Source organism: Megascapheus bottae, chromosome 2, assembly GCF_031878675.1.
Source record: "Megascapheus bottae isolate mThoBot1 chromosome 2, mThoBot2.hap1, whole genome shotgun sequence".
Taxonomy (NCBI): Eukaryota; Metazoa; Chordata; class Mammalia; order Rodentia; family Geomyidae; genus Megascapheus; species Megascapheus bottae.
Window position 1 is genome coordinate 73,153,411 of NC_143510.1, and position 144,179 is coordinate 73,297,589.

General features: G+C 37.0%; 1 protein-coding gene across 4 annotated transcripts; it reads right to left on the reverse strand.

The window, feature by feature from the left end:
- Positions 1 to 19,677: 19,677 nt before the first annotated feature.
- Positions 19,678 to 112,320, reverse strand: Kitlg (KIT ligand). Of its 4 annotated transcripts, none has more exons than XM_090328360.1 (10): positions 112,115 to 112,320; positions 74,620 to 74,733; positions 65,508 to 65,570; positions 54,491 to 54,661; positions 53,493 to 53,643; positions 52,779 to 52,862; positions 47,146 to 47,255; positions 46,379 to 46,446; positions 45,446 to 45,522; positions 19,678 to 19,939 (listed from the first exon to the last, which is right to left on the reverse strand). In XM_090328360.1, the coding sequence occupies exons 1-9, from the start codon at positions 112,127 to 112,129 to the stop codon at positions 45,483 to 45,485; spliced, it is 816 nt and encodes a 271-aa protein (XP_090184486.1). In that variant the 5' UTR covers positions 112,130 to 112,320; the 3' UTR covers positions 19,678 to 19,939; positions 45,446 to 45,482. The 4 variants fall into 4 exon arrangements, with proteins under 4 accessions (XP_090184486.1, XP_090184484.1, XP_090184487.1 ...); XM_090328358.1 differs by lacking the exon at positions 19,678 to 19,939 and adding an exon at positions 35,861 to 40,181; XM_090328359.1 differs by lacking the exon at positions 19,678 to 19,939 and adding an exon at positions 42,909 to 43,230.
- Positions 112,321 to 144,179: the final 31,859 nt, after the last annotated feature.

The window sequence follows — 144,179 nt, forward strand, 5'->3', positions numbered from 1 at the left end:
GTATTTTGTTGAATCATCTTCAGAAGAAGTGACTAGGCATAAATCAATTAGGGAACTACTGAAATCATTGTGTGTGAGATACTACAGGCTTTGCCTAATTTTGTGGCCATGATGGTATAAAGAAAAACAAAGATACTACAAATAAAGAGCTCAGAAAACTTAATTGCCTCTGAATGAATGGATGAATAGTGGGGTTAGAGCTACGATTTACAGCTGGACTCAAGAAAAATTTCAAACATGTAGCTTCTTTGTGTTTCAATATTTCTTAAAATAACCAAACAGATATACTTTCAAAATCCATAATGCTGTAGAAATGAAATGCTAAAGCCTAGAGAATATTTAAGGATTTGGCTGATTTAAAAGAAAAAAATCAGAACTGACAAATCTGAAATAAGCCCAGTAGACAATTTTAGGATTTGAGTAAGAATAAGGTAGCCTATGAACAGGAACTACCCAAAAAGTACTAGTATAATTATTAATTTTTAAATTAATAATTTGGTTGCAAAACAACCACATCAGGCCTCCTCTATAGAGCAGCTGGTGGAGATGTTTATGTCCAGGGTATAAACCATATGATAAAACCTTTAAAGACCAAATGGAGACTATTTTGAACCATGGTGGGTTCCAATAAGGTGGTAAATAGGTCTAGCAGAAGTACATGATCTTGATGCTGGAAAAAAATAATATTGCAGAATTTTGTGTGTTGACTTGACTTTCAATGCACACTAAACAAGGAATAAGGATTGATAGAGAAAATGGTTCAATACAGAAGAGTAATATGTTCAAGTATCCTATTTGCTCTCATATTTTGGCATCTATAATTCCAGCCTTGCTAGCCAGCTTTCTAAGCATGGACTTGTCAGTCAGTATACTTTGCCTCTCAAACTTCAGAATCAAATCAGATCTCCCATTGTAAGGACAAATAGACTTGTGACTAATCAGACATACATGATTTCTAAGAAAACCTGTATATGAGCTACTTATACTGATCAATTCTAGGCTTTCCTTTCCAAATCTGTGAGAACAAGAGGATTTCCACTGAACAGGTTGTTGAAGCCATGAACTAAGTACAAATTTTCTAGAAATAAATATAGTCATTGAATTTTAAAGTTCTTAGAAATAAAGTACATTTGCAAACACAAGTAAACACACATACATACATATATCGACATCAGGTCAAAGAGCAAATCAGACAGAGCCAAAGACAACATTAATGATGTAAGCAGTAAACCCCAAAGAATAGAGAAAACAAGGAGACAGAAAGCATTAAGAATAGAGAATTTAAGAGTCATTGTTGATAGTGCCAAAAACTCAATAAGCCAAGAATTTGAGGAGTGGCTTAATGAATTGGCTGCAGATTTCCTAATAAAACTTTGACATAAATTTTCAATTCTGCTATTGGCCAAGTTGCTGGGTAAGGTTTGAGATGTAAGGACGATTCTGCAGTCTTAGTAGGATTCCAAACAGGAACAGATGCAAAGATATTCTTTTCAATGACTAACATAAAATTCTACAAATTTCATTACCCAGATTTATTTGCAATGTCCTTTGGTGCTGGAAGAATAAGACAGGACTGTCAGTAAAGAGGATGTATAGTAGTTTGAATGTATTCTCAGTTTCCTGTAGACACTTTGAGAGGTAGTATTCTTTGACTATATATTTGAAGAAGAAAAGGAAATGCTAGTACATTAATCCTAAACATTCCTGAATGGATGTGAAATAATTTTTAAACAAAATGCTATCAGCGGTGAAGGTAAAGAAATGCTATTTTTTGACCCTAAATTACTAACAGCATTACTCAAGACTACCAAAGAAAATTTCTAAGACCAGACACTCTTGGGGGAAGTATACAAAAACTCAAAATGAAGAGATGACAGGATTTTTCTCTAAGTTTCCAGAAAAGATATGAGACTGTCTTAAGAAGGGCAAAATCTGAACTGGAACAGAAAAAAAACATATCAAGAAAGATGAGCAAAAGGTCAAAAATGAACATGGAATTAAAATGAAACCAGAGAAACACAAGAATCAATGTGTAAAGACTGAGTTTAAACAATATTTGAACTCATCCCATATACAATGCAGATTTTAAAAAGCCTCTATTCTGATGCTTTTAATTTCACTGACAGGGTATTATTATTATTATTATTATTATTAATTATTTTGAAGTATTAACAGCAACCTCCTTCCACAATAACCTTCTTCTTAAATATATCTTCTTAAAATGTTTCATGGTTTGGCACAGAAATCTAGACTTATTTGTGCTAGGACACACAATTATTGTGCAGATGTCTGAAAAAAAAAGATTAATGTGGCCTAGAAATAGAGGTTTATCTGAGCTTTTCAATACAGTGAGGATAGAGAAATGAACCAATGACATGGTGTCCTTGTTATAGGTTCTATAAGGCAGGATGAAGAGTATATGAATAATTACATCAGATAAATGTGAAGTAGAAACATGCAGGGTTGGCATGAAAGATGCTAAAGACTTCAGGGATGGTTTCTATATCACATAGGATAGTCAAAAAATCCTTTTCATAGCAATCTATAGAATAGTCATCAAAATAGAGATTTTATGAAGAATGCATATTGAGATGCATTCTTACATTTTATTTTACTTTTAGATTTAAAAAATTTTTATTGTAAATGTGATATACAGAGTCAGGTAATGAGTACATTTCCTTTTGAACAGTTTCACCCCCTTCCTCATCTTCTCCCAATTTTTTTCCATCCTGACTTCCCTCCCCTCCAAGTTATAGAGTTCATCTCCAACATAGTGCCTAGTGGCTTTCATTGCTGAAGTGGTTCACCCTTTCCCCACCATTTCTGTGCTTCCCCTTCTGCAACCTAAATCAGATAAACATATATATATATATATACATATGTGTATACATAATCATATGTACACATATACATGTGTATATATGTGTATATATATGACAAAGCTACTAGCACAAAGAGGTTCATTGCAGTATTATTTCCTGTAGCTAAGATATAGAACCAACCTTGATGCCCCTCAGTAGATGAATTGATCAAGAAGATGTGGTATTTATACACAATGTAATTCTATACTGCCATCAGAAAGAATGACATCACCCCATTCATAAGGAAATGGAAAAACATGGAAAAAAAACATATTAAGTGAAGTAAGCCAGACCCAAAGAAACAGAGGCTCCATGATTTCCCTCATTTGAATCATTAGTACATATCTAGGATTCTCCTGAGGATCACAATAGCTCAAAACCTATGTTTATATGGCCATATAGGATGAGGCTAAGTGAAATGAACTCTAGGATATGGAAACAAGAGGTTTATGTTTGTGATTGTTGTTCTTAATGTATTATGTGAAGTTATTTCTTTTCACTTTTTTCCCCCTTATGGTTTATCTCATGTTGTTACTGTATCTGATTTTATTATCTGGCATATTATATATATAAGTTTATTTGTTTATTTAAAATAGGTAAGAGAAGGAGAAAGACAAGATGATTGGGTGGGAGTGAGGGAGGAGGACAAAAACATGAGAAGGGGTATCAATGTTCAAGAACTATATTACCCTAACAATAAAACACAATAAAAAGACAAAGGCTACAGAAATTTAAAAAAACACATAGGAATTATGTGCTTCCATCAGAATCAGAGTAATCAGATTTCTGAATAGGCTTTCACTTTCTTCTCCTTTTCTGGTCAACTCATGGTGCTCTTTTGCTGTTATCCTGAAATGCCACTACCATAAGCAATGATCCAGCTTTGTGAACTTACGATATGAGTAATGCAACGTTTCCCTTTATTTTCCTTTTATGAATTAATATAAAATATTTATTAGTAGTTGCTCAGCCATGGACTATGATTTCCAGCCTGTCATGCAGACAGAGATGGATAAATATATAGCTATGATCTTCCAATGAAATAAACAAAGAGGTTGAATGTCTTTTTCTCACTTTAGCCAATTTTGTGAAATTGCAAGCTTGCAAGTTGCAAGCATTCTTCTCAATGACTTCTTCTTCTTGTTTAAAAGGGGAAAAAAGAGGGCAAGCGTGGGAAATACATTACTGAAGATAGCAGAACCTATGCCAGCCTAGTATCCTTAGCCCAAGGAAGACTGGAAAGTCAGGTGGTCAAATACTGGTTTTGTTCTTGGAGAAATTCAGAGCCTGGACAAAAACCCTGGAGGAAAAATTTTATCTACCTTGAGGCAAGAGCTTAATGTAGGGGACTTTTCCTTGTTTAAAGAAGATGAGGTGAAAACTTTATGAAGCCTGAAAAAGCACATAGTAGCCACTTGGAACTCACAATGGAATTTTCAAGAAAATTGTAATGTAAGTCACACTTTACAGAAAAGGAAACAGATACCTTGAAAGGAAGTATCCGAGATCAGATGACCAGTAAATGGAAGAAATGAATTCAGTTTGACCCTCTGATGCTCACATTCTTCCATGTGATCTCTTTCAGAAAAGTTTGTTGTGGGAACTTATTGAACTCTTTCCCTGCCTCTGCTTAGTTCAGAATATGACCTCAGACATACTGAGTTAGTAGACTGGGATCCAGCTAGGTGAGATTGACCAGAAACCTCATTTAGTCTCTCCCTCCTTTTCTTCTGTAGAAAAGTGCTCTACTAGTACCTACTGCATAGAGTTATTTCCTATAAAATAAATAAAATAGCTGGGCAAGGGTCATCCTGTAATGCTATTTGGAAGGTGAAGATCATAAGGCTCAGATTCAAGGTTCATGAGATTCCCATATGTACTAACAAAAAGCTAAGCATAAAGCTAAGTGCCAATGGCTCAGACCTGTAATCCTAGTTATTCAGGAGGCTGAGATATGAGGATTCTGGTTTGAAGCCATGCCAAGGAAGGAAAGATCATGAGACTCTCATCTCCAGTTAATCATGGAAAAAAGCCAAAAGTGGCTTTGTGACTCAAGTGGTGGAGTGCTAGCCTTGAGTAAGAAGGACTTTAGGGACAGTGCTCGAGCCTAGAGTTTAAGACCCAGGATCAGGAAAAAAACAATAAGTAAAAAACAGCTGATCATTGGCATTGTGTCTATAATCCAACACACACACACACACACACACACACACACACACACACACACACACACACACGAGAACATGGCCCATAAATCCTGAGCAAAAAAGGGAAGCCTTGTTTGAAAAATAACTAAAACAAAAACAGTTAGGACTGTGGAATTGTAGTGGCCCTGCTTAGCAAGTATAAGTCCTAAGTTCAAATCTCCATATTGCCAAAATAAAAGTACATAAAACAATTCTATATAGTACAGTAGGCTTCTACTACATATTACCTACTCTTGGGTATCAATGTAGAATAGTTTTTTTCCATTAGTTTAAGCCTCTAAATATTAATATTTAATTTTCAAATACTTTTTCATTATGTGTGGTAGTCTGCACAATAAAAACCAGAAACTGGAACCCATTATCTAAGAAGTTATAAATGTTTTTAAAGATGACTTTAGAGTCCAAGTAAAATATTGTGAAATTATAAACCACAGATGTGTGAGAATGAATTGCGGAACACTTACACTTTTGTCATTAGACATTTGAATCACACATGGTATTTGGAGTATATTTGTCACTCCTCCTCCTCCCTCCTCCTCCTCCTCCTGCTCCTCCTGCTCCTTCTCCTCCTCCTCCTCCTCCTCCTCCTCCTCCTCCTTCTTCTTCTTCTTCTCCTCCTTCTCCTTCTTCCTTTACTTTTTCATGGGATTTAATGCTTTTATAAGGTTAATTCTGAAATCTTTCCTATGTTAACTGGCCCACAAAATCAAAATCTCAAATCAAAGCTAGCATTTATTCTACCATCTACATTTTCCTTTTTATATAATTTTTATTGTAATTAATAAAAGGGTTATATTATATTCACCAGATAGAATGTACATTACTTCACAAACATTGATATCCTTTCTCAAAAGAGATCTTTTCTAAGTTGACCATCTTGGCTGTCCTGTAATAGTGTTGGAAGCTGGATAACATGAATTCCTTCCTTATTCTATAGTAGTCAAGCACATTGTATGAAACTTGAATTTTTCCCCCAAATATTGAGAAGTACTGGAAGCCAGCATCTTTGTCTTTTTCCTGATTTTAGGAAATCTATTTGGTCATATAGTATTGTCTTTCCTATAGATAACTGCATTCAGTTTGCCTTTTTTCATATATTTTATTGTAATTATTAGAAGGGTTACATTATATTCACCAGATAGAAGGTACATTATTTCACAAACATTGATACCCTTTCTCATGTCTTGGTCCCCATTTTCCTCCCCCCACCCCTGCCCCTCATCTTGTTTTCCCCCCTTCCCTATCTATTTCAAATAACCAAATATGCATATATACAATATATCAGATAACAAAATAAAATACTGTAACAATAAGAGATAGCCAAGGGACAGCAAAAGAGATGAGAGACTCAAAGGAGCATAGGCTCAATGGTTTCCCTCATTTGTCATAATCAGTAGAAACCTTGGGCTCTCCTAGCAGAGATTTACAATAGAGCAAAACCTAGATACATAAGGCCACATAGTATGACACTAAATGAAAGGACCTGCAGGATATAGAAACAAAAACCATATAATGAGTGATTGTTATCCTTAATGTACTATGTTATCTGCGTCTACATTTTCTTAACGGTATTTCTTAACACTATTCCTATGGGCTAATGACTCATCTTTTCCATTGCCTCAATTCTTTCCCAATTCTCCCATTTCTCCTACTGCAAATACGCACATCTGTTCATTTTGTGTCTGGACACAGTTCATTGATCTCTTCCCATTGTTTGTAACTGTAGCTTTCAGGATAGGCTATGCGTTCCATTCCCTAAAAGTCATAGGCCTGATACGGTACTCAGCTCACATTATAAATCATTGATCATTAGTCAGCCTTCAACCCCCAAAGTCAAGATGTCAGCTAAAGACGATCTTCTTTGCCTTTTAGCATTTATTAGCAATACTAAGCCTGTCTTCTTATCTTTCATGAGCTAATAGTAAAATAGAATGTCATTAATCATGCAGTCACTATAGGGAGAAACAGAGTTTGAGGTCTCTGGACTTAGCTCCAAATTTTCTTGATTATCAATAGTAAAGGAGTCAGTGTTCTAGACTAAGAATTATGTGCTTTATCTCTGCCTCTCTTCTTGGCTCTTTGTGTTCTGAAGCTTAAACTGCATTACCAAATACCCATGGTCGTAATAAAACAAAGAGAATATTCAACAACTTATAGACATTTTTATTTTGTTTTTAAAGTCAAAATAATAGCAATAACTTACAGAGGCTAATTTTGTTTCTAAAATGTTATAACATTTGTAAGCAAAAGGCATATTCCTATATACAAACATAAAGAAAATAAATATGTATGCTCACATACATGTGCAAGTATTCATACCAGAATCACTCCCAAACTGGGGACTAGTCATTAAGAATGGAACTCATAAATAGTGGTATAAATATTGTACAATAGAATGCTATGTAGTCATCAGAAGAAACAAACCTTGAATCCTGTAATCCTAATGTTGAGAGTAAGATGCCAAACAAAAGTGATTATTTCACTTATATAAAGCTCAGAAAGAGATAAAAACTGATCTGTGGCATTATACTAGGCCATAATTTCCTTTGTTGAACAGTGGAGTCATGTCAGGGAGCACTGAGGGAGATTGTGAAATCCTACTAATTTCCAATGGTTTCCAGATTAAAAGAAAGTGTTCAATTGGTGAAAATTGTGACAATTCATCAGTATCTATCCTCGGATTTTGTGTGTGTACTTTTTAATGCAAACTTTGCATTTTAGTAAAATTCCAAAGGTATATAATGATAAATAATATGTCTGTATATATGTATATGTGTGGGCATATATGTGGCTCTATAGCATATGTTATATAACATATATATTATATTGTGTGTATAAATGGAAATGAAGTGTTCCTGCTCCTCAACTGTAGAGCTATATCTCTCACCTTTCTTTTTGGCACTGGATATTTTTTAGATAGAGTCTCACTTCCTGTCTGGGCATGCACCATTTTCCATGCTTGGACCACAGCTTGAATAATTTGGTATTCCAGGTATAACTGGAAATACAGGCATGCTACTGTACTCAGATGAGACAGAATCTGGTAGAATTTTCTACCCTGACTCCTCTTTATCCCGTGATCTGCCTATTCTCAGACTCCTATGTATTTTGGGTTGGGTGATCTAAGCCATGGTTAGCATAAATTGACTACCAATTTTTTTTAATTTAAAATACTTCTTTATTGTCATACAGTGCTATACAGAGGGGTTATAGTTATATAGGTCAGGTAATGAGTAGATGTCTTTTTGGACAATGTTACCTCTTCCTTTGGAGAGATTGACTTTTTTTATTAGAGAATTTATTAATGTTGATTTTTACATCGTATTTTAAATGACAAGTTTAACAAACAAGTGTTCAAGGAGGGAATCTCTAATTACAATCACTAGGACTTAGTATTTAGAACTTAATCACAATTAGGCTAAGGGTTTGTATGTCATAGAAACATATTAATTTATGAACTAAAACATTATGTCTATAGAGTCATAGGTTTTTATGTCTATATAATTATGTTTATATTTCCATTACCATGTCCATAGCTTTGGGTATGCAGTTATTGAGTCCTCGCTCTTGTACTCTTTGGATTAAGGATACCATGCGCCTTTTGTTCCTTAGGTCTTGACTTGTCTCACTCAACATGATTTGCTCTAGATTCATCCACTTCCCTGCGAATGCCATTATTTTATCTTGTCTGTTGGCTATGTAGAATTCCATTGTGTATATATACCACATTTTCTGTATCCATTCATCTGCAGTAGGGCATCTGGCTTGTTTCCATCGCCTAGCTATTGTGAATAGTGCAGAGATGAACATAGCTGAGCAGATCCTTATAATATCCTAGGTCATGATGTTCAGGATAGATGCCCAGAAGTGGTATGGCAGGATCATAGGGAAGATCTATTTTCAGTTCTTTAAGAAACCTCCACACTGCTTTCCAGAGTGGCTGAACTTGACTACCAATTTTTAAGAAGTGAATCCTAGGTTTGAAAGTTTATAACATCCTAGAAGTTCCCGCAGACTATCCTCCTTTGCTCCTTCTACTTACCTTCTCCTACCATGAGAGTGGAATCTATTTTTTACATATTTATAATAGAAATGCATTATTGCTACATGTTAACTCACTCTGAAGGTGAGTGCACTCAACAGGCAGCAGGAAATATTTCTCATTTTCCTGTACCAGGAGATCTTGGATGTTGTTAAAAGAGATAAATGTATCTAAATACATCCATACTAGATGAATATGCAACTCTACTTTCCTGTAGTAGCCTTTCCATAATCACCTTTACATGCTTCATCCAAGAGAAGGGAGAGGGGAGGCTGAGGTGGAGTAGGAGGAAACAGTGAGCTCAACCTACTGCTATTAAAATGCTATAGTTCTGAAAGTCCTAATGAACCCAAATGCTTAGCCTCTTGCTGGGGCCTTGAAAACCTCCAATGCGTGCTCCATTTGCTCCTCTGTGAAGGCACCTGTGGCCGCTCTTCTGGTTCACTGGCTGCCTAATGCCTCTCCTGGAAGTGATCTCTTCATCTGTAATTACTGTCAAAATACTATAAGTACCTTTGCTTGGTTTGCTTCCTCATTGTCTTCCCATGGTCCACAGCAATCTATGCAGCACTATGGGAGATTCTCGTTGGGTGACTACATAGGATTTCATCTGTCTGCCTCATGGGCAGTCCCCATGCCCTTTAGCTTGGTACATACAGCAGCTGGTGAAGTATTTGGGTTTTGTTATCAACTGTTGTTAGGAGATGACCATCTGAGCACAGTTGGGAGGCAGCCATTAAGCTTTGAAGAGAAGAATTGGCTGGGATTCAAGGATTTAATGGTTTTCTCTTGCCATTTACTGTTGATTTTTGACACCAGTGAAAAGGGTGGAGCTTCTGTGGCTAAGCATGCATTGGCAGTGTTTTTTTTTTTTTTTTGGTCTTTACTCAGATTACATGGTTCTTGACTTAATTAATCACTTGTCCAGACAAGAATTGCTTTTACCAATTGTGCTGACTCTTGAGTCAATTCTATACTTTGACAAAGTGCTGAGAGCTTTTTTTTTCTGCTTGACTATACTGTAGATTTGTTTAACGATATGGTAAACATTTGAGCTTACTATGGAATTTGCAAGCACTTCGAAGATAATTGCCTAGAGGAAAGGCTTAATGAAATTTTGCAATGCAATGGTAATCTATCAAGTATCTTCTTTCACTCCAGCCTAAAGTTTATTACTTGAAATTTATATAAGGCCTTTATATGCAGCAGAACAATTAATTTAGTTCCTCTATATGAGATTAAATAACGGATTTATTTCATACTAGGGTTCAGAAAATCTAGATTTTCCTATGGCTTGACAATGACCACTAAAAGAAGCACCTGGGTTAAGCTTTGTACAAGTTGTATTTCACTTAATTATTCTCATGATAATATAAGGAAGTCTCTATTATCCCTCCTTAGAAACAACTGAGCTTCAGACAAGGAATAAATTTGTTGAAGACTGTTGGGAGCCAGAGTGGAATCAAACTGTACCTTGACTTGCATCAGACAATGGCTTTATTGTCTTATTGTTTTCTGGCCTTATTCTATGTAAATGACCTGAGATTTACCATATGAATGTAACACCTGGAGGTTGCCTGGGTCTGGAGGAGGGAAGAAGTGGGAGTGAAAAATAAACGCGGCAGTCTTTACCTGGACTGCGGACATCCCGGACCCGGTGTGTCTGTCTCTCTTCTATTTCTTCCTAGTCCTTGCCCCCTATTTCAGGAACCCCAATCTGCGAACCCTGGTTTGCTGCCGGTTGGCCCCGGCAGAAGACCACACAAGAAATAACTAGTAGATCTGTGACTCAAAGCCAGGTCTCTTAATGACAAAAGTAGAATATGTTACCACATTTTATCGTTCAGAATTAGTAATCAGTTGAATAACAAGGGATAACTGTTTCAAATGATTGTCTCCCACATCTGGAATAAACCAAAATTATTTTGCTACTTCAATATATATTAGGATTGGATGATTAACAAATTAAGTTTTCATTCTAGGTGTGCTATTTTAAGCCTGTAACATGAGCTACTTGGAAGATCAGGGAATCATGGTTGTTGGTCATTGTAGGTAAATGTCTGTGGGTCTCCATCACAGTGAATGGTTGATGTGGGAGTGGTGGTGGTGTGGAGCTATACTGTAGAAAGATCATAGTAAACCAGACTAGGAATGAGAAAGAGACGTATCTCAAGTCTAGCCAACATAAAAGGATGGGTTGAGGGATCATGTAGGAAAGTATCTGCTTAGCAAGTGTGGGGCCAAATATTGACAATTTTTTTAAATTTTTCCTTCCTCTTAAAACTTTCAAAGAAGAGCTTGAGGAGCATTGGTGTGATCTGGCAAATATCATGTAACCCTTTTATTAATTACAATAAAAATATTAAAAAATGTTCAAAGAAATAGAGTCTTCAGCATGTGAATAATATGTGGAATCATTACTTCATTTGCTCTGCCTTTTGTAGTAAATCTATTTTTATTTTTTTCTCTTCAAATATCAAAGTGTAGTCATTTGCCAAAGGATCTTCTGAGATACTTAAGACTGCTGGATTAGTGTGATTATGCACACTGCATTCATTTTGCTTAATTAGATTATAATTCTAAAGCACACCATATTTTTCATCTGAAGAGCATCCCATATTTGTATTCTAGTTGCTATTTCCTGCGTGATCATTTATATATTTATTTAAGACCTTTATCAACAATTGTAGTGTAACTGTTTTTCTGAAGAATGTAGTCCCATCATAGGCCTGGATGAAGACCAGTAGTCTTGGTTTCCTTCAAAGCACATGACAGGGCTATATTTGCCTGACTCCTCAAAATCAGATGTGGCCATGTAACTAGCATTGGCCAATGACAGTGCATACAATTGCTATGTAGTCCCACCAAGACTCAAAAACCATGTATATTCCAAAAAATTGATGGGCTTCCATGAAATGGTAGAATGGGATAGAGTACCCAGCTATCCACATGAGTTTAGAAGAGGGACTAGCAGGATCATAGTTATCATCCAGCACTCATTTAATACTTCTTTATTAGTTTTAACAACACCATTTTCATTTATTTTCATTATACAAGACTATAAGAACAAATATTTCATCCTACTTGTAAACTTGGAGTATAGGGATTATATTGGATTTGGCACTTACAGGTTGGAATTACGTATTGCTGCTAATAAGCATCCTTAAAAGACAAGGGTGCTTTCAAGTTTTGTTCTTTTACAAAGCTTTCTGGAAAGCACATTGAAAGCTTCAACTGCCCTTTTGGCCATGATGTGAGTTTTGAGGCATAAGCAGCATTCTGTAGTATAAAAGTAAAAATAAAAACAACAAGATAAACAAAAGAATTCTAGGTCCCTAACAATCTTACAATGTAAAGCATCCCTGCTGTCAGGAAAGCCTACTTTGACTTTATTTTATATGAATGCGAAATACACCTATAAGTCACTGTATTTGATTTATTTTGATATTATTTATTTATTTTATATGCATGAGATTTACTATCTCATATCTATTATGTCTCATACAATATTTCATATATATGTGATGTGATATATTGTCATATCTATATCATTATTTTTGAGATCTCATATTTGGAAAAGCAGCATCTCTGCTTGTAACTATTTACATGCCTTCTGGAATGGGATGGTACTCCTGTACATGTCAGCCAGTCTTCTAAAACCATAGTCTGCGTTTTCTGAGCCACTTGCCAGTTCATCTACTTTAAAGATAGCCCTGGTCAGCACCTTGTCAAGAATTTATGAAGGATTGCCAGCTTCACTCAAACACAGCTGGAGGAATACAGAGTCACCAGAAGACCTATAAAAATTTCATGTAAGAACTTTGAATCAGCTGAGGAGTATATTTATACTTAGCCCTCATATATTTCTTACCAGTTCATAGTCATCAGCTTGAACAGACACATTGCATTTATGGTACTCTATAATCATCACTTCTACAATTATGCAATTGACAGGGGATTACAGTCCACAGAGTTTGAGAAATGTGAATCTTAGAAAGCAAAAGCATCAAGAGCCATGCAGTTGAGCTCAGACTAAACCTAAGAGCCCCCAAAGTATCTATCAGTCATTTGTCTCTAAGTCTTTCCCCAAAGGCCATTCCAGATTATTTCCCTCTTTTTGAATTTTAATCTTTTTAAATCATTTTTATTGTCAGGGTAATATGTAGAGGGCTTACAGTTACAGGCACCAGGTAGTAGATGCATTATGTCTTACACATTGATACACCTTTTCATGTTTTTATTCACATTTCCTTCCCCCCCAACCCTCTCAATCATCTTGTTTTCCCCCTTCCCTTCCCTATTTCAAATAAGATGTATACAATATACCAAGTAACAAAGTCAGATACAGTAACAACATGAGATTAACCATAAGGGAAAAAAGAGAAGAGAAATAACATACATTAAGAGAAATAACATATATTAAGACAGCAATCCCACAACATAAACCTCTTGTTTCCATATCCTAGAGTTTTGTATTTTAATCTGAACTCTATAAAATAGAGTTGACATTTTGTGAGATCTTTCAAGTTGAACCCAATATTTGTGCTCCTTCCATTCTTATCTCAGTATCTCTCCAATAATTTTGTAAAAGTTTCCCTTGATGTTTTCCTCTAAACTTTTGAAATAAATGATTTTCTCCTTTTCTTGGAGCATCTGTAATTCCTCTTAGTGAGTGGCTTCTTTTCTGCTTATAAATAAACACATCTTTCCTAATCTATGTAATATATAGCTTTAGATGTTTTAAATAAAATGCACTAGGGTACCTGAGCTTTCAAATTCTTCTTTTGGGAAGCTTTGTTTGGGAATGTTCATTCCAGTCGTTTTTTTTTTTGCCTTACTAGTTATTAAATTCTATACTTGCTGTAATTCTCCACATCTCCTTTTCTCCTTGTCTCTTTTACAGTTGATATGAAATATTCTAATATCCCCAGCATATTTCCCCAAATACATTAACTGTCTTGGAATTATTATGAATATATAGTCACAACAATTATAATAGCCTTTAGAAAATTTGGCTGCTCACTAAATATTCTCAATTTGGAGATGGGACTACATGCAAGCACATACATACCAAGCAGAAGCTTAATAGCTTCAGTTACATGTTCACTATGCAGGAGTCTTGTGTCTAAACCCTTTGTTTAATGTTGACTAACAATAATAATCATACAGTTCATCCTCAGGATGTACAGAGCTCTATCTGAATCTCTTTATGCATTTTCAAGCACTTATGTATTCACAGGAGCTTTATGAGCTAGGCATTTCATCAACCTAACAAGGACATGGAGGAGAAATGTAGTTGTTTTATGAACAAAGCAGTGCATAACGATACAAGAATCTGAGCCAGGGTGTTCTGTCTATAGCATCTTAACATCTCTCACAATGCTATCTATCTTGTGTACCCAGGCTGCACAAGTGTAGTGGATGCTCTAAAAAATATACTCTAACTCTCACCCACTGGATCATTTACCCAAATGCCTTCCTTTTCAACTTGCATAATTTCTGACTGAATTTTTTCCCAGTTATGGGGCTTGAACTCAGGGCCTGAGCACTGTCCTTGGGTTTGCTCAAGGCTAGCGCTCTACCACTTGAGCCACAGCGCCACATCTAGCTTTTTCTGTGTATGTGGTATCAAGGAATTGAACCCAGATCTTCGTACATGCTAGGCAAGCACTCTACTACTTGGCCAAACTCCTGGCCCCCAAACTATTATTTTTTGACAAGCCTCATGAGGGAATAGAATATGATATAGCATGTTGAGTTTTGAGATATTGGCAAGGATTAGAGAATATCTAAATGTTAAAAATGGAAAAGAGAAAACTAACAGATAGTTACATCCCCAAATGAGATAAAGGGAAGATTTGACATTTGGACAAATTAGAAACAGTTTTAATCTACTCTTATCAAATTATTTTTGCCACTTGACTATTTCCTTGTCATCTAATAATGCCTAAGTTTGATTACTTTCATTTTATTTTAGATCATATATGTTATCTAGATTGCAGTATTGGAACAAACATTTTCTTTTTCTAATTGCAATATTATTTGCAAGTATAATTTAGACAAATTTCTCTTTCCTGAAGAACCTGAGAAAATAATTTCCAGTTGTATAGTATAAACCCAACAGGGAAAACTGTGTCCAATATATAGAAATTTGCTTCAGCAATTACATTTATTACTATCACATCACATAGCTTCATGTCCTGGATGATAGCCAATCTTTAATTCTTATTCAGTGTCTGCTAAACTTGTGCATTTTAAGCTTCTAATAAAAAATTGTTGAAGCAATTCTTTATGTAAAGAAGCTTATATTACGTTTTTTTAAATATACAGAATGTCATTTGTAATGGATCTTACGAGGCTTTCAAAGAATTTTGCTTCTCAATTGTGGTTCAACTTGTGTAATTACACATATGAATCCTGTTCTTTTAGCAGTTCAATGCTTCTGAAATTCTGAACCTAGGTAAAGCATGACTCAAATCATAAATCTCTTTAATCTCTATGACATATACTGAACATGGAAAACTATTAAGTCAACAGTAGTAAATTCCATGTATTTGGGAGAATGATTTTATGAAGCATTTCTGTAATCCAATGGATTTTTAAAGCAGTTTGTAGTTGTAAAAGAATTTACTTAACAGGCCTTAGGCAGTGGAACTTTCTCAAGAAACCTCACTAAGTCAATAGCCATAATAAAACTAAGATTGGACACTAGATAAACAATTTTTGATGTTGTAGTGGGATAAAGGAAGTTAAATCAATTCCAGAGGTATTTTAATTTTCATTTTGTAAGGCACTGTCAAGGAAACAAGAAAAAAAGTATCAGGCTGTCCAAATCTGGCCTTTCCTCACTGGGAACCATTAAGCCAAAGCTCCATTGCTCAGTAAAATAAATATCAAGTATTCTAATATTGGTTATTGTATCATTTAGGAGAGAATCTGGCTACAAGTAACACAAGGCCAATATAGAGATGCCGAAACAGACATGGGAAAGTTTTACATGGGAAAGTCAAGCAGTTGCCATTCTCTTGCTCTTTATGGCATCATTGTCATAAGATATTCATAGTAGACTAAGGATTTTTTTTGCTGTTCTTTAGGCATAAACAGAAGAACCTTACCAATTGAGAATGTTTTATATTTTGGTGATTAAGAGATCAAAATTTCATACCTTCTTTTCATGTTCTGCTCAAAACTGGATTTCACAGGCTCAAAAGACATTACTGTGGGAATTATAAAAGTTGGAGGAATGGAGTAATATTAGTGGAACACCAGCCAGAACAGGAATGGACACTTACTGCCCTGTAGAACCATCTTGGCATGTTGGTCAAACCTATCCGAGTTTCTGTTAAAAGGAAGGAAGAGAGCTGGGAAATAAGCAGGTAGGTCATGGGTAGCTTCTCTCTTAATTAGCTATTATTAACAAGTTGAAATCCCACTCAAAAAAAAAGCCTAACATTTACTTATGCACCAGATTCTTCTGGAATAGAAAAAAAATCAACTTAAGATATAATGTGTGATCCTGAAAGATTCATATGTAAAAGGGGCTGGGAGTGTAGCCTAGTGGTAGAGTGCTCACCTAGCATGTATGAAGCCCTGGGTTTGATTCTTGGGTACCACATACTCAGAAAAAGCCAGAAGTGGAGTGGTAGCTCCAGTGGTAGTGTGCTAGCCTTGAGAAAAAAAATGTCCAAGGACAGTACTCTAGCCCTGGGTTCAAGCCCCATGACTGGCAAAAAAATACATAATAATGTTTGTCATATATTTTATTGGCATATATTTTCAGTTATTTATTTACCCTTTAATTTTATACCAGTTTGTATTTAGCCTATGGTTTAATTAAATCAAGTTGATTTTATTAAATCAAACATCCATTAAAAAAAGATATAATGTGTGAGAAATAATGCACCTACTACCTGACAAATGTTATGCTGACAATTCAAAAATAAATAAATAAAAAGATATATTGGTAAAATATGATTTGAACTGGTTTCATATTTATGCAACTATAAGATTCAGAGGGTCTTTTAAAACAGGTTGTTCATTTATTTTCAGATGCAAATATAAAACAAACATGCATGGTATCTATTTCTGTTATAGATAAGTCAAAAGCTATTAAATTAGTCCCACTATGGAATTATAAATTCCTCTGAAAAGAAGAAAAACATTTTCCACTGTGTAAGAGATCAAATCTAATAAAAAAAAATTGTTGGTGAAGGGCTGGGAGTTTGGCCTAGTGGTTAAAGTGCTTCCTTGCATGCACGAAGACCCAGGTTCGATTCCTTGGTACCACATATATAGAAAAAAGCTGGAAGTGGTGCTGAGGCTCAAGTGTTAGAGCTCTAGCCTTGAGAAAACCCAAGGACAGTGCTCAGGCCCTGAGCTCAAGCCCAGGACTAGCAAAAAAAAAATTGTTGGTGAAGACAGTCTATCAGTCTTCATGATCAGGGAAAAGTTTCAAGGTCTTTCAGTAATAGGATACCAATCCAAAAACTATTGAACATAACACTTAAAGATCATCTAGTCCCTTTTGGTGCAGATAAGAAAGACTAATGCCCAAGGGAAAGATTAAGCATGTAGTCAGAGGTTACACAACTGTTATGGGAGGTAGAATGAGACCTCAGACTTATCTAATATGCTTTTATCTCTATCCTTCTGAGCCAGATCCAGAACAAAAATCTGGAAAAAGGAAAGAATATATTGATTTAGTTCCTAGGAAGAGAACAGATAGGAAATTCCCTAGAGAGAAATTCCCTAGAGTGTATGAACTCCTGGCTAGAAGGGGAAAAAAAAACAGAGCCAAAGAATTTTTATACTGCAAACAAAAAGGAAACACAATGTTTGCTTTTATGTAACTAGCAATCCTTTAATTTCTGAACTTATCTTTCTCTGTTTCTGCCCATGTTTGTTTGTTTTCTCAGCATCGTTTTATAAATGGTACAACAGGGCATAAAATACTGTGTATTGTTGAAGGTAGGTTTTAAAATATACGACTAGACTTTACATGTGTTCGCAAATAAATGGCTTCACAATTAGATGGCTGCTGCTAGCTTTATTTCCAGGCTTAGAATTACACATACATTGTCATGAGAGTGGAATAAACAGAAATCATGACAGATTTCCAGATTTAATTAGCAATATTCAATCTTCTAACACAAAAGCACCCAACATCCTGTCTATTAAGGAGAGTGTTGAGTCACACTGCTTATGCTTTGCACATATCTACCTTTCAAGGTCTTAAAAAATATTCTTTAAATTGAATACTCAAGTTCAATGCATTATGCATAGAACACTAATAAATATTTAACCTAGTGCATGTAACAGACTATTAATTGATAAAATTGTATACCAATAGCATATGAGTTGCTAAAATCAACATCAGTTTTGATCTGGGGTAGAAAATATATATTGGTTACAGAGCTATTGTGAGCATGACAATTTATAAGGAATTTAAAAAGGAATATATCCCATTACCTGTATTATAATGGTCTTAAATCTTTTGAATAAAATGATGTTTCTAATATTTTCTCAAGTTTGCATGATTAGAAACAATTCAAAACTTTTTTTCTTTTTGGGGGGGAGGGGAGTGGTCATGGGGCTTGGACTCTGGGCCTGGGCACTGTCCCTGAGCTCTTTAGCTCAAGAATGCTGTCCTACCCCTTGGTCTGTCCCTGAGCTCTTCAGCTCAAGGCTACAGCCCTACCCTTGAACCACAGCCCCACTTCCCATTTTCTAGAGCTTAACTGGAAATAAGAGTTTCATGGCTTTGTAGTGCCTGTGCTGGCTTTGAACCATGATCCTCAGATTTCAGCCTCTTGAGTAGCCACCGCACCCAGCTAACTCAAAACTTTTCTAAGATTACACAGTTAGTTGGTAGTGCAGCCAAGATTTGATCCATTTCTTTCTTATGAATATATACTTCATCTGTACCACTTCCCTGCCAATACTGTTTCTTGCTCTTTTCTTCTTCTGACTGGTCCCTTTCTACTTCCCTTCTAGATTCATGTCATTAAAAAAATCTAGATTTCACATATATGAGCAAAGCAAGTAATATATGACTTTTAAAATCTGACTTATTCTACTCAACCTAATCATCTCCAATTCCATACATTGTCCTGAAAATGATATATTCTCATCCTTCTTTATAGCTGAATAAAACTCCATTGTATATTCATACTAGGTTTCACTTAACTGTCCATCTGTTGATTGGTACCAAATCTGACTCCACAGTTTGCAGATTGTGAATAGCACTACAATAAACATGATTATGCGGATATTTGCTGAGTTGTGTTCTTTCAGATATATACACAGGGATGGTATAACTGGATCTTACACTAGTGGTAATTTTCTTTTTTTTCTATGCCAATATATATTTTTTATTTTTTATTGTGATTAATAGAAGGGTTACATTGTATTCACCAGATAGAAGGTGCATGACTTCACAAACATTTCTTATGACATGGTCCCCATTTCCCTCCCACCATCCCCCCACTTATCTTGATTTCCCCCTTCCCTATCCAATTTCAAATAACCAATTAAGCACATATAAAATATATCAGATAACAAGGTGAAATATTGTAACAATATGAGATAACCAAGGGATGGCAAAAGAGATGAGAGATAACATAGTACATTAAGGACAACAGTCACTCATTATACAGCTTTTGTTTCCTTTTCTTTTTGAAGAATTTCCATACTGATCTCCATGGTGGGTGGATGGACATCCTCGTAATGTCAGAAGCCATTCTTCATGACAATATAGCTAATTACGACAATATAGCTAATATCTTATGATACTCTTTTCTTGATGTAACCTTATGGGAGAAATCTTCCTCCTGGTATTCAGACAGAAATAACTTATTGAAGTCATCTTGAGCAATTCCATATTTAAATTTAAAGACTACTCTGAGTATATCTTCTTATTCCAGCAATCGTGTCACAATAGTCTTCATCAAATGTCTGGTCTTTCTCTTACCAGATTCAAAATCTACTCAATGCACATTTTAAAATCCACTTCTTATATTCACATTAACTTTCTTTTATTCTGCACATAATTCATGTGATATTTTGAAACATAAATATACTTTTTTATGGTTTTTGGCTAATAACTCCTTCTCCAAAGTAAGCTATAGAAATGTTAATTTTTCCCTAGCCTTCTAACATGGAGCTAGTCATAAGGATATTTTCTAATCTACTTAGTCTAATGGTAGATCATAAAGGATTTAGCTTTATAGCCTTGAAGGAAGATTCTTCCCCCAATCACAAATAAACTGAACAGGCAGGCAGGTCTTACTGGGTCCCTCCTTTTCAAGTGAACAAAGACTGATCATATTCATGGAGCCTACAGCCCTCTAAGTTGTTGAGACATTTCAACAAAACATATTAAGTCCATACTTGGCACAAAGTAATTATTGAATAAATTCTCACTAGTAGTAGTTCTGTGAGTTGTAGTCCACTTCTTTCTTGTAATGATAATTTTCTTTTGTTTCCCAAACATTAAGTTTGAGAAATACTCTGTTTTCAAACTCTGTGCTGTCAACATAATTAAATAATTTAGATTGTTTTAAAAACTTCGCAGCAGAACATTGTTACAAGCTAGGAAAAAAAAACTATCTAAGGAGTACCAGTGTGCCAAGTATTTTATCATCAAAGAATATGATGGTCACAATCCAAGAATGTCTGCACTTGAAAACCAGTGGATTAAATTTTATCTAGAGGAAGTGCGCAGTCCAGAGGCACCGGAGAATCTCTGGGGAGCAAGGTTTGTAGTAATATTTGTTATTTCTTCTTAGCTAAGCTACAAATTAAAAGGGTTTCTCTTCTCTACTCCTGTTCTCTGCGGGCAGATGCAAAGGCGTGGGTGATCTAGTGTAAGACTCTTGCTTTTAGGCAGCTGCTTCTGCTCTAGATGTCACTGCTCAAACTTCTAGTAGGCATCGCTGAAAGTATAGTTTCCACAGTGCCAAGGCCAGAAAGAGTTCCCACAGTGCTGTTGCCAGCAATGCAGGCCTGCCACCTATACCCCTAACCCTGGCATCATCCCTTTGGGGAATAGAGGCCTGTCATTGATACAGAGTACTGACTTGTTTTACCCATTGGTGGAAGAACCCTACATGCTGGGGTTCATAGCTTGTGCTATTGTGCTAAATAATCTCAATGCCATGGGCATTACTGACTGTACTATGTTTATTTTACCTATCCTCACAAGCAACGGTATGCTTGAGAAGGAAGGGGGAAGAGGTGACATTACTCATAATCCAAGGCTTTGGGGATGTTGTTAAGGAAGGTCAGGCTTTCAGGACTGAAGGACAAACCATGCTCAAGCCACGGATTGACATCAGTGGAGTTGTCATACAGTATGTGAGACAAACCGTAATGCCTGACCATGCAGTTGTTGGGAATGGCAGATGTTAATTAAACTCTTAAAATCCCAACTTGCCCATCAACGTATGGCTGCATCATCCTGAGAGATAGGAAAAAAATAAAGGTAATATTCTCCATAAAATGGGGAGCGATGGCATATCAAGGAGCCTTGTTCAATATGACTTCTCTAAGCAGAAATGCCAATAGATTCTGCACATATTCTTGCTTGTGCAGCTATAGTTATGGTAGGCTTTGACCAGAATTCTAAGACTTCCTCAGATCCTTGTAAAACAATGAAGAAATATGACATCCGTTGTCATTCATAACCTGTCAGTCACTGGCAAGATTGCTGTCATCTTGCCAGTAGATGGTGAGGGAATAGATTGGAGTCCTTTTAGCAACCTCAAGAGGCTCTATGATTTGTTTACCAAGAAAACAGGCAGCTTACTTTTATTCTGCCATCAAATCCTCCATGTATGAAAAGAATGAACTGGAGTGAATTGTTTGCATTTTGAAAGAGAGGAAATGATTTCCTGGGTCACTGAGAAAGCTCCACTTTCTGTGATTCTGCCTCATGGAACTCACACTACTGACAGTTCCTGACACTACTCAGCTCCTAACAGTTCTAGTGCTTCCTGTAAGGGTAGCTCATGAGATGGAATTGACTTTAAGAAACAGTCAACAAAGGCAGCCTCCATAAAGGTGTCAGATGAAAGATGCCCCTAGGTACATTCTCAGGCCAGAAGTGATATTTTGAATTTGAGTGGGAATGTTTATCTCCTGAGTAAATGTGGAGCAGAAAATCCTTTGTTTCCTCTTTTCAAAAAAGATGAAGAATGCTTTTCTTTGCATTAGTTTGGTCCCTTTTTTGCTTATGGAATAAGCTTATTCATTAAAATAATACGAAGCCAAAAAATTACAAAATGAAAAAAGTGGATCAGGGGAAAATTGTTTGGAGTATTTCCTTCCCCATTTTATATATTTGAGAAATGCATTCCTGGGTTACTGGGTTCTGAACAGATATTGAGGACAGACCTCCCACCAGAAAATTATTAGTTGTTTATTTATCTATATTACCTCTCCTTGCATGAGCTTTTAAAATCATAGTATGCAGATAGGCGTTGGAGGCTCACACCTATAATCCTAGCTACTCAGGAGGCTGAGATCTGAGGATCGCAGTTCAAAGTCAGCCTAGGCATGAAAGTCTGTGAGACTCTTATCTCCAGTTAACCACCAGAAAACTGCGAATGGCACGGTGGCTCAAAGAATAAAGCCCTAGCCTTACACTGAAGAGCTCAGGGATAGTGCCCAGGCCCAGAGTTCAAGCCCTATGACAGGCAAAAAAAAAAAAAAAATCTTAGTATGCTTATGGCCTTCATGGCTTGCAAGTGTTTTGTTTGACAAACTACTAAATGATTATAAATATGTTGAGACATGTATGTGCTAAATATGATATGAAAAAATGTCTTCATTGATAAAGGGGTGGTGGTGGGGAGTGTGGCCTAGTGGTAGCAGCGTGTTTGCCTAGCATGCACGAAGTTGTGGGTTTGATTCCCCAGTACCACATACAAGAAAAAGCTGGAAGTGACACTGTGTTTCAAGTGGCAAAGTGCTAGCCTTGAGCAAAAAGTATCCAAGGACAGTGTCCAGGCCTTGAATTCAAGGCCAGGATTGGTTAAAAACAAAACAAAAAATCTGAATTGATACAGATAGCGAAGTATAAGACAAAGAAAGGAAAGAGCCAAATAAATGTTCACATTGAAAAATTAAGAATATAAAAAATATGTTCTTAGATTTCAAAATAAGTTGTGCACAAAAGGAAAGCAGAATTCTCACAAAATAAATATAGCAACAAAGCATTCACAGTGATACCAACTCTTCTATCCTTCAAATTTAAATGTTAATAAAGTCCTGCAAATATAACCATTTCTTAAAGTAGCATGCTGAACATCAGCCTAGACAAATCACAGAACTAGCCACAGTCAAATACATTTGGTCCATGAATCTAAATCAAATCATGTTTTTGAATCTTGTATGTTATTATTTTCTAGTACAAATTTGCAATTCCATTGAATCTTCAGACAATTCTTAGGTTTCCCCGAACTTACTTTGTACCACTAATTGTTGGGTATCTGAAAAGCTGTATTCATACATTCAGCTAGAAAATATTTATAAGCTGTATGGTGCCAGGCATTGGCAATTCCTTCCCTGGACATGTGCTGGAGGGAATAAGCCACACAACCGCTTCCTTCCCACATAATCCCTATGGTTCACTGGAACTGCATGACCGTCCTGGGAACTCCTTGCTGTGGCCTGTATGGGTGCCAAAAGCCTGAGAAAGCTTGCTGGGCTGTTCTCATTCAAACACTGAGCTTGCTGGGTTCTTATTCAAGCATCTTTAGACACACTTCCTTCTTGCTCAGCAAAACTGCTAATTGGCACAGGAAACATCCCAGCTTTGTCCATTTTCTATAGAAGTTGGAAACCCTACCTGACTAGGCTGACAGAATTACATTTTCAACAGCATGAATGCCCCAGACATTTCAATGACAACTTTGAGAACAAAGTAACACACATAATTCAGCTAGTTGGTCCTAAACAGCCTCTTGACACAATTTAAAATTAAAGGCAAGAATTCTTAGAAACTAGAGACTAAACATAAATGGATGTTTGGAATATAATCATTTAAATTTGAGGAAAGCTACACATAGTTTCTTTCTGTTTCTCTCCTCACCTTACTTGGTCTTTATACTAGTATATGTTTACTTTTTTTGCTACTTGTTTTAGGAAGGGCCGTTGTACTTTGTTTCTAAGGAATATTTTTCCATAACCTCAAGAAAGCTTATTGCATTGCCAAAAGTAAAGAAAAGTGTCCTTGTACTTATTGTTGACCAAGAGTCCAAGTTTCACATATATCTGAAGATAACGACAGGAAGAGCCTATAATCTGTATTTTTATGTCCTTCCTGATTTTCATAGACTGATGACAGATGACAAGGGGAAAAAAGACAGTATAATTCTTAGTGAGAGCATTTAATTTAGATCAGATGTTGAAAGTGTTGAAAACTTTTGGGGGTCGATATTAATTCTCAATATTCACATACAACTACTCACTAATCCCTCTCTTATTTGCCTTCTTTGAATTTGCATCTTTGAATTCATGTAGATGCCCAAAGCTGTTTGAGGCATTACTAGGTTTGATAGGGAATAATGACGTTCTCAGTGGTTGTGATGCATGTTGTACAAGTACATCAATATGAGCAAAGCACATACTCCAGAAATGACATCTAAAAATAGGACATTATTGATATTATACTTGCTTTTCTTCTATTTGTTTATTCTAAGTTTTTGTAGTATTCACTGAAAACAGCATAGCAATCTATGACATCATACACTGTGGTAAAACCATCATGCAAACACAGTAACTAAACTAGTTAGGTGATTATGTGTGGAGAGCCCTAGACATTTCAGTTGTAAGAAGCTCTAGTTTCCAGTGTGAAATATGATTTAATTCACTGAAACTCTATGTGCCCACAGTATGCCCGGAACTATAATAAATACTTGAATGGATACAAAAGAAGTCTGGAGACTTTCTAATTCTTGCTGAGTTGTTTCATGGAACTTTTCAGGGATGGCTTCACAGAGTAATATGTATAAACTTCAAGATTCATTAGTTTGGTGAGCTACACTCAAAACACTTTTCAGGAGCACAGTGAGTCAGTGAAGTCAGTGGTCATCAGAAGAAATAAAATAATGGCTAAAACAAGAATTGATAGAGAAATAAATCAAATTACAGATGGAGATTTTATGTATAAAAAAGCTATTATTTTAAACCTGCGACAAAAGATCAATATTAAATAGGCAAGAGCAAGACAACTGGCTGGCCATGTGGATAAAGACCAAACTGGGATCTGTGGTGTAGAAGACAAATAAAACTTTGGCAAAACAGTTAATATCATCACCATGTGAAGGTAGAGCAAATCATATTGAGTGAGATAAGTCAAGACCAAAGAAACAAAAGGCGCATGGTATCCTTAATATGTGGCTATTAGATCCAAACAGTACAAGACCAATGACTCAATATTTGTGTACCCAATGTAATGAACATGGTATTGGAAATATAAACATAACTACATAGACATAAAAATTTATACTCTATAAACATAACGTTTTATTACATAGATTAATATGTATCTATGACATACAAACTCTCAGCCTAATTTTCATTATGTTCTAAAATCTAAGTGCCAGTGATTGTATATAGGGATTCCCTTCTTGAATACTTGTTTGTTAAACATGTAATTTGAAATATGATGTAAAAACCAATGATATGCTGGGGTTTGGCCTAGTGGTAGAGTGCTTGCCTAGCATGCACAAAGACCCAATAACAGCACCCAGGCCCGGAGTTCAAGTCCCATGACCCACAAAAAATGCCTTTCCTATATGCCAACAATGAGAAGAGCAAGGCAGAACTCAGAAAAGCAACTCCTTTTGCAATAGCCTCAAATAAAATAAAATATTTAGGAACTAACTTAACTAAGGACCTAAGGACCGTTATGATGAAAACTTTACAAACAGGAAAAAGGAAATTAAAGCAGAAGTAAGGAAGTGGTAAAACCTCCCATGCTCCTGGATTGGAAGAATTAACATCATGAAAATGGTAATCCTTCCAAAGGCTATGTACAAATTCAATGCAATATCAATCTATATCCCAATGTCATTCTTTTATGCAGTAGAGGAAGCAATCCAAAAATTCTTATGGAATAATAAAAGACCCCATATAGTAAAAACAATCAGCAGAAAGAACAGCGTTAGAGGAATATCAATACCAGACTTCAGACTCTATTACAGAGCTATCAAAACAGGTTGGTACTGGCACAAGAACAGGCCTGAGGACCAGTGGAATAGAACTGAAGACCCAGAAATCAACCCACAGACCTATGGCCACCTAATCTTTGATAAGGGAGCCCAAAACATAGGATGGAAGAAAGACAGCCTCTTCATCAAATGATGCTGTTAAAAACTAAAGTTGGATCCTTATATGTCACCTTGAACCAGAATGAATTCCAAATGGATCAAAGACCTTGAGGTAAAAGCAGATACCCTCAAAACTTTTTTTCATGTATGTTTATTGTAATTAATAGAAGGGTTACATTATATTCACCAGATAGAAGGTGTGTTACTTCACAAACATTGATACCCTTTCTCATGTCTTGGTCCCCATTTCCCTCCCCCCACCACCCTCGAAACTTTACAGAAAAAAATAGGAGATACACTAGAGCTCCTTGGCACTGGTCAAAACTTTCTTAATAAAGGCCCAGATACACAGCAAATTAAAGAAAGTTTGGACAAATGGGACTGCATTAAACTACAGAGCTTCTGTATGGCAAAGGACATAGCTAGCAAGTTAAATGGCCCACAGAATGGGAGATCTTCAGTAACCATACAACAGATAAGGACCTCATATCTAAAATATAGCTACAGTTAAAAAATTGAATGTCTCAAAAACAAATCCTCAAAGAAACAACCATCCCATTAAAAGGTGGGCTAAAGATATATAGAAGTTAATTTTCATTGTAATAGTATACAAAGGTGTGGAGTCTTTGGGAAAGCAATTCATTTACTGACAAGGGTCCTGTTATCATGGATGAGTAAAAGAAGGTGAAGGAGGTCTTTGCCCTTTTATCCTTTTATCCTTGTGAATAAATAGCAAGGAAGCATCACACAAGAGAAACAGGCTGTCACCAGATACCAAATTCGCAGCGCCTTGACCTTGAACTTCCTATCCTTAAGAACTATAAGAAATAATCTGTGTTGTTGATAAATTCCCAAGGCATACAGCAATATCTATTAGATATTACCCAAATTATTAGCAGGCATGTCTTAAAATTTCAACACTGCATCATGCTAAAATTTTTTCAGTGACCATTTTTTTTTCGACACCACATTTTCCATGTTGATGATGAAAAAAAGCCCTGAACAAGCATCAGAAAATGAGAGTAAAATTGTTTATTATGATTCTAAGTATTGACAAGATATTCAGAGTTCAACAAGCATATACAAGCTGTTGGTATGTAATAATAGTTACTAAAGAATGAAATATAGGTATTTTCTTTCACTAATGCCTATTGAGTCATTAAGATATAGTGATTAGACTAGTTGGACATATTTAGTAAATTGAATTGTTATGCATCTCTTGGAGCCATAGGTAGTTTGAGAGAAATTAGTAAGAACTTTAAAGCACCCTGAGATCATACTTTGAGAATCCCTATAGGATGCTGAAATAAAGGTGCCCAGAATGCACTGAATTAGTCTGGGAGTGCTCAGGTAAAAGTAGAAGGAATGTATTGCTATTTTAAGTGGAGTGTGTAAGTTGGGATTCACTGAGAAAGTAATAATCAAGTAAAGATTTGGGATGGTGGAGGTAAGCTCTGTAAATACTTGAAGGGAAAAAGTCATAGCAATGAGTATGTCCAATGTATGGCTTAGTGGTAGAGTGCTTTCCTAGCATGAATGAAGCCCTGCATTCAATTTCTCAGTACCACATAAACAGAAAAGTCTGGAAATGGTGTCAAGGCTCAAGTGGTAGAGCACTAGCCTTGAGCATGGAGGGGATCAGGGAAAGAACCCAGACCCTCAGTTCAAGTCCCAGAGCCAGCAGGAAAAATAAAGAGTATATCCAATGCAAAATTTCTAATAAATTAATGCATTCCAAATTCCAAGGTGCCAGAATATCTGGAGCAGGGGGAGCCAAAGGAAAAGTCAAATAAGGATCAGGGAGGCAACTCACAGCCACTGAATAATTTTGACTAGTAGGGATACTGAGGAAGATAAAAATAAAGTGTACAGGAGCTGGATACTAGAGGTTCACTCCTGTAATCCTAGTTACTCAGGAAGGTGAGACCTGAAAGATCAAAGCTAGAAGCTAGTCCAAAATGAAAAGTCTTCGGACTCCACCTCTAATCAACCAGCAAAACATTGAACTAAAGGTGTGGCTCAAATAATACAGTGCCTGCCATGAGCAAGAAAGCTGAGCAATAGTGCAAGGCTTTGAGTTCAGGCTCTGGAAAAGGTATTGGAAATGGATAGTATGTAAAGATTCAGAATTGACAACTGGAATTAATTACATTGAAATCTTGAAGAGCAGTTTCAAGAGTAATGGAAGTGAAAACCTGACTGGGTTAAACATAGATTCCACGTGAAGAATCTAGTAATGCCAGTCTAGCAGTGGTAATTGATAAATGGCATCAATCTTCAAGATACGGACCTGTCTGCCACACACATCTCTAAAACAATATTTTCTGCCTTCAAAATATCTTCCTAAATTGGAGGTTGATAGGTATGAATTCTGCAAACTTTTAAATTTCCATATACTTTTTCTTGGCCTTTTGTTATCCATCTTAAACATATACTTTAGGAGTCTGTAACATGTCTGCCATGAGATTGCAAGGCAACAGAAAGCATCTCGTGACACAAATCTCTTGAAAATGTAAGTGTTCATGTGTTTAAAATGCTCTGTCAACAACAGAAACCAGAAAAGAAAGCATATGGCAGCTACAAAATTCTCAGCTAATTGAGTGCAGGTACTGTGGGGAATGCTTTTTGTCCAATGAGATTAAGGAATTAATTGATCAAGATACACATTCTATATCTACATGTTTTGACAAGAAGAAAAAGAAAAAAAAACTGCTTGCAGCTGTTCTGTAGAAAACACCATGAAGGGAAAGAAAAGCTATTTCACAGTCTGGAATCAAAGATGTGAAAAACATATCTCTAACTATAAACTTGTATTAGAAATGTACAGAGAACTCTTAAAACTCAATGATTTTTAAAAATCATTCAAAGAATACAGGGAGGGAAGATCAGTAAATGAAGTCATTGTATTTGATGTATGTTTATAAAAAATAAACTATACAACTTGGGGGCACTGATGGGAAGGAGAAAAGGGTAAAGAAATAAAAGAAAGGGTAACACTGACCAAGAAGCTTTGTACTTATAACCTCATTTATGAAATTGTGACTTTTTGTACAACTACCTAGTAATAATAATAATAAAAAGTAAAAATGAAAAAAATCATTTAAAAGTGGGAAAAAGATTTGAATGGAAACCTCAACAAAGAAGATATACAGATGGCAAATAAGCAAATGAAAAGATGCTCAACATAGTAATAAAACAGGTTGGTATTTGTATGAGAATAGGCCTGAGGACTCATGTTAAAAAGGAAATTTACTCATTACCTGGCTTAAGTAACTATAACCCCCATCATTACAATAAACTTTACATTTTTTAAAAAAATATGCTGAACGTTATTTGTTATGTGGGATTTGGAAGTTGAAAGAAAAATGATAGAGCATTATCCACCATTAAAATGGCTAAGAAAACAGCAAAACAACAGTAACAACCACTGGCAAAGATGAATAGCAGTAAGAGCTCTCATTCCTTGCTGCTGGAAATGTGAAATGGTGCATCCAATCTGAAAGACAGTTTGACTGTCACTTTGAAACCTAAACATAGCCTTACCATCCAAGCTGCCATTTTTGTTTTAAGTATGTATCCAAATGATTTAAAAAGTATGTCCACACAAAAATGTGCGCATCAATGCCTTACTAACAGTTTTATTAGTATTCTTTAAAAGCAAACCAACCTGATATCCTTCATTTAGGTGACTGGGAAAACAAACTGTGATATATCCATATAATGGATATAGATGTATATATATACATATACATATATCCAATGGATATCCATTATATTCATATAATGGAATTACTTAGTGGTTGAAACAAATGAGCTGTCAAGAAACAAATACAGATGAATTGCAAATGTATATTGTTAAATGGGAAAAACATTTAAAAATTTCAATTATATATATTCTAGAAATTATAAAAGCCATAGAGATTTTTTAAATATTCTGCAGTTTCCAGAATTTCAGGGAGGGAAAAAAGGAATAATTTTAAGTCAAGTAAACACATCTGTATTATGATATAATAGTAGCTAAGACACATGCATTTTTTCATCTATGTATTGGGAAGCATAAAATGCATTATGCACAGTTCCTGGCTCCATTAGTGGAGATTAATGGCATTGCTTATAATGGTGTATCATTGGTCCTTTATATCCAGAGGTCCTACATCCATGGATACAATCAACTCTGTATCAAAAAATATTTTTAAAAATATACCAAAACAGACTTTTCTTATTTTCTGATAATACATTAACATAGCACTAACACTGCATTTTAAATATGCTAGAGATGATTGAAAATACAAGAGAGAAAGCAGAGAGTCTTGTATGAAGGACTTGGGCATCTGGGGATTTGGGTATCAGTGGGGGATTCTGGGGCAAATTGTATGATAGCAAAGCATGGATAGTTTGTGCTACTATTACTCCTAATAACACCAGAATCACCACTTACAATTTTATACATATAAAACTTGATGATTGGTAAGAATTTTTCACAAACGGGCTTCTATGTATTTCAAACCTTGTTTCCCTCCCGCTGCCCATATTCCCTGGTACCAGTTCCAGAGAAGTTTGCATCATGATGACAGGTCTGACTTTGTACTTTTGGGGTCATGTCACCCTGGAGAGTTGGCACAGGGGTCATTGAGAGTGTTGTTGGAGGCTGTTCCCTCACCAGAACAGCTACTGACAAGTGAAGGTGGCTGTAAACTTACAGAAATGCATGACCATGTGGATAAATTGTTAGGTCCCCTCTCAGAAATTGTAAAGAGTTTGGTAGCTTGGAGAGAGGGGGGGGGGAGGGAGGACACACAGGGAGAGAGGGAGGGAAAGAGGGGGCCTCCTTGATATTTAGTTTCTTTAGTGAAAAATCGGTTTTTAAATCCCAAGAGCTTTGGCAGTACAGTAGTAGTAGAACGTGTGCTTAGCATACATCAAATCTAATAATACCTACCACTCCTTCCTCCTCCTTACTAAAAATGCTACAAGCTATTGCAAATCCTCTTCTATTATTTCAATTTTCACTCAAGATGATCATGCAAGAGGAGAAGGGAGAACAGGGTGTACATTTTGTGTGGGAAAACAAGATGTGAAGTAGTTTAGGACATAGAAAAGCAAATGGTTAAGTAAATGGTGTAATTGCTGAGCAGAAATAGCAGCCCACTTGAACTACACAGGAAACAACTACACAGAGACAAGTAAGCATGATGGAGCATTGAGTTCTACATGTAAAATAAAGGAACATGGAGAATTGGAGTTGAAGCAGTGACATGGTTTAACATGGAATGTAGGAAGGGAGAGGCAGTGATTCTAATGCTGGACTGTGACTTTTACTAAGTGCCCAGAGAGATAACAAAGAGTTTCTATGATTGTCTGTAAGTGAAAAATGGTAGTAACAACAAATTAACAGACTCAGTGAGTCAAAAGATAGTTGGAATTTGAAGGGCTAGAGAGACTAAACAGAACAAGTAAGAAGAGGTGGTCAGAACTATAATACATACAACAGAGACACTGGCAATGATGTCTATAACATGACCACAGACTGATTGGCTAGAGAAGACAAATTCACTCAGAAGAGATGTTCAAAAGACGTTGAAAAGATCAGTTACATATGCATTAAAAATTTCCAAGAATGAAACTGACTGAGATACAGGTACTAAATAAAACAATCAAAAAATCAAATGAAAAGCTGAGCAGTTAGTACGGGAAAGGAAAAATGGTTATGTGATCTGGTACCAGGAGGTTCTGAGAGGGCCTACAGATGAATACAGATGATCCACAAAGAGTGCAGGACTCATTTCCAGGCTCAGTGCCACATGTACAGGGAAATATGGCTACTGGCTCAGAGGACTAAAGGGGCTGGAACGTTCTTAGAAGACAACCTCTTTGTAACTATGAGAAGAGGATGAGGAAAAGGTCCTGAGAGGATGTAGCATTTTGCTAATTATGGACTGCAGTGACAAAAGACACACATTAGATTTCAAACTTGGTATCCATCCATAATGCACTTTCTGGTTTTTACTGCATAGTAGATCTGGATTAATGCAAAGGGCTTCAAGTTCTTCTAATAAGTACAGAATATGACTTAGAAAGTAGTATTGAACATATGGATAGTTTAGAGGTTAGCAATATACAGTTAGAAGCAAAGCTTCTATGAGTGGCTATTTTTGAAGGTTGGCTTGTACTGGACTTTATTCACTTTATTAAAATGTGAATAGTCACTCCCGTTAACAGTTAGTTACCATGGGAGAAATGAATTACCCTTGGATATAAACATTAGAAAAGTATTTTTAAAATGTTAGAAAAAATTATTTTCAAGCTGGGTGTTAGTGGCTCAGCTTGTAATACTTAGAAGGTTGAGATCTGAGCATCTCAGTATAAAGCCAGCCTGAGCAGGAATGTCCATGAGACTCTTATCTTCAATTAACTGCTAAAAAGCCACAAGTGGAGTAAGAGTTCCAGTGATAGAGTGCTGGACTTGAGAAATAAAACTCAAGAACTGTGCCCAGGCCTAGAACCACATACATGCATGGCACATACACGCATGCATGCACATATGTACACATATTGTATCTATACTGAACATGTATCAACTTTTTTGTTCTTCTTCCCTAAGCAATAATGTATAAGGACTCTTCAGGTAGTATTTACAATAAATTACATAAGAAACAGGAGTGGATAAGTGGAGATAGGCAGTAGATAAGAGTACTTAGGAAAAGGATTAACATAGATATAGGTGAGTTATAGTTGCATGGGAGTTCAGTATGCTGTCCTGTCTTATCTACTTTTGTATGAATATATTTCAAATTGTCCTCGATAAGTTTTTTCTTAATATATTTTTATTGTAATTAATAGAAGGGTTACATTATATTCACCAGATAGAAGATGCATTAATTCACATACATTGATATCCTTTCTCATGTCCTGGTCCCCATTTCTCTCCCCCCACCCCCACCCCCATCTTGTTTTCCCCCCTTCCCTATCCAATTCCAAATAACCAAATACAAATATATCCGATATATCAGGTAACAAAGTGAGATACTGTAACAATATGAGATAACCAAGGGACAGCAAAAGAGATGAGAGATAACATAGTACATTAAGGACAACAATCACTCATTATATGGCTTTTGTCTCTATATCCTAGAGGTCCTATCATTTAGCATCATACTGTATGGCCTATGTATCTAGGTTTTGCTCTATTGCAAGTCTCTTCTAGGAGAGCCCAAGATTTCTACTGTTATGACAAATGAGGGAAACCGTTGAGCCTAAGTTCCTTTGAGTCTGGCTTACTTCACTTAATATGATTTTTTCTAAGTCTTTCCATTTCCTAACAAATGGGGCAATGTCATTCTTTCTGACAGCAGCATACAATTACATTGTGTACAAATACCCTGCACTAGAATTAACTCCAAATGGATCAAAGACCTCGAGGTAAAAGCTGACACACTGAAAACTTTACAAGAAGGAATAGGAGATACACTAGGCCTCCTTGGCACAGGTCAAAACTTTCTTAATAAGGACCAAGAATCACAACAAATCAGAGATTCGTGGGATAAGTGGGACTGCATTAAACTGCAGAGTTTTTGTATGGCAAAGGACATAGCTAGTAAATTAACTAGGAAGCCTACAGAGTGGAAGAAGATCTTCACCAACCATACAGCAGATAAAGGCCTCATATCTAAAAGATATCAACAGCTCAAAAAATGAATCACTCCAGAACTAATCTCCAAAGTAACAACCATCCCATTATAAATGGGCCAAAGACTTAAAGAGTCTTCTCTGAAGAAGAAATAAAAATGGCCTATAGACACATAAACAAATGCTTGACATCTCTAGTCATAAAAGAAATGCAAATCAAAACAACTCTAAGATTCCACCTCACTCCAGTTAGAATGGCCAGGATCAAAAAATCTAATAACAATAGATGCTGGAGGGGATGTGGCCAGGAGGGATCACTACTACACTGTTGGTGGGAGTGTAAACTTGTTCAACCACTATGGAAAGCAATATGACAGTTCCTCAAAAGACTAAACATAGAGCTCCCCTATGACCCAGCAATTACACTACTTGGCATTTACCCAACTGTCCAGAAACAAGGACATACTAAATCCACTAGCACAACGATGTTCATTGCAGCACGATTTACCATAGCAAAGATATGGAACCAACTCAGATGTCCTTCAGTTGATGAGTGGGTCAACAAGATGTGGTATTTGTACACATTGGATAAGTTTTAAGAAATTATTTTTCTCAGCCAATGAGATAAGCAAGAAGTCAAAGTCTGTTTCAATGTAAATCCACAAATTGTAATTTGCCCTAAATCCAATGCATGTATGGGCACAACTCTCACGTTGTCTATGATGCAATGAGAGAACAATTAGCAATCTACAAAGAAAAAAAATGAGTTGGATGAAAGAGAGTCTTATGAACCCTGCTGGAGAACTCAGATTTCATCCTGAATGTAATGTAAACATGATTTAAAGATTTGACCCAGAGAAAAGTGTGACCATATTTTCCCACAGTAATGGGATGAACTCATTGAAAATTGACTGAAGGAACGGGTCAGATAGGAGGTTGTTGGAATCATCTAGGTTTGTGTTGGTGAAGGTTTGAAACCAATTTAAGGTAAGGCAGATAACAGAAAAAGGATCAGCAAACTATTCTAAAAGAAATGGTGAGTGAATAAGTATGGTGTTGTACAGCTGAGAGATGCACTCTCAAGAATCAAATATCAAGTGGTGGATACTCAGAGTTGTTATTTACTTCTGAAACCACAAAAAGCCACAATGAAATTCTTTTTGTTAATCCCTTTTCCAAGAGTAAGCATTGCTGTGCATTGAGGATATTATCTGTATCCAATATATATTCTTGAGGAAGGCCTACTCTATGTCTATGCTTCAGTATATCTATCTATTCAACATGCTAAGAATGCACCTCTTGTATTTGATGGAAGAAGCTGGAAGTATTACAATATTTCACATATCAAAATTTGTCTCATTATTCTAATTTTTAACCTGAAAAACAATTCCTCTGACTTTCTTCTATTCTGTATCTATTTCTTCTGTGTATTCTGAGCACATTAACTGGAAAGTTGCTTCAATGTACCTCTATTTTGGAGAGGGGCCTCATGTTTGATGGGCCAGTGCTCTACCACTTGAGCCATGCCCCCTAAAAACCAGAACAATGTGTTTTTTTTCCTTTATCTTCCATGGCTAAATCTGCCTGTTTCTGTGACTGACATACATATTGATTCTATTTAAATGATCCCCGGATGATTTAAAAAAAAATTTGTCCACAAAAGTTTACTACTGACAAAAGTTACCATAATGAAATTAATTTTTATCTAAATAAACATTTGTCAATTCTGAGAACATGTGTGATAATGTTAAGAGATTAAATGACAGGGCAAATTTATGAGAGTGCATAAAATTCTTTATTTAGAACAATAAAGTATATGTATATATAATGTAATTTCAAATTCAAACCTGTATAAAAAGGGCTAGGACATATACCTATTTTAAAAAGTACACATACAGTATATACACATACACATCACATTTTACAACCTTTTTATTTAATTAAATTTCAGTCATAATAAAACTATTTAGAATAGTGTTGACATACATTTACATTACAATATGCAAACTACAATCTATGACTGAACTAGCAATATATCTGTGCATCCATCTAAATGTCAAATACTTTTCAAGTCCATGATTCTAAACAGTGGCAAGTAGGCCCTACAATCACACCTTAATCCTTACAATATAGGAGAATTGACTACTTTGATTGAAAAATTATATTGAAGAAGTCTCATAGTTTGGAAATCAAGTAAATGAAAATAGCATGGTTCATAGTTTTAAACAACTATTATCTTAATTTTATTTTCAGAAACAATAAGAATGCAGTTGGAAATGGCAGTTACACGTTAGCAATGCTTGGGAAACATTTGAAGATTATCAATGTCCATTTTCATATGGGTCAATTCTAGAACAACATCTTGTTATGACATGAAAGTACCATGATTTTACCTTTACAGAGGTATCTAAAGACTAGTTAACAGAAACCAGTAACAGCATGAATTTTGCGAGCAAACTTCATAAATAAATTTTAATCCAAATGGATCTATGCTAAAACCAGTTTCAAAGAATGATAGTAATTTCCAACAATATTAATCTGTTCAAAGATAAGTTATTTTAAAACTCTTATCCCCCTTTCAATTTTTTCCTGTGGTTTATGAATTATCCTTTCATAAATTGGGTTATAGCGTTTGGCACTAGAAAACTTTGTATTTGATCTTTTCTGCTTTTAGTGTTCAATAAAATTAGAACATTTAAATGCCCATTTTGGTGCCTTTCCAAATGTCATGCACAGCTTATGACATTGGTTCCTGACTAAAATGCACAACTAGTTATTAGTCTTCAGAGGTGATCCCAAACATTTATTTAAACAGAGGTACAAGCCATCTCTTGTGTAAATGGTTATCCAATTCACTGTACTTGAGACTGAATTTCACTTTTACTAATGGACTCTATTTACATTAGAAATAAAACATCAAGAATTTTTTTATGGTCAAGTTGTTTATTCAGAGATCAGAGTTGGATGCTTTGCATGGGGCAATTTCTGCTCTATGTAATCTACTTTGTTAGTCGCATTACATAGCAACAAGGCTCATCTCTAAGGAGTGACCCCATGAGTTCCTACACACATGAATATAAAATTGAGATCCAAAGTGGGATTTGGGAATGGGGAGGGGGAAGAGGATGTCATTTGCCATATTAGATGTTGGCAGAGTATGTTCTTTTAGGTTCTTCTAGTCATCTTGTTTAACATCCATCCCAATAAACTAAATTGCCTTTTGATAGAGTGTATTTCCGAAAGCAAATTAGGTACAGAATGGCTAAAAGATTCATATCAGGATTGATATGAAATCAAAGCCTATTTCAGAAATACATTGGGGAATATTCAGAATATCAGAATGGACTTTCAGTTCATGTGTTACTCAACAGAGTATCTCAAAAGTATGTTAATGTTTGGTGGAAATGTTTTTTAGTTCCTACCAAAAGCAAGTAGTTCATTTTGGACATATACTTTTTCATAATGTTTGCATGTGTGCAACCATTTTTATGTGAATATGTTACTTGTGCCATTATCTTCCTGGAAAAATCCATTTGTATCTGACTCATTAAAAGTGGCAGTGTGGTTGACCCATTCGATTATAATAAAATTCCCAGAACTACTTCAATGACACTGGGTAGTCCCCATTATTAATCCCAGAGCTAGTTTTGTGATAGACTTTGTTTCTACCAAAGAGGTACAAAGTTTTCAGTGTAATTTGTAATCTGCAGACTTCTGAGTTTATTTTAATTAAAAGGTAATTTTGAAATGTTACAAAAGAGAACTAACAGATATCTGGAATCATGGTTTATCGTCTCATAATTTATGTAAAATACATTCTAAACACCTATGGAATTAAAATAAGCAGAGAAATATTTTTCACTCTGGAAATGTATATAACATAGTTACTGTTCAAGCATCTAGCATCCAAAGAAATGTTCAGCAATTTTTGTTCATATGCTTTATTGAACCGTAGTGTCTTAGAAGAAAAACTGGCAAGCCATGTAACTCCCAATGAACTAACATATATAATAGGCAGGAGACAGCTCCCTCTCTTACTGTGTCAAATTTTATAACCTGCTAAATTTTGTAACAGCGCTGTGAAGACCACATCCTTGAGTGCTAAAACATAACTTTGAGAACAAGTGTATTTACTCTACTTTCAAGTTCAGTAAATAGCATTTTCATAGGCCCTAGCAAATTGAAACCCCTGCATAAATAGATCAAAGCATCAGTCTGAGGAATATTAATATTTATAATCTCTACACTTAGACATATTATTCATGTTAACCTATGCCTATTTTTCTTCCATACAACCTCTGCCACACACTGAGATAGTTCCTCTCAACAATTAAAATGATCTCTATTTTATTATGAATCATGGTATATCTGAGAGCATGAATATGCTGATAAAGCCACTCTCTGCACAGGACTTGTGTCTTAGAGCAAATGATGATTGCCGAGAGCTGAGGATCACAGCACTTCGTAAAGGGACCATAGAAATCATCTGCTCTCTTTGGTATAAAAAAAAGAGCAAAGGCCACATACTGGAGTTATACTTGGATTAGCTTTGCCAAAATCTAAGCATACTAGAACTTCTTGGATTTTTCCTTTAAAACTAACAGAAAGGTAACAGTTTTCATGCCATATTTGAATAAGTACACTGAAAATGATTATCACGCATGGTTAATGATGTTGTCTCAACATGAAGTAAAAATGAAAAGTTTTAGATTCTTTTATATATTTGCTCATAATATGTTAAAGTAATCTTCATCAAAGAGAGGTTCAAAGAAAAGTTATTCTTCGACTGGTTAGGTGTTCTCTTGACTATTAAAAAAAAAGTGGTATGGGGAATTCACCTCAGGTCTTAGAGAGTCTAGTTTAAAAGCACTATGTCCATCTTTGAAATTCCTGTCAAGTTGACTCTTATTATGGCAAATGCTGTCACACATTTTAAATAGCAAACTGACATGCATAACTACATAAATCTCTTTTTACTTTTAATTCATAAATCTTAACGAATACAGTGTGCCTGATTCTGTTTTAAATAAATGGTTCTTTTAAACAGATACTATAAATAACTAAAGTTTCCTGATTCTTTGTATTCTTATCAAATCCAAAGTAATCTAGTTTCCAACACCCGTTACAGCATGTGGGTGCAGTTTTCTAACCTTAGGCACTAAATATAATTTATTTTTTTACTCTTGCCCATGATGGAACTTAAAAAATGGGACCTTCATTGATTCTCTCCCAAGTCCAATTTCATTAACTCTGTAATAGTTCTAGAATATAAACATGTCATAATATATTTTGCAAACATGATGTGTGCACTCTAGAGTGGTCAAGGGGAAATGCCAACTTCACTAGAGGAGCCAAATGTCCCCATTCTTCTGCTGGTTAGTGTTCATTTGTCCTGCGATGACTCTTTTCAGAGTCTTCCCTGTGTCAAAGCATCAAATTTCTAATTCAGAACTGGATCCCTTGCCTGGGTAAAACCAACTAGCCATGTTCATTGTTCTAGCGGGATATGGCTGTGTGTGGTTCATACCAGGAAGATGCCAAGATCCGACCCTTCTTAATCAGCAACTACAGAGCGGATGTAGCTGCCCGCTCCAGTCAAGGTTCCTATTTCTTTCTATTCCATGACGCTACCGTAGAAGGTTTTTTTTTTAAATTGTTTTCTAGATCCCTTTGAGAATAAAAGTTATTTCCCCCACTATACAGGCTGAAATCTACTTGCAGAGATCAAGCTAACTACAGGCTGCAGGCTGTAACTGAAGAGTAAAGCAGTGTGGTTTTTCAGCACTTAGACATTCGGGAGCCATGCAAATGGTGTGTATGTGTGTGCGGACTGGGGAAAATGGGCTTTCTCTCCCATCATGACTTGCAAGTTCTGAATGAGACCACAAGACCCCCAGGTCCTTCAAACAACTTGCTCCTCGCAAATTCTTCTTTATAGATGATTAATTCCAGGCCAGTTTCACAGTAAAAACACTCTGCTTCAATTTCTGAATCATCCATCTAATGTCATGGGTAGCAAGAACAGATAAAGATGAGGTCTGTCACTTCAGACAGAATAGGAATTTGTCTTAAAGCTGCTTCATTTATGAAGCAAACATGAACTGTTACCAGCCTAGAGAGAGAGGGGGGTAAAAGAAAGAGGTTAGGGTGGGTCCACTTTCTACCTTCTTTTCATTCTTAATAGCTGAATTTGTCTAAGACTCCTGAATGAGAAACAAACTTACAAAGTATACTCTGCTTAGCCTAAATGAGCTATGTAACTTCTCTTTCTTAGCTGTGATGAGCCGCCAGTCTCAGGGATCTCCCTGGGAACACTTAACAGCTCAGATGGTCTTTCTTAGTGCCCATTTTCTGACTCCTCTCATTACAATCTAAGCTCCCAGAAGAGGCTTCAAATCCTAGTATCACCAAAGATGGGTGGGGAGGATAGCGAATAAGGCACAGATAAGCAAAAGGGAATTAGGGGGAAAAAGGATTTTGTTTTTGCACAATGATTAATGTGAAATGATAGATTTATTCAAGGTAGAAAAGTGAGATTCAATATAAAAGAAAATAAACTTGAAGGCTGTCAACTGTTTTGCGATAAGAAAAAAATGACAATTTTTATAAATGATGCCCTGGGTTTTTATAACCATCTCATGTAATAAGCAGGGTGCATGTTGTTTGCTTCATTGTGTTACTTAATGAGAGGGATACATTCTGAGAAATGAGTCCCTAGGTAATTCTGTTGTGTAAACTTTATCAAGTACTTACCCAAATCTAGATGATATAGCTTGCTGCACACCGTAGGGTAAATTATAATCAGATGGGACCACAATAACACATTTGGTTCACTGGTGACTGACACAGACATAACTCGGATTCGTAGGGAAATTTTAGTTTGTGTGTGTGTTTTTTTAATCTTTTTCCTTTTTTATCCATCTCTCCACATGTCCAACTGTCACAAGAATTACTTTCTACATTTACCGTGTTCAAGTAAGTAAAGAAAATAGTGTCTTAAGATTCTTTATAAATGACTTTCAAATTCCAAACTCCTCTCTGCAGTTCCAGTTGAACATATTTGGTCACTGATCAAACTTAAATAGTTTCAATAGATTTTAAGTTGTTTTCCATGTGTCTCATTTCTTTTTGTAGTCTACAAGCATTTTGCTGACACCACACAGTGGCATTAAGTTTGTGTCCCACTCATGTACACTAGAAGAGTTTCAAGAAACAGTGGGCTGGTGGCTCATGCCTGTAATCCTAGCTGCTCAGGAGGCTGAGATCTGAGAATCAAGGTTCAAAGCCAGCCTGGCACAAAAGAACCTGAGACTCTCATCTCCAATTAACCTCTAGAAAAGGGGAAATGGGGCTTGGCTCAAGGGTAGGGTGGTATCCTTGAGCTGAATTTCTCAAGGACAGTGCCCAGAGCAAGTTCAAGCCCCATGACACACACACATACACAATTTTTTTAAATAAGAGTTCCAAGAAGCACATTTGTAGAAAGAATAAACAGTAATGTTTTTCCATAATACTCCGACATAAATGAAGCTTTTAATGTAACTTATTTCTCTTTCTTTCTTTCTTTCTTTCTTTCTTTCTTTCTTTCTTTCTTTCTTTCTGTCAGTCATGGTCCTTGAACTCTGGGCTTGGTCACTGTACCTGAGTTCTTCAGCACAAGGCTATCACTCTACCACTTGAGCCACAGCACCACTTCTGGTTTTCTGCTGATTAATTGGAGATAAGAGTCTCACAGTCTTTCATGCCTGGGCTTGCTTTGAACTCAGATTTCAGCCTCCTGAATAGCTAGGATTACAGGTGTGAGCCCCTGGACCCTGGCTATTTTGTTTCTTTTAAGCTGTGCCACACACAACCCAATACAAGAAAAGTTCTGCCACATGAGGGTAGTTGGCAGAAGAGACATTATGAGGAGAACTTTTAACTTTTCATGTAAATGTTGTCATGTTTGGTGTTGATAAATTTAGATATACATTATTTGCTTAGAAGCAACATTTTTGTTTATTATTATTTGTTTGTTTTCTTCATTTACACATTTTCCTCTTATATTTAAAATACGATACCTTTCTTACTTCTTCATTTTTTCCCAAATTATCTTCCATTGTAGGACAGAATTCTTACCAGAGACCAGAATAATTCCTTTCTTTCCCCTTTGTTGTTTTACACACACACACACACACACACACATACACACACACACACACACATGCCTATCTATAGATACATTACACAGACATATATATCATATATGTTTCTACCTATATATACATATATAACTACAATCCTGTATTTCTATCTTGATACTTTGTTACATTTATTCCTCTTCTATTTTTATGATTTTTTCTGCCATGCTATATTTTGCACAACAAAACCTTTCCCTCTGAAAAAAGAATGTACTTCTTGGAAAGGTATGGTCTAGTTTTATTTTCTTTTTCAGTATGAGGAATTTAATCCAGGGCCTCATGCATATTAGGAGAGCACCTACCATTGAGCTATTTCCTCAGCTATTATTATTATTATTATTATTAATTATTATTATTGCTGTTTCTCAGACTAGCCTTGAAATTTCAATCCTCCTGTCTAAATACCTACAATTACCACATCCAGTACTATGGAGGGCTTTACATCTCTGCTGATTCAAAGACACAAAGAGTTTTTACTCTATTACAATAGGTAATCCATGATGACATATGATATATATTTGATTTTGTGGTTTGCAGATTTGTGATGATAAGCTGCATTTCCATGGACTTTAAGCCTATTTTTCACTTTGTATTTTAACTCTTATTTACTCACATGTGTATTCAAAGGGATGTTTTCATTTCTACCAATTTTTTCTTTATACTATTGCAGTATTCTGAATGAGAATTCTTATCCTGATTAAGTCTGTCTTCATTTATTCAACAAATATTTGTCCATCACTTATAGGTGTAAAGTATAAGTGATGTAGTTGAATTGTTTTCTAAAATTAAATACAGAATAAACACTATCCTCTCAGGACTCATAGTTTCTATACTTCTACATAACTAAACATGGTCAAGTTTATATAAAATGTAGTTAGAAGACCACAAATAGAGATTAACTTAATGGGAAGCTGGCATTTGGAGATGGTGGTAGCTGCACTGAGTCTTGCCAGAGCTTTGCCGAGTGATGAATGAGGTTTTCTAGGAAGGAGAGTTATTCAGTTACTGACTTCCTCATTCATCAACTCTCCCACCACCCACCTCACAATGACTCCTCAATCTCCGTGGTGATCTTCTCTCTGAACTATTCTGGGCTCCGTTTGCTGCCTTATTTGACTCATCTTATGCATGAGTAATATTTCATAATTCTGTAATATTAAATTGATGATATAAGCCACCTGGCTGTCCCATTGTCTAGCAAATTAAACAAATACATATATGCAGAGCTACAACTTAAAAAATTCTGACAAATACTTATCACTGAGCTACATTGTTATTTAGGCCTTCTTCATTCTCTTAGGCTCTCATTCAACAAACATTTATTAAGAACCAACATTGCACAAGCAATAAGTTCCATGTTGGGAACACAGCAAAAATCAGACAATCCCAGCTCCTATATTTGCATCTTACTCAACTAGTAGAAATATGAGTAAGCTGTTTGACTATGGTTGCTTTAAAATGCCAACTTTTTTCTTCCTAAACAAGTATCCTGGGTTTCCCCATCTTAATCCATTCTCTAAATGTCACCAGACAAACACCACAACTGCCAATATAGGACACCAGTCATGCAACCCTAAGCCAACAGACAGGACATTTCTTGAGTTTTAAAGTTACAATTAACCAAGTAATATGTGGTTTGTGGATGCCTAGCATAAGGAACAACTAGGGGAAAAATGTGGAGGCTTATGTTAAAGTAAGGTAGGAGAAAAATATTTCTAGGAAACAAAATGATTTTAGTTTGGGAAGTATTGCTCCAGAAAAAAAAATAAAGGATAAAATGCAGCTTTATCCATTTACCTTAATTGGACAAAAATACTGAGCTTAGTTAGAAGCCAGAATGGAAACAGAAAAGAGAAGGTTTCACAAGTATTTTAGACATGATAAAGAAGCAGGTAAAAGAATGATTGCAGGGGCCGGGAGTTTGGCCTAGTGGTTAAAGTGCTTGCCTAGCATGCATGAAGACCTGGGTTCGATTCCTCGGTACCACATACATAGAAAAAAGCCAGAAGTGGTGCTGAGGCTCAAGTGGTAGAGGTCTAGCCTTGAGAAAGCCCAAGGACAGTGCTCAGGCCCTGAGCCCAAGCCCAGGACTGGCAAAAAAAAAAAAAAAAAAAAAGAATGATTGCATCATGGCAAGTCAGGTTTCAGTAAAATCTTTTTCTTTCTTTTTTTAATTAACAAAAGCAAGTTGCTAAAGTTAGAGGCAAGCGCCTCTATGACCTAGCTTTTTTAAAGGAGTTTCAATCTGGAGATAATTTTAGAATCTGGGACAGAAATGAACGCTGGGAGGACAGTGACTGGTCAGGAAAGGAGGTGATTGTATCACTAATAACTGAAGGTAGTGAGCAACCTTCAGATATTACTAGTAAGCAAAGAAAGAATTGTGGGTTTAATTAGGAGAAAGAACATTCCTGCCCATCTATGTTAAGTGCAAGCAGGGCTCAAGGAGCAGCTCCAAAATGGATAACCAGTAAGCATAAGTGAACGCCTGAATTGGTAAAAGATCAAATGAATGCCATCCTGGATTTCTCCAACAGGTCTGAGCTAAATAACAAAGCCAGTGAATAGACAGGACCTCATGAACATCAGTCTTTTCTGGTGAGGTCTTACTCTTCTTTCTCTCATAGTCTTCAAACTACACAGTCACTGCACATATGGTTTATACCTTCACTGAGTCCCTGTCTCTACACTGTGAGGAGCCATTCTGAGGAAGGTAGCACTTGGCCTTCATAATTTTACTCCCTTGCTTTTTAAGATGCACTGACTTCCCTCCACCACTTTTTCCTTCAAATGGCAGTGAAATATCTTGTTTTTCTCCTTTTCAGCATGTAACAAATAGAATACTGTCTTCTGGTGGTAGCTACACTTAAATTAACTTGATTTTAGTCACTTTTACTCTTTAAACATTTGTGCCTTAATTCTTTCTGTTTTCTTCATTTAATTAATTTCCCAGCATAAAAAATCATACCAAATTAAAAAAATTAATTCAAGATGGATCCATGAAGATTAACCCTGCTTGTTTTTCAAAATTTGAGAAGAAGATAAGAAGATGGGCACCATTTAATTATGTGACATCAGCTAACATTCTGATGTCTGCTTGATCCAGGACATAACAATAAAATTTGTTTCCAAAATTTGGCCTGTTAAGATATTATGTAGTTTTTGCTATTTAAGCTTGACTTCTAAAAATACTTACCACTCTATGAAGGTAACAGTGTTGATACAAGCCGCAATTACACTTCTTGAAACTCTCTGTCTTTTTCTTGCAACATACTGAAAAACAAGAGAAATACTAATTTTTCTTTTGGACATAGATTCTGAAGTACACCATGATCTGGTCAATGCAAAAGTCTGGGTTTTTGTTTCCTGTAAATGTAGTAGCAAAGGTTTGTGAAATTGGGTTGAGGCTTATCTCCACAGTCTTCCTAAGTAGTTATAAATTCCTTTCTGTGTATGCAGTAAAAATGCTTATATGCACTTAAGATGCATGTATTTATACAAACAGACATGACAGGAAAGAAACAACACACTGAAAAGTGTAACCAAATCTAAATGAAAACTTTCATGCTGGGGAAATAGAGTGTAACATGGACGTGTTGCCCCATCAGTTCTAGTAAATTGAAAAGTCTCTTGAGACAATGTATTCAGCTTTGGAGGAAATAGAAAATTGTAATGAAAACCAGCATGAAGGGAAGCAAGTATTGCTGAAGAAGAGAAAGCATTTTGGGGGAAGGAAGTAACTTTGTGAGCAAAGGTTAAAGGAGGGCTATAACAGAGATTAAATTCAGAAAGGTTAGATAATAGATTCTGTGGCCGTAACTCAGCCAGCAGATGATAAAGACAGGGCTAACGATGACTACTGCGGAACATAAGGAATCAGATGCCTTCATAATACTGTAGAAAGAGAAGAAAGTGAATTTGCTTTCCATGACACAGAGGTGAAGGTATTTGACAAGTACAATGGTCTAGGACTAAAGAAACAGTCAAAGGTCAGAATACAATGTTTGGAACACACTGTTTGGGAACTGAATCATAAGTGACCAACTCTCCAAAAGCATTAAAAACAAATCACATGCACAATAGAAGCAACAGCACTGTCAAGCTTACTTATGAGCAGTTAGCAAAATACCTTATTTCATTATCCTCTTCATTAATCTGTATATTTTCAGCTGCTCTTGTAAGATTTGGTTGTTTCTTCTGGAATAAGAACAATGATTCATGTTGTAAAAATGGCTGCTCTAGTTTTTTTCAAGAAGTTAGCTTAAATCTTCAATGTCATTTAACTTCAATGATTTTTTCTCAGCATGCAAAACAATTTTGCAATAAAAGATTGGAAAGCATATGTGTTATCATCCCCACATTTTTAAGATGTTGGGGGTGAAAGAGTAAAAAGGAAACTGTCAATTTTAAACAGCAATTAAATTTGAGACATCTCTAAAAGCTGAGTCACAATTATTTAGCACATTAAACTTTAAGACAGGCTTCACCAAGAAGAGAACAAAAGAAAAGAAATTCAAAATAGCAGTAATACAAATGGTATCTCTATTTGGCTTTTCAGCACATCATGTGATTTTCAACTGATTTTCTTCCTTTTTATATTTAACTCAGTGCTATTAAATGTTGGGTGTGCATTTTCTGGGTCATCGCCAAGGCATAATGCTAAAACTTGCTAAAGCATAATTCTGATATAACATAGTGAAGAATGGTAGAAAATTTTCTAATATGGTCATTTTGTTGAGGCTGGAAGTTAAGGTGAACATCATTGCTTTCTCAACTAGGTCTTGTCTTGGAAAGTGGAAAAACATTAACTGTACCTGTGCATATAGTATGAACAAGTAAGTGTGTGAAGATGATCAAGAATAGGAGAAAAATACTAACCAGAATAGTCAAACTCACCTTCCAGTACAAAGCTCCAAAAGCAAAGCCAATTACAAGAGAGAAGAATGCTGGCAAGGCCATGGCCGCCCATTGTAGATCAGAGTCTCCAGTGGAATTGTCAGCCTTGCCTGCAATGGAAGAACACAGTGGGTGAGCCTGGGAGGCTTTCATCTTGCACTGTGGCTCTTCCAAACTGTTCCATAATATATACTTGGCCCACATCTGTTTAAAGATATTGCAAAAGGCTGGTTTTTCTGGTGAGTATTATTTGCACAAGGCAAAAAATCCACATAATTTCCAGAAAATGAATATATTCTTTAAAAAAAAACTTCACAGGCAAGAGATAGGACTTGTTTAAGATTCATACATGTAGAACACAGAGCGGTAGGATGCAATTTCTACTACCAAACAAACCTATCTTTTATATATTTACCATCTAATATCTTTTGGGTTTTGAATTCTGAACATCTTGACCCCCAAATTTTAATGATAGCACTTATGATCTGGATCAGGGTTGTAGGCATTCATGCAGGTTGTCCTTTTGCAAATTTTACTTTAGTGTTCACTGCAGGTATAGTCATTTCAGGTACCCCATGCTTAGAATCATGCTTGCTTGTTTCTTCATCTCTTCAATACACACTAGATGCCAGGTAGTGCCAAGAATGGTGTTGTGAATTATGGATCTAATCTCTTTTTACATGAGAATGCTTGATATCATTTCATGCTCAGTGATGTTTATTGACACCTGTTCTATCCAACCATAACATAATATAAATACATCTTTTTGTGGGAAGGAAACAATCGCTATTGGCCTTCAATACCTCTTCCCTGCTCTTGTCTCACACATGCATGAATACCAGAATGACTCAGATTAAACAAAACATATTTCCTTGAAGAGTCTCTTCTAACATGAATCTTAAGAACTGAGGCATGGGTCAGGTGGTAGAGTGCCAATCAAGAAAGCCACCAAGTAAACATGTGATCCTGAGTCCAAACCTCAGTATCACCCTCCACCAAATATAAAGGAAAAGAAACAATAAAGGTATGGAGAACCCAACACAAAATTATTTTGACAGCTTGCTATATGTCTCTGTACAAAGACCAAACTTTGTTTTTTGGAAACATGGATGAGTATTTAACCTTTTGCAAACATTAAATTTACAGTTTTCTTTTGAAGAAATTATTATTTTCCAACAATTATCTGTTCAGAATGTAAAACTCAAGGTAAAAGAACTACTTTTGTCTAATCTGCAATATTATTTAGCTTACAGGCTTGGCCTATAATTATCTACTTAACATCTAGGCTACCTAAAACTTTTAACAGAAAAGAACATATCTACTGTGTATGCATCAACATTCACAAGGGAAAAGTAAACCCATGGATTTACCACAAAATATGTGAAACAGATCTGATCTACTGTAGTAAGAACAGGAATTGCACATATTCCCAACATAGGTAAACAAGGATTTCATCATTCTATGATTCCTACGTTCCAAAGAGGCTAGAGTCATGATGATTGTGCACATTAACGTGTGTCTGTGTGAGAGTTGAAAGGTAGGGAATATCAAAGGAAGAAGATTTAGTACTAAATGCAGAAAATTATGGTCATCATTTCTAAAATCCTGGATTTCTCTCGTTAATATTGAGTTACAGGTCTAGCCCATTACTCACCCTACCACAACATGACAGACACATCTCAATCATCTCATATTACAGTTCAATATGAGATTTTTCACATGTACAAAAATGATTTTCAGTTATAAAATGAGATTGAGCATAACTGAAATAATATTTTATTGTAATATAGATATCTTTATATAGAGATAGATAGACAGATAGATATTATGATTATATGGAACAATCTGAGATAACCCATACATTTCTAAAAGTACTTTCTTTGAAAAAAAATTTGAAGTTACAAGCGATCTCTATTATTTTAGGAATTTAATATCAAAATCTATAAATGAATAAATTGGCAAATGGTATTTGTAACTGATTACTTGTTATGTGATTTGACTGTCATTGTCCAATGTTATTTCTGTTGACATGCATTTTCCAACTGATGTGTGGATAACGGAGCCTGAAGGAGAAGCAATGCTCTCACTACAACAAGGAGCAAGAGATGGAAGTTTCTGTTTATGACTTGGCCAGGATTGTAGAGTTGGGTTATTTGAATAGGGAAGGGAGCTGTGCAAAGAAGTACCACAAATCCAGACATGTCTACTTAAGCTCCTGGACAAATAAGCTTGTACACACACAAGGAATCATCTCCAAACCTGGCAGTAACACAACTCCCAGGAAGCGCTGACCTTAGAAGACACACATCGGGGGAGGGGTCAAAGGAGTTCTCATAAGCAAGATGGTTGAGAGTTTTTTTTTTTTTCCAGCACTCTAGAGATGTCTTAAAAACTCCATACCTCCGGAGTAAGGTTACTCTTTCCCTTCCCCAAGAAAGTTAAGAAACAAGGCTAGAGGAAAAGTACATCTCATCTTCCAGTAAATGAACCACCTACCAGAACAAAACTCAATCATGGCTAAAGGATGTAATGAAACCCAGAAGATATTCAGCAACATAGTACCCATAAAAGTAACTATATTTTCAAAAATTACTAATCTTTTAAAAGAATATGTGACTCACAAATCAAGGGTGGGGGAAGCAATAGGAACTGATCTTGAAATAGCCTGTGTTGAAATTAGATGATGAGAATATTAAAACAGCTATAGGGAACAGTGTAAGGGACAATGCAGAAAATATTGTAACAAATATGAAGATGGAAACCATCTCTGAGAAGAAAGATGAAAACAATTTGGATGTAAATTGAGAAAACAAAATTCAAATATAGAAATAAGTTATGAATTGCTGAATGAAAAGCATCAAAATTAGAGGTGATAGGAAAAAAACAAAAGAGGGTCAATGAACTGGAAAACAAAAAAAAGTATCCACTGAGAAGAACAGGGAGAATGTGGAGAAGGGCTGCCAGTGTAGCTCAGTGGCAAAGTGTCTGCCCATTTTGCTCAAGGCCTCGGGTTCCAAATACTGCAAGAAAAGGAAAAGGAAAAGGAGGGAAAGGATAGGGAGAGGAGAGAAGATTTTTTTTTAAGATAGCTGCTGGGGAGAAGAGGTAACTTTAAGAAGAAGAGGGAAGATAAAGAAAGGGATGGGAAGGAAAGAAAAGAAAAGGCCTCGAGGGAAGAAAGGGAAGTCAGAGGAGGGAATAGAAGGATAAGAAGGGGAAAATACAAACCAGGATGTGGAGACAAGAGTTTAAAAATGAGTAAAATTTTTGTGACATGTCTTATGTGCTTGGTATTTCAAAAGGTCATAAACAAGAGAAGGGAGAATAAATATTTGAAAAAATATATGTAGAAAATGAAAACCCATACTACATGCAGTGAAATATAAAGATATTTCCTAATTGAATAAAGAATTTGTCACTTGAAGATCTGTGCTATAAGAAGTTCTAAATGAAGTTTTCCATCATGAAAAGAATTAACATTAGAAACTCAGATTTATAAGAAGGAATGAAAGGAAATAATATGTGTACAAATATAAAAAAGCAGCATTTTTATCCTTTAAAAGATATATTAATGTTTGCCCTGACAATAAAATACAATTTAAAAAGGTATATTAATGTTTAGAGCAACAACTTTAAGATTGTATTTATGGGGTTTATTACTTTGAAGATATATATATATATATGTGTGTGCATATACATACATATGCATCTCTTTTAAAAATGTAATCCACAATTCTAAGTTAAGATGCATACTTTAACTTCTAAACCACTACAAAATTAATGCAGAGATGTTAAAAAGATTTCAACAGACTACAGACTGTTTTTCTATAACATGAACCAAAGAAGTTGCGGGATTTTGAGTTTAAGAAAAACAAAAGCAAATTGAGTGAAGTAGAAGAAAGTAAAATAATGATTAAAGTCAGTGGAATGTAAATAAATTTTAAGAAGTCAACTTCCTTGAGAAGGATTATAGTTATTCCTAGTTACTAAGAAAGATCTCAAATTGCCACACATATGCAGGACCTTTGTGAAACTTTTCATATCTAACGTAGTGTGTGTGTGTATATATATATATATATATATATATCTTGTAATTCTGGATTTTAGCACATTCTGTCCTATGAATAATGTATATAATTGACTATATTCAAAAGTTTTTGGGTAGTATCATCCTATGTGCTCCTGCCCTGGAACATATAAACATTTACATTTTAGAATAATAAAAGACTATAATAAACAGCTTCATTTTAGTGCAAGTCAAGTTTTAGACATAAAAAATCCTAAAAATGAACAAACAAACAAACAAACAAACTCTAGAAGCGTTCTTAACTAGCATGCACAAAGCCCTGGATTTGATTCCTCAGTACACAGAAAAAGCTGGAAGTCGAGCTGTGGGTCAAGTGGTAGAGCTCTATCCTTGAGAAAGCCTAAGGACAGTGCCCAGGCCCTGAGTTCAAACCTCAGGATTGGGGGGGGGAGGGGGGGGGGAAGGGGGAGGGGGGAGGGGGAGGGAGAGGGAGAGGGAGAGAGGGAGAGAGAGAGAGCAAGAGAGAGAGAGAGAGAGAGAGAGAGAGAGAGAGAGAGAGAGAGAGAGAAAGAGAGAAAGAGAGAAAGAGAGACAGAAAAAAGATCCTAAAAAAAAAACCTTTAAAAAGAGTTTTAAAGGAAATCTGGACTGTAGCTAAGCTGTTGTGAATCTGTAACACATTGGTTTTCCTTTTAATTTTCGGGGAGGTCTTCTATGTCCCTAAACAAATTGTAGGCCTGCCCTATTAATGATACAGATGACCTAAAGCTAAGATCACCAGAGCTATTTTCTTTTGCAGCTTCCGTGGAGCTAGAGAGCACAATAAATTCAATAACCTTTATAATGACTTTGTATGGATTAGAAAAGAGGACTTAGTCTTCAGGAAAATAAATGTATTATCTTCTAACATGTACCTTTGAGATTAAACAACAAAATTATCATACATGGTGAGGGAAGGGGATACACAGATGGTAAATAATGACATACAGACATACAAAACTGAAAATGCCCTTGCATTTCTACACAGCCATCCCTTTTACTTCCAAATTTGCAGTTCTATCCAAGAGCTAGTGGCTTACACCTGTAATCTTAGCTACTCAGGAGGCTGAAATCTGAGGATCACAGTTCGAAGCTTACCCAGTTAAGAAAGACTATAGGACTCATCTCTGATTACATAACAAAAATCTGGAGATGGAGCTGTGGTTCAAAGAGTAGAGTACTAGCTTTGCACAGAGGCAGCCCCCAGGTCCTGAGTTCAAGCCCCATGACCAACATACACACACATACAAGAAAAAAAAAGATCTTCAGCTTGGCCAGGTACATTCTCCATAAAATGTATTTTAAATCCATAATGATAGATGTCTAAATCATAGTTCACCATACTCCTAAAATTAATATCATGCCTTATTTAAAATAATCAGCATTATCTCAAACTCCAGGGAAACCCCATTCTACAAACCAGATATTCACTCCTCAGGAAGTCAAAGAGAAATAAGACTAGAACAGAATTAATAGAATTAATTTAAAATTTCCTTTCAAGACCATGCAATACTCCTGTAGTGGGTAACTGGAGCCAGGCATGCATTCATCAGGTATGTGTACTTACTATTAATGTTACTGCTGTCATTCCTAAGGGAGCTGGCTGCAACAGGGGGTAACATAAATGGTTTTGTGACACTGACTCTGGAATCTAAATAGAAAGCAATAATGTGTCAGTGTTATTTGGTGATTTATAAGAATCGCAGAGTCCCCAAAAGGTGAAGTGCATTCTGGGTGTCAGATCCACTTCCCAAGTCTGGATTATTCACATCCTATTTATTTCATACTGCATCCTGGTCCTCCATTGTTTTTTTGGAAGAAATTCACCACACTGGCCTGGTAGAACAAAGACTAATTGCATATATATGCTAATCAATATGAATAGCAACAAAATTTACAAAACGAAAGCAAAGAAGTGAGGATTTTAGGACAGTCATGGACAAGAAAAGAGAACTAGCTTTATCCATTAGGAAAAGATGTGAAAAGGGAACATTAAAGAAGAAAATATAACTTTCATAACTAGTAAATAGAAGCTAAGTAAAAAGATGACCAATCATCTCATATTGTTTCTTTACACATTGTTTCTAAAAATGACTGAGCATTGCATTAAATTGCACACAGTCTACAATACTCTTCCTTTTGTGCCACTGAGATTTACTTTTTTACTTAGACATGTTTCTTTTTAGAACTACACACATCTTCGAGTCATACGTGCATGCTTATAGATACGAAGTTCAAGCTTGCTATTTGTATTTGAATTAGATATGCATAGATTCTTTACCTCTCTCAGGACTCAGTACTGAAGGAACTGCACAGTCACTAGTTTCAGATGCCACCATAAAGTCCTTAAAGGCATCAATGGATCTATTAAAAATCCTAAAGAATTCTTCTGGAGTAAAGCGCCTGGATTCTGTCCTCCTAAGTGATCCACTCTAAGGGATAAAAAGCAAAACAGAAAATTTTTTTCAAATGTAATTTGAAATCAAGAGATTGGACTATAAAGGCATCCATCAAAGACTCAAATATTTCAGCACCAAGAAAATACATTTGGGCAGCATAATTCTAATTGGTGATACAGGATATGTCTGATTGGGGAATGTGATGCCTGAGGTTGCTGTGGAACTCCACAAATGGAGATTCTTTTTAAAGAGATGTCCATTAAACTACTGAAAGAGAAACTCATTAAAGTATGTAAGGCTCTTCCTTGTTTCAAGGAGGTTACATTGTACATAACAAGGCAAATACTAGTTCATTATAGAGAACTTTCTGTTTAAAAATTCTAACTTAGGGCTGGGAGTTTGGCGTAGAGTGCTTGCCTAGCATGCATGAAAACCTGGGTTCAATTCCTTGGTACCACATACTTAGAAAAAGCCAAAAGTGGTGCTAAACCTCAAGTGGTAGAATTCTAACCTTGAGAAAAATCCAAGGACAGTGCTTAGGCCCTGAGCTTAAGCCCAGGACTGGCAAAAAAAAAATTCTAACTTAACAGTAAGGTTGTATGGACTTTATTTACATATAAAGTAAAAATAAAGACAAAGGTAGACCTGTTTTCTGTATTGCAGGATAAAGAACCTTTATTTTTATATTAATTACAATATTTAAATCTGAATGTACATTACTTAATATTGCAACATAATCACAAACATTTGTTTTATGGATATATCTTAAAATGTTTTTACATTCCAATTTTATAGTTGGAAATAACACAAGGTTATCAATTTATCATCAATTAATATGTTTTGGAGAATAATAAAAAGCTATGCCCATGAGCAGGTTTACCTGAGTGGGGTTTTCTTCCATGCATTCTACGAGATCATCCACTATTTTCCCAAGTTTGTCTATAATAGAATAATTACTCAAGCCTTCAGAAATATTGGAAAACTTGTCCAGAAGATTCGTTAAACTGACTGACAATTGTTTTACCATCTCATGTAACCAGCAATGGCTTGGCTAAAAAAAAATTGAGAGAAGAAAAAGCATGGGTTTTAATAAATGGGATATGCATACAGTTGATTCCTCAGAGCCATCAATATTCTGGTCACTGACTGCAGGGCAACAGATTTCTATAGAGAACAACAGGTCAATTCTTGTGTTTTACTCAACTCAGATCTACTATCCAGTTTCAAATGGACAAATGCATGAAGGTCAGAGCAAACCTCGGATGCCACAGGCTTTATTTCCCATGGAACAAAAAACAACCAGTACAGAACCAAAACTGAGTCAAGGTATATGCACAACAAGGTAAACGATATTTCTCCAAGATTTTGATTACAAAACTCAAAATTTATTAATAAGAATTATGTATTTTTGCATAAAATCTTCCACACTAGAAATCTAATAGTGAGAAAAAAAAAGAAATTTGTTTCTTAGGGCTAATATTTTGACTGGTTATCCACTCCTCACCACCCCCTCTTTCACTTCCTCTTCCCTGACTTCTCCACCCCTTTCTCCTTGCCTTGCTTGCTCCTTCCTTCCTTCCTTCCTTCCTTCTTTCCTTCCTTCCTTTCATCATCTCTCCTTCCCTTCTCTTCTTCTTTCTTTCCTTTCTTCATTTTCTTTATTTATTCATTTTGGAGCTGGTAGAGAGGCATTAACTTAAGACCTGTGCACTGTCTCTTAACTCATTTGCCCAAGGCTACCTCTCTGCCATTTGAACCACAACTCCACTTTGGGCTTTTTGTTGCTTAATTTCCTGCTCAGGCTGGCTTCCAGGCTGGCTTCAAATGACAATTGTTAGCTCTTAGCTTCCTTGCTAGCTAGGAATATAGGTTTGAACCAGGAACAACAGGCTTCATCTAGTTGTTTCTGGAAATCAGCATTCTCTATAATCAGAAGGAATACTTAATAACTGATGCCTTATAAAGTGCATGAACCACCCAGCTTCATTTCTTCACTTACCAGCACAATCTCTGTGGGAAAAAGCAAGCTATTTATTTATTTTAAATTATACACAGGCCAACTTTATGTTTACTTAGCAGAACAGTTTTAATTAACATAATACAATCAAAAAGGAAACTGGTTTACCTAAAAATATGTAAGTACAATTCCTGGCATCAGTAAATACCATTAAAACCTTTAATATTGTTGGCCCTAGCTTCAGGGAAGGAAGATAAACAAACCTCCAGATGAGCATGAAGTTAATTAGCCATTTCAAGTCATCAAAAATAAGTTCCCAAAGATCATATGTTCCCAAAGAATGTTGAGAATGAATTCTTTCTTTTGTTAAATAACCACTCGTCTCAAACATCTACAAGCTTATACTTGTACCATTAACAATTTGCTTTCAAAACTGTCATCTTTCCTTGGTTACTGAATTGTATATTTCTCTCCTATTATACAGTACTAATTTCTTTTAGATAGTTATCCCTGTAAGTGAGAGTTGACAAGATATGAAACATAGCACATACTGTTAATACTATGTGAGTAGTGTCTATATGGTAGAATAGCCTTCATCAATACAGTCATCCAGTTCTGGCAATGTGATCCCATGTTGTTAATCTCTATTCTTTGTTCCACAACTCAAATTTTCTTGTTTGTCTTCTCTAATCTTTTTGTAAAAAACCTCAATCATATTTCTTTGTTTTGAATTAGTGCATCCTTTTGGATTGGTGGTGCCTTAAAATGAATGATTTCCATCTATCAGTTAGTGAATTCAGTTGTTTATGTATTTAGCTTTGTGGTTAAGCAGAAAATATTTTACTTATTTCTTTATTTTCAAACTGGGTGATTCTGGAACAATCCTGTCACTTTTATTCTTCTCTGTTTTGAACTGAACCTTGTTTATATGATTTTATGCCTTATTTCCTGTTTAGCTATAAAAATCAACTGCCCATAATTTCACATACCTAAACCAACAGCCTGAATAATGTTTAGGAGGTTGATGATATTTATTTCTACTAAAACTTTCAACTCTAATCCTGCAGTCTCACAGAATTAAATTACAGAAATTCCATAATCCAAACCCATGCCAACATCTATGCTTTTGAACATATAGACTGTTTCTTTATAACATATATTTTTTCTAAACTCCTGAAAAACTACGTTCCTAAAGCTTTTACCCTAAAAGTTGTATTCAAAATTCATTTATGCCATAATTCCCCTGAAGGGGAATAAAAAATTGTATATTCAATTCAAATTTCCATCTGTTCATTAATTGTTTAAGCAGATCTATAATGGGTAGCTTTTTTCTTGTTTGCGTTAAAGCCAAAACCAAAGTAAACAAATTATACTAAATGTCAGCTTATATTGAGCTACCTGCTCAGAGAGGAAACCATCTTTGACTAGGACATCAAGCAGGTTTGGATTTTTTTTTTAATTGAAGATAGTGATTTGCAAAGAGAACAAAACACAAAGAAGTATTTCATTCCAGAGGTGATAGGAAGTCTCGCTGCTTTCAGCTCTCCCAAGATTATGATTGTGAAATAACTAATTCAATGTCAAACTCACAGGATTTTTCTTTTGCCCTAACGAATGGCTTTATCGCTGTTTCTTATCCTTCAGAGACCATTTCAAACTCAAATGTTTAAAATAAATATTAACCCACAATATTTATTATAAGAACATGATATAATGTTCTCTCTTTTACCAGAAGAATGGTAGGAGTCATTAAAGTTAAGGTACACAAAATGTTAAAGACATCATATAAAGAATAAGCTTTCAAATTTCTAACGCACATTTAACTTGATCTTGATTTTTATTCATCTATATGTATTGCTACCAAAAGAAGTCTTGAATGGATTTTTCCCTTCTCTCTCTATGCCACATAATTACTTAATTTTTTATCTCCTATCTTATATTTCATGGACTTATTAGAGAAGCCCTGACAAAGACCATTGATGACCACTGTTTTATTTTTTTTATTTCTATACATGTATAGTATGTATTAATCTAGAAAGTTAACTAACCATGATGTTACCCTTAATCTGCTAGCAAACCATACTACTGAATATTTCTTTTTTTTTTTTTTGCCAGTCCTGGGCTTGAGCTCAGGGCCTGAGCACTGTCCTTGGACTTTCTCAAGGCTAGAGCTCTACCACTTGAGCCTCAGCACCACTTCCAGCTTTTTTTTTTTGTATGTATGTGGTACCAAGGAATCGAACCCGGGTCTTCGCGCATGCTAGGCAAGCACTTTTAACCACTAGGCCAAACTCCCGGCCCACTACTGAATATTTCTTTAGGATCTTAAAGGACCATCGACACTAAGTCCATGATTTCTATGAACAAATAAAACACACCATGAAAAATAAATAAAATTTAAAAGCAATTTTAATTTTGTGAAGGACAACAGTGAAAATAGCAATTCATATTCTAACACCAAACATCAATTTCATAAAGACAATATATACATTCCATGGGAGAGCTAGCTGAACAAACTCTACTGAAAAAAAAAATCAAACAAATAAGCTTTAGGGACTTGCTTTGTCCTATCCACTCCTGACCTCTATCAAGAAATTACTTCTCATTGGTATTAGTTGCAGGCAGGGTCTCTAGGGAAAACTACAGATTTCTGGAAGTAAAGGCTAAAAAGTTGACCAAGCATACTTGTTTGCTGTGCACTGGTACCTTGTGTTTTATTATTTTGTATTGGAGCTAAGGTGGGTATCAAGTGGTGATAGTTCTCTTTGAAAGGAGCTAAAGACACATTCCAATCAGAGATTCTGAAGCAGAAAAGCCCCAGCTTGTAAACCTTGAGTGATATTCATAAGGTGCAGTCACACAGCCTCTAATCTAACTAATCTAATTGTCAACCAAAATGTAATTCTGTGTGCAGGGAAGTCGAAATCTTCCTATAAAAGCACTTTGAAGAACATGTGCTCATGCAGCTGGCACAGACTGCATTTTGTAATGAATTATTTTAGACTTCTCCCTCAACGTTGTGTGGAGCCCTCTAACTTGGCATTTTCTCCTTTGAATTAAAGTCCTGTAGAACCCTCAATCTAATTAAGATGGCAATCAATTCAAGCACTATAAATACATGTTATTTCCCAGGGCAAAGCTATAAATGGCCCCAGAGGCAAACCCAAGATAGCTAGTAAAGAACACCAGGAAGGAGGTGAAGCTAGCAATGATTGATGGGCCTGAGGAGACCCAGTTCCACTTCCAATTCTGTCAGCTCACATTGTGATTTCAGGCAAGTCACTTAAGCAATTTTGGACTTTAGTTTCTCTATCTCAGCCAATAAAGCTGCCTATCTAACGCATGCTTGCGGACATGGGAATCACCTCCTGTCTGGTACTAATTATGGCTCAAAATAGGCCTGGTGTGACTGAGGGGGTAGTCTGACTTTTCTGCAGTTTCACTAGATTTAAAAATCAAGCTGGGCTCCAGTGGATCACACCTAAAATCTTAGCTACTCATGAGGCTGAGGTCTAAGGATCAGTTTGAAGTCAGCCCAGACAGTAAAGTCTGTGAGACTCTTATCTCCAATCACCTACTCAGAAAAAGCTGGAAATGGCACTGTGGCTCAGGGGATAGATGCTAGCCTTGAGCAATCAATCCTTGACTTGGTGATTGAATACAACTTTTAAATGTATTTGGGAAAACTTAGGGATATGGATCTGAATTTTCCTATAGTATATTTTCTAGGGAAATGGGGACCATGTCACGAGAAAGGGTATCAATGTTTGTGAAGTTATGCGCCTTCTATCTAGTGAATATAATGTAACCCTTCTATTAATCATAATAAAAACTATGACCCCCAAAAATAAAGACCTAAGTATAGAGTAAACCTTTCTTTAAAAAATTATCTGTAAATAGCCATACAAACAGGCTTCTAGTTAACATGTCTAGGTATGTATATGATGTATCGTGATCAGGGTTACCCTCTCCACCATTTTCCCACAATCTCCCATCTATCCCATCTCTACCCATCTCCTCAAGTTCCATTAGAATAAATATTTCTGATAAAATTTAGTGTCTGTGTGCAAGGCATTGAAGGTATAAAATGAACAGTGAACTTTGAATCATATTAAAACATGCAAAACTATTCCGTTAATACTTTATTAATTAGAATGAACTCATTGTATTTTGGATTTATCACATTAAATAAAATTCATTGTTACAGTAATTCCACCTGCCTTTTTCAAGATTTTTGGGGTTGCTTTGCCAGATCTGGGGCTTGAACTCAAGACCTGAGCACTGTCCCTGAAGGTTTTTGCTCAAGCCTAGTGCTCTACCACTTGAGCCACCAATCCACTAATGGGTCCTTTTGTACTTCATTGGAGAGAAGAGATTCATAGATTTTCCTGTCCAGGCTGGCTTTGACCCACAATCCTCATGTCTTAGCTTTGTGCGTAGCTAGGATTAGAGGTATAAGCCACTAGCCCATAGCTAAGATTTTTGTTTTTAATGTGACAATGCAACAATTTAAGATTCCAAATGTTTTGCATTGCATTTCTGACAGATAATTATGGCCAAGATGTTGAATAGTGTTTCAATATAATCACTTTTTATTATGATGGGTCCCAGTACTGTTGTGTGAGTGTGCAAAAGAGCTATGTAAAATAGTGTTTCATGTCACACTTTATTTCTTGATATTATTTTTTAATGAAATACTTTCTTATTATACAAAAGGTTGAAGTAGACAAGTAGATAAGTAAACTTGTCTGCCTGATTGATTCTTATAATACTCTGTATTATAAGAATGGACTCTCATGATCCATACTAAATTTGATTGCTTGTACAGTCAAATTTTTTGCAGGCACGATGACTGAATTACAGTGTGCACTTGATCTAGCTGGATCAATAAGAAAGTCCTTCCCTTCATGGTCTCCTTGATATATGGATATCAGATCTAAACAGTACAAGAGAAATGACTTAATACTTGAGGTCAAGGTCATTGACATGATCTTGGAGATATAAATAAAAAAAAAAGAAAAAGAAAATAACAGTAATAAGTGCAGGCACAGATATCAGGTGTTGTTACAGGTACTCACCTCATTATGGTAACCTTATCTACTATAGTATGTTCAAGTGATCATCTCTAAGAACTAACAAAATTACATATCACACATACAAATGCACAAAAGCGTGCATGTGCTTGTGTATATATACATATATATTTATATGTATATATATTTATATGTATATATATATATATATATCTTCTTTTTTTGCCAGTCCTGGGCCTTGAACGCAGGGCCTGAGCATTGTCCTTGGACTTTCTCAAGTCTAGAGCTCTACCACTTGAGCCACAGCACCACTTTGGCTTTTTTCTATGTATGTGGTACCGAGGAATCAAACCCCAGTCTTTGTGCATGCTAGGAAATCACTCTACCACTAGGCCAAATTCGAGGTCCTTATATCTTCTTTTTTGAGAAGGAGTTTTGATGTGTAGCCCAGTCTGGTGTCAAACTCAAGATCTTCCTGCCTGAATCTCCACAGTTCTTGAATTACAGGCAAGCACCAGCACACTCAGCAAATATGTATTGTCTACCATCCATTAGACATCGAGGATATGAGAGCAAAAAACAATGTAATCCCCAACCTTATGAAGTTTACAGGTTAGAAGATGATCATTTTATCAATTCTACAAACTAGACTCTGAGGAGTAAAAAGAATGACTACACAGAGCTTTAACTAGAAAGATTTGGTTTCATCTGCAAGCAGAGGAAAAGGCTTCCTTAATGAATGGAGACTGACACCTGAAACACTGACACCTGATGACTAAAGGACTAATAAGAATTTTAGGAAGCATAGAGAAATCTTTGAAAGATATACACATTCAACATCCTGAGTCTTAAATGGAGTGTAAATGAAAGCCACACTTAAGATCCCATCTCACCTCAGTCAGAATAGCTATCATGAAGAAAACAACAAATGCTATTCAGGAAGCAGGTGAGGAGTCACATACTGTTGGTGGGAATACAAACAGTGCAACCACTATGGAAATCAGTATGGAACTTCCTTAAAAAAAACTACAACTATACGTACCTCTGATCTGCAATACTACTACTGGGCATACACTGAAAAAATGCAAATCAATACACAAGACATCTGCATACATTTTTTTTCAGAACTACTTATTCCCAATGGCCAAACTGTGAAATCATCTGAAGTATCTAAAGACAAATAAATGGTTAAAGAAATGGTTGAGGAAATATGGAATATGATGTGGGTGGAAGATTTATATACATATTTATACATAACTATATATATTATACATATTGTATATTATGTGTCTATATGAAACTATTTGTTTATAGTACACTGAATGAATGTATCAAAATATCACTAAGTGAAAACCCCTGCATTCAAAAGACAGATACATGGAGAAAGAGAGAGAGAGACACAGACAGAGAAAGGGAGAAACGGAAACAAATCAACAGTGAAATACAGATACAGAGAAAGTCATACAAGAAGAGAGGAAGAAGAGAAGAGAGAGTGGCTGCAGAGACTATGTGGAGATGAGGGACTAGGAAAGGATTTAGACATGTACCAGACTCTAAAGGTCCTCAAGGCCTTGTTGCATTCGCTGCTTTTCCTGTTTCTGAAAAGCCAGGGGAGGTCATCCAATGTGAGTGAAGGAGGGATGGTGAAATGGACAAATGCATTATTATTTTTAAGCTACTTTATCAACTCAATGAAAGTCAAAATATCTCATTGTCAATCCTGAAATTTCAAAGGAGATGAGAATGGTCCAAAGGCAGATAGGCCAGACAAAACAAAGCAAAGACACATGGGAAGAGGAACAGTGTAGCCAGAGAGGACTGAAAGGTTAGTTAGTACTACTGCTAATGAAAGTATTTTGTGTGCTTTGACTATTTTTGTAACTTTTCTGCGCATTTATTTATTCCTTATTTAAGTAAGTTTATTTTCAAATTAAAAGCCTCAGAAAACTGTACAGATAGTTGTTTTTAATGAAAAGCTTTTTGCTCAGACCAGCAGCTCATCATTTATATAATGATAGGAGCATTAGAAGGAAAGCAGATCATTCACAGTAAAGTCTAGAAAATGTATTTTTATTCTTTCCACAGCAACATGACAGGGTAAATTTAAAAAGGCCAGAAAGGTTCGAGTGTTTTCACTGTTAGGAAGTTCAAGGCAATCCTAACTGTTTGACAATATTATAGCTTGGAAGATTTTAAAAATAGAATTAGTGATTATCTTTGGGTTTAAATACTAAGCTGTTGATCACAACCTACTATTTGTGTGTGTGTGTGTGTGTGTGTGTGTGTGTGTGTGTGTGAGAGAGAGAGAGAGAGAGAGAGAGAGAGAGAGAGAGAGAGAGAGAGAGAGAGACAGAGACAGAGAAAGAGAGAGACAGAGAGACAGAGAGAGACAGAGAGACAGAGACAGAGACAGAAACAGAGAACTACAGGTCATTTTCTAAGAATTCCCTTGGCAGTACATAGCCTATCTTGAAAACAAAAGTGAAAAACAAACTGTATCCTATTTCAAGAGCTTTCTTTTACCCATGCCCAAGGCAGAATTTTATTGCTTTGGCCCCAGGGGATCTTTCTGGCACCCATTCTCACTCCACCTTCTATTGTTTAAAGACAAAAGATAAAGCAGCTGGGACTCTGACCACTGACAAATAATCACAGCTCTCTTCACTGGGCAACTACTCTGGTCTTGGCAGTAACTAACTTCTTAAAAATGAAGGTAAAACAAAGGGTGAGACCCCAGTTTCTGCCCAAAGCCCTAGGCAAGGGCTTGTTTTCCTTGCCAACAGTGATGGCCAAAAACAATGTTTCTCCAGTTCCAGGGTGGAATGCCAAGATCAAATAATAGCAGACTTCTCTCAATTACAGAAACATGAACAAAGTATGTGGCAATAAGTCAGCTCTGTGTTTACAAGATTGGTATTTGCTATCACCAGCCGATACTGAAATTTATGACTTAGCACACCATCTATGATTATATAAGCATAAAAATAACCTAATTAGTTAATTTCGATTTAACACTTGTTTTGTGAGGAGCAGCAGAATTGCTTTGAGCAAGTTCCACAATCACCAGGCTCAAAGCTGAAGAGTGAGCCAGACCCAGTCTTAATTGTTCTTCCACTTTCTCTGAATTGTAATTATTTAGATCCCCACTTACTGTAACCTAGCATTAAGAGTCAGATGGCCTAGGGGTTTCTTTTGAAGACTGTCACTTTCTACTTGTATAACCATGGGCAAAATTCTGATGGACTGTAAAACTCAGTGTGACCCTGGTTAAAAGAAAAAAAAAAACTAATTTACAGGCTCTTCCTAATTCACCCAATGGGGCAGAAATACATAAAATAATTTTGCAAATGGAAAAGTGTTATAAAAAGGGCCATGTAATTTCCCTTTCCCCTAGTTATCATGAAAGTTTAAAATTTTATAAGGGCACTGACTAAATGATGTGTGTGCATGTATTTCTGACTGCACTGCAGCTAAGTGTTGTCTCTGCTGTTTCTCTTAACCAAATGCTGACTGAGTGATCAAATTTGATCACTCCTTTAATTTTCAACACTGCTGTTATAAGTTTACACCTCTATTTTCAGAAAAGTTCCCCAAAGGGGACCAGGCTTTAAGATGACCACTGCAACGTGAAGATACATATGTTCAGGTAGTTCATGCTACAGTGCATACTAATTAAATGAAATATGGCCCGGTTCATTTCTCTCTTTTTTTCCATATTTTTAAATTGTAATCCTGATTGATTTCTTGAAATATTTTTTATTGTAATCCTGGTTGACTTCTTGAAATGACATTGAAACAAAAGCCTTTTTTGGTAATCTTTGAAAGGCATTATACAGAACAAAGTGATGTGCTGGCAATAATTACGATTGGTGGATCCACTCAAAATATAAAATCATCTGACAAATGTGATCAATACGAAGTACTTTGAAAATAATGGAAACCTTGAGAGTTACAGAGACAAAAGTCTCATGGTTTTAAATTTACTCTAAAGAATATAATATTTAAAATGAATCAACATAGAATAAAATTCCATAATTAAGCTGAAAAACATAGATGAGTGGCACAGTAGGTGTCCACAGTATCATAACACATTTTTAAACATGAAAATATGGCATATGAGTGCAAACTCTGTGGTACAATTATAATATCATCTAGGGCTACAGTGCATCTCTCTGCTATCCTCCAACTCCGGGGGTTCTGTCCACATCCCAGCATCTGAAAACATGAAATATAAAACTTCTAGCTTTGGATAACTGTGACAACTAAGAAACAAAGTGGGTATTCTGAGAAGGAAAACACATGAAGCTTTGAGCAAAATGCTTCACTATTGATAGATACATCTGGACAACTATTTTACAATGGTATGGTTTGATAAGCTCTGTGATAAATACACACATACTACATTATTCTTTACGTTTGAACTATTTCTTAGTCTATGGACTCTGACCACACACAATGAAAAAATTTAAATTTCTTAGTTTCAGTAAGAGCACTATTTGTAATCATAACCTCACACTTACAGGAATGAAAAAATTATTTTTAAAAAAATTTCCTGGATAAAGAAACAATTCACATAATTTTATACCCAAGTGTTTTTGAGCGATGCTCTGGAAAACAAGAGAAATGTATGATTAAGTCTAATGATAAGATAATGATCTTCTTTCTTTGAGGGATCTTATTTCATTTTGGCAAATACTCTTGTTTAGCATATCTCCAGCAGGAAACAAAACAAAGCAAAACAAAACAAACACAAAACCTGAAACAAAAGGATTTTGAATCAAATCATAAAGGTAACTTCTTCAGATCTTTACAACGAACAACTAAGGGATTTCTAGGGTAAATAATAACTTGTTTCATCTCTCCTGTAAGCTACTAAAATTAAATTTAGAAATGTACACTTAACATACCAAAACGTCCATTCCGGTGACATAGTTGAGGGTTATCATGTAGTCTTTTGGAAGATTTGCAACCTACAGGGGCCAAAAATACATACATAAATTCCTTGAGAACAATCATACACATTAACTAACCAACTGTGTTATTTATCCTCTTTTTCTGTTTGTCATCAAATTACCCTCCAACACACAAAGTAAGTAATAACACAAAAGTTTAGAATCCCAGATTCAGTTGTGGTTGAATAAGTCCAATCTATCAAGTTTTGAAACATGATATGAATTTCACCTTCCATCTCTAGCCATGGAATTCCTTTCCAAGACTATTTTCCAACTTGCTAACTGCATAGTTAGCAAGAATGTACTTCTTTCTTGTCAATGATCCTTAAAATAGAGACCTGGAAATAACATGTTGACATGATCAAGGTCTCTCCTAGAACTGTATGTAGGCTCTGATTAAATCTTGGTTAGCACAGCAGTGATTTTTCATTGATAACTGGAGAATTATCGTTCTATGTTTAAGTTACTGGAACCTCAAAAGAATATACTTACTTTTATGATGCTACTAATTATAAGGTAAATACTTGTTAAGTTTTACAGTATACATTAGACTTCGACTGTGTGCTAGACACTTGAGATACCTTAAACATTTGCCTAGCTTCATTTAAAACATTTTTAAAAAGTGTCTAATTTCAATTATTCTGGCAGAAGTGCAAAAGCAGTAGATACAGAACCAGGGAATTTGGAACCAACCTAATATTCATTGTATCTTGGTTTCCCTTCTTTGTAAGATGGAGACCAAGTTACCTATGTGAATTACACAATAATGAAGTGAATTTACCAACACATTGCAAATATTCAACTTATGTTCTTTAATGTGAACTGTACTAACACCATGATTTCAAAGCATATAATCTCTTCATCCAGTGTCTAAAAATCTTCTACTTCCCGAAAGAAAGCTGAGGTCATTTGTATGCTTGCAGGCCTAGATCATCTGGAGCCTTCCATAACAGAAGCCATGTGCTTCTCCTTGGCCTTGCCAAGAGTGTTTAGAATATGATTTTTTAAAAACATAGTCAGAGAAGACATCAGGACTTAGGTGTAAGTAGTCCAGAGGTGAGCTGAAATGTCAGTAACAGGGTCCCACTATATACCGGCCATTCCTTCTCCAGGTCGTATCACCTCACATTCATGTCAGACTCCAGTTGATGCAACTTATCGAGGTTTTCCTTCCTCAATCTATATCATAGCAAAATAATTAACATGTCTAAAATTATCAAATATTTGCTATGTCTTCTAGGCACTGTGCTCCTTAGTGGCATAAGCAATCCTCAATATATAATCATATATATAAATATATATAAACATATTTTTATATTTATATCTACGTTCATGTATAAGTCCTAAATTGAGTTACATGCACACACACACACACACACACACACACACACACACACACACACAACATACACAACTGGTTCAAAGAAGCCAAAGAAAATTTAGTAGGATATCTGAAAAGAATACTGAAATCTCCACACTTTATCAATTGGAGGGATATAATTCCACATTAAGGTGACTACTAAATTTCTAATGGGACTAAAGAATAATACTATTTTTGAAAACCACTTTATCATTTAGAACCCTCACGAGGTATATTTTATTAAGCTCTTTTATGAATGAGGATGAGGGAGGCTCAGAGGGGTTCGCTGGCACCTGCAGTGTCACAAGCATCCAGACAACTACTGGAGGTAAGAAGGAAGCAAACACTGACTCCTTGCTGGTACTCTACACTGTGACCTCCAAAACAGTCTCTCTCTTATTGGCTTCCTTTCCAATTATATTTGGATGAGAACTTAGACAGTGAAATTATACATAGTTATATATATATATATATTACTTTCTAAGTGCATATAGCATTTTGAATTACATTCAGAAAGCACAAACCATCTTGCAATACATCCAGCGTCATTGTTGAATATTGATCACTGTGGAAAATTTTCTAAGTAGAGAGAGACTCTTGGGCCTGGGATATAAATCTTCCTTAGAGGCATGGATTTGATGTTGAGGCCAACAGCACAGATTCTGGAGATAAATTGCATAGGTTGGATCTTGGCCCTGCCACCTGTTAACTCAGGTCTTAGGCAATTTACTTCAACTACCTTCACTTTGATGTCTACATGTGTAAAATGGAAATTAGAGAAGAGTCTACTTAATGGTTTGATAAGGACTCAATAATTCAAGGGACATGGTAAATGCTAGGGCATGGTGTAAATGGATCTGAATTTCTACTGAGTAAAGCTTTCTAAAGAGAGAAGAATCATAGGTCAAAGCAATCAACAGCTCATGGTATATCAGAGAGATCAGACAGATAAGTTGTTAAAAAAAAAAGTATGTAGGAAAAGTCATGTCATGAAGGCTGAGCTATGGTACTGCGAGCAATGGTAGGAAAAAAAAATGGAAGGAAAAGTTCTACCACTAAAACCCTACTGTGGCCTTAGGTTTCCACATCTCTTTGAACCATGTCTATAAAATAAGGGACGTGTATTAGACAATTATAAAAGATTCACTCTGGCTTCGCTATTTCCCAAGAGCGGTGATGTAACAGTATGCTTATGGAGGAAAGGATATGGCAGTAAATTAACATCGATTGATCTGGAAGAATATACTAAGCTAAGGAGAGAATACAGACTGGTAGAGGGTTGGCAGATGGAATCTTTTGAAACAACAGGAATTAGTGTAGATTCTAGAGCATCATCTTATTGGCACACTTAAATACCTATGCAAATAGCCCACATTTTGTCAACAAATCTGTTGTCCTAAAATAAGTTCAGGGGAGAACTTCAGTTGAATTGATGGGAATTTTTACCAAAGGTCAAATTAATCTAACAAGCTTTGATTTAGAGTTCAAGGACATTAGAATTTCAAAACATTAAAGAATGACACTATAAAAGAAGTCATTAATGACAGGCTGTTTGCAGATTTGTTCTCTCCTTGGATGTTCTGGGGACTGACCATACTCAGTAACACTGAAAAAAATATCCCTGCATTGAGAACAGTGTTCAGAAATTCTGGAAACTCAGCCAAGAAAAAAATCTTGACAAGTCAAACTGGCACTAACTGCATACCATACCCTGCAGGTATTTGGTCTGGGGGAGGGGGAGGGGAGAAGAACTCAAAGTCAGAACACTTAACTCCCTCTCTATGTCACTGATCTAAAACCTTTGGAGCCCATGGACAAAATGTCTTTGAGCTCCCTAAATCTCCAAAACAAATTATTCGTGCTTGCTTATCTGTATGCAAGACCCTTCCTTGTCTCCGTTGTCTCTCCCAAGGGAAGAATCAAAATCGATTCCCTGAACACTACCTACGAAGTCTAGCACATCTGAGGCTTTCTGCAAAAAGAGTCTGTAGCTTTTTTGTGTGTGTCTCATCAGGTTCAGCAGAGTTTAAGAATCATGAATCTTGGTTGTACAGGGGGAGAAAAAGCTTAACATTTTATCTGAATATCAGAGTTCACTCATGTATCTGCTGGCTGTTCAGCCTTCAGAATGAACACTTTAATAATGGGCTTTGGTGGTTGTTTCTTTTGATAAGTTGTCTCATTAATAATGATAAAAAAAACTAACAAGGTCAATTAACTTTGGGTTTCAAGGTTATATGAGTGTCTCTCCTCATTTCCAAATGATAACTCAAAAGTGTGAAAGGATTAAGATGACAACTTCAAGAGATGTTATGTTTACGTCATCTTTCTTTAAGTGAAAAGGATTACATAAAGGTAGAACTCCCTCGTTTCCTTTCAAATGCAAGAGGAGATTAAAAGTTTGGGGGGCAGGTTGCAGTATCTTATTTTGAATATGATATTTTCATTACTTCCCAAACTTGTGCTGAAATTATGTGCCTGTTGTGAGTTATTAAGAGATGGGATCTTTAAGAGGTAACTAGAATTATGTCCCCATAAATGGATTAGTATTCCTGCATCTAAAAATTAATGTGTTTTTTTCTCAGATGTAAGCCATCTATAAAAGCCTGTTCTAGATCTGGTCTAGCCCTTGTTCCAGCCTCTCAGCATGTGCAACCTCGGGACTGCAACAAGAAGCCATTACAGATGTTGTCATTCCTCCTTGGACTTGCTCTGTGAGCTAAACTATATCTCTTTATAATGTGGTTTGGGGTATTTTGACATTAGCAACAGGAAACCGAGTAGGAACCTATATTTCACATCTTATGATGATGTTTTCAAATAAGTAGCACCAATTCTATAATGTAAAAGTTTCCCGAAGTAAGATAACTGCTACTCAGGAAATGAAATTCAGATGATAACCCTGGTGAGCATAAACTAACTGAAGCTTTCATCACTGGTTGTTAAGAAGACACTAAGAATTATGAACTGATTTCTTGTGTTCCATCAACAGAGCTGTGGTTCAAACTTGTACTCAGCATTGTGTCTCTCCAGTGATTAAAATCTCAGGTCAGTTGTCTGGTCACTGGATTTCCAGCTTCCCAATGACAAACATAATCACGATCCCATGGAGTTGTGAAAACTAAAGGAGACAACCCCTCAATGTGCTCTACATGGTACCAGGGTACTCATACCATAGCCATGAATTTAAAAGCCAGGGGGTCATGAGTTCAAACACCTAATTGGTGTAATCCATAAAAATGAGGAGAGTTTGTTAAGTAAGCATGCTTGGTAATGTTCAAGCTACCTTGACAGCTTTTATTTCATGCTTTTTATCTGAAATTTTATTTTTAATAGACCTCAGTCCTTTGTTTAAATGCATTATATTTCAAATTTTAACTTTGAATTAAGAAATGTCAACCAACTACAAAGAGCAGAAATTAAAAGGCTTACCCTTACAAACTATTTAAATGAATTATTTAAAAACCATTTCGGAAACAATGGCTCTTCAAGGTCCGATAACCTATGTGGGACCTCTCCTTTTAAAAGAAGATGTGTATAGGTTATTCATCTAGAAACAAGGAGATGTAGAAACTGCAGACCTTCACTTTAATTCAGTGGTAATTCAAATTGGAAAATACTATTTGAAGAAGAATGAAATCAGAATGTATAAAAACTGTCCACTGAAAGTGTTCACATCTGTTTTCTGGTGTTGTACTTATCACGTCTCACTTGAGGCATCCCAACTGTCATGTATTTCTATCACCAATTTAGGATAGGGAAATACTGCAGAGTAGGAAACCCTGGAACTTCTTTACTTCAGTTCTATCCTACCAATGTATGGTGACCTTGGAAAGGAAGTAATTTCCCTTTTACTAGATGAGGAAGGGGCAGTTATCAATTACAAAAAAATACTTTGAGAAAGACACACCAGCTAAGGATAAAAATGTTTTTCAAAACCATAAAGTCATGCTTAATTACATTGTTGTAATTAAAGAAAACCACTATCACAAATGAAAGGAAGAACTACTGAGGAAAGCTAAGTTGAACTTTTCTGATATTTGATTCCTCCTTACACAAACATTAAACGAGTACTAAAAGCTGTGTGTGTATCTTAACTATCCATGGACAATTTTAAGTTTGATTCATCCTCTTTCCAGATACTTGACTCTTTCCCTAGGTAGAGCTGAGTCTGCCATTTAAAACAAGTCTTGCAACATTTTTTAGAGACAAAGCAAAATGTTCTGCAAATAGATGAACTATTATGCTAAGTAAACATGCCAGAAGGATTTCAAATAAAAACCATGGGGACCATGGGGGCAGTACAAAATGTCCAAGAAGAAATTTTATAAAAATATGTAAAGCCATAAATCATGTGATTCAGCGGCATGGGAATCATGCCAAGGCACAAACTCAAGATTTGGGCACCCAGCGCAAGTGCCACCTAACACAACGCAGGGGCAGAACTGGTAAAGAAAGCAAAGGAATGATCTCAGCTAAAGAAATCACAGTGGGCACAAGGCAAAACCTATTATCAGCTCACTTTCTCCCCTTCAGATAAAAATACACAGCAAGGTTACATCTGCCAGGTAAAAATCCTCTCTTCTACATAATCAGGTGACATTACCAATTGATTGTAAGAGGAGAGAGACCTGAAGAAATATTATGAAATAAAAATCCTTTAAAGCTGGGAAGGACTTCAAAGCTCTCTAAATAATTTTTTTCTTATGTCAGGTCAGAGGCTTCTCTGAGAAGTAATGAGAGCTACACTCCTCAGAAATGAAGACAATGGACTTTAGGCTACGGGCACGTGTTTGAAGTTTACAAGTCCTGGGTAAAGAACTATCGATCATGTCCAGGTTCCTCATTTCCAAAACCAGGAAACTGAATCCGTCAAAAGGTTCAGTAATCTACTCAAGGTCAGTCAATCAGGAAATAATACAGCTGGTGTTCAAACAACCAAGTGACCCTGGCAAGATGCTTTGACCAATCATTCTTTAGAGATGTTGAGACCGTCTACCCATAAATCCAACAGATGTGTGTGGTGTTTGAATTAGTGAAGTTAATGAGTTAGAAGAGTTGGAAGAGTTAATAGTTAGCTTCTTTTCAAACATGAACAACAAAGACAAAAACCACTACAAGCTTTTGGCCTAAGTGGTTCTAGAACTTCAAAGCAAATTACTGTCTTGTGTGATTTCAAATCATAAGCACTGAGGTTCCTATAGCTCATTGCTATAAATTGAAGCTTGGTATTTTCACAGTGGAGCCTTCACAACTGTACCTTAAATAAGCTCAGATGGTATCCTGGTAAAGGAATAGCTTTCAAGCATTCTTTCTCAACCTTAAATCTTTAGCCAAGACTCATTTGGAAAGTCAGATATATAAACAAAAGCCAAAAGGTTTTTGCTGGATTCCAGAAGCCAGTTTGAAAACACCGTTCCTGAAGGCACAGAACTGACAGTGGAGTAGGAGCTGGTTTTGACCACTCTCGAGTTTCAGTTTCTTTATTTATCTACAAAATACTTTATTTAGATTGTCTCTAACTTCCATCTCCAGTATCCTGTGATCCTGCAAATGGAATCCGGGATACTAACAGGGTAAATAGCTAAAATATGGAAGACAGTATAGTTCAGGTTCTGTTTCAGATTTACAATGACTCTAGAAGGTGAAGCACTATTAATCTACTATAATCTAATATAATCATTAATGGAAGACAGTATAGTTCAGGTTCTGTTTCAGATTTACAATGACTCTAGAAGATGAAGTACTATAAATCTATTATAATCAATAAAGATACAGGCACAAAAAGATTTTGAGATAGTAACTGATTTAAAAAAAGTTCATATGTACCTTTTCTTATCTACACTACAAAATTGTAAAGGGAGAATTGAGATTTAGAAAGGTCTTAGCCAAGGTCAAAGAGCTGGGTTGTTAGATGCAATCTCCAAGATTCGAAAATCCATTCTTTTTAAATCCATATACATAATGGCACAGATTGGATGCCGTTATATGATGAACTCTTTTCAGTGCCATATATGTGGTAAGTGGTAATTGTGGTATCAGTGATATGAATTTGTATTTAGCAGGTTTCCCTCTAAGATTAGATAATAAATATTCCAAGCTCAGTGATTGCTCTGTACTTTTCTATTTCTTCCTCTAAAAAATAGGAAAGATGAATTGTGTAAGCCTTTCTTCAGTTATCAGTATCTTCTTGGCCCTACCATTATTGACTTGTTTTCAAGTTTCTATTTTAAAAAATTGTTCAAAGAAAACACATTAATTTCACATGGAGAAATTCTTGAAATTAATTGTTTCCCCTGAGACAAGACTTGGAAGAAGAAAAACCTTTTCCCCTGAATTTAGTGATTTGACATCTGACCTTAGCATGAAGAAACATATCCTACTTTCAATATTCATGAATACACATTCCTGATTATGCTTTCATAGTTTATTATTTCTTATCATTCTTACTATATCAACTGTTAGGTAACAGGCTGATTATAAGCAGAAAATCTTAGAAAGTGCTTATAATAATTATGCCTCTTGAAAATATTGGCTTGACATTTTAGAGGAAATGGTATTTATTAAATCATATTCCTTCAACACTTCGAAAATAACACCTACAAGGAATTTCTCTTACATTCCCTATAAGATCTGGGCACAATATACATAGTCTGTAGTACAGTATACCATCACCTTCCATCTATGATTCAAGGCCCACATATCTAAAATCTGTTCTCTGGGACTGGTGCACTTCTCCTAGCCCAGTTTTTCATCTCCCAAGGTTTTAGACAAGTGCATCCTGGACAAGCATAACTTCCCAGGGAGCCACTCTAGTAAGACTTCGGAGTTCGTGTTAACCTGACATCATTGTGGATCTATTTTGTATGAATATAAGCAAGGAGAAGAATTGAAATTAAATTAAAGCCAAGAGATATTTTGGCCTCTAAAGTTATAACAGAATAGAACAAATCTCATTTCTTCCCTATTCTGCCATCACCTGTACAACTAGCCAATTTTCAAATAACTGAGCATTGCTTGACTGGCTCTTTTGAACAATAACCTTATTAAATTTTCCTCAAACCATGTTCATCTTCAGATCATATAGCCTCATATAGATCATATAGCCTCATCCTTAGACTGTGAATATTGGGATGGATGCATAGCAGATGTTTTTAGGCTCTTTCTTATTTGAATCTTCAAAGAAGCAGGCAGAGAAGCTGGGCAGGGATCGGGCAGTGGCCACTGGGATCTAGGGTCAAATGGCTTTGGCTGAAATCAGAGCTCACAGGTGATAAACATGGAGATAAGTGGGTACCAGACTTAGGAAATACATTTCTCCAAGTACAGTCACTGATGAGGCAATTCCCCACCCAACCCATGAGTCTTTATGCTGAGACAAAGGGGAGCCTGCCATCTCAGGTCTCCTGTTGTCAGACTGGTGAGAAGACACATACATGAAGATCCCACTCAAGAGAGACTGGGGAGCCAGCCTCCAACCATCTTTTCCAGGATCCATCACTACCTGTGACTGAGACCAGCAAAGAAGCAGTCATAGCAGTGGTGTTCAGTGGGTCGGCTTTACCAACCTATCCTTCATGACCTTAAATGCAGAGTTGCTCTCTGGAAATCCTTCAGAATAATTACACCATTGATTGTTGTCCTAGGACAAGAAATAGCTACACTTTGACTAACAATGACAACTACCAACAGGCAGTTCTTACTTACCAGTTTTGTGATATCTTTTACATTATCAGTCACAGGATTCCCACAGATCTCTTTCGTTTTGACCAGAGGATTAAATAGGAGCAGCTGGAGATAAATGCAAGTGATAATCCAAGTCTAAATAAAAACAGAGAAATTCCTTGGTGCCCATCTGTTAAAATCTGTAATCATGCAAACAGTTCACATATTAAGACTTACATGGACATGATCAATGTACTATACTTATATTTAAAAAAGAATTCACTTAAGTAAATGCTGAGCATTCAAATTATTCTCATCAAATTCATAAAATAAAATTTCTATTTAAACTCTTGCATGAACTATTCTTTCAATGACATTACTGTTCACTTGTGTTGAAAGCTTTCTAGAGCCAATTTCCTAATGGCAATTAGGAATGAACTTGTAGCAACATGTGAAGGAATTATCACTTAGAGTGCTTTCTGAAAATTAGGGAATGCATAAGATTCCTACCTTAAGGCACTAAAAAATACCTCATTCTACTTTGAATGCAGACTGTTTGGCAAGTAGTGGCATACCCCCCACCCCCAGAGATGCTTTAATCCTATCTACAATAGCTCACCAAGTTAAAATGAGAGAAGAGGATATATTTTTAGATCTAAGACAGAATTTAATAACATAATTTCAGAGACAGTTAAATAATCATTATGTGCATTTTTTAGTCTTTTAATAGGGAAAATATTTCCTTAGCCAATAGGGAGATATATTTGAAATACACGCATGTGTGCACACACACACACACACACACACACACACAGACACACACACACACACGCTTCCCCCTCCACGACAAGAATTCCTGCCATGTCTTATAGTTATTTTATACACAATTGAATTTTTCCTTATTAGACTATTTAATAGAATTTTAAGAACCTAGGTATCTGATAAAAAAATGTTTCAGTATCTGTATAACATGTACAAAAGTGCTTTGCACACAAGAAGAGTCTTTAGTGAATAAATTTGTGGCCAAAGTAAAAATATATTTTAATGGTCAAACACAATACCCATTTATTGAGCATATATCATGAGTCAGGGACTGAGCTAGACACTGGGGAAACACAGATGATTAAGATGCCCTTGAAACTCATAGACAGGTAAATAAGTAACAACCATATGATAAATGTTTAGGAACATAGAGTAGAAAGCAATTAATCAATTAAACTTAAGGGGGAGACAGCATGGCAGGATAATACCTCCAAACAAAGTCAGAAAGTAAAAATGTGGCTCTGGCTGGATAGAAAAGGATAAGGAAGAATTTTTAAGTAAGGAAAAGAACAGAATTTCCAGGGGAAAAAATACACAGCATAAGCAGAAACATGGAAATGAGATTTTTAAATATATCAGGTTTCCTTTGATGAGCTAACATCCATCAGCAGCATTTTATAACTACACAAAAACCCAGATGCACAGTGGCTAAAATCATTTTTGTTTATGTAGCTTGTCATATGTTAAATGAACCTGAATTACTATTTTCAGTGCCTAATATACACATTGAGTAAGTAGCGCATTGGATCACATGTTGATTATTGTTTGCTAAACTTCTCTAACATTACAGTGTTACCTCTGTGGAAATAGTGGATTATAACTTCTTATTCTTTCACCCAAGTGGTCTATTTTAGCACTATCCTTGCTTAATTTATAAGGCTCCTTGGGAATCACAATCCTTATTATACCATCTCCTTTGAACCGTGATTTCATACAAATTAATTTATCAGGTAAATCCCTTTCTCTGGGCAATTGAAACATATAAATTTCCCCAATAATAGTTTTTCTTTACATATACAAATATAAATTATTGAATCCTGGGTTATTTAATACTGATTGTTTAAAAATATTTCTCAATAGCTTTCTTTTCAGCTATAACTTGAAGACCCCTGTAAGTGGTTAATCTTCATGTTAAACAGCTATTATTATTATTACTATTGATATTATATTATTATCATAATTGTATCTAGGAATTATGAGGGAATGTGTTCATTTCACAAATATTTACTTACCACCTACAATGTGTCGTTCACATTCACTGCTTTAGCTGCCAGGGCTACATAATGAATAAAAAGACAAAATTCCTACCCTCTTGAGGCTCGCTTTCTCATGAAGAAAAATTAAACCATAAACAAACATGAAACTGGTCTACATAGTATGTCATAAAATGTATGGGGCTATGGAAAAAGTAACATTAGGTTCAGGTAAGGGCAGTGAGATTATAATGCTGCCTCGTCCATGAGCAGCAGTGATTTCCATTCACACTGCCTTCAACACTCACCAGACACCAAAACAAAACACCCAGCAGCAAGCACACAGCAGCCAAGTTCACTGGGCTCGACACTGTCACAGCTATTGCAGTCTATATGAAGGATAGTGGCAGCATTCACCAGTGTCAATTTTCCACCTCTGAAGGTTGTTAGTAATGTAGAAATAAAGTGTTTTGAATTAAGGTGGATACTTCTCTTACTTGGACATAAAACCACTGCACACTGAATGGACTATGAGTTGGGATAAACATAACTCCTATACGCACTAGGAAAACAAAAAAGAATTGTGACATTTCGTTGTGATGTTTGCTTTATTGCCACAATGTTCTTGGAACTGAATCTACACTATCTCCAAGGTTGGTTTGTACTGAAATTTAACCAAAAAAAAAAAAAGACTCAGAATAGGGAAAAAAAGTATGACAGAACAGATGTCTCATAGCTTTCCAAACTGTCTAGAATGTCTGCAAGTCACTACACATTTGCAATGTGTGATCCCACTGTGTGTGGCAAGGACAGATGACAAGCAGTCAGGGCCATCCCTTCCTAGCAAGGGTATTTAAGTAGCTCTTCAGGGCATGTGATAAACTGCCATTCATATACTGGAGCAGCGACTGCCCAGGTGACTACCAGCCTCCACACTGAATTTTTGTGCTTGTGTTCCTTCCTCCTAATTTTCTAGATTCTCTTGGTTGAAGTATATTACCCTATATAATATTTACTGAGTTTTGATGCAAGGAGGATTACAGGACAGATCACATCTCCAAGAATACCTAAGTCCAAAGACAAGGCCTCAGAGCTAGTCTTTAGCCAGAATTAAGCAAAACAGCTGGGTATTTTTAATAAGATCACTGGGGGCTGCCTCATTCAGAGGGCAATATTTTATCAAAGATTGTATGCAGCTAAGAAGGTGATTCACAGACATGGTGGAAAAATACTGCAAATATAAAGAAAAGTTGGTGTCAAAAGTCTGCAGAAAGTGTCCCTAAAATCTATGTCAAGAATGTTCTTTAGTTAAAGAACAGCACCACTCAGGAGTGGCTAGTTATTTGTGTTTATGCAGAAATATCAAGAGATTTGGAGACACTGTTGTAACATCGCCAAATTAGTGACCATCTATAGTAATTAGTAATTGTTCACCTCAGACTTTTGTGTCAGAAAAATGAATTCCTATTTATTTCAGAGAAGGAAGAAGAAGAAGAAGAAGAAGAAGAAGAAGAAGAAGAAGAAGAAGAAGAAGAGGAGGAGGAGGAGGAGGAGGAGGAGGAGGAGGAGGAGGAGGAGGAGGAGGAGGAGGAGGAGGAGGAGGAGGAGGAGGAGGAGGAGGAGAAAGAAGACTAGCTATCTCCTCCTCCGGACATCTGCAAAGGTCAGAAAGATTGATTTGTGAAAAAGAGTGATAAACAACTCTTAAAGGATTTGGGCCTAGGAATTAAGTTTTGAGTAGGTAAATTTTGAAAGTTTTTGGTCATATCCTTGTGATTTATGCAAAATTAGGGCATCTGAGTCTGAATAACGCTTCCAATACATACATGGAATTTGAAATTGAAAAAAAAATAGTGAAATTAACTGAGATAGTAACTCTAAATCCAATGGGGGAAGGGGGGAGAGCAAAGGACTGAGTAGTCGGCTAGTCCAGACATCACTGTTTAACAAGTGCTCATCTCAAAAACAAGCTGAAGGTAGTGGCACATGGTTGCTATTCAAGAAGCAGAAATAGGAAAAAGTGTAGCCCAAGAATGACCCTGAGCAGAAAAGCTAAAGACTGTCTCTGAAAAATAGATGAAATAGAGCTGGGGACACAGTTCAAGGGGAAGCAATGTCTAGTGAAGACATGGCCCGGATTTCAAACCAGAAAATCAAATACCAAAAAATGGCCAACAGGTTATGACTGCTGAGTCTGTAATGCTGGTACTCAAATGGCTGAGGCAGAATTATCTCCAGGAAAGCCTGGGCTAAGTAATAATACGCTGTCACCAAAAGCAAAGCCAACCACCTGAAGGAGATAAAAACAAACTATGTCCAGTTTTATGTCTCCAGTTTTACCCCTGGACTTGCAATAAGGAGGTCGCTGGTGACATTAAGAGTGTGCTTACTGGGGAAATATTTAGGGAAGGGGACATCTGATGCAGGAAATAAAATTAACCCAAAATAATGACTCAAAACAATGAGTACAAATCTTTTTTTTAAGGAGCTTTATTTGAGATAGTAGAAATGCCAGGATCTATGTTTGCTTTAGGAAGATCTCGTAGGAGGGAGGAACTGATGAGAGAGATCAGAAAAAAAAGAAACCACTGGGGCACTGTCCCTGAGTAGAAGAGAAGTGAGAGGCGAGTTCTGGTTCTCAATCAGAGAGCGTGGCTTTAAACTGTCAGGTAGACATTCAGTACTAGAAAGCAGGATATTGGAACATAAGTGCAGACACAGGATTTTGTTTGGGGAAATTTTTTGAACACTACAGTGAACAAAGCTAAGTTTTGGAACGTTTACCATGTGTCAAGCATCTTGCAAATCTAATAACAAGCACTATGTGTTTCTTTCACACATCCTAATTTGCAAAAATGGAGACATAAAAAAGTGAGGTGCACAAGGATTTGAAGACTTCAGAGCAGAGGAATTGGGTATGAATGCAAGCCTGCCAATTATAATTCTTGTCCTTTAAACTTGCCCATTCTGTCCCCACACTCCCAGAAATCTGTCAGATCATTTGTGAGGACTTTAATGGCATATCTCTAGAACTTTAATAATTTTGCAAATACCAAGCATATGGGGTTTGTTCCATATTCCATGCATAGCTGAATATTCTACATTATTCAGATGATCATACTTTTTAGTATATGTCCTTTGATAGTTTCTTAAAATATATCAACACAGATTGCTAGAACAATTGCAAAATAATCACACTTGGAAAACCTGTAATTTTTGCTGTCAGTGAAATACAAATGTCTATAAGGATATAATTTTGCTCATTTTATAGTGATCCACTTGGTGAAGGCTAAAATTAAATCTGTTAATGTAATGCTACTCGAATATCAGGGAAAAATCTATGTTTTTTGAAGGACTTTATTTCAAAGTCATTATAAATGAGTTAATGTTTTAACATAATAATGTGCATACTTTGATAGCATTAAAGGAATATTTTCCCATTGTAAAATTAAACAATTCATTCCAGCATAGCTAAATAGTAGGATACAGAAGATGGAAAATTCAAAACACAGAATTCTGCATGACACTACTAAAACCTTCAGGCAGAACTCACTTGTTTATACAGAAAAAATTCAGCATTGACTACTCTACAGAGAAAACGTTCTAATATGTAGTTACACATTTCCCTAATGTGTTTACCAGTGAGTAGTACTCTTAAATTTTGTTTCCTTTGATGAATCAAGTTCATAAAATAAAAGGAAGGTGTTAGTTATTTCACTGTGAGTCTCCATCAAATACATCTGTTCCAAATTACTGATTACTGGGCTTGTTCTTTTGCTTGTTTGTTTTCTTTTTTTTTTTTTTTGGTTATTGTTTTTTGTCAATTGTGGGGCTTGGAATCTGGGCCTGGGCATTGGCCCTAAGCTCTTCAGCTCAAGGCTAGTGCTCTACCACTTGAGCCACAGCGCCACTTCTGGTTTCCTGGTGGTTAATTGGAGATAATAGACTCACGGATTTTCGTGCCCAGGCTGGCTTTGAACTGTGATCCTCAGATCTCAGCCTCCTGAGTAGCTAGGATTACAGGTGTGAGTCACAGGCCCAATGTCTGGACCTGTTTTAGTGACTGCTTTTTTGTTGTTGTTGTTGTTGTTTGTTTGTTTGTTTTTAGCTTTTGTTTTAGGTTTTCTTTCCTTCTCATCTTCCATTCTCTTCCAGTCTACGAGGTCATTATTTACACCCGATCCTTATTGTCAGCATACCTATTTCTAGCTTCTAGCAGGCTGTTTGATGGAGAGTATAACACATGCTCCCACCATTATCGGAATACTGCAATGAATAGAAAAATGCCCACATCTTAGTCTTACAGCTTGTGAATATGTTGCTGAATAAAGCAAAATGGACTTTGCAGATCAATGAATTTAAAGACCAAGAGATGAGGAAATTATCCTAGATACATGGTTTCAGTCTTTTAAAAGACTCTTTCCCAGTTCTGGTCAGAGAGATAAAATGATGAAAGAAAGGTTAGAAAGATCATGACATAAGAAGGATACAGCTTGCTATAGTTGGTACAGAGAGCAGGAAGTCGGGTATGCATGTGATTTCTAGAGTTCTTTGGAAAAGAATACTGCTCCACTTACTCTTTGGCTTGGCCTAGTCAACCATTTTAGACTCAGGATTTCTAAAACATTTTGGATTATGTTAAGTCACAGAATTTGTGGAACTATTTCACAGCCCCCAGAGAATGCACTCTGTGAATGAATTAACAAGTACAAGTACAGGTGATGAGGAAGCTATTTTGGTTAAGGAAAGTAAGCAACCTCAGCCAGGATTTCGGGCCCCAATCCCTATTTTAAGAAAAAAAAAAGTCTCAGCTTTTGTTCTACGCTGTTTGTTCATGCCTCTGAGTAAGATTCTGTTTAAACAAAGGTTTCCAAGGACCAGGGAGGAAATATGCTTTTAGAAGCCATGGACAGAATATGGATCCAGAAAACCATGGGGCACCTCACTGTGTGACCTCTAAAAGTCAGTCACTGCCTCCTCTTTCCCCTCATTATCCATTTATCAGCACATGAAACCAGAGCAGAAAAATTTTGGTCTCACACATCATTTTTTTTATTGCACTTTATTGTCTGGATAATGTATAGAGAGAGGGGTTACAGTTACATTTGTCAGGTAATGGATACATTACTTCTTGAACCTTCATATCCCTTCTCATGTTTTTGCCCCCTTTTCCCTCCCCCAGCCCCTTCTCAATCATCTTTCACTCATCTCTTGAACTAGGGCCTGAAAATCAAATGCAAACCCATTTGAACCACAGGTGCAAATGTGATCATTGGTTTGTGTGGTTTATGGGCTAGAAACTCTCTGGGAAAATCAGGCACACAGAAACGTTAGAAATGTTTGCATAAACGTCTGAGAAAGGAATTTTATATAGTAAATCATCTATGAAGAAACACTTTGACCTTTATTTTTAAATTGATAGAGAAAATCTTATCACAGACAGCATACTCTTGAAGTACATATGGAATGAGTATGACCTTTGGTCGTGGTTATTGGGACAGTGATTTGGTGGCTGTGATGCCTTCTTTAATTCATTTTTTAGTTTGCAACTGTGTTGAGGGTAGCAGTAGTTAATGAACAATGGCCTACCAATTGAGTGAGCTTTACTAACATAATAACAAAGTATTTATCTCTGGTTTCTTTCTCTTCCTTTCTCCAAGTTCTGCAAACTTTATCAAGGGCGTACAGGTGCCTTGTTGCGTAGGTGTGTGTACAGACCCCATGCGTGCACACGCCCCAGGGGAGATATGGTGTTGAAGCAAAATGTCCCTTCTTTGTGACTCCTGCTCTAAATTGTATCTTCCTAATTTGGGCAATCATCTTGTTTATTCTTTTTTTCTGCAACATTTTCTGCATCTGTATGACATTTTTCTTTGGCTACTTTGTTTTAGAATCATACAACTATTCTCTCTAGGTCACGCTCAGTGTGTGATAGCCTTTCATTTCAAGATAACCTTTCCGTGCACAGACGTATTAAACTAATCTTCTTTACAGCAAGTTTCTCTTTTGTTTAAAAAATGTTTATTCATGCAGACCAAAAAGATCCCATAGTACTCCTTACAAAATATAACATTTCCAGTAAGCCTTTCATTGCTTAAAGTTGCTTTCACATAATGTGCAAGATGTGGAGAAAATAGTAAAGAGAAAACTACATGTGCCAGTGGGACCAAACAATGTGCTATAAATTGTCCTGCTACAGAGAAGTAATGGTGACTAAATCACACTTCACTGAAAATGACAGCTAGCAGGTCCTTTAGAGCAGTAACAGTAACAGACAGAACTAGAGAAGTACTTCAAAGGCGAGGGAAAGACATACAAGAAGGATGCAAATAGAGCCCCTAAAAAGCAAAGCCTCATTTTGGTTGAGGACAAACTAGCAGACTCTAGTGCAACGTGGAGCTGCCCACTGATTCCTGCTGATTGCAGTACCTTCTTTTTCAGCAACAAGCCAAGGCCAGGAATGAGAGCTGCAAAGCCTCCGAAAGCACTGTTTACTTTTATATTCTGAAGCCTGTCCTAACAGGGATCACGCTACAGACTCCTTTGCCACAAGAGAAATGAATATGCATTTAACCCATAAATGTCAGCTGCACATGAGGCTGTTCAAAATATCAGAACATCCTAATGTTGTCACCGCAGAAAAGAAACCAGAAACAAAAACCAAAATGAACATTCTCTTCTACATGCATGAAAAGTAGTTTTAAAAAATACAGGATAACAGGACCCATGCTATAGACTTCAGAAAGACACTGAGGTAGTGCACAGACCTAAGAAAATCGTACTAGAACTGCCCTGAACAAAACAGCAGCTGCTGCCAACATTAACATTCGTATTCTCTTCAATCTTTTATGCCTGCTATGGAAGTGGGATTTTTTTTTTTGCAGTCCAAATGCATTTTGAAAGACAGCCAACTGGCTTAGCCATTTAGAAAAGTAGGGAACCAAAACACAGGTAGAACAATCAGTCCAGAGTTCAGATCTTTTGAGGTTTTGTGAACCCTATTCTTCACAAATATACAAATACACATTTTTTTTGGTCCTGGGGCTCCAACTCTAGCTCTGAGTTCCTTTTCGGCCAAGGTTAGCACTCTACCACTTGAGACACAGCGGCATTTCCAACTTTTTCTGTGATGAATTAGGGATACGAGTCTCACAGGATTTCCTGTGTGATCCTCAGATCTCAGCCTCCTGAGTACAAACGTAAGCACCAGCACACTAAACTCACAAATATTCCTGAAGTGAACCAACAACAGGATTCTCATTTGCTGATGACTACTTAAATTCATTCTCTCTCTCTCTCTCTCTCTCTCTCTCTCTCTCTCTCTCTCTCTCTCTCTCTCTCTCTCTCTCTCTCTCTCCCTCCCTCCCTCCCTCCCTCCCCCCTCCCCCCCTCTCTCTCTTACACTTAATTGGTAAGAACTGAACCCAGAGACATGATCAGTATTCTGTGTGTGCACTCTACCACTCCATCTCATCATTTACTTCTGTATAAGATTTTTTCAATTTTTAACTTATTTTTTAATTGTTTTACCATTTGGGTAATGTATAGAGGGATTACAGTTACATTCGCCAGGTAGTAGATGTATTACTTCTCACAAATTGATATCCCTTCTCATGGTTTTGTCCCCATTTCCCTCCCCCCACCCCTTCCCAGTCCTCTTGTTTTCCTCCATCCCTTTCCTACTTCAAATAGGCAAATAAATGTATATACAATATACCAGGTAACAAAGTCAGATACAGTAACAATATGAGATTAACCAAAGGACAAAAAAAAGAGAAGAGAAATAAGAGTACATTAAGAACAACAATCACACAAGATAAAACTCTTGTTTCCATATCCTAAAGATCCTTTCATTTAGTCTCATCCTATATGACCTTATGTACCTAGGTTTTGAGCTACTGTAATTCTCTGCTAGGAGAGTCCTAGATGTGGATTAATTATTACAAATGAGGGAAACCATTGAGCCTATACCATTTTTCACTTGTGTGTGTGTGTGTGTGTGTGTGTGTGTGTGTGTGTGTGTGTGTGTGTGTATGTGTGAAAGAGAGATGGGGATAGAGAGAAAGTGAGAGAGAGAAAGAGAGAAAGGGAGAGAGGGAGAGAGGGAGACAGAGAGAATATGCATGTGTCACAGTACTGTGGTTTGAACTTAGAGAGTAGGTGCTATCCCTGAGCTTTTATGCTCAAGACTATTACTTTGAGCCACAACCATTACTTCTGGATTTTGTGGTAAAGTGGAAATAAGATTCTCACAGATTTCCAGCTATCCTAGATTGGAACTGTGATCCTCATATCTCAGTCTCCAGAGTAGTTAGGATTTACAAGAGTGAAATTTACCATTAAACATTACACAGAAAATACCAAACCAGCCTTTCAAAACTGCTTTTTTCTCTTATTTCTGTCTAATCATCTCAAAGAGACAAAAGGAAACATTTAACATATTTGTTTGTTTTTAGAACTTTACTAACCTCAGGAAAACAGCAGTCATTAACACCATAGCTATATGGACAACCAACTTGAAGTCCACATTGGCATGCTAAAATCTTGAGGTTAAGCATGGTCAAACTTGTCCACTTATTTCCTTCTTGTTATGAAAATGTAGAATAAAAATATTTTAAGGTAGAGATGATTATTGAAATAGCATGGTGAATAAATTCTTACACGAAGACTGAATCGTCCAGAAAAGAATGGTTTCATATGAAAGACAGACAAATAAATGGCTTGAATGCAATATAAAAATGCAAAGATTTCAAGGTCAGTTAAAAAAAAAGAAATCCCACTGTAATCATCTTTATTACTTAAAGAGTAAGCAACGCAATGTGCTTTGAGCACTAGGGCTCGCATGTGGCAGAAGCAAAAGGCAGATATGATAAATACAACATCCCAACCAACCAGATACCCTGCTCTGCAGGTACGTGCAAACTGAGAGGGATTAAATAACTTCTTTATGAACAGTTGGCAAGGAAATCTTGAACCTAAACTATGTGAAAAAGGAGAACAGTGGAACAGTTATAGGTAATAAACATGACTTCACTGGCTTTTAGACTATTCAATTTTATGTAAAATGTCTAGGGTGTGGAATGATATTAATGCCTTTGAGTGAGTTCCTAACCAAGACTATAAGATTAAGTTATTAGTAGGCTGAAATAAACAACTACAGATAAATCAACTACAGATAAATCAAGCTACTATACTGTAGCTTAATTTTTTTAACATAGCTACAAGGAAGGAACAAAGCCAGACTTTAAAGTGATAAGCTGTTACTGCTGATAAAAAATAAAATAAAATGAAACCAGGAGCATTCAGACATTTAATAACATCCCCAAAGTCAATTTTTCAACACGCATAAATGAACTACTACTGGATAAGGAGATAAGATAAAGACAGAGGAGATATGGGGATTGTGTGAGGAAGCTGAAACTAGCAGAGAACACGGTAAAGTACTATTATCCCTACTCTATCTGAGAGAGGACAGGACTTGGAGGTATCTCTTCACTGCCTTAGTGAAATGGATTTCCAATTAAGGAAGGTATTCATTGTATCCACAACTATTTTTGAGGGACATACTCAAAGATAGGTTTTGAGAAAGCTTCTTTAAGCTATATTAGGAAGTGGTCAGGTCAAAAAAGGCCAGAAGAACAGATGCATGCTTATGACATCCTTGCAAAATGTAGTTTTGAAGAATAAGCAACAATCAAGAATGCTATGCATGGTATGCAGAGGCCCTCCTAATTTTGTGAATTGGTTTTGACCTTAAAGAAACTGGGATTCCTTGAGAGCCTTTAAGAAGAGAAATTTCAGGTTGTGATTTAGTTTTGAAAGGATTATCAGTCATGAGAATGGATGATTGACTTGGTAAGGATGAGGCCCACCTGAGGAAGCCAATGAAGAGATCACCTCCATTAGCAAGAATTTAGCAAGAAGGCCTCGATTAGGGCAGTAGAAGTTAGGATGGAGAGCAATGGCTTTGTTCACCTAGAAAGTGACAATGTGGAGAGGGAGTTAGTTGCAAAGGAGCTTTATCTTGCCTTTTTGGATCAAAAGGGATTCTGTTTACTGCATAAATGGCATGTGGAGAGATGCCAATGTGGAGAAAATCTGGTGTGGACCATGAGAAGGGAAGTTTCTGGGAAGTGTTAAGACTTGAAATGCCACAGTGGAGAGCTCACAGGTGAAAGAACATGAGGGACCTGAAGAGTTATACCTACAGTGGGACAAAAGGAATGAGTAACCCCCGCAAGCGTACAAGTTCATTTCAGTCTTGGTGGAGGAGAAAAGGCGGCTCTGAAGAGGGACACTGCTTTCTTAAAAATCTTACACATGGGCTGGGAATGTAGCTTAGTAGTACAGTGCTTGCCTAGCATGCATGAGAACATGGGTTCGATTCCTTGGTACCACATGAACAAAAAAATAAATAAACAAAAAACATATGGATCAATGTACCTTCAGTTAAGAGAGCCAGGTGAACTCAGAGGCTTTGTATGAAAGTCTCTAGGTAGGACTTGTAGTAGAACACTCAGGCTAGAAACAACTCAAATGCTCAAAATCCACTTCATTTTAGGGAGGAGCAAATGGTTACTTCTAACCAATTTTAGGAAGATGATAATACTTAACTGAACTCTTTTAGAATACTGAGAAATGTTAGTTAAATTACATTCTGTTGCTCACTCTTTTTGTTGTCTATATTTTTAAAGGAATAAAAGGAAGAGTCCCCCAATAGTGGCTATAGAATGGAAATAAAGTAAAAGTAACTTCAGTTCTGAAGCCAACCTTGGACATTCCAAGGATATTGGTTCCTTTTGAATGGCATTGTTCATTCATTCATATACTGGGTTTTTTTTGGTTAAAATCTAAAAAAATCATTCTGCCATACAAAACTCTGAGAGTTACAGCTATCCCAAAACAACTACAGAAAAATAAATTATAATTTAAATTCTTCCAAATATGTGACTTTTTTAAAAAAAATTTTTATTGTTTGTGGGTCATGGGGCTTGGACTCAGCCTGGGCACTGTCCCTGAGCTCTTCAGCTCAAGGCTACCACCCTACTCTGAGCCAAGCCCAACTTCCCATCTTCTTGAGGTTAATTGGAGATAAAAGTCTCAGGTCCTTTTGTGCCCAGGCTGGCTTTGAACCTCGATCCTCGGATCTCAGCCTCCTGAGTAGCTAGGATTACAGGCGTGAGCCACTGCACCCAGCATTACTTGTTTCTGAAAGTATGATCTCATGCAAATCAAAAGCCTGAAATCTTTCAAAATCTGTAGCTATTTTTTTTTTAACTCGGAACAGTTCAGGGCTGGAAAATGAGTGTAGTCCATCAGATTGCAAATACCATTTCTGAAACTAATCGCCTCAACTTCCTAGAGATTGTGTATCTCTCCCATGTATGTAAATAGATATGTAATGCATTATCAGATCAACCATTCATACTCAGACAAGTTTGGTTTCATGTGGACATTTAATTTTTTTTAAAGTAACTCAAGAAGGAGCTCAAAAAATCTCCAATTAGAACAAAGTTTCTACCTGAATTTTGCTCAACTAAGTCTTTATAACTGTCTTCAGAGCTCCTGAAAAGATGAGGTTAAAGACATGAGGTCAAAGAACATTCACTGTCTTGATCACTTTCTCTATCCCATCAGATGATAGGTCTGATCTGCAAAGGTCAGGGAACTGGCTTTCCAGATTATGGAATCTGTGCTGGACACACCAACTGCTTTTTGCTGAACTGAAAAAATCAGAAATATCTCTTCCCTTCACAGTAGGTTCCCCAACTAAAGCAAGGAGAGTCAGCTCTTTTATTCTAAGAGAAAAGTATAATCATTTGGGAGGTTGAGATGTTTATTCCTGAGTCACAGAGGGTCTAAATTTTTGAGAGTCCATTTCAGAATAGAGCATTTTTAGCATGATGTCCAATATTTTTGGTAGCCCAGGTTAGGAAAACACAAAGTGAAAAAACATGTCTAAATTGGTATAAAGGTTGAATTTCATTCACGCTCACCTATTGGATGCTTCTGGCTTAGAGTAACCTGACACAAGAAAGAAATTCTGTTTAGCAACTGTCAAGGATATTATGCACTGGCTCTTTCAAATTCCACTGTACTTTTTCCTAACTTATCCTATACTGGTGGCAACTGGCAAGACGAAAACTCCACTTCCCAGACACCCCTGAGGGGTGCTGGGAGTTCTGTCATTAGACTAAACCCTGGAAGGTTTCATATGGGAAGGAAATACTTGAGAAGAGAGGCTGAATGCTGACATGCGCTTTGCTGGTTTGTGTAGCAGCAGGGCAGCAGGACTGTGTAACCACTTTGTAGCCCTGACTGTAACCACTTTATGGGCTGCAGTGGTCTCCATTTGCTTCTCAGTAATTGGAATATTCTGCATCACAGCTTAGAGCTCAGGCTTCCAGTCCTGTACAGTGATTTTCTAAATCATTGGATGCACTTTGTTTTACTCCTGTCTGTTTCAAAATAGCTGCTATGATTGCACTGTCGGGAACTGAAACCATATACAAAACTAACAGGAAAAAGAGTTATTAGGCACTTATTTCTCATGAAATGTGGAGTAAATTTTTCTTGGATATGTTCTATTAGTGGCTCACAATTCATGTTGTTAAATAAGAATGGCTTCATGCTTGCTAGGCAGGGGCTCTATCACTTTAGCCACCCCTTCAGCTTAAAAAAAGGAATTCTTAATTAGCACTTCCTCAGAGTTTTAAGCATGACTACCATGGAAGTACAGCATTGACTGGGTTTGGCATGCCCGGGACATGTTCCTCCTGTAACTATATACTTCAGCTTCAGGTACACAGACATGCCCAGAATTTGTTCCCTTAATCCAATCATGTTTGAAATGGAAGAACACTAGCACACTAATACCTGGATTCCAATCTTGCTTTTGTTACATACTTGATGCATCCCTAGACCTCTCTAGGCTCAAGTTTTGAAAAAATTAGATAAGCCCTACCAGTGGATTGCCAGATTAGATAAAGCTCCTGCAAGTGGACTGCCAGATACAAAGACCATTACACATCTGTTAATGCTACTTATTATTTTAGTAGTAGCATTAAATACCTTCAATGTTGATTCTAAAAACTGTACTGACAGAAAATGACACAGTGTTTATGGTCTGCCCTTCTTAGATTAGGATCAACACAGGAAGATGATAAAAAGAGGTGGTGAAATTGCCCCAGGGCTTGGATTTAGAACAGCTCTCTCAGTGGAGGCAAGCTCCTTTTTACCTGGTGTAAAAGTGAGGCTGTTTGTTTGGGTAATTGCTGAATGTTAACTTAAACAACAGAGTTTCATAAGTCAACTTCAGCTTCAGAAATAAACCGAAGACAGCTTTGGAACACAGTGTGTTTACTCTTACTTCTTCTTTTGCTGAAAAGTATAGGGTAGGGGTACCTGTTTTACAATGCGGTCTCTCCAAACTCTCATCTCCATTTTGCCACACATGCTAGTTTTGAGTCCTTCAGAAAGTTATGTAATCTGTCTTTATTTCAGTTTCCTCCTCTGCAACATGGGCATAATAAAAGAATCTACTTAACATGCTTATTGAGAATTAGATAGAATCACATAGTAAGGTGCTTGTATTAATTACCTTAAAATGTCTTGAAAATGATACCAGTGTGAGCATTTTCAGCCCTATGTTGATCTTTCCCAATAATGTCATTCTCAACTTGAAAGATGGAGCTTCAAGGCCAAAATCTCGGCATCATTCCTTAATTCCTTCCATTCCCCTGCTTCCCTCCTCACCTGGTTATATTTTCCACCAGGAAAAAAGAAAAAAAATTAAAATATTTACTTCTCTTCAGCACATCTGGACCATTATAGATAGCTTCTATCAAACTCATCCTTCTCCCTGGAGGACTGACAATGAAAACCCTATGAATGGGACTACTGTTTTCCTGCTTGATATTCACAATACCATATTATAATACTTGGAATATAACATATCATATAAAAGGCACTGGAATGTTCCAGTGCCTTCCCATTATTCTCCTGATAAAACCTGGCTTTTGAGCCAGCCTTGCATAGCCCAAATTATTCTACTTCTATGCCTGTATCTTATCAAGTCTTTTCTCTCTACCATCTTCTAGGCACACTGGTCTCCTTTATGCTCCTCAAATGGCTGACAAGTACTTCTGCTTCAAGTCTTGTTCTTGATGCTGATGGGAAGTCCTTCTTGTCATTCAGGGTACAATTTGACCTTGGAAAACTTTCTAAGGTAAGGAGCCTCAAGTATGCTAGCATGTCATCCTTTTATTTCTGTCAAAGAAATTTTCATTCTCAAAACTTATCTTGGGGGCCTAATTAGTTTATTCATCATTTGTAACTCTTGAGAAGAATGGGAATCGCATCATTAAGAGGACTCTATCAGAAAAAGAAAAGATTTAGAGAACTGTTCTAAATCTGATTATTTACTACTGTTCTTTTACCTACTATTTGTAAATGATTTTCTGTATCTGTGGATTACATGCATTTCTCATTGATCCTATTGTGACTAGAGATGAAGTCTCTCCACAAAAAATGCTCATGTGCAGATACTAAATTTTAATTAGATATGAATGAGAAATTTAGGTGTGCTAGTGAAAAGTAGAGTGGATATACATAATGGTGACATGCTGTACATTTTAAAAAAAGGGAGGTGAATGGATTTTGAAAGTTTCATCACAAAGAAATGGTGAACGTTTTAGGAGAAAGATGTGATGTGCATATACAAACATCACATAGTACTACCAAAGGCATGTAATTTTAATGTTTGGGGTCAGTTTAGAAATAAATTTAATTATTTTAAAAAATGCTCATTTGCCAAAGACTTGGTCCTACAGCAGTGTTTAGAAGCACAGTCATGGAGGCTACAACTTCCATCAATAGAATGACTCATTGATGAATTCATGGCTGAACTAGTGGTTGCTAGGCAGGGGAGCCTGATGAAAGAAGTAAGCTAGTGGCAGCATGCTTCTGATTGACATATCTTGTCACTTACAACTTGTTCCAGGTACCTTTCTATTTAGTTGTCTCTCCCTCTTTCTCTTTGTATCTCTGACTCTTTCTTTTTCTCTGTGTCTGTACATGTATCTCTCTGTGTGTCTATTTCTTTGACTCTTTCTTTTAGTTACTCTTGGCTATCATGAGATGAACAACTTTATTTTGCTATGTCCCTTACCATAATGTACTAACACACCAGAGTCTTAGAGCCAAGTGATCATAGGAAGATTAAATCAAAATAAATGGTCTTTGAACTGTTTGATTAGTTATTTTGTCACAGTGACAGTAACTAATGCAATTACTAAATTCCTTATAAAAATTCTTCTATCTTCAAATCTCTTTCATACAGTATAGACTATAGTGGTGGCAATATGGGAAAAATTTCTATTAAGAATAAAATATGACAGAGATGAAGTCTAGATAGTGTACAATTCAATCCTCAACATATGATGCCCATATTTACATAATGGAGTTACACTATCTACAGCCAGTTTTGCTTACCTGAATCCTCCATTGGAGTGTAAACCCTTACGGCGGCGATTTCAACCCAGAGTGCTTAGAGCAGTGTTGGGTATAGGGAAAATTCTAGTAAATATTTTTAGAATGAAGGAAGGGTAAGTAGAAGAGTTTTCTATCTCAGTTTACTTCTTACTCTTGGGACTACAATCTGTTATAAAACTAATGCAGGGTTAATGAGTTACCTAAATGTTTTTCCAACTTTATTAGTTTTCTTTCTGACTTTAATATTTCTTTACATCTCTACATGGAAATGGAAAATTAAGATATGAAACCAAGAGCAGAATATAAACTCTGGAAAGAAGAGAGACAATGTAATTATTTTGCTTACTACCAGGGCTGTACTACATTGCCCACTTTTTGCTGGTTAATTGGAGATGAGTGTCTCACAGACTTTTCTGCGCCATCTGGCTTTGAGCCACAATTCTCAGATCTCAATCCCCTGAATGGCTAGGATTGTGGGGATTAGTGATGTGAGTCACCAGTATCCTCTTCCAAATGATTTTCATGAATAACCAACCACTACAACGTGTCCCTCCTGGAAGATGGCATTAAAGCATGATAAGTCAATTGACTTAGCTGTAAAGGCCCCCAGGGCTCCCTTTCTAAAGACTTAGATAAATATAACAGAGTTACTTTCCTTTATTGGATCACTAGAGACATATTAAAAAATGGCCCCAAAACAACACAGAAACCTAAAGAACATAGACATTGATCTATAGTTAAGTGAAAAATCTCAGAAGTCTAAACTTCCCTGCAACTATAAATTTCTTCCTTTCACACCCCAAAGAGCTGTAATCAATAACTATTTCTAAAGCAGGCATTGGTTTAAAACTTTATTCAGTGATTCTGCTCTGGAAATTCACACAGGGAATAAGATTTCACTTAAGAACAGACACATCCAGGAGTGATGACACAGGTTAAGCTTTTTAAAAAAAAATGCTAATATTATCTCTTCTCAAAGCTTTGGTTGACTCTGATCTAACATCCCTACTATAAAGTAAAAAGGGACCACTGAATTAAACTGTTTCCTTTTTGTGCCATAATCCACTTTTACTTTTAAGTATAAAAACAGATACCCTTTCTTCAATGTCACCACACAGTGTGGATGATTCCTTCTCCTCTAAAGTGTTTATAAAACACAAAGTAGGATGCTAGCTGTCTCAAAGACATCTCACCATTCAGCCCAGAAAATAGTCTGCATTAATTCAAGTTCGTTCCTCACAGGCATGACTAAATTACCAAGTTTTTGTTTTTATTTTGTTTTTTAATTCTGATTTTGATCATGAGGTCTATGGATATTGTTTATCAGCCCTTTTAACCAGACTCTAAAGGAGATTCTATTCACAAAAGTGAGATAGATAGCGGAAGTTAAAAAATATAGATAGTATTTTACAGTGTACCCAGAGCATTAGCACTGTATATTATTTGTTAGTAATAGTCGTAGCATCAGCAGCACTAGTAGTAAACGTTCTGAGTAAATGTGACTTACTTTCTGTTCTGCACTTCATCTTTATTGAAGGATTTGATAAGTTTACCAGTTAATCTTCCAAGTGTAAAATACAAAACAAGAATAAAGAAAAATGTGGTCCAGGATTTTAAATCCCTACACTAAATTCAGAAGGGGGAGGGCAACAAAGAAACCTTCTCTTTGAGGCAAGAGAGATGGGAAGTAGGTAACTATCACCAATAATCCTTTGCGTTTCTTTTCAAAGCAGCTGTTGCACTGAGAAATCAAAAGAGGATAGAGGAAGAAATGTAAACAGATGACTGTTTGGAAAGCAAAGAGATTCTTTCACCATATGGCAGAGGATGGGAATCTGCTTCCTCAGGAAACAGAGAGAGGGCCTTATGAGTACAGCATCCAGCTAAATGAAATTAAAAAGATATGCCTCAGCTGCTGTACATTTGAAGTGCCAGTTCTGCACATATCACTTTGCATAGCTCTATCATTGCTCAAATTTTGGTGGCATGTTATTTCCTCCCTGGGTGTTCTTTGTAGATGTTTTGCACACAAGTTGAGGCAAGAGCTAGACTTTCCTCCTTGTGGCACACTTTTATAAAACTTTAAGAGCTTGATTGGTTTTTAGTTCTCTACTGTAAAGAACCTTAGCTAAGTGACATAAAAGTAAAGATAGTACCTGCTACCATGCTACCAAGATGCATTTTAAAGCTATAGCACTTTGAAAATGTGGCATCAAAATTTTGCCCAAAATGAACTTTTCATGTACAGAATCATTTCTGCAATTTTCCTTGAGAATAATCTATTATCCAATAGTAGTTGTATTATCCTGGCTAAAAAGCTCTCCTCTAAGAACATGTGAAATTTGAAAATAGCACTTCTTGTTTAGTCCTCCTCCAATTTTCCTCCCTCTCCCCTTAAATAATCTCAAGAACTGAAGATATTTCTTACCACAACTGTTATCAGCTCACAAATAGCACACAAATAGAAGCATCCAAAACTGGTTGCACTGTTGTAGTAGACACATGTAGACATGTTACATACATCACTGCATTGGCTATCTATTAACTGGTACAAATTGGTGGGAAAAATTAGAGGAAGTACCTTAATGAGCTAGAAAGAATGACTCTGCAATACTTATGACAATTATTATATATTAAGACAGACATTTTATCTAGGCAAAAAAAGGAGAGGAAAAATTTACTGAAAACAAGAGAGGGACTCAGATTAGGTCAGGGATGAAGACTGAGAGTTACAGCATGCAGAGAAAACTGTTCAACCTCTCTGAGCTCCACACTCTTCTCTTATTAAAAGGAAGAATCACACCACCACTCTTACAGATGGGGATGGAAAAGCACTTAACACACTTAGCTCACAGTACAATAGCTCTTTCAAGAAATAAGCATTTTTTTTGTCCTAAATTCCTTTCTGGACCCCAAACTGACCATATACTTCCACCAGATACTTGGAATTATAAGCTCTATCAGGTAGTAGCCATCCAAACTACCATACAATTTCCCTAAAGAATGACACAAAAGTATTTTTCCCTTTCCTTTTTTTAATTCTTCATTTCTACTCTCTTCTGCTACAGTGGCTACAGTTATTGTTCTGTCCAAAGAGAATTTTATTTGTATCTTGCATGTATATCTCTGCAAGAGACAATCATATACACAATTACAAGTGTCTTCTATTGAAATCAATGCTGAGTAGTGATATTCTAAATTGCCCTTTTTCATGTCATCATATGTCAAGTGAGGCGGACTGGCATTCAGCTTTTAAATACTCAAATTCATGCTTGGTGTGCTGATACCTAGGTGTTTTCCCCTCAAAAGGAACCTATTATGATTCATTATTATTCAGTTCCAATAATCTTTACTCTGATTTTGGCACTGTGTCACCAGCTAGACACACAAGGTATTAGGAGATGTGATTTTCTCTTTTTACTGCTATAGAAGTTCAGGGTAAGGTCAATTAGCATAGCAAAAGTGAAAATGGGGAAATGAGATTGGTGGTGCAAAAAAAGAAGAATGTCACAAAAGGCTTCATAGAAGAAGTATCTTAGCCAGGCAAATGAAGACTAAGTGTGGTGTGCTATGTATCTGGTTATAGTTAGGTGATGTGGACATAAAGCTGCCTACTCAAGTGGTGGAAATAAGCAGTAACCAAGACTACAGGGGACCTAGTATGGTGTCTTTAGGGCTTAGACTCCATACTGAAGGTAATGTAAAATGAGTAGAGGATTTGAGCCATAGTGACATGGTCAGATTTCCCTTAATAATTCTATATCAATGTCAAAATGACAGAAGCCACCCTTGTGCTGGATAATATAAAGGACATCTTCAGAGGGACAAAACCACACAGCAATACCAGGTATGGATCCATCTAAGGGCAGGGGTCTGCTGCCTTGTCATCAAATTCTTGATGGGATATTCCTACCTTCTCTAGAAATGATAGGACAATACAAGGTTTCGTGGAAAGGTCCAAACTTAAGGCCCACTTTCAGATCTATTTCTGCTCCTAAGCCATTTACAAGCTTATTGCAAATGTTACAAGTATTTACAATGTTTCTATCTAGTTCTCCTCGTTCAGGCCTTGCAAGAATGGACATACGCCTGTCTGTCCACACACACCCCCACACCCACACCCCTTCCATATCTACAAGATTTCACATCTGCTTCAATTTGGTTGAAATTTTTGTTAGAACCCTCTGTGTTACTGAACCCAAAGCTACTTCACGCATTCTCAATTTGTTATATTAATCATTAAGGTATCTATAGTAAAAAACAAATTCAGTAAGCTTTTAGAAGCTACTTTTAGGTTAGAAACAGGAGCTGTTTGTTTCTGTCTTTCATAAGTGCTTTGAACAAGTCAGCACTCCATCAAAGGCACATAACAGGCATTGTCAAAGAATGGAATATCATAGGCTGATAAAAGTCATTTGTGTGTGGCTTGAGAATACAAAATCTACTATAAGATGAAACTGGATAATCAAGCTCAAATTCTAAACAGAAGCACAGACAAGTGGTGGGGTTGATAGACTGTGCACTTAACATATATGAGTCCCAAGGTTCAAACCCCAGTACTAAATGATAATTTTTTAAGTATTGACAAGAAAATAATATATGAATTCATAATGGAACCTTCTCAAATTCTTGGTCCTATGTACTTATTAAATGAACACTCAAGGGTTATCTACAAATTCAACGCAATACCCATCAATATCCCAATGTCATTCTTTAAAGAAATAGAAGAGGCAATCCAAAATTTCATATGGATTAATAAAAGACCCCATACAGCAAAAACACTTCTTAGCAGAAAGAACAGCACTGGAGGAATTTCAATTCCAAACTTTAGACTCTATTACAGAGCTATAATTATCAAAACAGCTTGGTACTGGCACAAGAGCAGGCCTGAAGACCAATGGAATAGAACTGAGAACCCAGACATTAAACCACAGACCTATTGCCACCTAATCTTTGACAAGGGAGCCAAAAAAATAGAATGGAAAAAAGACAGCCTCTTCAACAAGTTGTGCTGGCAGAACTGGTTAAGCACCTGCAGAAAACTAAAGTTAGATCCTTCTTTATCACCCTGCACTAGAATTAACTCCAAATGGATCAAAGACCTGGAGGTAAAAGCTGACACACTGAAAACTTTACAAGAAGGAATAGGAGATACACTAGGCCTCCTGGGCACAGGTAGAAACTTTCTTAATAAGGACCAAGAATCACAACAAATCAGAGAAAGGCTGGATAAGTAGGACTGCATCAAACTGCAGAGCTTTTGTATGGCAAAGGACATAGCTAGTAAATTAATTAGGAAGGCTACAGAGTGGGAGAAGATCTTCACCAACCATACACAGACAAAGGCCTCATATCTAAAATATATCAACAGCTCCAAAAATTGAATCACTCCAAAACTAATCTCCAAAGTAACAACCATCCCATTAAAAAATGGGCCAAAGACTTAAAGAGAGTCTTCTCTGAAGAAGAGACAAAAATGGCCTACAGACACATGAAGAAATGCTCAACATCTCTGGTCATAAAAGAAATGCAAATCAAAACAACTCTAAGATTCCACCTCACTCCAGTTAGAATGGCCAGGATCAGGAAAACAAATAATAACAGATGCTGGAGGGGATGTGGCCAGGAGGGATCACTACTACACTGTTGGTGGGAGTGCAAACTTGTTCAACCACTATGGAAAGCAGTGTGGCAGTGCCTCAAAAGGCTAAACATAGAACTCCCCTATGACCCAGCAATTCCACTACTTGGCATTTACCCAACCATCCAGAAACTAGGGCATACTAAATCCACTAGCACAACAATGTTCATTGCAGCATTATTCACCATAGCAAAGATATGGAACCAACCTAGATGCCCCTCAGTTGATGAGTGGATCAACAAGATATGGTATTTGTACACAATGGAATTCTATGCTGCTGTCAGAAAAAACAATATCAACCCATTTGTTAGGAAATGGAAAGACTTAGAAAAGATCCTATTAAGTGAAGTAAGCCAGACTCAAAGGAACATAGGCTCAATGGTTTCCCTCATTTGTCATAATCTGTAGAAACCTTGGGCTCTACTAGCAGAGATTTGCAAAGAGCAAAACCTTGATACATTAGGCCATTTAGTATGAAGCTAATTGAAAGGACCTCCAGGATATTAAAACAAAAGCCATATAAGGAATGATTGTTGTCCTTAATGTACTATGTTATCTCTCATCTCTTTTGCTGTCCCTTGGTTATCTCGTATTGTTACAGTATCTTACTTTGTTATCTGATATTTGGATATATTAGTATTTGGTTATTTGAAATTGGATAGGGAAGGGGGAAAACAAGATGAGGGGTGGGGGGAGGGGGGAGGGTAATGGGGACCAAGACATGTGAAAGGGTATCAATGTATGTGAATTAATGCACCTTCTATCTGGAAAATATCATGTAACCCTTTTATTAATTACAATAAAAATATTTAAAAAATAAATGAACACTCAAATTAAAACCACTATCTTGGGATTTTTTTTAAATACACTTTACTTGCATGCAATTAGCATTGGCCTAGGATTTCTGGCATCTATCAGAGTACTTGTCTTTATCATATGTTCATTCATCTCATGCTCAAAAGGACAAATGAGAAAATCAGAATAGCAGAAGAATCAAGTGAAAAGTGACACGGTTTAAAGATCTGTTTGGATTAACTGGAAGTTATTGATCATCATACTATACCCAAAGTAGTTGGGGACTCATTTTGGAAGATTTTAAATACTTTGCTTTTAAATTGTGTCCTTCTGGGCTTAGAAAACTATGGCCCTAGCCTCTGGATGGCTCATTACTACCTCTCCTGACTCACACAACCACATCTGAGGTAGCCAAGCTATGTGATGGCATCTTTACTTACAAATAGCCACACCTCTCCCCATCTCACCTCCCATATCTCTGCTTCTCAGAGACAACAGGTTTTGTATGATTGTTGCTTATCCTACAAATGTAATAAACTCACCAAGAGGAGACAGACTAAGGAATATTGATCTATTTGCTGACAGAATCTTCCCACTGAAGATAACAGAGAGTAGTTATTGAGCATTTCAGACAATTGCCAATTTCCTTACATTAACTCATCCTATTTTATCCCAACTATGAACTACTATGCACAATGACCCTTGTAAAGATGAGGATAGTGAGGCCTAGAAAAACAAATTACAGACCACAGGCTTGATGAAAAATATAGCTAAGATTTAAGCTTCAGTCTAACTCAAAGGCAGTGTCCTTTTCTAGTCTATATACAGCCAGTCAGTCAAACCCTTTGCACAACAAAATTTGGTGGCCAACAGTATAGCAGGAAACATGGAGGGAGGTTAAAGAAAGGTTAAGTAAAGTTAAATACATTGCCTAAGATCCCATCGCTTGCTAGAGTCAAGAGCCAGAGGTTAAATCTAAGGTTCTTCTTTGATACAAAAGCCATGCTGGAATTCTTTGAATGCTAGAGAAAGTAGGGGGCTGGGGGGAAAGAGAGAGAGAGAAAGAAAAAAAGAAAAAAGTTTTTCTATCTGGAAGAACTACATGATCACTCACTGAAACAAAGAAGAAGGAATCTATGTGCTTCCCAGCTCCAGGCATAGTGAAATAGGGGCTCAAGACCCAAACTCCTTGTTGATGAGGAAGTCCCACCACTGATTAGCTCTTTGACCCTGGACACATGAGAGAAAGTAACTATGCCTCAGGGAAACTCTCTTAAGATTATAATTACGAAAACTTCAACCAGCTTTTATTAAAGTACTCAGGACTAGCATGAATTTGAGGATCAAATGATTTGGAAAAAGTATTCCATTTTTCCCTTTTACTCTTGCAACAGAGTTTGCAATTCAAGTCACTGTCTCTAAGAAAGGAATTATCACTACTGGTAAGCATACCACAACAATCTGTTTCATGTTAATAACAGCTTTAGACATTAGCTTGGTACTTTCTTTGTGTCCAGCTGGACTCTGTGTGTGTGTGTGTGTGTGTGTGTGTGTGTGTGTGTGTGTATACATATGTGTATGTGTATGTAGGTATATATATATATATGTGTATATATATTCATACATAGACACTTACAGATTATTCATTTCACCTTGCTAGCCATATTTGAGGAATGTACAACTGCTCATCCTATCTGGCAGATGGGAAAACTGACATGCAGATGTCTGCTAACCAAAGCAGACCATCTCCACGCAGGCTGGTTATCTGAGCCTGTGTCCACTTTGCATCATGCTGTGCTGCTAATGAGAAAATTTTAAAATGTTGCTGGTGACAAAGATGCTCCAACAGTCACTTGCTAAAAAAAATTATATAGCATTAATACACAAGATAATTTTTCACTATGGAAACTGTTGGGTTGGTAACAAACTATAAAACAAAGGTGATACCTAAATGATTTGTGAATTTAAAACCTAGTTATAATCATAAGAACATGATTATTAGTTTCCTCCCTAGACACCAATGGTTCATGCCTGTGATCCTAGCTACTCAAGAGGCTGTGATCTGAAAGACTGTAACTTGGGGTTCGGCCAGGTGGAAAGGGAAACTTCATCTGAAAAGTAAACAGCAGGGAGGAGGTAGGGGACAGGAGCTGCTGCATTACAGGTTTAATAACCACAGAGCTTCCCATCTCTGTGACAAAAATGCCTGAGCTAACCTATTTCTAAGGAAGAAAGTTTTGGCTCACAGCTGAGGGCGCAGTATACAATTACTTGGTCCCATTGATTTGAGCCTGGGGTGATTGAGTACTATACACCAAGGTGGCAACATGTGGCAGAGGAATCCATTTTATCTCCTGATGGTTAGGAAGCAAAATGAGAAAGGAAAAAGAGGGGCTGGGTCCCAATATTCCCTATAATGACCTATAAATTTAACTCACTTTATACTTCGAATAGCACTACAAACTAAGGATAAAGCCTTTCACATACAGGCATTCGGAAGACTTTCAAGACTCTGAGTTTAGTATTGGTTGTATCTATATGTATGTGTCAAAATATTGGAATATCATATTGCAGAAACTAACAAGCTTGGCTTTAAATCTAAGCTCTTCCACTTCCTTGATTTTCTTCTCCCTCTTGGGCAAGTTTTCTTAATTTCTCTGAACTTTAATTTCCTTGTTTCATCAAACGATGAAAAACAAATAAAAGCATGGTGTGATTATATGTGATTCCCAATATTTCTGCTAGAATTAGGTGAGATAAACCATACAGACTGTGATACAATGCTCCATTCTTGATTAGTGATCAACTCAGCAATATTAAATAAGCAATTAGAAATTAATATGGTTTTATGATTTCCTTATTCAACAAGCTACTCTTTCACTTCTTTTTAACCAGTTTGTCTTTGGCCTATTTTGCATCCTTTCCCTTGAAAGTATAGAAAGATGAAGTTAAAATTGGAAACAAACATTTTTTTAATTTATTATGATAGTGTTACAGAAGGTAGATAACATAAAATAAGGTAGTTAAACTATTAGCCGGTGAAGATTACTTTTATTAATCTGTGCTGGCAAGCCTTACAGTCAAAGTCAGGAATTACTAACACTGAATTTACATTTTACAGCATAGGTATTTACAGTGAGTATTCTGTGGTTTATTATTGTAGCAGAGAAATGATTATTGTCAATGGCTGCAACATTTGACAGTCTTATCCCTGTAGCCATTACACCAGTACCTGTCAATAGAAATTTACTACTCTGCCCATTTTAAAGATCTGGACAAAGAAGTTCAAAAGGGGAACTGTCCAGAGTGTATAGTCGGGAAGAGGTAAAGCCAGTACTATATTTCATCTATAACACTGTACAACATTTTCTCTTCACTCATATGGCCTGTAGTTCCACTGAGTAATAAATGAGTTATATATTTACTGAAAATTAATGCTGTAGATGGCCAAGGAAATAGCTTTTGTAATCTTTAACGGAATATATTTGCACATGCAGTGGTGTAGGGCAGTTGTTAAAGTCTGGTGTTTAAAAGAAGAAAAGCTTGTAAAAAATAAATCCATAGTTCATAACTGAATCAAGCATGTGTTAATTTCACAACATTCCATGTGTATTTGCTGGGTATCTGCTCTGCTAAGCAACGGAAATCATGAAAATGTTGTTGTCCAAGTCCTATTATTGGCAACTCTTTCACCATATAAATTGCAGTTTTTAATTTAGTGTTCCTTGTAAGCAGAATGCATACCTCTGAATACTGAACAAGCCACAGTAATACACTGCTCTACCAGCTCTTTGGGTGACAATCTTGGCCATAAATATCTGGACTGGTCAGAGGAAAGATTTTATTTTAGGTTCTCATCTGTGAGATGGGATTAAAAAAATACTACCTCCCCAAAGAAAAGTTTAATATACAAATTAATCATCCTTGGCCGGGAGTTTGGCCTAGTGGTAGAGTGCTTGCCTAGCATGCACAAAGACCCCCTTGGTACCACATACTTAGAAAAAGCCAGAAGTGGTGCTGAGGCTCAAGTGGTAGAGTTCTAGCCTTGAGAAAAATCCAAGGACAGTGCTCAGGCTCTGAGCTCAAGCCCAGGACTGGCAAAAAAACAAAAAACAAAAAAAACAAATTAATCATCCTGAAGCTGCTTTTTACTAAATACTGTTTTGGAATCATTTTAGTTTGATTTTATAAAACAATGACAGAAACAATTTAAAATAGCTGCAAATTTAAATGTCTAATACTTGACATGCATTTCAGTAAATATCATTCCTTGAACGTAAATCATCAATTTGTGACATTTATGCAGAAGTACAGGCATTAAGTGGTCAAATAAGCTCTAAATATAATACTTATGATTTAGTGTTTTAAAATTTAAATATGTAAATGATAGGGACTTAGGACAAGCCCTCCTATTATGAACATTAGATTTAAGAAATGTACTGTTGGTCCAGGAACATGGCCTAGTGGTAGTGTTTGCCCAGCATGCACAAAACCCTGACTTAAATGGTAGAGCACTAGCCTTGAGAAAGCCTAAGGACAGTGCCCAGGCCCTGAGATCAAGCCCCAGGACTGGCCAAAAAATAGAAAAGTGTATTGTTATTAGAAGCTTTTGCTAATTTTAAACCTGAAAATTTCAAGTAAAATGTGAATATACAGAAATCAACCTGGCTCAATGTCTTAATATAATTTTCTTTTAAAACTCAAGATTTGAATGGAAAAGAAGAGATCCAAGGCTGAGAAGATAGTTCAGTGGCTGAGGATTTGAATAATATGTGCAAGGAATTGGGTTCAATTCCCTACTTCTTCCCCTCCAGAAAAAGTGGGGGAAAATTTTTAAAAAAAAATTGTGTATCTCTGTGTATGTGCCAGTACTGAGACTTAAACTCAGGGCATGGATACTGTCCTTTATTTTTTCACCTGTCTAGCAAGTACCAGGCACTGAGTTCAAAACCCAAGAACAGTTTAAAACACATACCTACAGCCCAAGCAAAGTAAAACAGAACAAAAATACTTTGATTTGTTACAAAAGCAATATGCTGTATAAACCGTATTTTGTATTTTTCTATCTCTCTAGTGTTAATTTCATCAAAATATTAAAAATATACTAGTCACCTTTCAGTAATCTTGAGTGTTTCTAACCTTTTTGTCAGCCCTGCATTACCATCTCCATTGCAAACCACCTGGAAAAGAAACCAAAAGCAATTGCCACCCCCCACTCTCCATCCTGTGTTGACTTATCTTGGTAAGGAAGAACAGAAGAATATTAAGTGTTGAGGTCAGTTGTCTGTCTGACAGAACATCTGGAAAGGTGCCACAGAACACAGAAGCTCTCTAAAACTACCAGATACCCAGACCAAAAAAATCAGAGATTGTAGTTGAACATCAAAAATAGAACTCCCTGCCAGCAGCTGTAGTTCACTCCTGTAGTCCTAGACACCCACTCAATTTCTCTACCACTTAATTCACACCTACACTTCTGGCTTACTTGGAGAGAAGTACCCCCATGGACTTTCCTGCCTAGGCTCACTGCAGACCATGATTGTCAGATCTGAGCCTCATGTGTAGCTAAGATTTTGGGCTTGAGATCACCAGTGCTCAGATCCATTCTTTTATTTTCCTTTTTAAATTTTTTTTTTTAAATTGCCAGTCCTGGGCTTGAGCTCAGGGACTGAGCACTATCCTTGCGCTTTCTCAAGGCTAGAGCTCTACCACTTGAGACTCAGCACCACTTCTGGATTTTTTTTTTCTATGTATGTGGTGCCGAGGAATCAAACCTAGGTCTTCGTGTGTGCTAGGCAAGCACTCTACCACTAGGCCAAAATCCCAGCCCTCAAATCCATCCTTTTCTAAGCATTATTACAATATAGATTATTCTGGCTTTGATACATTATAAACATGTACTACAGATGTTAATCACTTTGCTGGGAAGGAGTTAAAGATTTCTTTTTTAAAAAAAACTTACAATGTGGGCACTGACATTGAGCTTTCTATACCACTTGAGCCATAGCACCACTCCTGGCTTTTTCCGCATAGGAAAACTTCGCCTGGGTGCTGTCCTGGAGCTCTTCAGCTCAAGGCTACTGCCCTACCCCTAGGTCTGGGCATTGCTCCCAAGCTCTTTTGGCTGGAGGATACTGCTCTACCCTAGCCAAGCCTCACTCCTAAGCACAGTCACTTTTCTAGGGGTTAATTGGAGATAAGAGTCTCAGGTTCTTTGGTGCCCCGGCTGGCTTTGAACCTTGATCCTCAGATCTCAGCCTCCTCAGTAGGTAGGATGACAGGCATGAGCCACTGCGCCCAGCTAAAAACTGTTTAAAATGAGAACATTGCCACTCTTTCTTCCCTGGGCTCTTCCATCCAACATTCTGCAGTGAATATAAATTCTACTAGTCAGGATACCCACATGGAAAGTAACAAGATCATTATAACAAGTGATGCTCATTGTAGTGAGCTTAGAAAATCAAGGAACAACAACAACAACAAAAAGGAACTGGTGCATTTTCAGGAGTCAGTTGTTTAAGGGAGCATGGATCCCTCAGTATACAGAGAAAGTCACTTAACACAGAGGAGCCTCTTCACAAAAAGTCAGCCACTATGCAGTGGTGACACAGAGACAAGCTGCTGTAAGAACACACAACGGTACATTTACAGGAAACCAGCCAATAATGAGATGTAATTGAGCCCTGGAGTTCAGTAAAGGTACTGAAATGGAAAGGTCATTTGCTTCAGGGATTTTACATCAAGGTAAAAGAAGGGGCATGAGTTATACAGCTGCAAGGCTTTTGTTCTGAAGATGAACTTCTGTTGCTAAAAAGGCACCACAGAAATGTAGCTGCAAGGCAAAATACAAAGCCCCCCACCCCCCACCATGCAGGCAGTTATCTGTCCTTCAGGTTTGCACAGGCACACAATCATGCACTGAACATGCTCTTTTTGCACAGGTGGTCCAAACTAGCTTTGCCAAGAGCCTATGGGAGCTGAAAGGGTCTACTAAGCAACTGGTGGTATTTCACTTGTTGTCTATGTGCTGGGAGCATAGAAGAAGCCACCTCAGCTGTCTCCTAAGCACAGTCATGCTCTAATCCACAGCTGCAAAGAGCTATAGCTAACTACAAGTGCACAAAGTAGAATTCCTGCATCCAGGGAACCACATGCTGGTTACTAACATGAGGTGGGGAGGGAGGAGGAGTGCGCAACAGTATAGGGCTGAAGTATTGTTTCAACTCAAAACTTTGTTTTAATGAGCAGTGAGCAATATTTGGCTAACACTTTGAGAAGAACATTATTGTGGTTTCCATGGCTCAACTTTTGGCAGAATCTGTAGTTTCTAGGCTGAGGGAAGGTCCAGCTGGTCTTGGGATATTGTCACATCAACAAGAGAAAAGGATTGCATGACCTGTCTGACACAGGCAAAGCTGCTGCTGGCTTCCAGGCTTGCTTCCACTCCCAGCTGAGGATAAGAGTTCTTCCCAGGCGTGAGCCTAGAGCCTGGCAAAAGTTGAGGCAGAGATTGGACAAGGTGTGAAGCAAAGAAACTATTTCTTCCTCTTTCCAAATGCTGACCCCCAACTCCAGCCTCTCATCTTCACTATCTTCTCAGGTCTAGGACTTGAGTGTAACTCAATGACTAAGACTCAATGACCAGCTCAAGGCCTATCAAGCACCTATCAGAATATACCACCAACCCCAGGGCTGTTTCATCGGGTTTTTACTGATGCTTTCTACCACAACTTCCGATTTCCCATTTTTCTCTCTTCATGGCAATCCCATGAACAAAAGTATTGGAGAAGACAGGAGCAGAAAAGATGAGGAAGCATTACCCTGTGAAAATTTATCTCCTGAGGCCATCTCCTTTGTTTTAGGACTTATCCTTACTCATATAACTTAGATTAGATGAGTAAAAGTAAAGGGCTTCTTCCCAAGTAAGTGTGTGTGTGTGTGTGTGTGTGTGTGTGTGTGTGTGAGAGAGAGAGAGAGAGAGAGAGAGAGAGAGAGAGAGAGAGAGAGACAGAGAGAGAGACAGAGAGACAGAGAGACAGAGAGAGAGAAAGAGAGAGAGAAAGAGAGAGAGAGGGAGAGAAAGAGAGAGAGAGAGACAGAGAGACAGAGACAGAGAGACAGAGACAGAGACAGAGACAGAGAGTGTCATGGTTGTAGGGCTTGGGTGCCGAGCTCTTTCACTCAAGGCTAGCACTTAGCCACAGCACCATTTCCAATTTTCTGGTGGTTAACTGGAAATAAGAATCTCAAGGGCTTTCCTGTCTGGGTTGGCTTCAAACCACAACCTCCAGATCTCAGCCCTCTGAGCAACTAGGATTACAGGCATGAGCTACCCCAGCACCCAGCTGTACATACCAGAAAAATATCAAGCAACAGGTAAAATGGTTGAAAGTGGAACAGTTTAAATTTAAATCACCTCAATTTCTCCACATTGGGTGTTTAGAATCATAAAACAATTGGAAAACTATGCAATCATACTAAAACAATGGCCGCATAGATCTCAAAACTAAAGGAAGCTTAGGGCAAGTATGGGGGTTCACATCTCTAAATCTAGCCCTGGGGAGGCTGAAGCAGAAGCACATAAGAAATAATCCTGGGTTCCAAGATATGACCTCCTCTTTCTCTCAAAAAAAAAAAAACAAAACAAAAAACTAAAGAAAGGTTTAATGTTTATTCATCTGCCCTTAGCTTTTGAGAAAGAGAGAGTGAAAAGAAAGAGAATGTTGAACTGACAGGCACTTCGAAATCACCTAGTCCTACTTTTCTCATTTCTTAACTGAGCAATAGATTCAAGGAGGTCCAAATAATTTCCCAAAGTCACACAAGTCAGTATCCAGGTTAATGAAAGAACTCAAGTCTCTGAATACCCAAGTCAGTGTGGCAGCCTAGAAAAGCAGTAAGATGTAACCAAAGGGCATAAAGAGAGCTGCCTCAAGAATAGCGTTCCTTTAGATGACCCACATTGTGATTAGGAGAAAAAAAAAAAGAAGAAGCAAGAGGTCTAATTATAAGAAAATCCACGTTCTTTTTTGGACAAATAGAAACAGAAGGGACAGGATAATGACAATCCTTACAAACTCAGAGCCCCTGTAAACAGTATTTAGTATGCTCCAAATTAAGAGAAAAGGCACACACACACCTTGCTATATCTATAAATCAGAAGTCTCTTGTCAATGGTTTCCATGAAACAAAGTCCATACAAAGCAACCCTGAAAGTAGAATATATTATAAAAGTATCTTGGTGTTCTCTCAATTTGTTTTATAAATTGTTCTGACTACACAGGTGACTCAGACCAAAACCAGAATTCCTGCAGCTGCTCACAATTCATGTGCTAGAAAAGATAAAAGATCACTGCTCAGAGATTTATATCCAAAGACCTTACTCTGTGTTACAAAAGGGAACATTAAGGTAATTGAGAAGAGGAGGAAAAAAATAGCCTTAAACTTGGATAATGGAAAAAAATAAAATGTCACTGCATGTTGCTTGGTAGAGATGAGACACCCTGCAGAAATGAATGCATGGCCTCACTCTGAAAAGCAAGTGTGAAGAACTTAGAAAACAAAGAACTTAAAAAACAAGTGTAGAAATAGGAAGCTAAGGCAGGGACAACATGTCCATTTTCTGTTTTTATTTCCTATTCCAATTGTCTTGTTCAGTTTCTTTTCAAGGTTAACTTCCCATCACTTGTACCTACAATACCTACCTTTTCTTTCTGTGCATTTCTAGTTCCTCATGTACTGCTGACAATTAATAATGAGGTAGCAGCCTACAATGGGAATGGATGGATTCAGACTGCAAAATTACCTGGGCTCTCACTTCACTCATGGAACATCCTTACTTGAAATAGCTCAGCTTTTCTCTGCCTTACAAAAGTGAATGAGTAGAGAATTATTTTCTCAGAAGAAAATAAACTCAGACTTCTACCGAAAGGAAGACCTTGTGCTGGGCCAGAGAGTCATAAAATATCCTTTAGTCCTTCTCACTACTACTATCTGAGACAAATCTTTACAACTATTTTATAAACATCATACAGATTACAAAATGGAAATCACAAGAAGTGGAAGCATTTGCCTAAGGTCTTTTGTCTCACAAGTTGTAAAACTGGAATTGGAACAAAGTATTCAGAGGTTGAAGCCTAGAAGGTTTCTAGGAGCCTTACTCTTAAGTGTTCTTGCATTTTTGGAAGAAATCACCAAGAGTGAAACATAAGGCATTTGAGCAGAGGTTGTCTTTCATGTCATTTAAAGTAGTAATAAGACTTCAGTCACCTACCTGCCATTAAAGAACAAATGTGACCCACAACATGCTGTCTACCAATCAGTTGTAATACATAAATAAAATTTAGCAATTTTAATTGGTTTGGCCCAGACTTTCAGATTTCCATATGGTTATTTTCCTTGTTTTATGTTAAATGTAATCGACTTAGCACTTGAATTTTAAAGTCTTGGCAAAATCTATCAATTAAAAGCTACATAAATTAAGATGATTCAAGGCACACATTTCAAAGTGAGTGATCTCAAGAACAAGACTTTAAAATGCTCTTTTCATAAATATGTTAATTTTTCTATAAAGCACATGTATCATTGCCCATGTAACCAATTTCCTAGATGGAAAAAAGAAAAGGATTTTTCGTTGGAATATTTTGCTTTTCCTTGACAGCATCAGTGTAGACAAAAATGGCTTTTTCTACATTCATAAAATGAATCCTTCCTAATATTTTAGAAACTGATAAGGATCATGAAACCTATATAGAAACTAACATATTGATAACTGTGACCTTGAATATATGAAGCTGACTGTACTTTGAATCAAATATTGACTGATGTCAAAATATGGTGTACCAACTGTTATTTACTATATCAAAGTATTATGTATTTTTTCCAAGAAATGGCCGCACAGTGAGATACTTTTTCTAAGCCAAAGCCACAGTTCTTTAGAAATAGTAAAATCACACAATAAGCAAAGATAAATCTTTGTTAAAAAAAGATGTAAAATACTTTCATTTCTGCAGACTGATGACAAAATATGCAGTCACAAAATCTCCCCATGATTATTGCCTGGTAATTGTTTTCCAAATTCTGAAGTCTATTGCATGGGCTTAGTAAATGAAGCAATTATTCACCAAATCCCAGGAGGTGTTGATAGAATTTTCACACTTATTTAGCTTGATGGGAAGGCCAGAATGCCAGTGGTCCCATAATTTTTGGAGAGCTGGATAACCAAATTAAAGTTCTTTAAAATATTATTATTACATTTTCAGCTTACATATGTAATGAGAGTATTGGGCCAGTTGGCTTATAATGGTTGTCTGGCATTAGTGGCATTTTTATAGGGGACTATTTAAACTATTGAATACCAGTAGGTATCCTTCTCTCGCATAGACGACATGATACTGCTCTCTGTTCCATCCAGAGTTGCACAGAAAAATGCCTTCGCAACTTTTGGTTTTGAAAGAGAGTCGAATCCCTTCGTTCCTTACCATGGATTAATTGATTGATTTGGTGCTATTTCCAGGGTCCTCCTTTTGCAGTGACAGGAATGTGGAGTTGCTGGAAGTATCCTTAAAGGAAACCTTGAAGGTCATTAGATCCTGAGCAATGAATGCCTTCATTCAACAAGAGCCTGCCCTTTTTCGCCTGTAAGCCCCTTTAACATCAGCAAGCTGTTTCAAAGGGCTTGCACTTTAACTTGGTCTGTCCAGGTCACATTTCTAAAATACTTCACCAGCTTCAAATGTCTCTGGTCGGCAGCACTGAGTCACTAATGCCACAGCCACTGTGTTTCAGGCTAGACTGATCTCTTTCTCGTTTTCAATGGAATTATTCCGTGTAATCCTATTTACATGGCCATTTAATCCAAGAGAGAAAGTCGATTCCAGAAGCTCTCATTTATTTGGCACAAAGAGTGTCAGGACCATCCATCCAATGGACTCTGGAGTGACTTGATAAGTCGTTTCCCTGCTTCGGAGCCTTGGACCTTTAACCTCATCTGCCTCCAGTTCTCTTGTTTAAACAAGGTATAGGGCTCTCTTCCTGAACCAAAGGCTTCCCAGCCCAGATCTCACCACCACCACCACTCATTCCATCAGATGCTACTATATAAAAGGACTAAGCCCCTCACCCTTGTTTATCTTTCTACAAAGCAGAAAGCAGGTACACATCAAGCCATCACAGGGCAACTTTTCTTGGTTGCAAGAATCTTTCCTATTTGTGTGGCAACGGTGGTAAATCCAGGTGTCGAGACCATCTTTCAGTGCCTCACCTAGAAACTAACCTGCTTCCAAAGAGTGGAACTCAGGAGCTTACAGAACGAAGGTCTCTAATCAAGGCCCTATCTCTTCCCCACTGGGTGGAAAGGCTTTCATTTCTCGAAGTCCCTTCTTAACGTGCATATCTCCACGCTTAATCACTTCTGTCTAATACAATGCCACTGGAGTCACTCCGCAAACCTTTTTTTTCCTCTTTTTTTCAAGACACGAGGATTCCTTCGTTCTAAACCACCGATCATTTATTTGTACAAACCCTTCGGTGTTCCTCCCTCCCCGCTCCTCTTCCACCAGCAATTGCCATCTCCTGTGGAATCTGTGGGCGGTGAGGGGCAGCCCTTCCCAAACCCCGGGGGAGATCACACAGCACGATCCCAATTCTAAAAGGGGAAAGACGTGAGGACACACAGCCAAGGCCGCCAGTGGTGAAAAGAACTGTGCCTGTGGGGGTACCTGGGCGGCCCTTCTTAAATGAGGAAGCCGGCTGCTTGTTTCCAGGAAGGAAAGAAGCTAACTGTACCCCTTGGGGTATGCCTACCCTGAGGTGCTTTACAAATGAGGCACGATTTTGTGACACCGGGCATTATCACAATAACTATCACTCCAGGTGCACCTATTTAAAAAAGAAAGAAAGAAAAAAAGAACTTTTTTTCTGTCTCTTTTGGATCTGGTAGCTGAAGGCGCAGTGGAGACATTACTCCATCTGGAGCTCTGCAGGAGAGAGGGGGTCCACCCAGAGCTGCCCACTGGGCACGTGCCGCAGGGAAGCCAAGTTTCCCTGGTCCGGGAGTTTTCCTCCACGTTGAGCGCAGCCCATAGGAGCTCGGGGTTGGCTGGGCTCCTGCAACCCCCTACCTGGGGACCGCGCGAATCAATCGAACTGCCCGAGCGAGCAGGGGTGGTGTGCGTTTCATAACCGCCTGGAACCCACGAGAAAGATGTCTCCCTGCTCCCCACCCCGCCAACACCACGATAACTCAGGAGCTCCCTGGCCAAAAATAAAAACAAGCCCACCCTGGGATCGGAGAGGAAAGGCGTTTTCCAAACTGACAGCTCCCCACGGGAAGGGCAGCGCTGACCGAACTTGTCACCGGCTCCCTGCCCTCCACTCCCCCTCCTCTGCTCCCCAGCTCACCCGGCCGGGCGGCGTGGACTCCCCACCACGCTGGCCTCCCCCGCGCCCTCGGTGGCTGGCTCACCGCGCGGGCGCAGCCACCCCCCCCCCCCGCATCTCCCCGGCTGCCGGTTTCTCTGGAACTCGGGGCGCACATTTTCGCCCCCACGTTGGAAAGACTCGGAGTTCCGTCCCGGGCGTGCCCTCTACTCACTTGTGTCTTCTTCATAAGGAAAGGCAGCGCCGCGATCCAGCCCCGGCAGCGGTGTGGCGACTCCGTTTAGCTGTTCTGGAGCTGCAGCATATTGCACGAACGGCGGCGGCGGCGGATAGTCCAAGCATTGGGTAGCTCCCGAGCGCAGCGCCCTGTCCCACGGCCCCCCGAGCTTTCCGCGGCGGCGGCGTCCCCCGATCCCGGCGTCAGACAGCCAGTGGAAGCCCCGGGCTGCCGTGCCACCAGCGCTTTTATACCGCGCCCTCCCGCGCGCTCCGGACACGCCTCCTTCCCTTCCGGAGCCCCCGGGGAGCCGCCGGGCGGACGGGGCGAGGCGGGAGACGCTGAGTAGGCGAGCAGACTTGCGGTGAATAAACCCCCAGAAGTTGGAACGATTCAGACCCGGGGTGCACCACCACCCCCCTACCTCCACTTTTCTCACCAGAGGGGGACCTGGGCCCGCACCCGGGCCGGAGGGCCAGCACGCTGGGTACCCGAGGCGCCTCGGGCGAAGCTTAGCAACCTGCCGGTCGCTGGTCCCGCCGCGGGCAGGGCGCGGCGAGTCCCAGGTCGGCCTAGGCGCTCCGCGCTCCACCGGGGCTCGCTTAGCCCCGCCCGGGGACGGGAGAAGCCGGGGCTGGTATTTAACGCCCAGGTGGTGCCGGAGAGGAGTTCGGTGTGTTCGGAGCAGAGATTTCACCTTACCCTGTTTTAGAGAAAGAGAGAAAAGGGACGCGGAGTGTGGGGCGGGGGAGTTTATTAGGATTTACATAGCTAGGCTATTCTCTTTAAACAGTTGTTTCAGGGAAAAGAGCAATCTTTATACCAGTCAAGGAATTCTTACAGGTTTAAAAGTATTGTGAAGAGTGCTTTTTGGTTTGTTTGTTTTTGCCATGGCGGCTTTACAAACTAACATGGAAAGAAAATAAAGCCCAATCAGTCATTAAACGTGCAGGTTGTCAACACAGCAAGGGTTTTGGAAGTACTACTTTTGTGAGGGCAGCTTTAAAATTCTAAAAGTGCTTAAGTATTAATAGCAGCTAGCACCAATATATAAAGCTCTTAGTTTATTCTGGACACACCCCAGTACAAAGAGCTTTACATGAATTATCTCATTAAATCCTTTTCCACGGATCAATCTTTTTCTAGGATCTATTATATGGAGGTTGTATATGTGTGCATATATATACATACATACATTTTGCATACATATAAAGATATGTGCGATCTATACTGTATATCCATATGTGTACCAAATGTGTGCATTATAGTATGTACTGCATGTAGTAGAGTGTACACATTGATGTGTATGCATACACTACATATACGTATGTATGCATGTATGTATGTGTCTCATTTTAAGGTATAAAACACAAGTCTTTGAGTAGTTACAAACAACTCCAACTCCATAGATGGCAGAGCTCTGATTTATATCAGAAACTTTGCTTGTATTGCCCTTAAAAACTTCAAATTAAGGCATTACTGATTTTCCAAAATGCTTCAATATTTATTTTTGTAATAGAATGTTACAATGCATTGCATTATTTTTATCAACAAAAATGTGAACTAAATCTTAATCTCATGTCAGCAAGCATGATATACAAATTTAAGAATTAGTTATTTTTCTTAAGAGTAAGATTACAAATTGCCCTTAATTAGTTCAGTTGTCTTTGTTTAAAATATGTATGCTAAGCAAAATGTAGGTAAATGTTGAGGCATATTATGATTGTTTCCTATTGCTGCTATAAAAACTTAGCACATATTAAATGGTGTCAAACAAGACAAATGTATGTTAGAGAGCTGCAGGTCAAAAGTCCAAAATGGTTCTCACTGGGCTAACATCAGCTGTTGGCAGGACTGCATTCCTTTTTGAAGCTCAGGGAGCATTAATTTCCTTGACTTTCCCAGCTTCTAGAGGCTGTCAGCATGGTCTTGTGGTCAAAGGCAGTGATGTTACTTAAAGCTCTTCGGTCACACCACTACCTCTTTTTCCTCCCTATTGCACTCCTAAGGATTTTGGTAGTTGCATGGGACCTGATTGATAACCCGGGACCATCTACCCAATTGAGGGTTAATTGTTGAGCAACATTAACTCCATATAAAGTCTTCATTCTTCCTTTCCATGGCATTGCCCTGTAACAACACATCCACAGATTAAGACAAGGATACCTTGGAGGGTAGGGTACTATTTTTCTGTTTACTTCACTGGACAGCAAACAAATTCTCAAAGAATAGAAGAATTATGGGCTCAATACACCACTATGCAAATATGTTACTTTCTATCCATGGGGGTTCCTGCCACCTTCAAAAAGTTAAATATTTGAGAAAGAAAGTTGAAAACATTAACTAGTTGCTTTTCTTTTCAACGAAGAAAAGATCTTGTAGCCCCATTTTGAACAGGAGTGGAATAAAGATTGAAAACAGTAGCCAATGTGACCTCTTAGAAAATCATTAAACTAAATCATAGACTCGTCTTTGATAATCCTCTTCCTCACAGACAGACACCTTTGACTATCATGTTGCTTTGCCAGACTCTTCCAGAGAGTTTCAGGACCAATACTCTTAAAGTTTAGTTATTTGGTCTAATGATCAACGAATGAATTTTGAGGACAGTAAGTTCTGTTTCTAATTCTACTCCAGGCTGTAAGATCTTGACTTAAAATTCTGGCAATGAGATATCCATAATATAAAGAAATGATTTTAGGTGGTATACAGATGAACGTGATCATTTGTCAAGTGAGGATATGCTTTAAAAAAAAAGTCTAGTTTGAAAATGCTAAGGAGTATTATTTGTTGTCTACTAATTACCTCTGTGAAGAATTACCCATAGGAAGGATTAGTGTAAAAAATTAACTGTGTTTAAAATTAAGTGTGTTTAGTAAGGGTCAGGTATTTGGAGTGGAGTGTCTAATTTCCTTCAGCTTTATTGAAATATATTTCAAACATAAGAATTGTATACATGTGCCATGTAGAACATGATCCTTTGATGTGTAAATACCCGGTGAAATTATTAACTAACATATGTAGCCTCAAACATTTGTTATTTGGAAGGAAGATGAGAACACTAAAAATTCATTTTCTTAGTGATTTTCATGCATACATTATCATTAACAGTAATCACTATACCTTGTAACAAATCTTCAGAATTTATTCGTATGTAGCAAAATGAACTTTTCTGTCCTTCCAACAACAACAAAACATTTATTGTCAATATATATTCTATGTAATACCTAACAGTAAGTAAACAATAGGTAGTGTTAGTTATGAACGTTGCTGAAGTCTGGGAATGTAGACTATACTAGTTTTAAGAAGTAAATCGAGCCCAGCACTGTGGCTCATGACTGTAATCCTAGCTACTCAGGAAGTTGAGATCTGAGGATCAAGGTTCAAAGCCAGCCGGAGCACAAAAGGACCTGAGACTCTTATCTCCAATTAACCTCTAAAAAATGAGAAGTGGGGCTTGGCTTAAGGGTAGGGTGGTAGCTTTGAGCTGAAGAGCTCAAAGACAACACGCAGGCCCAGGGGTAAAGTGGTAGCCTTGAGCTGAAGAGCTCAGGGACAGTGCCCACTTCAAGGCCCATGACCCACAAACAACAACAATAGCAACAACAGAAGTAAATCAGTGGGAAGAGCCTAAGAAGTTGGGCTAGAAGTAAAGAAAACAGGTAGTGAATCTATCTAAAATTCACTTTAACTTCTTGACATTCCTATGTTGTATTCATCTTACATAGCACACTCTTCTTCCTTGTCTTTTTTCTTTTAGTCCTCTTTTACTTCTTCCTCTCAATCCATTATCAATCTGTGTCTCTAGCTACAATAACTTTATCACTTACTTTCTTGCCTATAGCTTTTAGTTCATTTTCTGTTGCTATAACAAAGTTTTTGAGACTGGGTAGTTGATAAAAAAAAAAAAAACTATAGGTTTATTTAACACATTATCCTAGAGCCTGGGAAGTAGACTCTGGCATCTTCTTGGAATAGGTTTAGAACTTCATGCTGCACTTTCTGCCCAAACCACAAGGAGCCCCAGGAGCTTATATAACAGAGCTACGTCCATGATAATGCCTTATCTTTAAGAGGAATAAGTTATTCATGAGCTGGCAGCACCCAATCATCTCCCCAACGTCTAAAGGGGTCCCAACATTTCTGCTTTGAGGACCAAATATTCAGCCATGAATTCCAGGGGACATACACAAACACCACACTCACAACTCACACTCCTTCGTAGTAGTTTTGGTGTGTAATCATGCTACTTAAAGTTGAGTATATAAAGAAGAAATCAATGGGATTATAAAAACTGTGAGCACAAATCAATCACTAAAGGTAAGCTTTGGGACAGAAATGGGTTAGAAAGAGCAGCCTTTTTTTGTTTGGACGGCAGTACTGGGCTTTGAACTCAGGCCCTTAAGCTTGTTAGGCAGGCACAATTCCATTTGAGCCACATCTTCCCAAAAGCACAGATCTTTCAGTCTGACTTCTGAGAGCAGCCAAAAGTCAGTATTCAGTCCTTGAGCAAAAGAGAGCCTGTAAGCGCTACTTAAAAGTTAATATGATAATGCATGCCCATAAATCCCTGCTTTTGGGAAATGAGACAGTAGAATTGCAAATTCCAGGCCAAGCCTGAGCTATGTAGTGAGATCCTGTATCAAAATAAACCAAACAGAACCTAAAAGTTAGCATGAGGCTAGACTATGTTCCAGATGTACAGGAAGCACCAGGATACTCCTCAAAAGTAAAAGGCTTCCGTCCTGATGTTTAGAGAATTCTACACGTGACATGCTGGATACAAGGTGTTCCTATGAGTATCTAGTCTTATTCTCTATGCTAGTTGACTTTTGGTGTTTTCTTAAAGGTTCATCTATTGGAGAGTATTCACAGTTTGGAATCTGGATGAAGAAAACTCGTTGGGGACACTGTTTCTTAGAGGGAATGGTACATGGAGTGTGAGGGAGGAGGTGAAATTGTCTGGAGTACAGTGTTGACATGAGGCAATGAAATGCCCAATACCTATAGAACTGCTAGAGGCCAATGGAGGGTGGAGGGAATTAATCTATAATAGAGAATTTTCTTAGTTAGCTTCTAAAGGCATTGCTGTCAGAAGAAAAGTTGAAGACAAGTTCAATTTAGTGAACAAAATTTGTAAGTCTTTTTTGTGTGTGTGTACAAGAAATGTCATGTTCATTCCAACTTTGTACTTATTCTTTCACACAGACACACACACACAGACACACACACACACACACATTGTTTTCATTCTCTTTAGTTTAGTTTTGTTTTGTTTTTTAATGCTACCCAAGCTGAGACTAGTTTTGTCTAACAAAAATAGACCAAAGGGAAATCATCTCTTCCTGATTTTAGATGACTAGGAAGGGGAAAAAGAGAAGAATAAAAACCACTCCTTGATTATGTAACTGCTTTCCCTGCTAAAATCTCTTCGGTGACTTGCCATTGTTCTTGAGGTGAAGTATCTTAACAAAGAGAATAAATTCTAAGGTTCTTCATAATTTGGCTACAATATTTATAGCTCCTGAAGCTCAACCATTGTACAATCCACCTCCGTCCAACTAGCTATATTGGACGTCTCCCTGTTTCCTCTTTGAAATCTTTGTTCCTGTGCTCACATTGTTCTTTTAGCATGGAGTAGCTTTCCCTATGCTTTCTGCCTGAAATCTCCTTTTCATTACTGAAAGCCTAGTTCAAATATCACTTCCTCTTTGGAGGAGAATAGTTGCTCATTCCTCACTGCTTCAATTAGGTTTATTGTTAATGGGGAAATTAATTTGTAATACATGAGCCCCCATTCAGTGAAGGAAAAAAAGATGCTGCTAACAAAGTTCTAATTAAAAGAATAAAATGGGTCATGAGCATTTCATGGGACTACTTTAGAGAGAGGAAGTGCATGTAGAACTTGATCTGAGCTAACTGATTTTTGTATCATATTTTTCTTAATTTTTAAAACTTTTATGTAGAGAGGGGTTACAGTTACATAAGCCAGGTAAAGAGTGCATTTCCTTTTGAATAGTATCACCCCCTCCCTCATTCTCTCCCAGTCCCCCCTGCCAACATAAATAGTTCATTTCTAACTTGGTGTCTAGTGGTTTTTACTGCTGGATTGGTATCATCATTTACAGCAAAGAGTTTAAGATAAATGTTTTTTATTTTTATTTAATTTTAATAAAAGTCATACTGTTTATCTTTATTAAGCTGAAGCTGAATTTTGGTAAAACAATTTAGTTATGCAGCTAATTTGAAGCTAAAGAAACTGAGACCCTGGATGAGCTAATGTATGACACAGTAAAAGGTAGAATCTATATCTCCAACCTGACTCATGTAACATGTTCCAGTTCATCCAAAAGCAGGATTTCCAAGGAATCTAGGTCAAAGAGTAAGTATTCTAACCTTGAAAAAAACGAAGCAAACATTATTTTATTTATTTATTTATTTTTATTTTTATTTTTTTGAGGAGAGTCAGTCTCTCTGTATTGCCCAGGATATCTTTCTTCAGGCAACTTCTACTGCAATCACTATTTGTTTGTTTATCTATTTATTTATGAAGGTGTCAGGATCTCTCACTTTTTAGTCAAAGCTAACTTCAAAAAATTCTCCTGCCTTACCTTTTTGAATGCTTGAGTTACCAATATTTACCTCCATGCTTGTAATGATTTAGTGAGTGTTATATTTTTAATGAGATGGTGATTATTAGGAGAACAATTCTACAAAAGAAAAACTTGAAATGTATTTCTTTTTCTCCATGAAATGATATGACGGGTATGTACTTTTCTATATTTTGTATTCTCTGACTATAAAAGAAATTTAGATACATGTGTTCTACATACTCAAGTCTTGTAATACCAGACCTTTACACATTGTACACACATCTCTAGCTATATAGATCCCTATCATGTTATTGGACAGTGTTGAATAATTTTAAATCAGCACTCACATATATCTCCTAGATTGTATGTGTATGAGATTAATTTAGGACAGTGTTTTTGACAGTGATATTCTTTTTCAGTCATTTGGTTTTAAAAGAGATTTGTGCCTTCAACTGCAGCAAAGTTCTTTTTTTTATGTGTGACCTCTAGTGACCCATTCAAATGAGACATTTCTAGAGTATGGATTATTGGCTAATTGACGAATATGTTCTGTGTGACACTTGAGAAGACAAAGCTAGTAAAGAGCCTAGGGGTAGAGAGAACATGATGTAAAGTAACTCCCCTAAGTGATCACTTCCTCACTAACTTGCAAATGTGGAATTACAGAGAAGCTATCACCTATTTGCAACCTCCTTCCTCTTCGGGAGTTGGTGATAGTGAGGGAGAAAAAAATGGATCTGATATTAAGGCAGCTAAAAGACAGATATGTCTGAAATGGTAGTCATTGTAGTTACTTTTCTTCTTCTTTTTTTTTTAAAGTAGATATGCAGACAAGTAGCGGATTTTTTTCATGTCTCCTTCCAACGTCATCAGACCACTTATCAAGTTTGGATAAAAGACATTTGTTAACAATGTACCTCATTGTCTGTACTTTCTCCCAGCTAGGCGCTCACTATTTGCACTGACCCCATCTCTAGAGGTTATGGGGATCTTGACCAGTTTTGAACCAGAAGCCTTGAGGGAAGAGATGGCTGTGGGGAGGACAAAAGTCAAATTTGGACTGTCTATGAAGCCCTAGACAATGCTGTCACCAGCCACCTGCACCCTCCCACATTAATTTTCACGATCCTAATTACATCCTAGGTTGCCACACTCGGTTAAGATACCAGATTTCTCACCCTGAGACCTACAGGCAAGCTGAGACTACAGATATGAACAGATAAATACAGGCATAATTCTCAATTTCAAACACCTATAGCTTGTTTGTCATGATAAAGGATGAATGCTTACATTGAATTCATTCTTGATACCATGTCCTTCATTCACCATGAAATACACAGTGTGGTATTGTATATGGACTGTTTGAGTGGGGCTATATCCCACATGGTTTGTGAATGTTCTGCACAAGAACTGTAGCCCTGAAGTAACCAGCAAGCTTTCTGACTTGAAATTTCATCTTCAGGAGTATAGTGAGAAGCAATTCTATGAACATATCTATCTTATCCAAGAATGTTGAAAATATCTCAGATAAAAGAATGTTTCCCTTATTCATAAATATCACACTAGGAGTAAAAATGATAGCTGCTGAACCATCATCATTAACATAAGAAGAGATCTCATTGGTAAAATGAAATTTCTCAAAATATATGTTAGCTAAAATTATTTTAGGTGCATAAACATGAGACAGGTATAAAATTTCAAGGAGATCTGAAGTTTTTATAGAAATGATGGTGGGAATTTTAAAATAGCCTGATTTCTCCTTCAGTTATTGATCCCAGGAATAAGCATTTATCTTGAACAAATAGCTCATGTAAGGCAATGAGGCACATTTAATTGTACAAAGATTTAGGACGTCATCAAACTTTAAAGAATATTTTGTGTAGTCTGATTTGTACTCACATGTTAATGTATTGTTAAAAAATTTCCCATGATTTGATTAGCTTTTTTTTAACAGCATATGGTATTGAAAAGTCCTATTTTTCTATTTTTTTTTGAAGGAGAAGATTGGGCAAAATGATTGTGAGTTAAATTTATATTAAAAGTTTAAGTATGTGGAACTACCAGGTGCAGTTGCTCACACACATAATCTTAGCTATTCATAAGAGATACAGATCAGGAGGATCATAGTTCAAGGGCAGATAAGACAATAAGTCAGTGAAACATCATCTCAACAACAGCAAAATATAAGCTGTGCATGGTAATTGTGTTTGTTACCCCAGGCAAGTACTGGAGCTACAACTCAAGTGATAGAGCACCTGCCTACCAGGGACAGAGCCCTGAGTTCAAACCTCAGTACCACTAAATATGAATAAATGTGTGAGAGCTATTTTAATAGGCACTTTACAAATATGTGTTACTGTTTGAAATCAGAATATTTTTTCAAATCTCTATGTGGCAAATCTTGACCTATGAAATGTTTTTTTTCCATACAATCTGATAGCCACAGAGTCTACTGCATAGAAAAACCTAAGTGTTGTGTATACTGAAACCATTTGTGAACAGTTTATAATCACTTTTAGAGTACTTATTAAGCATGGCATGGACTATTTCATATTAAATTATGTCATATACAATAGTACTTACAACACTTCTGCTATTGTTTTGTGGTGGTTGTTTGGGGTAAACCATTTCTATGGAGTGTGGCTATTGTTTAAAAAGGGAATTAGGATGACCAAATCCACGTGAGGTGGGTACACTTACCCTGTTTTTCAGATGAGGAAATGAAGTCTTAACATAGTTAAAGGACAATCCCACTCTCAAAGTCACCAAAATAGATAAGTCAATTTGACTGTGTTTGGGTGATTCTAAAAAGCCCACAGTTCTCATGATGATGTTTTACAGTATTCTTTTAAAAATCCTTGTTATTCAGGAGAAACATTTGTAGGCTAAGAATCCAGTAAAATATTTCTCATACTGCAGTATTTACACTGTGGGTTTTTTAAAATCTGGGCTTAAGGGTTAAAAAAAAAGTTATGTCAAATCCTAGAGCATGCTGGGTAACTACTAGGACTGCAGGATAATTAGACATCTTTCAAAGCAGTACTCTAGGTTTGGAAAATGCCCATAAAGGACAGATTTTCTGACAATAAAGGCTCCAAAAGTGGAGCACAGTTCTTTTATGTAGAGCAAAGGATCTAGTTAGGCTAGGACCAAGGTTTTTTTTTGGGGGGGGGGGTAAACACTGGAAGCTGAAGATTATCTGTGCTGATATTTTTTCTTAATCCCTGTTATTGGGTTTCTGGTTCCCTGACCTTAGTATAGTTTATACAATATCATCTCTGTACCCTTTGTGTTTGTCGGTTTATCTTGATCAACTCTCTGTGCCAAGTGAGAAGCTGCCTTCATCTGGTTTCCAAAGGTGCTATCCAGAAAAAGAGAAACTAAAAAGTTTGCAATGAGCAGAAATAAGATCTGAAAACCCTGACAGGACACCTATAGAAAGCATTTGAAGAAGGAAGAATTCCCAGGGAGCAGGTTCACTAAAGAAGAGTCTACCCCCTAGGATACTGCAGACAAAGAGAGCTGGCTAAAATCTTGGTTATTTGCAGCCCTACAACGTTTTTCTGTTTGAACTTCACTACAAAAAGTTATTTTTCGGTCCATTTCTCTTTATACTTAAGCTACCCTCCTAAATTTAATGCATCAAAGATTTGGCATTGTTAAAGGAGATAATCCTTGAACTCAGCGATATATGGAGAGATCCTAAAAAAAAAAAAATAGAACAGGTTTGACTTCTGAATCAGATAGAACACAGAAAAGACTTCCCAGCCAGGGTGGGAAGAGAAAATGAACAAGGAAGTTATAAAACATAAAATGATTGATTTCACAACGGCTTATTAAATGGTGGAGGTGCAGTTTGCTTCTCTAGCAAAGATCTTCTTTATTCTGGGGCTCTAGTAAAAAGGAATGCCAGTTTGCAGATGACTGACCTGGCAAAGGAGCTTCTTTATCCTCTGTGTGCTGCAGTGTCCTAGGTTAAGTGGGGCTCTCACAATAGTATCAAGACCTGCCTGTATCAGTCACTAGCTTTCTGTGTGGTTTTGGGCCACTCAACCTTGACATCTCAGAGAAGACGCATCTCTAAAATGGGAATCACAATGCTTCCTTGGTCCCCTCTACTTTTCCCTGAACACAAGGACAAACCATACAGGAGTCGTGCTTTTGATGATTTTTTTCGTTCATATAGAGTGAATAATGACATTCCAATTGTAGCATTTTAAGGATTAAACAGTAATGTATTCAAAATCTCTAGTTTGAGTATGAAATGAGGAGATGGGGGAAAGGAAAGTAAATTAGAATATATGAGCATGTGAAATATCTTAATGAGACTGACAGAAAAATTACAGTCAAGGGGCCTTGTGCGGGGGAGGGAGAGAAAAAATACCATGATGAAAGCACACTTCAGTATTAATATACACCAAATAATTAAAAGTATAGATATGCATAATAAAAAATTAAAACAGGCTTTATTTGGGATATGGTGCCTGAATGAGTGAGTGGGGTGAATCAAAAGAGAAAGTGAATGAGGGTGAACATTTTCAAAATACTTTTATATGCATGTATACAAACAGAGCAATAAAATTTCTTAAAAAACTTGTAAGAAGGGAGAAAGGGATAGGAAAGTGAAGGAAAAGGTGATTTTGAATTGTGTTTGTCTACGGAAATATCACAATAAAGCTCCCTTGTATAATAATATATGCTAATTAAATATCTTTAAAAATATCATCTAATCTTTACTAGCCAATCAAATATAGTAGTCTGTTATTTTTTAACCAGAAAATGATTTTTTTTGCCAGTCCTGGGCTTAAGCTCAGAGCCTGAGCACTGTCCTTGGATTTTTCTCAAGCCTAGAGCTCTACCACTTGAGCCTCAGCACCACTTCCAGCTTTTTCTAACTATGTGGTACCAAGCAATTGACCCTTGGTCTTCATGCATGCTAGGCAAGCACTCTACCACTAGGCCAAACTCCCGGGCCCCAGAAAATGATTTTAAAACAACCTGTGAAGCTTTGAAGAACCAAGTCGAAACTATTTTGATTCTTTTTTTTTTGATTTGGAAAGTACATTTGTCTTTTTTTATTGTAATAGATAGAGGGGTTACAGTTATATTTGCCAGATAGTAGGTGCATTACTTCTCACACATTGATATCCATTCTCATGTTTTGTCCCCATTTCCCTTCCTCTACCCCTCCCAATCATTTTGTTTTTCCCCCTAGTTTCATATTTAAACATTTCCTTGAAAGCATTTAAAAATCTTTTAAAAAGTAGCAAATATAAAGCATTGATTACAATAATATTGATGCATTTTAGCTCAGTCTATTTCAGTTTGGCCCACTGTATTCATTAGGCCTTTATACAATCAAGCATGATGCTGTCCTTGAGACAATTATGGTCTCTGTCAGTGGCAAATGGAATGTTTGAGTCATATGGTAATAAATGATGATACTTGCTAACATTTATTGAGCTCTATCTACATGTTAGCTATTTTGCTATGAGTTTTGCACGTTTTCTTATTTAGTCACCTCCACAAAACCTTTATGAAGAGATAGTATTTTAATACCTCAGTTTATAGATGAATTGATAGTGACTTTGATGATGATTATACAGGGACACACAGCTCATACATGCCTTAAGCTGTTCTCCCAATTGATACACCAACACAAATCAATGGATGATACAGATACTTACAGGCATTATCAAGATACATTGAGATGGAGATGTTGCTGAGGTCTCTCCTGTGGGCTTATGATTAAATATAGTTAAAAAATAAATAAATACAGTTACAGTAACATCTCTTGAGCAAGGCATAGATAAATCATAAGTCCAAGAGTCCTGCGTGGCTGTTAATTCAAACTTCATGTGTTCTGAACCTACTACTACAAGCCTTCCACTTTCTGAGATTAAGTGCAAATGAAGTGGTATTTAAACTTCAAACTGAGATCCTGTTAAGAAAAAAAAAAACCCTGTCTGATCTTAAATCTCACTTTTGCTTCTCCTAGGACAGACAGTGAGGTCTTAAGAAGTGCTTTGAATCTATTTAGACTGTACTGTATGAACAACTTCTAATCACAGAAGACTTACGTGAACACATGAGGGCCAAAAATATGGGTGGAAATTTCATGCAAACCTATGGATCTAAAGCTAATAGACTTCTTATTGTATTTAGCCTACTGGAGTTACTATTTCATTTAACCTTTTGGATTAAAAGAAACAAATCTCTTTTTTTTTAACTTTAATTTTGTGTATTTTTGCTGGCTCCTACCCTCTCTCTTTCCCAGCTTATATTAATCGCTGTTTTATACACAGAACTGTTTAGCTTCAATGTGTGAGAGGTAAGCTTGGATCTGTGTTTCTGTATACGGCTTATTCCATTTAACATAATGTTCTCCATTTTCTCCCACTTCACTGCTAGCTACATTAGCATCTTTATCATCAAGTTTATTTATTCAATGTCCAGTTTTTATTGTTACTTTCACTGTTTCCTTTCTCTTTTTTCTATTGTCTAAAAGTGTGACTGTTTTATTTTTTGTTTTGTTTCACAGGGAAGGATTTCATATTACTTAATTTGTCATCTGACTTGTTTTTGAGATAGGGTCTTGCTAACTTCTGTGTTCAAGCAGTCTATGATATGTAATCCTTTCATATCAATCTTCTGTGTAGCTGGGGATACAGGAATGAACCCTTATTCCTGATTCTGAAGTCCTGGTTCATCTAGTATCACTATTTCTTTGGAATACCAGAAGACTATGAATGTATTCTATCTTTCACTTTAGTACATCCACAAATCTTGATATGTGAATGAAATTCGCTCTTAATCTCTCATCTATTGATCTGGGCACCCAGGTGCCCAGTTGAGCTGCTATACAAAGTAAACAAGCACAAAATAAATGAGCATGAAGGAATCCGTTAGTTTTCATTTGGGTTTTTGTAGTTGATAAAAAGCCACTGAAATTATGACCATATAAAAATAAAGCCATGCATTAAATCTTTTAAAGGTGTATTGATATTACCCATCACCAGAACAGATCATTAAATGAAAAACTAGATAGCTTCTCTAAGTCTTCTCTCATTCTTACTGTTGTATGTGAACTATTTATTCTGTGTCAACTTTGCTATTCTCACCTGGATATTAGGTGGTTTTTGAAATTTTCTTAATTGTATTTACAAATACTTCATTTTTTAATTTTTTATACCATTTACTTACATCTGTAAAATTTTAGAAAGAGAATATTTTACTTCTTGTTTTTAGTATGTCTTCAAAATTCATTCAGCAGATAAGAATTCAACTTGCTGCTATACATAGCAATTTTGAGACATGCCAGAAAGGCAACCTGAAAATTAATAAGGGAATTATTAAATGGCAGTTCTAATACTTGTAGCTATTTACTTCCATCAGACTTAGAATTCTTTTTTCCCTTTGTTTTTTCATATATTTTTTATTGTAATTAATAGAAGGGTTACATGGTATTTGCCAGATAGGTGGTGCATTAATTCCCATACATTGATACCCTTTCACATATTTTGGTCCCCATTTCCCTCCCCCCCACCCTTACCTCTCATCTTGTTTTCCCCCATTCCCTATCCAATTTCAAATAACCAAATACAAATATATCCGATATATCAGGTAACAAAGTGAGATACTGTAACAATATGAGAAAACCAAGGGACAGCAAAAGAGATGAGAGATAACATAGTACCTTAAGAACAACAATCATTCATTATATGGCGTATGTTTCTATATCCTAGAGATCCTTTCATTTAGCGTCATACTATATGGCCTTTTGTACCAAGGTTTTGCTCTATTGCAAATCTCTGCTAGGAGAGCCCAAGGTTTCTACTGATTATGACAAATGGGGGAAACCATTGAGCCTAAGTTCCTTTGAGTCTGGCTTACTTCACTTAATATGATCTTTTCTAAGTCTTTCCATTTCCTAACAAATGGGGCAATGACATTCTTTCTGACAGCAGCATAGAATTCCATTGTGTACAAATACCACATCTTGTTGATCCACTCATCAACTGAGGGACATCTGGGTTGGTTCCATATCTTTGCTATGGTAAATAGTGCTGCAATGAACATTGACAAGGGAGCCAAAAAACTAGTGAGCCCAAGTCGATATTCACACACACTCCAAATAAATTCCCCCTTGAAACCACGTTGACACAAAAAGACTTATAAAGGAGATTGAATGTTGTCTGTATTAGAGATGGCAGAGAAGATGAGGTATTTATTAAAGTTAGAGAAGGGCGGTTATCCCACGGATAACTGTACAATTCAACTGTTGACTCAGGTGTATTTATCCTCTGAGGCCAGATCATACTCTAGATCAGAGAGATGTGTGTCACACCTGCCCGTACAGCTTTTGGCAGCATGCATGGCTGTGCTAAGACATAGACAGCTGCAGGAAAAGGAAGTATAAAAGGGAAGCTTCCAGATAATAGGTCAAGAATAGAAAGATAAATGTACAGAAATTGGAGAAAGACTTAGCATACAAGTTCCTCAGATTGCCTCAGTCAGTGATTTGCTGGTAGATGCTTAACGATAGACTTCCTTGGGTCAGAAGCTTGGGAGGTTGAGTGTCAGGATGAGAGAAGAGAAAGGCTGATTTGTAGCAGACACTAGTTTTCATGATGTAATTTCTCCATCTATCTCTAACTTCAAGCTACAAAAGTGAGATCAAGAGGCTCAAAAGTCATTGAAATGTTAAGAAACCATCCTCAAGAGCCAGGATGAGTCAGCCCTTGCATTCAGTGAATAACCACAGACATTCTTACTCGCCCTAGATTTTGTAGAAAGATGCCTCATAGTGGTAGTAGAAATTAGACCTGTGGTTCCCTTAAAGAACCTTTGACTGTTCTGCTTATAAACTACTTCCCCAAATACATGTTTCTTACTTGTATTTCAGCTTTATTTTCTCTTAACTCTTGTCACTATCTGGATGTTGGTGACCTCATCTTGGAGAGACAAGGGCTTTGTCCATTTTGTTTGCTGATGTATTGTCAATATCTGAGAACATACCCAGTACACAATAGATCCTTAGTAGTTATTGATACATAAACAAATAAAAAGATGAATGAATAATCCCAGAAGGGAAGGTATAGAGTTTGATATAAGTGATATAACTTTTCTAAGGTTTAAGTTCATGACTTTGTAGTGGTTAGTTTAATAAGCAAAGAGATAAAGGTCATTTCTATAGGGGGTTATTGTTCATTTGAATAATGGGCTTATTTAATTAACAGCAAACAAATGTCAAGAATCTTTTGTAGGCTTATGTGTTGGAGGTTGGCACAGTTATTAAAGTTTAGTAGGTCTGCTAGGAAGACAGGATTAAGCAGTGCTTATGCGGTGTGCTTTGCAATGTATTGTGGAAGGTGTTTGCTTCCAGGTTGGCTGAAGGAGAATGTGGATGAATGCTAGAATGGGAGTCTTGATGGAGGTAGGTGCAGAGTTGGGAACACATAAGAAGGTGTGCCTGTCCTTGCAGAGGTGGTAGGGAGGTGTTGTCAGGCATGGATTTACAGAGAAGTCATATATCATATATTTGGAAGCAGTTACTGCAGAAGCCTGGTTTTAGGATGACCTCAGAATCTTTCATGAACTGAAGCCTGGTTTAGGATGATCTCAGAATCTTTCATAAACTGCCCATTTGTGAAAAGAAACCAAGTCAGAAAATATGAAGAGGGGAAATATGTGTGCGAAGAACCCATTGTATATACTACAAAATTTAGAAAGGGTGGGTGGAAGAGGAGGGAGGATCTTGAAGGGGTGTGATTTAGATGCATTGTGTTCATAATGTGTTGTGTTGAATGGCAATTCAACTACTTAAAGGTACTTTAAAAATAATTTAGGGCCGGGAGTTTGGCCTAGTGGTTAAAGTGCTTGCCTAGCATGCATGAAGATCCGGGTTCGATTCCTCGGTACCACATACATAGAAAAAAGCCGGAAGTGGTGCTGAGGCTCAAGTGGTAGAGCTCTAGCCTTGAGAAAGTCCAAGGACAGTGCTCAGGCCCTGAGCTCAAGCCCAGGTCTGGCAAAAAAAAAATAATAATTTAAGGAATAAAAGAAATGAAATTAGAAATGTAGCTTGGGTGGAATTGGAAAATGCTTTAGTAATTTAAAATGTTTATTCTATAGACTATAGAAAATGACTTAAGGTTATTAAGCCAGAGGTGACATGATAATGCTTCAAGAACATTGACTTGGTATAAAGTGTTGGTGACGTGCAGTGGAAAGAGATTTCATGGAGAGATGTCTGCTGTGGGTCAAGGAGAAGTAAGGTAAGGGCAATGAGCATGTTAGCTAATACAGCTGATGGCTATTTTCAAAGGAGATTCAGGACTTGATGATTGGCTGTCATGAAGAATAAGGTAAAGGAGAAGTGACTGAGCATTGATATAATTTTTAATGCAGGGAACTGACACATTGTTTTTATCCTTAACTGGCACAGGAAGGACATGGTGGAGAGGTGGGTTGAGAAAGGTCTGCTTCCTCTTAGACCTGCCATGATTGAGTTTTCAGTGGCTATGCAGAAGGTGGGGCTTGGGGTCCATGTAAAATAGGCATGGAAAGGCCACTGTGGATTTTATCAGCTCCATTAGCTGGAGGAGGGTTAGAGCAAGCCAACAGCATCTTAGTTTCTAGGTACAAAATATTAAAGACAAATTGGTTAACAATTAATTAATTGATAATTAATTAATTTGCAAACCCAAGTCATCAGTTTCACCAGTACAGAAGTTTTGTTTTGACTTGTTTTGGTGCTGGTCCTGGGGCTTGAAATCAGAGCCTGGGCACTGTCCTTGAGCTTCTTTGTTAAAGGCTAGCATTTGATCACTTGAGCCACAGCTCCACTGCCAGTGTTTTGGTGGTTAATCGAATGTCTCATAGGCTTTCCTGATGGGCTAGCTTTGATCCTAAGAACTCAGCATCATGAATACAGGTGACAGCCACGGGTGCCTGGCTCAGAAGTATGCAGAGGAAGAAGTGAACAACTGACAAGTGCTGCCAAGGTCAAGAAGCTGAGGTCCAGCAATTAGAAGTATTGAGTGACCTTCATGGGAGCTATTCACTGTGATGCTGAAGGAGACAGCTGGCTGCAGGTTCTGTATGGCTTGATGAATGCTGCACATTTCTTATGAAGGCATAGCAGCATCTCCTGTTGTCATCTCGGCCCCGCCCCGTCCAGTCCTTCTGAAAGAAACAGATTCTCAGTCACACAGAGCTTCCAATGAGGTGAGTTAATTTCGCACCTTGTGTTCCAGTGAGGACTCTAGAATAGTATCCACGAGTTTTCAGGATGTGTCAGCTCTGTTTTTCTTCTTTTAGCATTCTCACAGATACTTTTTATGGGACTGATCAACACTACTGACCAAACACATAGCTGAGTAGGTGAGTGAGTTCCAGGAAGTCTTCATTTGTAGAAAGGTCACGAGCAGAGGCTTTAGTTAGCAATAGCAGTCACACATCCTGAGTTGTTCCTGATTTAAACTGGATTGTTTTTGTAATGGCGACAACACTCTCTGTTACCTATAGAATGAAAAATGCTTCAGTCCTTTTATAAGCAGAGGATTTTTTTTCCAAAGAAAAGAGACAAAAGGCATATACACACCTATGTGCCTAAATGCATAGAACAGTTTAAAGGGTATGTACCCTACAATTTTCAGTAAGCAACTCAAAGCAGAGAAGTGAGATTAAGGACAGATGAAAGAACTTTGTCTTTTGCACTTTTTTTGTGGGTCATGGGGCTTGCACTCAGCCTGGGCACTGTCCCAAGCTCCATTTTCCATTTTCTAAAGGTTAATTGGAGATAAGAATCTCAGGTCCTTTTGTGCTTGGCTGGCTTTGAACCTTGATCTTCAGATCTCAGCCTCCTGGGTAGCCAGGATTACAGGTGTGAACCACCATGCCTGGCAATCTTTTGCACTTTTCCAAGTTTTCAATCTGGATATGTTGAGGCATAACTTGATCAAAATTCATTTTTAAAAAATATCTTATGGTAGATGAGTGCTTTAAGCATTATTTTAACTTGATGACAGGTTAGACTTAATCTTAGGCCTGTTGGTAAAAGGAAAAGTATGAGAGACTAAGCAAGGATTAAATAAAATGTATATAAATGCCATGAGCAAAAACTGACCTTTTTCCATAACTGGATTGTGTCTATGCTTGTATTTAAATCACAGAATAAGGTCCAATTGCATCTGACTCATTGAGGAAGCTCTGATTCTACTACTGACCTAACAAACAGGATTCCTTTTTTTTTTTAAACTTTATTGTTGAGATAATGTATAGAGGGATTACAGTTACATTCCTCAGGTAGTAGGTGCATTACTTCTTGCACATTAATAACCTTTTTCATGTTTTTGTCCCTGTTTCCCTTCCCCTCACTCCCTCCCCATACAAACATACACACCAACTTTTGACAATCATTGGAACATATAATAGATAACTTGCTTGTGAATCTGGAGATCCTACTATTAGTTCTGACACCGTTTGTATGGCTGAAACAAACCACTTGTTCTCTGAGTCATTTCCCTCTAGTACTAGAATTCTATGATTTGTACTTGTAAAGGTGACATAGCACCGTGAAGAAGAAACTTCCCACCAAATGAATCTTGGACTTGTGTTTGTATTTGTGCCTAGTCCAATCAAGTAAAAGGAAGCCTTTAAAGAAAGTCTGTTTATTGAAGGTAAGCCGAGTTTCCAACTTTCTCCATCTGACTTTGTCTGCTGGGAATTCTTGCTGCTCAAGGTCATGGAGTGTAGGTCATAGGGAATCCTTGGCAGTGTGGCAAAAACATTATGGAGATTTCTCCCATCTCTTGATAAACTATAAACATTTATGTGTGAAGTTTATGGAAGGGCTGGGACAAGTAATAGGGTTAGAGTAGAGAAGAGAGAAGTGGATTTACAAAGCTCCAGACCTTCACATGAAGCTTATTGAGGACAAAATTGGCTGCTGTGACTGTGGCACTGTTACCTGCAGTGTTTCTGAGTCTAGTAACGGAATAATTAGTAAGCACATGTATGGATTTACTTTGCTCTGGTTTGACACTTTGGACTGAATCCTTTGTCTTCAACAACACAATGATCAAGGGTTAACTCAATGAAATTGCCTGGCAATTGCACCCTAATGTGAGGAAGCTGGAGCATATTAAGCATTTGAACACCAGGATGGAATTTCTCTCTTCAGGTCTTTGTTCTGCTTATAACCTAGAAAAGAGAAAGAGGAAATATGCTCTGTTTTCATATTTCACTGTAGAAAAATTCCTGAGACCATTTCTTTCTCTTTTCTTTCTGTCTTTCCTTCTTTCTTTCCGTCTTTCCTTCTTTCTTTCCGTCTTTCCTTCTTTCTTTCCGTCTTCCTCCTCCTCCTCCCTCTCCCCCTCCCCCTCCCCCTCCCCCTCTTCTTCTTCTTCCCCTTCTTCTTCTTCTCCTTCTTCTTCTTCTTCTTCCTTCCCTTCCTCTTTCTTTGTGTCTCCATCTTCCTTCCTTCCTTCCTTCTTTCCTTCCTTCCTTCCTTTTTTCCTTCCTTATTTTTCTCATTCCCTCCTTCCCTTTCTCCCTTATTTTCCCCTTCCCTCCCTCCCTCTCTTTCTTTCTTTTTTCTTCCTTCTTTCCTTCCTTCCTTCCTTCCTTCCTTCCTTCCTTCCTTCCTTCCTTTCTCTTTCCTTCTTTCTCTGTTTTCTTCTTTTTCCTTTCTTCATTTTTTCTTTCCTTCCTGCCTGCCTTCCCTCCATCCTTCCTCCGTCTTTCCCTCCCTTCCTTCCCTGCTCCTTTCTTTTCCTTCTCCCTGCGTCTCCTTTCCTCTTCCTTCCTCTCCCTTCTCCCTGTCTGCGTCTCTCCTCTTTCTTTCAAATTATAGTTTACACGGTTACATTCACATAAAATCCAGTCTCTTGAGAAGAACAAACATGTAAACTTACCATTATAAGAAGTGAATAATTTGACAGTAGCAAAAATATATTATAGTAGAGTACTATGATCATGCTGATAGTTTCTTACATTTGCTTGAAATTATTATAGCTATACAAATGTGATCTCATTGCTATAGATGATATACTACTGAACTAAGTAAAGCATGGTATATGATAAACACATTGAAAATGGACATACCACATACATGTACACACATATATATACTACCCTGAAATTTGCTAATGACATTTCAGATATCAAGGTTCCAGTTTTACTTTGCAAGGAATTGTGCCCTCCCTTGATTTTTTTGTTTTGTTTTGTTTTTACTATATTTTTCCCAGCTCTCAGACTATTTCCAGTCCTAGAACTGTCCCCCTGCCAAACTGCCCCTCAGTCCTTTTCTTTTCCTATAAGTGGCAGTTTTGGGGAGTGAGCACAGGACCTAGTGCATGTTGGACATGTGCTTTTCCACTGAGCTTTATCCCCAGCTTCGTCCCCGTCTTGGTACCATTTCTCAAAATGAGCATGACCAGTGCCAAAAAGCATCATTTACTTTTCCGTAGTGGATACTAACTTACCACATAAGCATTAGGACAGCATTTCAAATAGTGCCAACTGTTTGTGAATTCTACTGTGGGGAGAGATGGGAAAAGAGCAAGATTTAATTTTGAGTGGAGTGGAAACTTCTTTTACTGAGGAAAATTGCTTTAAAAGAACCATTGCTTACAAAAAGATAAAACACACAGAAAATCTAAGGGGGAAAGTTTGAACAAAGGAAAACTTGTTCAGCTTAGAGTGAAAAAGGCAGTCAATGTTCCTTGACTGAAGTGGGCAGTTCTTAGAGAGTTAGGCTACCTGACTCTGGTTCCACTAAATGTTGGATGGCAGGGGTCAAGATGGAACATGAGTAAGAGTAAAGAATCCTCTTTTCTGGGGGTCCTTGATTCCAGAGGAAAAGAAGAAAGATAAGGAGGAAAAATTTTCCAATAGGATATGGCAATGACCTTAAGAAGTAACAATAAAATTTGATGTTAATTTTTCCTATATTGTGTTTCTGTGCTCTGCATCTACATATTCAACCAATCAAAGGGCAAAAATATTTTGAAGAGGCAATGTGTGTATACTGAACTTGTACAGACTTTTTCATATAAACTGTCTCTATGTAATATAGCATAATAGCTGCATAAGTATATAAAGTATATGAGAAGACTATAAAGGTCATATAAAAACCATAACCATTTTATACAGGGAACTTGAGCTTATCTGAATGTTTGAATCCTTAGAAAGGGCTTTGAAATCAAAGGGTCATGGATACCAAAGAAGGATTACATGTTTAAATTTTCAATTAGAAGCCAGGTGCTGGTGTCTCATACCTACAGTCCTAGCTACTCTGGATCTGAGATCTTAAGGTCAGTTTGAAGCTAGCTGTGGCCATAGAGACTCTTACACCCAATAAACTCCTTTTTTTTAATTTAAAGCCAGAAGTGGATCAGTGACTCAAGTGGTAGAGCACTATAGCCTACGGAAATAAAGTTCAGGACCAGCACCCAGGCCCTGATTTCAAGCCTAAGGGCTAACACATGTACAAAAAAATTCTACTATACATGATGCATCATTGAAGCCTGGATTAAACTTTGCCCAGGGGAATTATATGACAGTTCTTTGGCCACAGCTATATTGAGTTTATGATGTGAGTTTGGACGATTCCTCTTCTATGGCTAATAGGAGGGAACAGCTTGCTTTGAAGTGTTACCATCAGTCTTTGAATTCCATGGCTTGGCCAGCAACAAAAAGAAAAAGCAAGAAATGAGTAGTGACACTCTCATTGACCAGTGGATGATAAGAGTATTTTCCAGGATTCCCAATTAATTAAGAAAGGGAAATGTGCGAGCACATGCATGTCTCTTATTCTGAAAGATGAAGAGTTGAATAACTTTTGGTTTATTTTGATATTAATGCAAAAAAAATTTCAAAGTCTAGAAAACTTGAGGACTCTCAAAGTTAATCATACCTTATCGTATCATTGAGATGTCTTACCTACATTATTATCTTATTTTTTTTTTTGCCAGTCTTGGGGCTTGAACTCGGGGCCTAAACACTGTCCTTGGGCTTTCTCAAGGCTAGAGCTCTACCACTAATGCCACAGCACCACTTCCAGCTTTTTATTTTCTATGTATGTGGTACCAAGGAATCGAACTGGGGTCTTTGTGCATGCTAGGCAAGCACTCTACCACTAGGCCAAATTCTCAGCCCTATTATCTGTTTTATAAAGAGAATAGCACTTATATATTCTATAAATTAATATAAAAAATTTTCTTTAAATATACCCTTTAAGATTTAATTTTGGTGGTACTTTTATATATGTAAATTAATATAAAATTTCCTCTAAATGTATTCTGTTAAATCTAGCTTCATATAATATTATATTTAATATGCTCAGGGGTCAAATGTTATCAAGATATGGAAGATTACTAATTGATTGCAATAAAAGATGGGTAAAAATAAGGAGACTAACCACTTAGAGATCATCTAACTTTTCAAAAAGTGATGTTTACTTGATTGACAGGCCTCATGAAAGGGAAATTTGATGGATAAACAAATCTGCTTTTGTCATCAGTCACAGTGTTGTTATCCACTGTCACTCTGGAATTCTGCCGTTGTCACAATGCCTGCTTTAAAAATTCTCTTCAGATTAAGAAATCCAAAAACCATACTCAGGAACAGTGATTCACCAATAAAAAATTCACAATCCATAGTCCCTCAGCTCTGAATTATTTCCTATTCTACCAAGCTTTTCAGTTTAAAAATAAATAACAGGCACTCCTGGGAAGAATTAAATTTTGTCACGAATTATTGTCATCAGATTAAAAAATCATTCAATTTATATAAATGTATTTTTGTCTCTAACAAGGGAGGCTTTGTAGACAGTTTTTTTAATTGTTGGGGTAATGTATGAAGGGGTTACAGTTACATTCATAGGTACTAGGTGCATTACGTCTTACACATTGATATCCCTTCTCATGTTTTTGTCCCCATTTCCCTCCCTCTACCCCTCCCTATCATTTTTTATAGATATTTTCTAAATATAGTTATTTTTTATATTTTTTTCTTGAAGAGAAAAAAATCCTTTGCTTTTAGTCAATACTCCAGTTCCTGGGATCAGAGGTGAAGCTGGGTATTAATTGTAGTTGACACAGCACACGCTTACATCAGTGCTTAGATCAGGAGCCAGGGGCTTTAAAAGAGATATAAATTGGTGCCACAGCTCTGGCGCCAGGCACAGACAGGGCCTGGCCTCAGTCATGACAGATGTTCCACTGTCAAAGTGATTTCTGGATGTTGTGACCTATTCCTGGCTCTCCTGCCCTGAGACAAACAGCCAGTATTGAATAAACTTGCCATTAATTTATCATTTGGCTTTTTTATTACTTACCATTTTAGCCCTCTTTCTTCAATACCTCATCATTAGGTAAGGAGAGACTCTCCTCTGCAAAGTAGATCTTGAAATTTGTGTCAAGAGCCATGATTGGGGTAGAATTAAAGGATGAATTCCCATCTGTGGGAAACTTTAAGGTTATCTTAGTAAATGTGGAGATTGGAAAGAGACACCTAGGGAGAATGCAGGGTTGAAAAAGAAAACTTCACAAAGAAAGGACTTCTTCAGTACATGAGTATCAAAGCGAGACAGAATGAACATTACCTGAGAGAGGAAAACATGGTAACTGAGAAGGAAAGCAAGGCCTAGAACTGGTTGGGAAGAGGGAAATCAAGACGTGGAAAAGAAAAATCAAAGGAGCATGATTAGAAAGCACTTACCAGAGACTCAGCCAGGGTCTTTCCTGTACACAGGGTCTTATCTACAATACACACTCCAGCTTCTCCTCAGACAGTTACACCATCTGCAAAGGAGAGATGTTTCCACTAAGTAATTAAGTATCTAGGAAGGAACACGTTAGGAAAATTCAGAAGAATAAAATTTTATTATTTGATATGAAATTCTCTCCCCATCCATGCTTTTGGACCTAGTAAAGAAGGGAATTGGAAGATTTTCCTTAAGTCATTATTTAAAAACTAAAGCTCATCCTCTTCGGCTCAGCTATAAAATTTTCTGTAGCAATTGTACAGTTGTATTGGGCAGAGGTTATCAAGGAAGCCTACAATAATGTGAATGACAACATCTGTGCTTCCTTCCCATGCATCTTTGTTCATTGAGGGGTCAGAATTTTGCTTTAAGAGGAATTCTTCCTGCTGGCAAAGTTAGTGTCCCTCATTTGTATGTATAACCAGTAGTTAGTCAACTCCTTGTGCCTGGAACTCCCTGATAAATATGAGTGTTATCAAATACTATAAAATCACTTACAGACACATTCTTTTTTTTTGTTTTTCTTCTGAGATAGGTTTTTCCCAGGCCATCCTCAGACTGGTAGTCCTTTTGCCTCTGTCTCTCCAGTCCTGAGATTGTAAGTGTGTGATGCGATGCTTAGCTGATAGATATATTCTTAACTGAACAATAGATAACTTTTACAGACTCACTCTTAAACTTCATTTTAACTCAGAGCTATAGTTTTTCTTAGATTGATTAGTTTTCTTAACTTATTGTGGAAATGGTTTAACGTAATACACATTTTTGCAAAAATTAGACCACTTATGACAAGATAAAAATGGGACAATTCTCTGAACTATCATCATAGCTTCACAAGTAAAATAAAAAGAATTTTTTTTGCAAAAAGGATAATCAGCAAGACAGATACTACATCATGGCCTTGACAAACATCTGATATTTTGGAAAATTATCCAAGAAATAGCTCAGTATGGAGAGGGGGCATCTTAGTTCATCCAAAGACGAATGATAAGATATCCATAAGTCTCCTTGGTTTTGATAGCAATAATATTGGAAGCTTTTTGTGTGTGTTCTGCTTGGGATATTATTGTGTTTCTTTCACATTTTTCCTTGGCCGTCTTTCTATTTGAGATCTCTGTGTTAGTTAATTTTATATGTTGCTCAGCTATGTCAAACATACTATGTGGTTAAACTACTTGGGTTGTATCTACAAAAGCATTTATGGAGGAGATTAGCCTTAGAAACTTGTTGACTTTGTTCATTTGTAGGCTCAACATTGACCATCCAGTTGTCCTTCCAAATGAACTTCCAATCTGTTTGAACCAGAAATAGAACAAAAGGACTGACAAGGGAGAATATAGTCATTCCACACAGCTCTCCTTGAGTCGGGATGTCAGTCTTCTCCTTGGGATCGAGTCTCAGAATACAACTATACCATTATCTCTCTGGATGGTCTGTCAATCACATATCTTGGCATGTGTCAGCTTCCATAATTGCATGAACCACTGCATATATATGAAGGACCTTCTGCTTTGAGTTTCTTTCTTTGGAACCCTATTTCATTTTCTCATAAGATTACTAACAAGATTACTAACAAGAACTCTGCTGAGTATCAAATATTGATTTCAATTCCCTGTTCTCCTCCCCTGCAAAGTCTCTTCAAGGAGAGCCAAGAGAGGGAAGGAAGAGAAGTTGTTTCATTCACATGTTTTGAAGCTTTATTCCAAGGCAACCCTATTTAAATAATCAGAGCAAGGATGTGTGGCTCTCAATCTCCTGCTTCTGTCTCATTTCATGAAATAGCTCTACATCTACTTTTCTCTGGCTTATAGGCCCCAAATGCTTTTAGCATCTGGCAGCACTTGCTCAGTTCCCCAAGGCTGAAATGCTGCTGCTGCTGCTGCTGCTGCTGCTGGAGGAGGACGTGCACAGTCTCTGGAAGATGATATCAGCTCTTGAAAGCTGCCTTGATATTCCCATAGCCCAGCAGACTTACAGACCCTCCTAGAGCTGCTGTAACTTCCACAGGGTCCTCATCCTCACCTTCACTGCACAGGTACATGGGATCCTGGAGATTCTAACCGCATGGCATTAAAAAACAATCATGTATTAATTTTTCTGTTAAGCAGACCACATATTTTCAGATGGTTCCAGGACATCCACCCTCCAAAAAATCCCCAAAAAACTTCATCCTAGGAATCTGACAAGTTGTCAGGCTCCTTTGGTCTTTCTGATGCTTACTCTGTCTTGGGCAGATACATTAATTCAACCAAAAGCATGTTTTATGTAGTACCCAATGTTCAGTGGTGTGTTATTATGTCCTTCACTTTTCTTAAAGAAGTTATCACCTCAAATATTTACCACTCCTTTGTGATAAAAAAACCACACATATATTATTATTATTAATTTTTTTTGCCAGTCCTGGGCTTGAGCTCAGGGCCTGAGCACTGTCCTTGGACTTTCTCAAGGCTAGAGCTCTACCACTTGAGCCTCAGCACCACTTCTGGCTTTTTTTTTTCCTATGTATGTGGTACCGAGGAATCAAACCCGGGTCTTCATGCATGCTAGGCAAGCACTTTAACCACTAGGCCAAACTCCCGGCCCCCACACATATATTATTGCCTAAATAAAGGACTCATGCTTGCCTACATGGAGCACTTAGTCACATCAGAGCTATAGGATACACAAATAAATAGCAATAGTCTTAAGCAGCAACAACTACAATAATGGTGTCCACAAAGTGCAACAAGACTGCAGCCTGGGGAGCAATTAATTCTGCTACTATGTTGTGGGTTGAGAATTAGGGAGAGCTACAAAGAGGAGAGGATGCTTCTCCTGGGTCTCGCTAGAAAAAGCATTTGGCCAGGAGGATAGGGAGAAAGAGAGAAGATAACTGTAAAATACTCAAGACCTAAAAAAATGTATGGACAGGTGTTCTGATTTAAACTAATGTTTGGGAAGAAATTGTTATTTGAAAAGAGTGTTCAAGGACTCCCATCACACAGCATTTCTAGTGTACTTACTTAAAGACAATTCTGTCCATTAAAAAATAGTTGTAAGACTTCAAAAGTTTAGTTAAAACTAATAAACCTTTTGAATTGTATTGTGATGGGGCACTCCTTATTCATCTGAATTTTAAACAAAAGTTTAAGTGTATTTTAATAATTAATTTTCTTTTCTTTTGCTTCTGAATTAAATGTTTTAAATGGGTTCTCCTTAATTCTCTTAGCTGTCTTACATTTATGTAGTGTTTTATATACCTTATTTAAGATCTATTTAGTATTTTAGGATAGGATTTAATGCTGTCTAAAATGCAGAATTGCTACTGCTAGCTTCAGGAAGCTGTGATTTATTACAAAGTTTCCTAAGTTAAACTCATTAACACATTCCATACAAAGGTTCATGACAAAATGTCATTCTAAAAAGAAATTTGTTTTAAATTTTACAGTTGTATAATTACCGGCAAAAACTTCCTGAAAGACCTAGTGCCCTATCTCCATATAAATCATAACTTTGTATACTTTGTGAATTCATAGTTTTTTTTCATATATTTTTATTGCAATTAATTGAAGGGTTACATTATATTCACCATGTAGAAGGTACATTAGTTCACAAATATTGATACCCTTACTCATGTCATGGTCCCCATTTTCTTCCCCCCTTCCCCCGCACAACTTGATTTCCCCTCTTCCCTCTCCTATTTCAAATAACCAATTAAGAATATATAAAGTATATCAGACAACAAGGTGAAATATTGTAACAATATGAGATAACTAAGGGACAGCAAAAGAGATGAGAGATAACATAGTACATTAAGGACAACAATCACTCATTATATGGCTTTGGTTTCTATATCCTGGAGGTCCTTTCATTTAGCATCATACTATATGGCCTTATGTATCTAGATTTTGTTCTATTGTGAATCTCTGCTAGGAGAGCCCAAGGTTTCTGCTGATTATGACAAATGAGGGAAACCATTGAGCCTATGTTCCTTTGAGTCTGGCTTACTTCACTTAATATGATTTTTTCTATATCCATTTCCTAACAAATGGAGTGTTGTCATTCTTTCTGACAGCAGCATAGAATTCCATTGTGTATAAATACCACATCTTGTTGATCTACTCATCAACTGAGGGACATCTGGGTTGGTTCCATATCTTTGCTAGGGTAAATAGTGCTGCAATGAACATCATTGTGCTAGTGGATTTAGTATGCCCTTGTTTCTGGACCATTGGATAAATGCCAAGTAGTGGAATTTCTGGGTCATAGGGGAGTTCTATAGTTAGTCTTTTGCAGAACTGCCGTACTGCTTTCCATAGTGATTGAATGAGTTTGCACTCCCACCAACAGTATAGTAGTGATCCCTCCTGGCCACATCCCCTCCAGCATCTGTTGTTATTAGATTTCTTGATGCTGGCCATTCTAACTGGAATGAGGTGGAATCTTAGAGTTGTTTTGATTTGCATTTCTTTTATGACCAGAGATGTCGAACATTTCTTCATGTGTCTATAGGCCATTTTTATTTCTTCTTCAGGGAAGATTCTCTTTAAGTCTTTGGCCCATCTTTCAATGGGATGGTTGTTTCTTTGGAGAACAGCACAGGATGAATTTCAATACCAAACTTTAGACTCTATTACAGAGCTATAGTGACCAAAACAGCTTGGTACTGGCACAAGAACAGGCCTGAAGACCAATGGAATAGAACTGAAGACCCAGATATTAACCCACAGACCTATGGTCACCTAATGTTTGATAAGGGAGCCAAAAAAAAAAATAGAATGGAAGAAAGATAGCCTCTTCAACAAGTGTTGCTGGCAGAACTGGTTAAGCACATGCAGAAAACTAAAGTTGGATTCTTCTTTGTCACCCTGCACTAGGATTAACTCCAAATGAACCAGATATCTCGAAGTAAAAGCCAATACACTGAAAACTTTACAAGAAGGAATTGGAGATACTCTAGTACTCCTTGGCACAGGTTGAAACTTTCTTAATAAGGACCAACAAACACAACAAATCAGAGGAAGGCTGGATAAGTGGGACTGCATTAAACTGCAAGGCTTCTGTATGGCAAAGGACATAGCTAGCAAATTAACTAGAAAGCCTACAGAGTGGGAGAAGATCTTCACTAACCACACAACGGACAAAGGCCTCATATCTAAAATATATCAACAGCTCAAAAAAAGTGAATTCATAGTTTTGAACTATTTCTGGAATAATAATTATTTGAGGAAATCTATTTAGAAATATTTATTCACAACCATTTAGCATATCTAATTATAATGCTTTTGTTACCATACATAAATCTTTGTTCTTTTAGCTTTTCCATTATTAAGTACTATTGTTCGCAGAAAACTTGGTAATTTGTGTTATGAAGGTGTTTTTTTTTGTTTTATCATCATGCCTGTCATTAATAGAATACATCAGAGTACCTACATCTGTATATTGCAGACTATGCCCAGTTACTGTAATATATAGGATTAAAATTGTCTGTAGAGAATGAATTATAGCACCATTGGTTAAGTGCTATAAAAGAATGATACATCTTCGTATCTGACACAGATTATGAAGTATTACATTCTGTTAAGGGAGAGATGGCTGAGGGAGGCCAAAGGAGAGGATGCCAGTCAAAAATTCTGAAAGAGTAAACAGAAGAAGAGTTTTCTGGCTAAAAGCAACATTAAGATCGCATAATGTGAAGAACAGGCAGAAGCCTTTTGGGGCAGATGAGACAGAGAACAAGACTGGTATGCCATTACTGAAATCCTGAAATACCAAGGAAGCTCAAGAAGAAGTGACTAAAGACATGACCCATGAGAAAGGCTTTAGTAATCAGAAAGGAGACAGAAAGCCTGTAGCAGTGTCATAGCAGGAATACTAGTTACTAGTTGAGAGTGTTCACCATGAGGCAAGGTAGATATGGACTGAGAGAACTCTGGAAATGGTAGACATGACTGTATTTAGGGACCAAGAGAGAAGACAAGAGAAGAGCATGTGGTGATTAAGTTTTCACTTGTGAAAATAGGATGAATAGAGAAATGATTAATCCAGGAAATCCTGGAGGAGGAACTTTGGAAAAAGAAAAAAAGGACTACTTCATTTTGAGAAGTGAATTTTGCTAGAAAAGATGCGGATACAAATTTTAGCCTCAGTTCTCTGTAACTATGTGGAACGGGCAAGCTCTTGAACATCTTGTTCTGCTTTTCTTCTTTTGAAATGGAGTCAGTTTGCTTCCTAGAGTTGTTGAGTGGATTAAATGATAAAAAAATCATGTAAAATAATGAGCACTGTCTTTGTCTATGAGAGGTACTTCAATAAGTATTCTTTTCAAGTCACTTTCTTATTTTTTTGAATCTTAGAAGCAATAGAGTTTTAAGTTGCTCAACTAAATTTCAGAGTTACTGGTTTAGAAGATGGATATTTAGTCAAAGGAGAGAATCAACAAAAAGATTTCAGATAGTTTTCAAAATATACAAAGTAATTTATTCAAGTTTGCAATTATATTTGGACATGAATATTTCTAGTAAGGTTTTAATATTATCAAGTTAGCAGGAGGGTCATTTCAACACAATTATGGCTCTTGGTATATTATCTGTTGTTTAGTAATTTAATCTCTACACCTATTAGAAGAGAAATACATTCTATGCAAAACACATCTCATTTGTTCTGTTGGTTTGTCTGCTGAGTTAAAAATTAGAGTTTTGAAAAAAATATTAGCCAGAGAAGGGAACAGATTCTAGAAAGTCAGTTTACTCTAAAACATGTCTACAATAAGCTACAATTGTAGTATTTCTATTGTGATAAAATACAAGAAGTGGAGAAGGAAAAAGTGATAATACCACTGTAATTGGCAATTGAAAATGATTTGATGGGTAATTGAATATATAGTTTGGTGAAAACTCTGAAATAATTATGTTTCAGAATAATTGTATAGGTCATTATTTACTTACCATTGTTTCTATTATGAATACAGACAATGGCTTTGCCAAAAGAATGTCTACCTGTCTCAGTGCCAACTTCAATCTCCTAACCTTGTATTCTTCTCTTTTCTCCTTACCACAAGAGGACATGTAGCTCATCTTCTCTTAGTAATTAATAGGAAATATAGAGAATGTGGACCATTTCCAGTCCAGCTGTCTACCTTGTTCCTAATCACCCTATGGTTGCCTTTGATAGGAAATGATCTTTCTAATTCCAAACATTTACTTTCATAGATTTTTAGCTTGTCCTATCTAGAATTCTTTTTTCTTTTTCAATCTTCATGTATGCTCTAGGGCAAGAAAGAACATGGGATTACCATTTGGCATCATGAAAAATATTTGATAGAATAAGTGATCATTTGTTTGTATCAAGTATTTCATGGACTAAGCCATGTTTCTGATATTCAAGTAGTTCATTTCTGTTATTCTGCACCTTGGTCAATACCTGGTATTTGCTGTGCCATAAATCTTACTAATACCAGCAAATCTATATTTTGTTTTACCCTTTTTCACAGAGAACAGACAACCTCAAATCCTGGGGGAATCTCCAGATGATATGTTGATCTTTACTCTAGAGGAGACAAGTTAATTGAACAAGATATGTTAGAGTTCTTGTTACAGTGTTATTATAGCTATACGTTTCTTCCAAACTTTTTATTTCTAAAAATGGAACTAAACATCTTTTTACATTAAATTCTCAATGATTTATCATATCTCAGCATTTCCTCTTGGACTTTTCT

What these genes read in the sequence shown, in the direction of transcription:
- Kitlg (XM_090328360.1), bottom strand. An exon ending in TGGAAGAAAACCCCACTCAG is followed by an intron (nt 53,644 to 54,490) that starts GTAAACCTGCTC and finishes TTTATCCCTTAG; the next exon opens with AGTGGATCACTTAGGAGGAC. An exon ending in GAAGAGGATAATGAAATAAG is followed by an intron (nt 45,523 to 46,378) that starts GTATTTTGCTAA and finishes CTTGTTTTTCAG; the next exon opens with TATGTTGCAAGAAAAAGACA.